The 116,678-nt window shown below is 34.2% G+C and overlaps 3 protein-coding genes across 6 annotated transcripts; 2 read left to right on the top strand and 1 right to left on the bottom strand.

Annotated features, from left to right (window-relative positions):
• Window positions 1–24,416: 24,416 nt before the first annotated feature.
• On the top strand, window positions 24,417–83,283 carry LOC117912613. Of its 2 annotated transcripts, none has more exons than XM_034827274.1 (13): window positions 24,417–24,794; window positions 26,096–26,267; window positions 26,388–26,605; window positions 33,293–33,353; window positions 44,268–44,340; window positions 49,816–49,893; window positions 59,312–59,469; window positions 62,945–63,113; window positions 77,029–77,491; window positions 77,666–78,049; window positions 79,749–79,952; window positions 81,930–82,063; window positions 82,886–83,283. In XM_034827274.1, the coding sequence occupies exons 1-13, from the start codon at window positions 24,438–24,440 to the stop codon at window positions 83,067–83,069; spliced, it is 2,655 nt and encodes an 884-aa protein (XP_034683165.1). In that variant the 5' UTR covers window positions 24,417–24,437; the 3' UTR covers window positions 83,070–83,283. The 2 variants fall into 2 exon arrangements, with proteins under 2 accessions (XP_034683165.1, XP_034683166.1); XM_034827275.1 differs by having other exon boundaries at window positions 24,717–24,799.
• A 6,353-nt stretch (window positions 83,284–89,636) lies between these two features.
• LOC117913390 (pyruvate dehydrogenase E1 component subunit beta-3, chloroplastic-like) lies at window positions 89,637–93,188 on the bottom strand. Its single transcript, XM_034828354.1, has 4 exons — window positions 92,913–93,188; window positions 92,663–92,766; window positions 92,530–92,573; window positions 89,637–90,795 (listed from the first exon to the last, which is right to left on the bottom strand). The coding sequence occupies exons 1-4, from the start codon at window positions 93,007–93,009 to the stop codon at window positions 89,823–89,825; spliced, it is 1,218 nt and encodes a 405-aa protein (XP_034684245.1). The 5' UTR covers window positions 93,010–93,188; the 3' UTR covers window positions 89,637–89,822.
• A 2,709-nt stretch (window positions 93,189–95,897) lies between these two features.
• LOC117912357 (formamidopyrimidine-DNA glycosylase-like) lies at window positions 95,898–104,767 on the top strand. Of its 3 annotated transcripts, XR_004651006.1 has the most exons (5): window positions 95,898–96,170; window positions 96,522–96,573; window positions 98,536–98,593; window positions 99,572–99,759; window positions 104,134–104,767. XR_004651006.1 is itself a non-coding variant. In XM_034826910.1 (4 exons), exons 1-4 carry the CDS (start codon window positions 95,945–95,947, stop codon window positions 104,173–104,175), a joined length of 378 nt encoding a protein of 125 aa, XP_034682801.1. In that variant the 5' UTR covers window positions 95,898–95,944; the 3' UTR covers window positions 104,176–104,767. The 3 variants fall into 3 exon arrangements, 2 of the variants coding, with proteins under 2 accessions (XP_034682801.1, XP_034682802.1); XM_034826910.1 differs by lacking the exon at window positions 99,572–99,759; XM_034826911.1 differs by lacking the exon at window positions 104,134–104,767 and having other exon boundaries at window positions 99,572–100,925.
• Window positions 104,768–116,678: the final 11,911 nt, after the last annotated feature.

A 116,678-nucleotide genomic window follows, 5' to 3' on the forward strand; every position in this document is an offset into this window, starting at 1 on the left:
AACAACTAAGTGATGTATCATAATCTTATTTCTTTTTGTAAGAAACAAAATTCAATGGAATCCGAGGTATTTTACAAAGGAACCAAATTTACCAAATTTAATGACTAAGTTTTATATTTTAAACATCAAGAATTGTAATTTTTTTACTTTTCTAATAAAATCAAGTTTAATTCATATTCATCCATTTTAGATGGCTCTAATTTCAACTATTATCATGGTGTGAAATAAATTAATTTTTTTCACATATTTAATTTTTTTTACACTACCTATTGTTTTTTAACACAATTTTCATTCAACATATTTTCTTATATTTCATCAAATCATTTGCATTGGTAGGAAACTTCATTCTCCTTATATTTCATGAAATACACTCAATACATTCTTATTAAAGCAACACAATGAAAAACTTTTATTCTTTATCCTTTCCTCTTCCTTTAATAAATGCTAATCTCTTCTCATACAGTGATTATATATATATATATATATATATATATATATATATATATATAGTAACAACTTCTACAAACCCTATTTAAATAATAATATAATCAAAATCAAATAAAAAACTAATCCGAGTACACAAAAAAAAAAACCATCATTCAAATTATTATAAAAAATCCAATTATAAATAATATGAAAACCCAACATCAATATACCTCAAAACCATATCTGAATTATTAGTTAGAAACTTCAACAAACCTTACCAATTTATCAATTACAAAACGAAAAGCCTTTACTAACTAGGTTTTCAAAAATCCTAGCTAAAAACTATTTTATTTTTTATTTCTTTCAATACCCATAGTAAGAAAACACAATGTATATGCAATCCCTAATTCATAAAATTTTAAAATAAATAAAAATAAAAAACCCAAAACCAAAACAAAAACAAAAACAAAAAAAATAATAATAAGAAAATCAAATAAGAATAAAAATAAAAAAAGAGTACCATCTAGTAAAAAAATATATAGAAAAGCTACACCATAAGGGAATAAGAATTTTTTAGAAAAGAAAAGGTGAGCATTTTTTGGGCTTTGGCAATTGAGGTCTCATCGAAAATGGAATAAAGTTTGAGACCTTCCTAGATTAAAAAATAAAATAAAACAAAATAAAACAATTTTGGAGTTATTTGAAGGCTTTATAAAGTACATTGATTTGGGGTTATGCTCTACTAAATCAATGATTAAATTAATAAACCCTTCATCACCAAAGCTTTTATGCTATCAAAGTTTCAAAAGACATGAAAACTTGGAAAGGTGCTCTTAGCCCTTAAGAAAGGTAGAGTTAGAGAAAAATCAAAGTATTGCTATTACAAGAAAGGTGTAATTGACTTGTTACTTTGCTTTAGTAGTTATATAATGCTAACTTTTCACAAAAATCAAAATTTTGAAGACTTATTGTAAAGCACAATTAAAAACTTTTACCAAATATTCACTTCCTAAGCCAAAAATAATTTTTTTTAAAAAAAAATAGGACAGTTCTTAAGCAGTCTCTAAAATGATTAAAGTCATAAGATTAATTTTTCATCAATACAAAAATGATTAGGTTTGTTTTGAAATCAAGATGCCCTCTAGAACAACTAAACACAAGTCCAAGAAAACTCAAAATTAGGGTTTTTAACTATAGATCTAGTTGGAAGTGAATGATTCCTCAAAATTTAAGGTTTAACAATGAGAAATTAAGAAACAAATAGATAAAAACAAATCTAGAAAATTTTGTGAATGAATCTAATCAAATTAGAGTATGTATCCTTCTTAAGATGAATTAGATTACATCTCATTAAATCAATATTTTCTTTTTTGATTTCAAGGTTCAAATTCATTCTTATTTGTTTTATTCTCTTCATTTATGTCAAATCTATTAGGATATAGCCTTAAAAACATGACATGATGAAATAAAATAAATTTTCATTAACTTATTTTTATATTATAATTTTAGTTTCCGTTTATCTATCCTTGATTGCATTATTAATTATATAAGCATTGATGCATTTATCACTTTCATTTTATATGACTTAGAATATAAGTTCCACAAAAAGATCTAAGTCATAAGCTCCTTGCAAGATAATATGTTGATTTCATATGTGCTCTTTGTGAGCTAGAATATATTAGTTGATAACAAAATAGGAAGATTTGAGACTCAAAGATGGTAGAGGTAATTTCGAAAGGCTAATAGTTTTCACCTTATTAGATTATAGACTTTCATACATGGGGAGTCTGCATGTAGTGGATAATATTTCACAAATCCAAAAAATTGATTAAATTACTTTTTATCAATTTTCATCTCAATGTAATTTCATAAGGTACTAGAGTGTAGTTTGACTCTTTCTTGTGGATTGTTGAGTCAACTTTAGAATTGGATTATAATGGAGTCATTATTTTCCTATAAATCCTAATGGCTGCCAATCAAACTCATATTCTTTGTTGGTATAAATTTTTAAATATTTTATGGAAAACCAATCATTTATATGCATACAAAAATTTTAGTAAAAGTAAGAGGTTGTAAATGAATTCATGATTAATTATTTAGGGTTTTTTTAGAGTAATCTAATTAATTAATTAGAGCTCATTAAGACTAATTAATTAATTAGAACCTAATGGGCTAGATTAAGTGACCTAAGCCTAGATTAAGCCAAGGTCACTTAAGCCTACAAGAACGGCTATATAAACCCTCTTAAGGTTTAGAGTTGGTCATCAATTTATCAATCCAGTCCATTCTTCCACAAGGAAAAAACTAGCCTCCCTTTATTTCTCTCACTCTTAATGTGTGTAATCACTTGAAACAAGTGTCAAGGATCAAAGAAGTAGCAGTTAGGTAAAAGCTTGCAAGGTGTTTAAGGTCTACTACATCAACTAGAATATGATCTTACAACATCCAAATCAAAGGTAATTTCTGAGCTCCTAGATCTATGTTTTTGTTGTAATATGTTTTTTTCTTTTGCTATTAGTAGATCTAGTAACCCTAGGATTTGGAAAACATGCACCATTGATCTCATTACCAACAACTAGTATCATAGCTCTAGGATAGGATTAAGTATGTTAGATCTGATGTGCTAAATCTATTTTGCAAGGTTTTTTACTTCATCCCATTGCCAATAGGGATGAATGTATGGTACTTACTTATGTTTATATATGAATGCAATACTAAAAAAAATAGTTTTTTTTATTCTTCTCTAGTTAGGTTGTACACATCTAAAGAGTATACGATTTTTGTATTCATTGTAAAATCTTTACTTTTCTTAAATGGGTTGTAAGCTATGGTTTGAGATCATAAGAATTTTTGTTGGTTATAAAATTTCAAGCATTTTAATCCATCCACATGACCTAAGAGAAGAAAACAAAACCTTTGTCTATTCAAAATCATTCATACAGAAAAAATGGTCCAAAAAAAGTGAGTTTTTGGGTGGAGTTCTAAGAGAACTCATTATGGTCCATGATAGTATAATGGCTCCAAAACTTAAGTGCTCTTAATGCTCCAGGTGGCAATGGTTAAGGCTTTTTAGGGTTTTTTGTTTTTCTAATACCTAATTTTAGTTGCAAAGACATTTTGGTAAATTTGAGAGCATTTGGATTCAAAAAAAGTGAGTTTTTGGGTGGAGTTCTAAGAGAACTCATTATGGTCCATGATAGTATAATGGCTCCAAAACTTAAGTGCTCTTAATGCTCCAGGTGGCAATGGTTAAGGCTTTTTAGGGTTTTTTGTTTTTCTAATACCTAATTTTAGTTGCAAAGACATTTTGGTAAATTTGAGAGCATTTGGATTCTAAATATTTGGTATTTTTGGTAATTTAATGGATTTTTTTTTTTTTTTTTTTTTTTTTGAAAATTGGATTCCTAGAACATATGTTGATTAGGTCATTGAATGGTGCAGATTAAAGAAATAAATTTTTGTGAAAAAAAAAATTAAATCAAAAGAGAAAAATTTTCCTTTTATAAAATATTTTGAAGGATTTTAAAATATTTTTCCTTAAATATATTTTATAAGAAACCTTGAAGAATAAAAGGTTTCCTTCAAGATAAGGTGCTCTCTCAATTTTCATTTTTCAATATTTGGAAATTTCTTTATTACATTATTCCTTTTATTTTGACAAATAAATATTATCCCTTGTGCAACCTTACATAATTACCAAAATGTCCTTATTCACAATAAAGAATGTGGAGTCGATCCAACCCTCATAAATCATGTCATCATGGTATATAAGCTTAGAGTAAGGACCACTAGGACCAATAAAAGTACTGGCTCCCTTATAATGCAATTCTAAAGTTGATTCGACATTCCATTAAAGAGAATCAACTGCACTCCAATACCTTATGTAAATAACAAGGAGACGAAACTCGGGTCCATGACCTATTATCCACTACATGTAGACTCCCCATGAATTGGTGTCTTTAATCTAACAAGATAGTACTACCACCCATCAAGATTACCTCTCAAATCCTTGAGTTGCATATCTCACTTATCATGTGATCAATTGACATACTCTAACTCTAAGGAGCATTGTTAAATTCCACTAAAGGAATTATTGTGGCCACATATTTCATGATCACATGTCCTTTGGATCTCCTAAGGGGACATACTGTCTCAATCCTATAAGATATTATGGTGTCTCTATTAAGAATATTTGTTGCCACCAACCTCCATCAACATAACCCAATCCATAGGGATATACAACCACTTTAGGGTCTCACCATAGGTCAAAGTCTCTTGTTGATTTTGGCACAGACTCAATATCCTCTCAAGGTTAAGAGTCCATGCAATATAATAGCTTGATGAATCATGAAAATTGATAGTCTTGCATCATGATTCATCATAAGTCTTGTCTAGTGCGCATCACATAAACTAGTGCACTCACCATAGGAAACCCATCCCGATGCCAAGACATATCATCCCTCTAATTAGGAAGTAGTGCACAATCTTGACTAGATTGCCCAAATCCATGAACCAACTGTGGACAACTTATCTATTTACAAGGATCCCATGACTTGTATCTTTTGTGCAGCTTCTAATGCCCCCAAGTCATGTACAATATAAGAGACATGGCTTAAATGTTCAAATCAATGTCAATACACCAAAAGGATAGTAATGGGACAATTAAGTCTAACTTTGTTGCATTATGTCTTGCTTTTAAGGGCTTAATCCTAATAGTATTGTAGTTTGGTGAATCATAAACTAAGACTATCAGGTTGTAAAGGTAATGAATCACCATACATCATGTCCAATGTGTAATCATACACATTAATGCAATCACCAAGGGAAACTCATCCTAAAAACACAAGCCACCCCTTAAATTAGGAGGTAGTGCCCTACAATCTCTACTGGATTGCCCAAATCTATAAACTGATAGTGAAAAACTTATCATCTTACAAGGAACTCATGACTTGTATCTTGAATGAAACTTTTAAAGTACCCAAGTCATGTACAATGCAAGTGATGTGTATATTCTCAGATAACCAATTAATACATATAGATATAAAGAGGGAATGAAATACATAAAATAAATAAATTTATTAATGAATATAAAACTATTTCATCATGTCATGCTTTCCAAGGCTTTATCTTTAAGGAACTCTATCTCTATAGCTCCCTGCTATAGATAAGCATCATCATTGCTTTTTGTTTCATCATAATCCATGAGATTGGTCTCTTGTTCTTCCAAAATGCCTCAGAAGACTCTCCCAAATACATGAACCTATTTGGTTATACAACCATCCTCCCACTACAACCAAAATCTCGTGTACTAAAACTATTTTGAATGGTAGGTGTAGAACTTCTAGACCCATAGTCATCTATGCTAATGTGGGAGTGTCTTCAAGTGCTCTTCAATCTATATTATGTTTTGCCTTATTAGTTACCATATAGTCTTCTTCAAGAAATTTGGCATTTGTGCAGATAAATACCTTTTAGTCGATATAACTATAAAAATAATATCATCTCATTTCTTTTGGATAGCCTAAAAACTTACATACCTCTAACCTTGCTTCCAACTTCTCTAACTTTGGCTTTAGCACGTGTTGGACAACCTAAATGCAAATGGGTCAAAAACTAGGTTTATGGCCTATCCACATCGCTATGGGAGTCAAAGGTATTGACTTGGAAGGCACTAAATTAAGTAATTCATGGTCTCCAAAACATATCCCCAAAAGGATATAAGAAGTGATAAGAAACTCATCATGGATCTTACCTTGTCCATTAATGTTTCGATTTCTTTTTTCTACTACTTTATTTTGCTATGGAACTAATTCTAGGTGCACTCAACTGAGATATAATCTCATGCTCCTTAAGGAAAAAATTGAATTAAGTAGAGATGTACTCACCACCTTAATCAGATCTAAAACATCGAAAGTCTAATAAGGAACACCCCAAAAGGAGGTGAATAGGTGATTTTAAAATTTAAAATAAAGATTTGTATGTATTATGCCCAATTTTTTATCCTGAGAGATATTGGGGAAACCTAACATAACCAAATGGGCTATACTTAAAACCTTTAAATATAAAAATATGATTTTAATCTTCTAAGGATATCTTGTGAGATGTTATGAATAACAATGATAATAAAAAATTCAAAGATATAGCAATGAAATTAAAATACTTGCAATGGGCATGAGATTTTAATATGGAAAACCCCCTCACTAACTATGAAAATAAAAAACCACGAGGTCTAAGACCATTAATATAGATCCACTATATGAGATCAAGCTACACAGATTTTACTTAGCCACTTTACCCTTAAAACTTACTCTCCTATACCTACAACTTGATCTGTGTTTGTAACGTAACAACCTTTGATTGATCTAGTGAATATACTTCAATCTTGCTAAAGGGATTTAAGTCTTTAACCCAAGATTCAAATATCGAATCCTTAAATGAGAGATTGGGAATGGTGTGGCACGTTAGGATTTTTCTTCAATGAGACCTTCTCAAAGGAATATGATATCTCTTACCAATTTCTTGAATAAATATAGGCAACTACTTGAAGAGTTCCGAGTTTGGAAGAATTCTAAATCCAATTTGCGTGAAAAAATCTTGGCATAATTTACATGACTGCTCGAGCCCAACTAAAGCATTGTTTGAGCGTCTTGGGTGTTTGAGTGGTCCTACCCTTTACAAAATATCAATTTTAAATTTTTTTAAGTTCAAAACAAAATCAATTCTCTCTATACCTCATAGCAGTCTAACTTGTCACAAACCAAACCTTTTTAGACGTAGCTGTGACTACATAATTGGATGAACAATAACCTTTGATCTTCAATGAAGAGCAAGTTACGTTACTATCTAAAAAGACTTCTATGACCAAACATTAAAAGGAACAAAATTGCTAACATATAAACAAGACTCAATTTCCTAAGAATCTCTTTCTTTGGAAATTTTATAAAAAAACATCGTTACATAAACCTAACCAAACTCTCATTATGAAGTTTACATAAAACACATTAATGCTCAATTAAAAATAAACTAAGGGAATTCTTTTCACCACCTTGTAGTACTAATCTTCCAACCTTATAACTTGCACACAATATAGAAAACTATACCAAAGGTAAAGCAATGTGTGGGATAAGATATGATCAACACAACAAAACAAGATAGTTGGAGATTTTGCTTGATGCATTGTGAAATAATGAAAAAGAAATAGATCCCTATAGCGATACCAAGGTACAAAGCAAATATTGAGAAGAAACTAGATGTATGCAAATCAACCAAATATAATAGAAGCTTGATAACACACAATAGATAAAAAATAATTCCTAGAAGTCTATCTCCAACTAGAAAATAGGCAATGAAAATCACGAGAAAAAGTTTGTATGACTCCAAATAGTTCTAGAGGAATAGATAATTCAAATAGAAATATCTTGCGGGAAACATCCATGTTATTTAAATTTCTAAGTTAAGCTTTCAACAATTGATTTAATTACCTCCAGTGTCTCAAGTTTAATTTCCTCCAATATTTCAATTCATTTCCCTTAAAAATTAAATGAATAAAAGAATGAATTAAATAAATAATTCAAAAAATTATTAACTCTCCTTATTTGTCAAGGAGCTTCTTTATCTTTTCTATATTAACTCTACATCTATGCTCCCGCTATTGAAGTTAAATATGGTTAATGATCTCCCCCTTTTTATCTTAAAAATGGTAAAACATATGAATTATAAACACTAAAAGCACACAAGAGACAAAGAGAAATAAGAACATCATATATATATATATACAAAACAAAAAAAAATCTAAATACATAAGATAAACAAGAAATTAAAAAACCCAATTTAATAAAACAAAAAATATAATCAACTAAGCATTTGGATGAGGCAAAGGGGCAGAACTCAAGGTGCCCTGAGAGTGGATCCAGAATAAGATGTAATCAAACTAACCTCATATCTCACAGAATTAAATGTCCTATCCGTCTATCCGCTGATGGCGATGGGCCATGGAATCCAATGTATCTTAGGTAGTCAGGTCAGTGGAAAAAGACCCTCATAAGTAGCTCATGAAGAATTAGAACGACCACGACTCGAGTGAGTCCTCGGAGCTAGCTCAAAGAAGTCATCCTAGGGAATGGGAGCATCCTGCTTCATCACTTAGATCTCGTTCTCCTCAGCAATAGCCTTCTAAGCTACTTGTTATGTTGGTGTTGCATCTAGTGGGCTATAAGTAGCAAGATGAGCCATGGAACCATATACATGACTATAATGCTTGTGATTACTACCAAAAAGTGCTATTTTGTAGACCTAATTATAATGGTTTTAAGCACCTTTGAGTAGTAATCATATTCATTTAACCCAATTAATTCATTAAGGTCCTTAGTAATTGGTTTTAACCATTTTGTGACAAGTTTACATGTTTATATCAGCTTATGAATCAATTCAAGCATGCCAAATGATGGAGGAGCTACTTAGACAAGACAACCAAAGAAGAGAAGCAAAGAGAAGCAAAGAAAAGCAAAAGAGAAGCAAAGAGAAGCAAGGAGGAAAACAGAGGACAGCAGCTGCAGTCTTCTTTTGCACTTTTGGAGCACTTCCCAAAGTCCATTTTTTACATACTATATATCATTTCAAAGCTCAAGAAGTCAAAAATCCAACGCTTCAAACCGTGTATGATTTGGAGCTGAAACGAGGAAGTTATGGCCTTCGGAAGACAACTGCTCCAGGTGTGCGAAAATTTCGCACACCCCCTGAATGGTGTGCGAATGGTGTGCGAATTTCGCACACCCCCTTCAGGTGTGCGAAAATTTCGCACACCCCTTCCCCTGTTTTGCCGACTCCACACGAGATCTTTTCTTTTTAGATATTTTTGTATAAATTTCCATTCTTCTCCTTGTAATCCACCAATCATAAGATTTCTTAGCTAGGAAGGTTGGAAAAACTTCTCTATATAAACTCCTTTGCATCCGTTGATGGAATATATGTAATATTATGATATAATTATATAGAATGGACGCACAGAGCCTTACTCTGTTTTTTCTTCTCCATTTCTATTTTCTTAGTAGCCAAACATCCTTGGTGGATGAAATCCCCAAGGATGAGAGGCTAACCTTTTAAGTTTCTCAAAGTATGGATGTTATGTGATCGCTTGGATGCATTCCCATGGAAATTTCTCGCACCCGGAAGGTAAGGTAGTCGTTTTTCATTAATAGTTCATTAATGCAAAGTTTGGTTTTTATTTCCTTTGGACAACTTCCAATGGCCAATACTTGATAAGCTTTTGGATTTCTATCCATTAGTTATCTCCTACGAGCTATTGGAAGGTGAGGTTTTCAATTCCAAGTTTTGCATTAATCCATTAGAACCAATTTCAATGGCCATTGAAATGTGAGTTTATCACTTGGAATGACTTTGAGTTGCCAATATTTGGTAAGCTTTTGGCTTTAGACCATTAGTTATCTCTTACGAGCCATTCAAAGGAAGTCTAAGGTGAATAACCATTGATAAAATTCACTACCATCTGTTTTGCCATTTTAAAGGATTAAAACTTGATTTGCTAAATCCATACCGGTTCGGGAAGCAAGCATCACCATAGTTGCAACCCCAACGCGAGGAGCCTATCCTGAGATTTCCAATTTGCATAAGAGCCAGAGCATAACTATCCTATCTTTGAGAAACTTGTTTTTACACCCTTTCATTTTAGTCTTTAATGTTAGCTTAAATTAGTTTAAATCTTTCTAAAACATTTACATCTTCTTTTAAAGCTAACATCCATAAGAAAATCACCTATTTTCCTAATTTGAATATCACTTGTGTTTGCGAAAACCCTTCCCAGTGAACGATCCTAGAACCACTATGCTATAGTAGCTTGGCTACTTTAGTAATAGTATCTAAGGTATAAATTTTGTTGATACGCCTTTAAAGCTAAGCTACCATGAGTCGCATCAGCTTGTCTCAAGAGCTCTAATCTAGTGGGGATTTAGAATCCTAGACCCTCATGGCATCACAGATCTCAAAACCAATATTCTCAAGTGTAGGACCTTAGACGCTACCAACTCTCCTAAAAGCAATTGCTTGTAGGAAAGGCGCATACCCTAGCCTTCTAGTGCATTCACCCAAGTGCCCACAACCAACACAAGGGGAGTTGATGGACGCGGCCAACCCTCCGATCTGCCAATCCCCCCCAGCGACACCCCTAGGGTTCGAACCCGTGACCTCAGCTCTGATACCACTTGTAGGACCTCAGGCGCTACCAACTCTCCTAAAAGAAATTGTTTGTAGGAAAGGTGCATACCCTAGCCTTATAGTGCATTCACCCCAGCGCCCATGGCGAACATAAGAGAAGTTGATGGACGTGGCCAACCCTCCGATCTGCCAACGTCAAGGATGTAGGAAACTAGGAGCGCAAAAGGAAGGCTACCAGATCGAAAAGAATGATCACGGTAGGGAGTCATGATATCAAGAATGACCTAGTCAATATTGAACTATTGGCCAATGAGAATGGCGTGAATAAACTAAGTAGTCAATCATCAAATCTCGGTACAATGGGTAGAAGGGTAAAAAGAATAAGTGAGAAACTTGGCGAAGATCCATCCTAGCTTGAAGAAGCCAAGAATGGAGATATAAAAAAAAAGGGGCTCGATGGGCACCAAAGAGGGTGGTTGGGATGGTCACAAGCTCTCCTTGAGTGAGAGCATTTACCTCCAAAACAAATAAAGGAAGACGAGCATCTAATCTAGCCATGCCAAGTACATGTCCAATGGAGTGAGAGGAGATGAGGAAGGATTGTCCATATGTGGTCACTAGAAAGATGACATCAGCCACGACAGAAGGTATATTTGCATAGAACATGTGAACTAGGTGAGAGTAGCAGGTCCCTTTGAGTGAAAACATTGGCTTCCAACCTTTCTCGTGAAGAATGATAGGAAAAGAAGTGTCTTAGAAGGCTAAGGGATCGATGGCCCACTCAACCTTGATGTGTCAATGATGGAAAGATGCATAATAATGGTCACACGACTCTTGACAATGAAAGCACTCCACTTGGAGGTTAGCAAGGTCGAAAGGGGGCCCTGAAGAGCAATGCCTTGGATAGGCTCGAGTGACCTAGGAGAGGTCATTTCTAGTGAACGTCTACGACTAGCCATAAATGAAACGGAATACAAAATGACATTAAAAGTAGGAAAAACTGATAAAAATCTAAAGACAACCTAAACCGCTAGGAATATTAAAAATGATGTGTAGAACAATATAATGAAAGCAAAACATGAAAAATGAAGAGATCTAACCTCAAATGACAAAGAAATAGAATCCCAAAGCGCTTAAAGGAAATAGGAACGTTTGAAATGAATATGACACACAGGACGGTTAAATAGTCATCAGGATGGTTGGATGCAAATTACTACTCAATCGTCCCAAGCACTAGAAGCGATACTAGATATGACTTAAAGCACTCAAGCGGTCTAATAACTCGAAAAGACTTACAATACTTGAATTTTAATAGAGATAGATGCAACGCTTGAGTGCTAGCAATAACGCTTAAGTGTTTGAAGCCTCAAAGAAGGTTAAGGAGAAAAATAAAACCAAACCTAGAGAACTACGAAATTGAACAAGTTAACTAGAAACCAAAAGATAACAAAGATGAAATAAGAAATAGAAAAACAATCAACTTGGGTAGATCATCATGTTTCAAAACTCTTAAGATTAGTTTAATCAATAAGAAATCAAGTGAGTCTTCTAGATATTATACATTAGTCCATCAAGAATGAGTCAAGTTCTAAGGCTAGAGTTAATCATAATCTCAACTTTGAAACCTAATGCATGCCATCAATAAGATGGCCAACATAGAAACATAAGTATTGATGCTTAAGGGAATAAGACTTATTGTCTAGCTCTATATTTTGAAATTGATCACTTAGAAGAGATCCAGTCATACCTTTGGTAAAATTAAATTACATATTCAGTCAATTTGATCCAAGATCGTCAAATTTCTATTTAACACGGTCGTGTTGATCTACACACAATACAACTTGACTCCCCCTTAATTTGATATCATATTTTTTTTCTTTCCTTTTTTTTTGGAAGTGGAGGCATTGTACACTATGATCACTATTGATTTTTCAATTTTTTTTTTTCATTCATGGTTACCTTTGTATCCACTTTAGGGGTGTTTCCAAATATTGCAAGTAAGTAACATACATTTAGGAGCATGAATGTTGGAGAAAGTATATGAGGATTATGCTTAACCAATGATTCAAGAATTTGTCATTGACTCACTTCGGGAAACAATTATAATGATCTTAGTTAAACAAGGCATGTGGATGATAAGATTTGAGCATGGAAAAGAATCCTTCCAAAGTGAATAAAGTCTACTTTATGATTTAAACTTAAGAAGTCTTCCTCTTGATCAAGCACAAGGGGTAACTAAGATTGATATTCCACTATACAAAGGTATTTAATTATCAAGAATCAAGTACGCCAATAATGATTAACAAATATCTATGAATCAATCCATATCAAGTCTTGTCGACATAGTATATTTCTCTAGTTCACAAACTTGAGGTATTACAAAACATGTTAATATATCAAGTAATTAAACAAAAATCATATGCCCAAAGTAAACTAAAAGAAGGCCAAAGGAAACAAGTAGAAAATAGACAATATGCTCAAAACCTTTGAAGCCTATAACTCTTGAAGATCAGTTAATTAGGCATATGCCTAGCGATTTCATAAGAGACTCAAACCTAAGATAATCCAAGGGTCTGGTAAGAATATCTACAAATTGATGTTTAGTGGGGACAAAGTCTAGAGAAACAAGCTTTTCTTATGATTATTTGAGATATTTGTAGCACTAGAGTTGTTACGGCGTATGTTCATGGTCCCTTGCTCAATTTCATAGTTTTTAGCATTTGCTTCATCCACAAGAGTTGTGTACAACAGCTTCCAACAACAATCTATTTAGCTTTGGCAGTAGATAAAGATATAGAATTTTGTTTCTTACTAAGTCAAGCCACAAGAAAATCACGAATGAAAAAACAAACACCAAATGTGTTTTTTCTATCCTAGACATTTTCAACCCTATCAACATCGGAATAACGAACAATCATAAGAGAATAATCAAAGAGATACCACAAACCATAGTCAAGAGTCTCATTTACATAACATATAATTCTTTTAACAGTCGTTAAGTGTGACTCTTTGAGTTTGGTTAGTACCTAGCACCTGCTCCAACACTAAAAAATATGTCAAGATGACTTGTTGTGAGGTATAATAAGTTAACTATCATGCTTTTATAAAGATTTTGCTTAACATCCTTGTCAGATGTATCCTTGTTAAGCTTAGAGGTAGTGCTCATATGTGCCCTAAAGTGTTTGACGGATTTTTTATTGTATTTCTTAACTAACTCCCTAGCATACTTGGATTGAGATAGAAAGATTCCATCTTTTAGTTACCTAATCTGTATCTTAGGAAGAAGTCTAGTTCACCTACCATACTCATTTCGAATTTAGTCTTCATTTCCTTGTCAAAACTAAGGATAAGGTCACTAGAGGTGGCTCCAAAAACAATTTCATCTATATAAATCTGAGCCAATAACAACTCATCCTAAAACCTATGAATAAATAAGGTTCTGTCAACTCCCCTTCTCTCAAATTTTTTTCTCCAAAAGATAGGTTGTGAGCCTCTCATACCAATCTCTAGGAGTCTACTTTAATCCATAAAGGGCTTTCTTTAAACCATAGACATGATTAGGGAATTTTGAATCCTCAAAACCCTTAGGTTGCTCAACATAAACCTCTTCACTCAAAATATCATTCAGAAAAGCACCCTTGACATCCATTTGGTAAATCTTTATAATCTAGCTACAGGTGCAAATGTCTCTTCATAATCAATCCCCACTAATTGTGAGTATCCTTAGGCAACTAATCTTGTTTTTTTTTCTTACAATAGCCTCATTTTCATCTTGTTTGTTCTTGAAAATCCAAGTTGTACCTATGACATGCTTATCTTTAGGCCTAGAGACTAAATACCACACATCATTCCTAATAAATTGATTTAACTCTTCCTAAAGTACAGTAATCCAAGACTCATTACTTAAAGTTTCCTTCACATTCTTTGGCTCTGATTAGGAAGTATGTCATACAAGACCCATCTTATTTAACTTTCATTGTCTCCTAGTAACTACTCGTTCATTTACATTACCAATAACATTTGAGATTGGGTGGTTCTTAGGTACTCTAGATCTATGTTTATTCCTCATTTCTTCAAAAGTGTCATCTAGAGGTACATTCATTCTCATTGGGATCAATGTCTCTTTTAAGGATATCATTAGGGTTATATTTTATGATCTTCACATCTTTAGGGTTATCCCCAATTGATTTATAGGTAAAAATTTGACTCTCAATTATATCCTGATCATACCTAGTGTCATTTATGGTTATATTATAGGATTCTTGAATAACTTGTGAATTTTGATTATAAACCCTATAGGCTTTATTATAAGTAGAATAGCCTTGGAAGATACCGACATAAGATTTAGCATCAAACTTTCTAAGGTTCGCTCCATCCCTGAGTATATAACACTAAATATTTTTTCTTTCAATCACCTCATTTTGTTGAAGAGTTCTAAGGTTGAAAATTCACGTTTAATCTCTTTAAACTCGTAAAAAGGGCCAACATCCACATTATCAAACTCTTTTCCTCTTGTTGGGAACCCTGGATTACTCCGTTCCCATGCCCTAGATGATGTAGGGTACATGCAAATCTATCCTAAGCTCGCTAAATCTATCGCAACGAATAAACAGGTATTCAAAATCAATATGGATACCATAGAAAACATAGATCTAGAGAATAAAGCCACATACCTTTTATCTATATGTTCTCGGATTAATTCCAATCGATGTAGATAACTCCAAAGTCATAATGGATCTCATAAACACCATAATCTTCCATCTGATGTCTCTTCCTTATGTCTAGGCACTACGATGGTGGAGATCTCAAGAGTGGAGGTTAGGGTTCTCTCTCTAGATTGAATGGAAGAATGGCAAGACTTGGAAACCCTAACCCTAAAGAGGTATTTATAGGCTTCCTATTGGGCTTAAGTGACTTAACCTAAAAAGGTTGCTAATTTATTAATTAACTATACAAGACCTTAAATAATCAATTAGCTCAGTCCAAACATACCACTCACTTATCTTTGTGCAACCTTACGTAATTATCAAAACGTTCTTATATATAAAAGTGAACTAATAACCCATCCAACCCTCATAAATTGTGCCATCAAGGAATGTGATCTCAGAGCGAGGACTATTGAGACCCATAAGAGTATTGGAACCCATAGGAGTACTAGCTCCCTCATAATCAAATTCTAAGATTAACTCAACATCCCACTATAGAAAGTCAACTACACTCTAGTATCCTATGTCTATTACAACGAGACACCAAGTGCTCGAGTCCATGACCTACTATCCACTACATGCAAACTCCCCATGAACTAGTGTCCGTAATCTAACAAAGTAGTGCTATCACCTATCAAGATTACCTTTTCAATCCTTGAGTTACAAATCTCACTTATTATGTGATCAATTGACATCTTCTAGCTCCAAGGAGCATATGGGAAATTTCACTAAAGGAATCACTATGGCCATAGATTTTCATGATCATGTGTCCTTTGGATCACCCAAGGGGACACACTATCTCAATCATATGAGATATCATGGTGCCTCTATTGATAATACCTATTGCCACCAACCTCCATCAATAATGACCCAATTCATAGGGATATATGACTACTTTAAGGTCTCACCCATAAATTAAAGTCTCATATTGATTTTGGCACAGACTCAATATCCTCTCAAGGTTGAAAGTTTATGTAGTATAATAGCTTAGTGAATCATGACAATTGATAACCTTGCATCATGATTCACCATAGGTCCTGTCCAATGTGTATCACATACACTAGTGCACTCACCATGGGAAATTCATCTTGACAGTCAAGACAAACCATTCCTCTAATTAGGAGGTGGTGCACTACAGTCTTTACTAGATTACCCAAATCTATGAATCAATAGCGAAAAATATACCTACTTACAAGGAACCTATGATTTGTATCTTCTGTGCAACTCCTAATGCACCAAAGCCATGTATAATGTAAGAGATATGGGTTGAATGCTCAAATCAATGTCAATACACCAAAGGGATAGCAAGGGGATAGTTAAGTCTAACTTTGTTACATCATGTCTTACTTTTAAGGGTTCAATCCCAACAAGCTCCCACTAGCCCAAAAAGCAGACTAGGCATTATTGAAAAGATTCTGCACCATAGTCATATCACCTCCTTGTACTATCTCACAATAAGGTAACACTTCCTCTTTATGTGTTTCTTCTTCTAGTGGTACTTCGATTTTTTAGACCATGCCATTATCCCACTGTTATCACTAACAAGATCTTAGATGATATAACCAAGAGAACTACCCATAAGCCAAAAGACTTCATTTATTGCTATAGAAACAACAAAACAAGCCACTTACAGTGTACACATACCTAGAGGTAGATCTACGAGAGTCCTTAGACTGAAATCCAATTTCCCAATACAAAAGAAGTACCAACTCATCGCAAAGACTCACAAACATATAATCTCGCATTCTCCAAAGATACTAGAGCACATGTTTGACATCCACCCAAAGCTCTAATCAGGAAATGGACTAATATCCACTCATTATTCCTATAGCAAAGCAAATATTTAGTCTAACACATAACATCGCATACTTAAGACTATCCACTACAGAGGCATTGGACACTGCCTTAATGCGATTTCTCTCCAAAAATGTCCAAGGATGTTGATCCTAAGAAAGATAACTCTAAATCTAAAGAGTAACAAACCCTTCTTAGAGTTTTGCATCATGTACTTGACCAAATGTTCATCTATGTAGGTGACATGGTGTAATTTTCCTATTCTTGCAGTCCTAAATGATCATAACTCTCAGAATATATTGCATCTTCTTCTAGATTTTCATCTAGAACTTAGTAGACTACCAAATCTTAACTAATGACAATATCCCTACATCATATCCAATGAGTAGATTGTCATCTACCTGCAAGATCTTAGAGCATCACCACACTTCCTTGTGCCTTCTTATACACACAAGGCTCTTTACTATGAAAACGTTTGGTTGTTATATCTTATAAATGAGCCACACTACAATAGATAGGAGTAATATGATGGATTTGAGTATGACCATTATTGAAAAGGTTTTCTATAGTTGAAATAAAGTTTCAAACTATAACCTTTAGCTACAATCTTAGCCACATAAAACTCAAGTTTTCCATCTACTCCTGTGTTCATTTTGTAGACTAACTTACCCTTATGGATTTTATCCCTTTAGGTGCTTCTACAAGAACCTAAACTATGTTAGACTACAAAGATTATAATTACCTTTTCATAGCTCTTTGCCTTAAGTGAGCACAAACACTGCTAACCACTTCATCATAATCTATGGAATATGAACCTCCCATTATGATGAGACACTAGTGTACTAGAAATCATAGGAATGGTATGTTATTAACCTTCTAGATCCATAATATCCTATGCAATGTGAGACTATCTTCTAATATATCCTCCAATCTATATTATAATTTGCCTTATTTCTTATCATATAGTCTTCATAAATAATCTCACATTTGTGTCCACAAATATCTTATGATGATCATGATTATAAAGGTAATAACCTAAAAATCATCTTAGATATCCTATAAACTAATATACCTCTTAATAAAAAGAGGTATTACACAGTCTATGAGACATATCCCCAAAAGAATTGGGAAAAAAATGAGAAACCTATCTACGATCTCAATATGTCCATCCAAGTTTGATATCTTCTTTCCACTTCTCCATTTTACAATAAGGACCTTGGTGCACATAACTAGGAAATAATCTTGTACTTCAATGGAAAAAATCAAACTTACTAGACATATCACCTCGATCTAATCGAAGTGACTTGGTATGTATACCCAATAGGTTATCCGATCATGCCTTAAATTCGATGAATGTATCCAAGGCATCAAATCTCCTATGTACACATCCAAACCTAGAGTAATCATCACTAAAAGTGATGAAATACGTGTACTTTTCCCATGCATGGACACTAAAAATTCCATACATGTCAGTATGCACTAACTCCAAACATTCCTTAGCCTAATCTCTTGGTCATTTTTCTATCTATGAATGATTTGTACACTGAAAGGTCTTCTGAAATCAAAGAGTCCGAATTTACTAGTCTTTGGATCCTATTTTGATTAATAGGACCTAGGTCTAGAAACCAAATGTTTAATTAGTGATAGGTTTAATCATGAAATCTGACTATTCTCATCACTTGGCAAAGTGATAATGGAATATGTATAAAATAAGAGGATATTACCTCTCCCTTACCTACATAACTAACATTGCATTTGAAGCTAAGGTAAGTATAATCCCATCATTTAACTTCTCATTCAACATCCTATAAGGATTTACAGGTAGTGGACCTGCAATCTATCCACCATAAATAGTAAAATCCAACACTGAATACTTAATAATGAGAAAATGATATATACTTTCATTTTTCCTTTAGGTAAATTAGGCATTCCTTTTCTAGTGTCCCAAAAGGTCACAAAGAAATCATTTGCCCTTGAGTTTGCTCTCTTATTTCTTCTTTTAAACTTTCCTTATTTGGTATTATTCTTATTCTTCTTGAGAAAAGAACCCGAAAAACCTTTAACTTTCATATGAACACCTTATAATCTTTTAGAATCCTCTTAGCCATCCCAAAGGAAAATGGCAAGGTCTCTAAGATCATATGAATACTAGTGTTCATAATAGTCCTAAGAGTATTGTTTCTTGAGAATTTTTATTTTTATTTTATTCTTTTTTTATTTTTATGAGGAAGGCAAAGGTTTGCTTGATTCGCCAGCGATGAGCACAATAAGAAACAAGTTTTGCTTTGTTTTTTTTTTTTATCTCATTTTTCCTTTATTTGTTTCCACTTATTTATTTATTTATTTTTGGAGAAGGTAGAGTTTGAGTTTGGCTTATGAACGTTTGATTTATTTTTTTTTTTGAGAAACCAAACAAGGATTTTTATTTTTAAACAAAATTCATTTGTTTCAGAAGTACAAAAAAATATTATTTTTAGGGCAAAAGAATATGATCATTTGGTTTATGGAATTGAAGTTTTCATTTCTTTTTTATTTTGTGAAATAAATCATCGCAAGGAGTTAGATCCACAATTTAATTTTTGTTTCCCTTCCTAGGGTTACTGAGCAACCAAGCGAGATTCTTTGTTCGTTTTTTTCTTCTTTAATCATTCCTTGAAAAATGATTTTTTTTAGATGAATTTCTAATCAAGGATTCCACTTCTCCAATAGTCGGAGCCTCTTTTGTATCCATTTCCACTTTTCTCTTTTATTTTTGGTTGATTTGTTTGATTATGTAATTTGATTTTGATAAATTGGAAAAGATTACTACAATTTAAGCAAACAGTCTCGACCACTATTTGAGGAGACGATTAGAGGAAGGAGGAGGGATAGGTTGAGGTTTTAGGGTTTTAAAATAAAATGACAATTTTGCCCTTATTTAAACATGTCACATGATTAGCACATATGTCTTCCGTTCATTATAATTAATGTCGTCGTACAACAAATACACATTGCATGCAATTATAAAGCATAAAAGGTACATTGCTCGATTTTAAACTCGGTAGGGCAATGTGCAAAACACGTTATAAGTTAGTGGGGTAAAGTATAATAAACCTTTAAAAATTTAAACAAATGTTTGTATGCTATAATTAACTTTTCTTTACAAGTAGTTAAGGATTATCAATTCTTTCAATATTAGGCAATGCTTACAAGATAATAAATATACGTAATGAGACATAGGAATTTTTACGTGGAAAACCCTCATACTAACTATGGAGATAAAAAACCATGAAGTCTAAGATGGCTAATCTAAATACACCATATGAGATCAAGTTACATAGATGTACCAACCCACTTTACCCTAAAGACTTATTCTCCAATACCTACAACTCAATCCACATCCACGACGCAACAACCTCTTATTGCTCCCGTGAATGCACTTCAACCTCGTTGAAGAGATGAAGGTCTTTAACCCAAGATTCAAAGCTTGAATCCTTCGAATGAGAGATCGTAAATGGTGTGGCTCGTTAGGCTTTCTCTCAAGGACACTCATTTGAAAAATCTTTCCAATCTCTAATTCTAGAAGGGTTATAATGAGGTATTTATATGCAAACAACCCGAAGAGGCTCAGGATGAATAGGTTTTCAAATCCAATGTGTGTGAAATTCTCTAAAATATTCTCCATTTTTTTTATATAGAAAATGCATGAGGGCTTGAGCACACTTAACCACCACTTGAGCGTTTTGGGCACTTGAGCAATGCTAAGTGCTTGAGCAATTTTGCTCACTCGAGCATCCTCTATTTCATTTAACTTGTACAAAATATCAATTTTGTTGATTTAAAAGATACTGTTCCTCTTTATACTTCATAAGAACCTAACTTGCCACAAGCCAAACCTTTTTAGACGTATCTGTGACTTCCTAGTTAGACGAACAACAACCCTTGATCTTCAATGGATAGCAAGTTACTATCTAAAATGACTTCTATGACCAAACATTAAAATGAATAAAATTGTCAACATACAAACAAGACTTAAATGTCCTAATAGTGTCTACCTGGTGGTCGCCATGAGTAATTCAACATCTCTATAGGTTATTGATTTCTCTAATTAGTGCACTCACAACGTCTCTTGGGCATTTAAATTTAAATTTTTATATTTGTATTTATTTAAATAATTTATTTATTATTTATTTATTGTTATAATGAAATTATGAAAGACTGAAACTACTTATTTATCCAAGTGTTGGGCTTTTGTTTTTCATTTTTTTTATCTATCTATTTATTATGGTAATGAAAGGAATATATTATATAATGCTTTTAATTAATTTTATTTATCTATCCATTTATTATTATAAAACGATTTATTATATTTATTTGTCTACTTAATATTATGATAAATAATATGAAAATGACGATGATAATTTTGTGGATTTGGAGGATGAGTGATAATTGATTTTTATTGACAATTTCACAAATTTTATGACTAGATGTTTTTGAATTTTGTATTGTGGACAATGGTTGCATGTTAATAATTTTATATTTTTGCACTATATGTGTGTGTGTGTCTCTTTCTCTCTCTCTCTATATATATATTTGGAAACTAGGAATTTAGATATAAAGATCATGAATTCTTATTTTACATGATTTGAGTTTTTTTAGAGCTCGTTTGGTAGTGATTTTAGAAAGTACTTTTAATATTTCTAATACTTGAAAATTTTTATCATTCAAGTGTTAGAAATGCTTTCTAGAATCACTCTTAAACATACTTTATCTTTCAAGTATTATAAATATTAGAAACACTTCCTAAAATCACTATCAAACACATTTTTAATGTTTTTTTATTGATCAAATTGAAATTTAGATAGCATTTGATTATATGAGTGTTTTGGACAAATTTTTGCATGTTATAATTTATTGCATTATATAAAATTATACATGTTACTTAGGGTATGCCTCACTTCACAAGTTGTGTGCCTTGGGCTATGCCTTACTTGTAGGTATTAGGATGACTTTGCGCCTTGACTACATCGTGTGCCTTTTAAAACTATGATTTGACCCTTACCCTAGTGTATATCAATTTATACATAATGAAGAGAAGTGAAATCTTGTTAGGCATAATCAATTTATACACTACAATTGAGCGATTAGTTATGCTTCACTATGGCATTTTACAGATAACCTGAACAGAGGACAACTTAAAGTTGACTTAAAAGGTCAAGTATTAGTTTATTTAAATACCCTATTTTTGAATTCTCTCTCTTAAGAGTTTGATATATATATAAATTATCTTTGCATTTTCTTCTTGATATCATTCTTAATAACTCGTTTAGGCTCAACACCTAAATATTCATCAACTACTATAAGCTATGTTTAGTAGGCGAGAAGAGAGAGTAATAATGGACATCTCATTCATTTTCTCACTAATTTTCATGTTTGAATAACTTAAGTGGCGATGAGAATGAAATCAAGAATGATTTCAAAAGAAAAGAAATTCCACTTAAAAGTGAGATTTCAATTCATCTATAAGAGGAGGTCTTTTAATTTCCTAGTACAAGTTAATTTTAAAAATTAAAAATCAAAAACTTCTTTTAGATAAGTTGTTTTCAAAAATATTTTTTTTAATTTTGATTTTATAAAAAAAAAATTGTAAATTCAATTTATATATTATAAAATATATTTAATTCAAGATTTATTAAATATAAAAATAATTTTGTGATTACAAATAAATTTTAAAAATATTTTTTTTTATAAAATATGAATAGTAATATTATAACAAAATCATAAATTATATTTTTTTATAAATATTATAAAAATATGGATATTAACATTCTATAAAGCATAATTGATTTATTTTATTAAAAATAAATAATTATAATTTAAAATTAATAATTATTAATATTATTTTTAAAAATTATTAAACTTATTACTTTTGTTTTTTAAAAATTGTTTTTCAAGAACAACAATTAAAAATGGTATTAATTTTTTAAAGACAAATTTGTTTTAAATCACAAGCTCAAATAGTTTTTTTTTATTATTTAGAAAAAAAATCTCAAAAATATTTTTTTAAATGAAAATAAAAAATTATTTTAAAAGTTGTATAGTGTGAAAGTTTTTTTGGAAACAAAAATAAATTATTATTTTAAATTATATTTATTAATATTATTGTTAACATATGTATATATATTGTTTTATTCTCATTATTACTTAATATTAAAACGAAAACAAATAATTATTCAAACCTTATATTTCTATATGCATCCAAATACAACAATTGGAATCGCCAAATACATTCCTATTCAAGGAGAAATGAGAATGGAAAGAAAATTGTTATTTCCATTTTTCATTCCCATATACCAAACATGACTTTAGACGGTGTTTGGTAAAACTTAATAGACCTGATGATTTTAACTTAAATTATACTTAAATTGTTAACTTAAAACTTATTACTTAACTCTTACTTTTAAGTATCAATGATCTTTGATAAAATTAACTTAAAATTTATTCTAAATCATCAAATTGACATATTTATCCTCATAAATTATAAAAGGGGTTGAGTAATAAAAGAAATCGTGGAGATAATTTGACAAATGAAGATAAAAACGTAAAATGAAGATGTAAACTTAAAAACAAGTAAATTATTTTTACTTAATTTTTAAAGTTATTTATGACTTTAAGTTATACTATTAAATTATTTTACTAAATATATTTGATTTATTTAATAACTTAAATTAAGTTATTAAGTCACTTTAAATTATTAAGGTGATGTTTGTTTTTTTACTTAATTCTAAATAGAACATTAATGCTTAATAGTATTAAATATTAGGTTGTTTGTTTTTGTAGTATTTTATTTCTATTAAATATTAAAAAATAAAAATATCAATATGTTATTTTTTTTATTTAGAAAAAACTACATATTTTGGCTTTTTCTATTTAGTAAAAAGTTTATAATAAGTCATGAAAAAGTAGAAAAACAAACAACCTAAATTCTAAAACTAAATTGTTTTCAGCAAAAAGCCAAAAAAACAAACACCACCTAAGTTAATTTACCAAACATCCACCTAGATTATTTCTTTAAAATTGTATATAAATAGACCCCTTAATTGCATTATTAATCTTTATTATCAATTTTCAAATGTAGAATAACAACAACGCACCTATCAATGTTCAATTTTCAAATGTATTTGTTCGAGCTAAACTAGGTTAGGATCCCAAAAATTAATCATTTTTTTCAATTTTATTTTATAAATAAAAAATAATCTAGACACGTGATGTCACGTGAGCTTTGATTCTTGTGAAGTTCAAACCCGAACACCCTCAAAACCCAACTCCCTCCCTCTTATCCACTGTCTTCAATTCTTCACAATGTCGAGCCTCTTAACATACGCGCACCTCCCCTTCAAATCCCCTTATCCTACGAATCCTCGCCGGACACTGACCCTAACTTCGGCAATCTCTTCGCCGGAAAAGAGACCACGGCGGAAGAAAAAAACAAAGCAGCCTAAGGAAGACAGCTTCGTCGCCGTCACGGCGGTGTCGGCCGGCGAGAAGGCTCTGAGACTGACGTTCATGGAGGAGCTAATGGAGCGCGCCCGGAGCGCCGATACCGCCGGAGTTTCCGAAGTGTTCTACGACATGGTTGCCGCCGGGCTCAGCCCTGGCCCTCGCTCGTTCCACGGCTTGATCGTGTCTACCGTTCTCAATGGAGACGATGAGGGCGCGGTGAGGTGCTCTTTCTATGTCTGGTTACTGTGATCATGGAGGAAAATGAATGCTGTTTGACAGTAGAAATGAAAATGATTTTCTCGATGCAAATAAAATTTTCGTTTACATAAATGCTTGGCCAAACAGCTTCTTATTAAGCATTTCGAATTTTTACAAAATCAAGGCAATGATGATAAATTATGATATGTATCTTCAAGGAATGTAGCATCACTCTTTTGAAGAACAGTTTCTCTAAGAGTGTGATTGTTTAGTGTGAAATTGTTGGAAAAGGACAGAAAATATAGGCTCCTCGGAAGGGGAGTCAATAACCTTGATAAATATTTACAATATGTTTGTGTTCAGAGAATCATTTGAGAAAGCTGTTTTGCAAAATATTTTTCCTCAAGAATAATGCCACTTTGGAAGTGTTCCCCTGGATAAAAACAATACATAGATGCTCTAGGTTCTGTGTAAATTTATTACATGCTATTAAGTGTGTTGGAGATGCAAACAAAGATGCTGTTTGCAGCTCAAATTATTTTCCTCCCTCTTGAAAAGTTGTAGAGAGGAAAAAAAATATAAGCAATTCCCAATTCTCTTCTTTGATGTACCATGGAAAATAGAAAGAAGAATAAAATCTATAAAACTAATTTTAAAACATATGCATTGCCAAATTCTTCATTCTCTATATAAAAGAACAATAAAATTGGATAGGGATTGGAATTTTATAATGTAAACTTATTTTTTAGGGATAACCAATTAAAAGGGACAAAGGAAACATGAAATTGCAAATCTAACCTCCCACTTTTTTTTACCAAAAAAAATACCCATTTTGGACAAAAATACCCTCATTTTTTTCTTGTAAAAATAATCTTTTCTTTTAAAACAAACATGTAAATAATGAAAATGTTGAAGGCTATTTATGTCAAAAATGGGTTACTCTTCAAGTTCAAAAATGGGAGAGATTAGTTTTACAAATTTGGTATATTTTCATCCCTTTTAATCAATTAATCCTATTTTTTATTTTCCCTTCACCCTTCCTTTTCTTCTTTTTTTCCCCCTTATTTTTTTTCCCATCATCTTTATCCTCAAACTTTCCATGCTCCAAATGGAGGCTAAGAAACTTTGCTTTCTTTCCAGTAATTCTAGGTTTAGGTAGCAATATCAGTACATGACAATAATATACTAGGTGGACAAAAATGAAAGAACTGGTAATGAAAGAACTGGTTATGAAAAAAGGACAAATTTTAATTTCTGTTTGTATTTATGGTTGACACTTTATTCCGAGTATACTTACATTTGAGGTTGCTTTAGTGCAGATGCAATCATTGAGGAGAGAGTTAAGTGCAGGTCTTCGGCCTCTCCATGAAACATTTGTGGCATTGATTCGGTTGTTTGGTTCCAAAGGGTATGCTACCAGAGGCTTAGAAATCCTGGCAGCTATGGAAAAATTGAACTTTGACATCCGCAAAGCTTGGCTAGTTCTTGTTGGTACGATGTTATGCTTAACTCAATGATTATTATGTTTTCAAGTTGTATGTACATGCCAATAAGAGACACACATTCAATGCTTTGAACGTTTATCTAAGATGGTGAAGTTCTTCTAATCAGAGGAGCTTGTTAGGCATAATCATCTAGAAGATGCCAACAAGGTGTTCCTGAAGGGTGCCAAAGGTGGGCTCAGAGCTACAAATGAGCTATATGATCTTTTAATCGAGGAAGACTGTAAAGTCGGGGACCATTCTAATGCCCTAACCATTGCCTATGAAATGGAGGCAGCTGGGCGTATGGCAACCACTTATCATTTCAACTGTCTCCTTAGTGTGCAGGTGAGTTAATAGAATTTTGTTTCATGACTTTGAACTTCTCACATCTATCTGTTTAGCTTATTCCTTCAAAGAAGTCAGGATTACATAGTTTAGATGTCTAATTATAAATACACCAAATAAGTAATGTGGGTGTAATTATAGATCTTTCAAGGGGTTTGGCTTGCTCTTTCACTTGGATGTGTTACTAACTAGGGAGCAAATAAGCAGATTAAGCCTGGAGCCTCGTGTTTGAGGCAGTTGTTAGAAATTCATGCCTTCCTAAGTATTATCTGCTTGTATGATCTTTGCTGGGTGCAACATGGTTCTTGCCTTATTATTGTCATTTTCTTTGTCTCTACTTGTACTTTCTCCTTTTGGTCAAGTGGCTTTTGAGCCTATAAGACTCTAAGCACACCTGAGCACCTTCACCTGTGCAACAGTCAATCCAGTTGAGGCACTATTTTGCTATGCAATTTAGGAGGAAACATAGAAGATTGCAGTTTATGATCAGACAAAGTAGCACCAATGAAGAAGGTGAAGGATTATAAAGAACATATTGGCATCTACACTAAGGAGGTTGGACCTAGGAGGGAGTTTTGGTGGTAAATCAAAGAGGGGGATACGAAAAAGTTGAAATCTCAAATGGAAGGAAATATTTACTGGAAAGCTGGGAGCATTCTAAATGTTCAGGTAGCAGAAACATAGGCAATCTTTTCAATGATGCTTTAATAAATTTATTACATGGAGGAAGAAGGTTCATAGCTTGAAATTGGAAGGGTAAAGGGAAGAGTTTGTAATTATAGAGTGTTTTATATTTTGAGGCTCAATAATAGGCATTGGGGAAACTTTCTTGCAATGGTGTATTGTTCTATCATAGAGAATTCTTATTTTTTTTTTATTCTTTTATTGGCTTTGAATGGATATTGTGGTTGCAACACAACTTCAAAATGCTTTCAATTTTTCTTTATTTTCCTTTTTATATGCAAACATGATAAATGTATTGACAACATGTAACAAAGACTGCACTGAAATACACAAGTCGTCTACAAAGATGCCATGAAGCATAGGAGAAAAAGAAACGACATAAAAAATAAAGGGCCCTTCATAAAGATCCTAATCAATCTATAAAATTTAACATGGTTAGTGAAAGTTTAAGATCTTGTATCGTGTAACTATCTAGAGGAGGGTGTTTATTTAGCCCAAAGATAATTTTTATTTTTTGATTTTTTATGGATTGTTTAATTAGATTGATAGTTATTAATCAATTCAAGAATTTCAATCGCACAAGTACACAAATGATTTATGTGGAAAATTACCCACAAAGCCTTTCATAGACTTTGTGGATGTAAAAATCATGGGATTAGAGATTGCAGAGCTGAAATCCACTAACTATGAAGAAATGGATGCACAAATTTACTTGGTAGTTGCTACTGCCTGAGACTTACGCCGATAGTACCTACACATACTTTCATGTCCACTATGCGATACCTCTGTGCTCACTCTTCAACACCTTGAAGGAATGTAATTCTCTATCATGAACTCAATGAACAATTATAAATACTTTGAGAGTGTCCGGTTAAGCACCAAGAGTAATGACATAAAACTTAGGTGCATAAAAAGTGGAATTACTTAATATTAGGCATATAGATATAGGATAAACCCTAATGAACTTGAACTCAAAATAACAATCAAATTTTACCAAAATTGAAATTGGAATCTGGGAGAAATTTGGAACCTTGGAAAATCTGGACAATCCCATCTTGAGCCCTCTTGCACTTGTTAAGGCCACTGGAGGGTGAGCGTTGAGAGTGCTTGAGTGGCCCTTGTGGGCACTTGAGTGCTCTAATTAAAATTTCTATTTTTTGAATTCTTTAAATGTCCATTTCCTTTTTTCTAATATACAATACTCAAAAAAATTATTCAATTATATTTTTTTATTTTCATACAAGTTCACTTTATGTCTTTTACGTCATTATTATGAATTAAGTCAATTATGCTTACCTACTTAATCCTGGGTTGATTTTTCAGCAACTTTCAGTCCTCAAGAGCAATGTAAACTATAGGAAAGTGCACAAAGTCCTAAATCATGATGAATAAAACAAAATTGCCAACTTAACTAATGCACCAACAGTTAGGGAACTCCCAGTTATGTACATCTTAATTCACAACAAAGGATTACAAAGAAAGATGAATTTCATCTCTTGATTAAATATTTCTTTGCTTTCAAAGGATCTACAATTTCCCTTCATCCATAATGACTGAAGAACACATGGCAGTATAACCCTTTAGACCACCTTCTGGTTTTTTATCCACAAAAGAACAGTGTCACTCTAAAAAGGTTTCTCTTACCAAACTTGACATCATCCATGCAACCTTAAACAAAGACAATGTTGAATTTGATAACACTCTAGCTCTAGCACAATGCAAAAGGATGTGATCTATTGACTATTCATCTTCCTTAAAGAGAATACATTGATTCACCAAAGACTATTTTCTCCTTTGCCGCTAATACAAAGTCAAAACCTTTCCCAAGAAGCTTTCCATGCAAAAAAAGAAGAAGTTATCAATACTGAAATTTTCCCTTCTTTGCATCCATCCATTCCATCATGTGTTTCTCAGGTCATCTTACAGCCTTACCTTGAAGCCTTAAGAGGAAGACCTCAAACCTTCCCATTTAACACAACTTAAGAATATATATGATGCTATGACATAGATAATGGGTTGCAACCCAACCTAAGGAATTGTTAGGTTCTTTTGGATAAAAAGTCAGACTTGTACATGTGCTCTGATAAAAAAAAGAGACTTGTACATGTGTTAGTTGCTCTTGATTGCCAAATCTTGGATGACAGTGTGGCTATTTTGGCTCAGGCTCAATGTAATGAGATCATGGAATGTCCAATGAGATAAAAGTAGAGACTCAGACTTTAAGAACCAGTAAAGGGGTGGTTTCTGGGTGGGGGAAAAGATTGAGGGTTGAGTTAGTGATTATGGGAATTGATTAGGTTATTGGATTATACTCCAGAAGTTGTATTTAGAATGGAAGGTTCTTTTAGGGTATTATTGTGTGATATTATCCGGGTTGAATTGGTGGTTTAGGAGGGTGAAGATGAAGAATCAGATTCCAGTTTTAGATTTCTTCTTTAAAGGGTTTAAGAATGATGTTGCCTGTTATTCTTGGTTATTGAAGTTAAATAGCATCATGGTGATCATCTAAAGGTTACAAGCTAAGGTAGACATGGGGAGGATATGCTGAAAAGAGAATGGAAGAAGCTTCATTGTTGTATATATATAATACTAGATTGTGTTAACTTGCACTAATTGATGGAGCTTATTAATGTCTTGGTGGGTGAATGGGTTGAATGCTTGGGAAAAGAAAGGTTTTGGTTAAGGCAGCTCAAGCATTGGAAAATTAATGTGGTATGCTTCAAGAGACTAAACTTGAGACATTTCAAGTGGAGATTGCTTAAAGTTTGTCTGGATCATGTTTTAGAGGTTTTGTGGCTTAGGTGCTAGTGGGACAACCAATATTGTTCTTTATGTTGGTTTAAAAATAAATCCTAAAGGCAATGAATTCAATTAACATATTTGAAATGAAAGAAGTTGAACTTCATTTCCTTTAGGGGTTGAAAAGAAACCAATCTATTATTGTAAAATAAATGGAAAAAAACACTTTTGCTATCATGGCATGCATCAATCGCACATAAAGATTAATCTATTAATCATCGATTAGTAAGATCAAAATAATAAAATGGATTCTTATAGCCAATCTTGACGAGAAAATAATGAAAATAATCATATTACTGTTAAAAATTGAATAAATATAGTAAAAACATGCACAACTTCATGAAAATATATAAAAAGAAGAGAAGTTATCATTCAAATGAAAGCTTATTTCACTCGAAAAATTATTTAAAGAAACTCTTTTCCTAAAAAAGAAAAAGAAAAAGGAATTTAGTAGATTTTATGAAAAAAAGAAAATCTTTATACTTATTTGAAACAAACTTTGAATTATTATTGGGAGGATTCTGCCTAACTAGAACAAATTTTCATCAAATTTATTTCTTGATATATGAATTTATTTAGGTATTTTTTGGCAATTTTAATATGTAAAAATTGTCTAATAAAAAGGAAGTTGTTCCCTAGTTGGGTTCTGCCCTTGGTGTTAAATTTTGATGATTGTGCCCTAGGACACCCAAGACAACTAAGGATTGGAGGGGTGATAAGAGATTATAATGGTGTTGCGGTTAGAGCCTTTTCAAAACAAGTAAGAGATGGTTTAGCCTTTTTACAGGCCTTGCTACAAGCCAGGGTGCTTAGACTTTCTAACCTACTTGTGGAACGGGACTCTTACCATATTGTCATCTTGGTGGCTAAATTGAAAAGAGGGCCTTTGAGTTACTATGGGTGGCTTTGTCAAATATTATATGTTTCATACTTGCACATCTTCTGGACTGCTCTTTCTCTTAGTCTTCTTGTTGAATTAATAATGTTGCTGATCTTTTAGCAAAGAGAGGAGCAATGTTTTAGGTTCACTTTGTAGGAGATTATTTACGCCCTGGAGGAGTGTTGAGTCTTTACCTTGTATAGTTGCATGTGGTACTCTAGCGATGTATGGATCTCCTTAGTCTCTCATAGAAGTTTGCTCCATCTCTTCTTTCAATCAGATTTTGTAAATCTTGGAAGGATTCCTCACACTTCATTTTTATTTTTAAATTCATATCAATGAATGTGTTAGTTTCTAAATAGAAAAATGTCAAATAAAAACTAGATGAGGATGGACAAAACGACAACAAAAGAAGAAGGATAAGGAAAAACATATCCAGTTGTAGAAGATTGGAGTTGGAGTTGTAAGAGTAATGTTGAAAAAAGGTAAGTTGTGAGACATCTTCTGTTTTAATGAATGTTATTTGTGAAATTCCATTCTTTCTAGAAGGAATTGAAATAGAAAGGTTCTTCTCAATTACATCAATCATATTATTTCTTTTCACAAATTCCTTCCATTCCAACCATGGAAATTGGAGATTTAAATTCAATTCTTTTTTTTTTTTTTCTCCAAATCCATCCGCTCCTTATGAGTCTATCATATTCCATCTCTTGCTCATTTGAAAAGAATAGTTTCATTTAGTCAGTCTCCAAGTTTTTGGTCCTAATAATGATGGTGAGAGAAGTTATCTATTATTGCTTTATGGCTTTGAAATTACGAGAACTTCACACAAGTGATTCAACAATGAATGGTAAAAAAAAAAAAAAAACAAAAACAAAAGAAAGAAGAATTTGATGCTTCAATTTTTGTTTAAACTAGATAAAATTTAAAATTCTTATTTATTTTAATAATTTTTTTCTATTCTTTTATTTTGTTTATGTACTTTGCCTTATATTTTTATAGTTTTATTTGATTAATTTTGTAAATTATGATATTTACACCTTACACTTGAGATTATGCTTTAACCCACTAAAGAACAAAATGCGTCAATTCTATTGTTTGTTTTTAAAACTAGCCATTACATTTTAAAACTATGTTAGATTGAGGAGATTTTTTGGGAAATTGGAGGCAAGAACATAGAATATATTGGATGCATAGGTTTAGGCACAGCCACACCAAGTGCAGGCACCAAGATTTCCCGAGGCTAGACTAATTCTTTTTGGCTTGCTTTTTGGTATCTCTGTGCACTACTTTGGTGCACCCTTTGCTAGCTTGCCTATAGGAAAAAAAAAAAAAAAAAAAAGAAAAGAAAAGAAAAAACTACAGCTCATGTTCAATTTATAAATATTATAAATTTGGACATCCAACATTTCCTTTTTCCTTTTTTTTCCCAATCCTTTGTTTTTTTTGGCTAATAACCTCTGCTGCATATTTTGTTAGTTCAAAGAGTTTTTTGGTTAAGGAAAACCTGTGTTTACTTTCCTGTTCATCCTTGTCATGGACATGCTTTCTTTGTTTCTTTTCAAGGTAATGCCAGTAGCTTTTGGGATGGTGCTGATGTGGGTAACGGTGTTGGAGGAAAATGAGTTCTTCTCACATCTATTTTTCGCAGATTGCATCATATGTAGAGAGTGAATTCCGTTGTGGTTCATTGAATAAACCACAAAATTACAAGGCCTTGGAGTGATTCATATCTACTCGAGATTTTTGATCTATCAGAGATTGTAGCATTTCTCTTATGGATCTTATTAGATTGAGCAACTCGTAGGACTGTTTTGCTGAAAAAGGAATGCTAGGTCTTTTTTCAGTACTTGTAGTTTGCCTGATTAGTTTCAATAGGATGGAAATGCCACACCTTTTTGTTTTGTTTTGTTTTTTGTTTTTGGTTTCATTTGTGGTAGTTGCTAAATGTATATGCTGTTCACTTTTCAACATCATTTTAGAGCATTAATTAAACAATTTGACAAAGGTGGTGTTGTAGTTGTTATGCATGTCAAAATTAATGATTTATGTGATTACAGATTGCTTAAATTTATCCTGTTTAAAAGAATCCCATGATTGTCCTTTAAAAAGGAAGCATCCCATGGTTGTTGAGAAGGGTAATCTAGATGCACAGTGCATGTTTGTAAGAACCTTGGTTGAAGGCTTTGGCTGTTGCTTGATGGATAAATTCTCCATCAGAGCATTACTTTTTCAGGAAAGCTCTTTCCTGTGGTTACTATAGACCTGCTCCTGTTTTCCTAACATCTAACATCTGACTGATATCTTTTGTTTATTGCATGTAGGCAACTTGTGGAATACCTGAAATAGCTTTTGCAACATTTGAGAATATGGAATATGGAGAAGGTTTATATTTTCTTGTACTTATGCCTGTTTAGTTATATGTTATGATTGTTCGGTTGTTTTAAGTTGTAGGATAATTATAAACAGTTTGTTATAATATAATTGCAGAGATTTTTTCATGATATAAAAATTGCAGAGCCCCTGAAGAGCTCCCATATGGCTGCCAGTGCATACCTCTCTCTCTCTCTCTCCAACCACCTTCCAGCATGCTCTTTGGGGCAATTTCACCACCCTCCAATAGTATCTATTGAGTAGTTCCACCACCCTCCAATACTTCCTCTAAAGTGAACCTAAATCTGAGAACTCCCTGTAACAGCTTTAATCTACCATCAAAACTTCCTTAGGTGAACCCAACTCCTAAAACTCCTTATGAAAGCTTCAGTTGTATTTCAACTTTTAAATTAAAATTTGAAGATGATGTTATATATTCTGCAGTAATTTTATCTTTATGAATAAGAAAGAAAGAGACTTGTGGAAATTTGATGGCTGGCTATGGATATGATAGCAAAATGGGGAGCAAAACATTTGTTGTTTCTTGTAGGAGATTTGTACCCCCTAAGTATTGATTTTGTATTTTGAACCACTTTTTTTTTTAACAATGTCCTATGTTTCTTAGAATGGATAGTTTTGTCCTACTTTTTATTAGAGATGTGTGGATGGACAGAGGACAGAATCCTCATCCTTCTTTATACTTATTTCATGTTAATGAACTGTTTGTTTTTTATTATAAAAGAAAGAAAGAAAGAAAAAAGATGATGTCATATCTCATGTATGTTTTCTTTGCAAACTTGAGGGGGAGCCTATGGATCATATTCTACTTCATTGCACCAAAGCAAGGATTCTATGGCATCTCATGTTCTCCTTATTTGTGTAGTTTGGGTGATTCCTTCTTTGGTGAAAGATATCATGTTAAGTCGACATGGTTCCTTTGTAGCCTCTTTGCATATTTTGGACAATTTGGTGAGAACGAAATCAAAGAGCTTTTGAAAACAAGGAACAAACTGATCAAAAGATAAAACTGTTGTTCCTTTGTAATCTTTTAGCGTGGGTTAGCATGTACATAGGTGAAGGCTCAATGCCTTTGATTTTAAAGATTGGGTGGGTCTTGTTGAGTGTAAGGGTGGTTTTTTCTGTCCTCTCTTTTGAGGCCTTCCTTTAGGTGCCCCTTGTATATGTCTTGTGTATTTTGATATACTTTTTCGTTTTTAAATTTATACATAACTATCTTTACATATCAGAAAAAAAAAAAAAAAAAACAAACTCATATATGGTGTTTCACCAATATTTGCAGTTCTACCAGCTACCTACCAAAGATTAGACTATGATAAGTTCTCAGCTAGTTATGTCCATATCTAGTAAGGATGCGTCTGGTTCAATGCTAAAGATAGTAGTTGATATAAGATTTGATGAGTGGCCTGTAATGGCAGCAATAATGGGTATTTGTGTGGTGAAGGCTGTAGTCAATTTAGTGCTAATGATAATTCTGATGAGATGCATTAATTAAGTTAATGGCAGTTTAGGCTACAATTCTGGTGACACAGGTGGCTGTGGAGGCAGGTGGTGATAATGGTGGTACTGACCGTTAAAAAGGTAGTTCCAATTACTGGTGGTGACCAAAAACCTGTTCAGAACATGTTGTGGGTGAATGGTAGTGATGATTGTCTTTTTTACTTGGTACTTAGTTGAATTGGCCATGTACTATAAGCTGAATTAGTTGACTTTGCCTATTAATGGGTGAGTGTAATTTAGAGTGCTTTTACTAGTCTGGAGTTCTAACAGGGACAAAGTTCTTTTGCATCAAAAAATTGTTGATATAATCACTTTCTGTCATCATACTTGACATCAATTAACAGAAAGGAGGTCCGAGTATAAGAAAACCAAGAGGTTCAGTGCTATTTTAAAAACTTCAGAAGGATTCATATCATCATTGGATCTTTAGGGAGATTTTGTTCTCCTTTATAATACATTAAGGATTGGGCAAACCAAAATAATTGCCACATTATTTGAGAATGTATGCCTTGCCATGTATCTTCAATAATAATTTAGCTTTAAATTTCATTGAAGTTTGTCATGTGAAATCAAAAAGGAAACACAACTCTCTATTCTATCTTTCATTTGAGAACGCAAGCCCTAAATAAATAGGTAATCTATACAAGAAGATAATTACAAAAGAAATAACATGTTCCTAAGGACTAGGAAACCATGAAACGGAAGGCTAAAAACTAGGTGTTTACACACCTTTATTTAAAATAAAAAATAGATGAATACTCTAATAAAATAACTGGATAATTAGCTAGAGTTTATCTAGAGTAATCTCCAACTCCTACTTGCCAACACTCCCCCTCAAGTTGGGGAGTATGTGTTCAGTAGGCCCAGCTTGCTTGTGAGCTTGTCAAAGTTTTGACAAGGCAGTTCCTTTGTTAGGATGTCTACTGCTTGTTCCCTTTTAGGCACATGCTTCACATTAAGCATTTCTCCTTCAATCTTCTCTTTTATGAAATGACAATCTACCTCCACATGTTTTGTTCTATCATGGTGAACTGAATTGTATGAGATGCTTATGGCTGCTTTCTTGTCACAATATAGTAACATTGGATTGGTTGTAGTCATATGTAGTTCTCCATAAAACCATCGCTCTAAACTCAAGTTCAACATCACTTCTTGTCACCACGGATTGCTTCTTACTTCTCCATCTCACAAGATTTCCCCAAACAAAGGTGCAGTATCTGGAAGTTGATCACCTATCTTTTATTGATCCTGCTCAATCTACGTCAGTAACTTCTAATTTTCTCTCTTTTGATTTCCTAAAGAAAAGTCCCTTCCTAGAAGTCAATTTGAGATATCTCAAGATTTGAAAAAACACCACTTCTAGTTGTTCTTCACAAGGGCGTGCATGTATTAACTTACAATGCTCACTGCAAAGGCAATATTTGGTTGAGTGTGTGAGATAAATAAGCTTACCCATAAGTCGTTGATATCTGCCTTGGTCCATAGGAGTCCCATTATTATATGTTCCAATTTTCTTATTTTGATCCATTGGTCTATCAGCAAGTTTGCAGCTGCGCACACCTATTTCCTTCAACAAATCAAGAGTATACTTTCTTTTAGAGACTACAATACCCTTTCTGCTCCTTGCCACTTCCATTCCAAGGAAGTACCTTAGGGGTTTGAGATCCTTAATTTCAAATTCTCTACCCATAACATTTGTGAGCCTTTCCATCTCCTCAAGATCATTCCTTGTGAGAATTATATCAACAACATACACTATGAGAATGGTGATCTTACCAATTTGACAAGTGCTTGAAGAATATGTTATGATTAGTTTGCTCCTATGTAAATCCATGACCTTTTATAGTTCAGGTGAATCTCTCGAACAATGCCTTAGGAGATTATTTCAGACCGTAAAGGGATTGTTTCAATTGGTAGACATGTTTATTGCTTCCATTGTCTTCAAATCCTAGTGGCGAGTTCATATAAACTTCCTCGTCTGGTTCTCGGTTTAGGAATGCATTCTTGACATCCAACTGTTAAAGAGGCTAGTCTAGGTTGGTTGCTAGTGACAAGAGGACTTGTATAGCGTTTAATTTGGCAACAGGTGTAATTGTCTCTTGGTAATCTATCTCGTATGTCTCAGTGAAACCTTTAGTAATTTAACATTTTTTATACCTCTCAACTATTCCATTTGATTTGTATTTAACAGTGAACACTTATTTACAACCCATTGTAGTTTTCCCTTTTGGCAATTGAACCAGTTTCCAAGTAGTATTTTCTTTCAACACCTTCATTTGCTCCTGTATTGCATTTTTCCACTTAGGGATAGTCAAGGCCTCTTGTATAGACTTTGAAATCTTAACACAAGAAATGTTAGTAGTATAAGATTGGAAAGAAGAAGATAAACATTTATATGACAGAAAGTGGGATATGGGTGCATGGTGTAGGATCCTACACCTTTCCTAAGGGCTATAGGTAAATCTAGATTTTTAGAGACAGATTGATTTGGATTTTTTTGGGCAGAATCTAAAATATCTGGATTGTTTTGCAAATCTATCACACTCAGTTCAGGCTCTTAACTATGTGATTCTAGGATAGGCAGCCCCCTTTGAGGTTTAATCTTTTTACTATAAACACAAAGCTCATCTCTAGATCTCCCCCTCTTTCTGAAATGTATTGAGTTGGGGACATAGTGGGCTTAGCTAGATTGAGATGAGTGGAATTGGGTAGCTTTATGGATTCAAATTCTGATCGATTTCTAGACTTGGTTGTTCAGGGGCAGATGAGACACTAATAGGCTGTGCGTTTGTTTCCCCAAAACACTCTTCACTCTCAAGGTTCTCCCCTTAAAGAGTGTTTGTAGAAAAGGACAGTTGGGACTCGCAAAAGATGACATCTCTATAGACAAAAAATTTCTTTATGGTTGGAGAAAAACACTTGCACCCGTTTTGGGTTGCAGAGTATCCTAAGAACACACACTTGATGGCTTGTGGATTGGGTTTGCTTTTGTTTTGGTTTTGGACATGGGTGAAGGCAAACAACCAAACATTTTCAAGGGTAAGGAGTTGAGTGTTGGAAATGTGGGATAAAACTCAATGAGGACAGACACATACGATACTGAAGGAAACAACTTGGGAGTCGGTTAATTAGATAGCATGCCTTAAGGACAACTTCTCTCCACAAGTATTTAGGTATACACATGGTAAACATGAGGGCTCAAGCAACTTCTAAGAGGTGACGGTTTTTTCTCTTGGCAAGGCCATTTTGTTGAGGTGTATTGACATAAGAACTCTGCTGAATGATTCCATGTTGTTGTAGGTAACCTCTTAAAACAGAATGGAAATATTCCTGACTGTTGTCAGTCCTAGGGACTTGGATTTTGGCTTGAAATTGGGTTCTAAACATGAGGTGCTTGAGCCCTCAGTCCTAAACATGAGAGCTTGAGCTACTTTTTAGAGGTGACAACTTTTTCTCTCGGCAAGGCTATTTTGTTGAGGTGTATTGACATATGAACTCTAGTGAATGATGTCGTTTTGTTCTAGGTAACCTCCTGAAATAGAATGGAAATATTCTTGATTGTTGTCAATCGTAAGGAGGGACTTGGGTTTATGCTTGAAATTGAGTTTTAATCATTGAATGGAAGGTTTGAAATATTTTGCAAGTTTCAAAATTTTCTTTTAGAAGTATACCCAACTAGACATCAATAAAAGTTACGGACCATTTAGTTACTCTAGATGGTCCCCACATATTGCTATGGATAACAGAAAAAGGCCTTGATGATTTGTATGGCTGTAGGAAGAAAGGAACATGAGTATGCATGGCAATTTGACAAATTTGACATTGAAAGGTATGAGGGTCTTTATTTTTTAATAACAATGGAAACAAGTTTTTTAAGTAAGTGAAATTAGGGTGGCCTAATCTATAACACTACTATATTATTTCATCACTAGTAATAGAAACAAATTCAAATCCAAAAACAAGAGATTGTCTAGTCTTAGAGTCTGCATTCTAAAAAAAATACAACCCTTCATGTAACTTAGCACTGCCCATTGTCTTCCCTAAGTGTAACTCCTAAAATTCACAAGAAGAGGGGGAAATTTAGCAATGCAACCAAGATCTCTAGTTAACTTATAGACTGTAGGTTACATGATAAATTTGGAACATAAAGTACTGAAGTTAAGTTAATATTTTCAGAGATTTTAATTGAGCCTTTTGTTGCAACAATTGACAAGGACTCACTAGCTATCTTGACCCTTAAATTATCGGAACAAGGAGTGTATGAAGAAAAATAATTGAAAAGTACCTATCATATGGTCTGAAGCACTTGAATCTACAATCCAAGGTGCTTTTGAATTTTTTGTGACACTAAGGGCTGCTAAGAAGTTAACTATTGAAGCAAGACTATAAGATTTGATGCTGGGTTTGAACTGTTGTGATTGATTCAGAAGTCTACACAGCTGGTCTATCTTTTCCTTGCTAAGAAAGATTTGTGTGGTTGTGGATTCTTCACTTTTAGAGACTGTTCCTGCATTTTTTGAAACCTGAAAACCCCTTCCATCATTCTATCTAGGCCTCCAATTGGTAGGTTTGCCATGCAGCGGCCAACATTTGTCTTTGGTGTGGCCAAGTCTATTACAATGATCATAACACATTCTTCTTCTAGTTCTCTGCTCCCCATGGTATCCATTATCACCTCCTTTTGAAGCCAGAGCAGAACCTTCCATGAGGGTATTGATTGAGTCCTTCTCTTCTCCCAACATCACCTTTCTCCGATTTTCTTCCCTTTTGACTTGAGCGAATACTTCATCAAGAGATGTAACTGGTTCCTTTTCAAGGACCCTTCCTCACACCTCGTCCAGGTCCTTATTGAGACCTGCCAAAAAATCAAACATTCTTTCCTTCTTTGTTTTATAGTACAGTCAAAGCAACAATTGACCTCTATAAATAAATCTAACTCTTGCAATAAAGCTTGAAGATCAGTGTAATATTGAGTTACACAATGATTACCTTGTGTGGTCTCTTCAATTTGCATCCGATTTAAAAAATGTGGGTTGAGTTTCTAAGGTCTGAATTAGTCCTCTTTACTGCATCCCACACATCCTTTGTTGTACGTAGAAATAGGTACATTTGACCAATCTTGAGCTCTATTGAATTAATCAGCCATGCAATAACGATGGAATCTTCTAAGTCCCAATTTTGAAGGGTCAGATCATCTTCATGAGGCTTCGTTGTGGTTCCTATCATGTGCCTTAATTTTTCTCTTCCTTTAATCACCAATTTCATAACCTGGAACCATTTCAGCCAACTTTTTCGATTCATTTTATGTCCAAGAAATTGCAAAGAGGTATTGTCTCCTCTGTATAATAGTGAAGCAAACACAGGTTGAACCATCTGCTGTATGGAACCTGAAGTAGCTGATGAAGACTCGTCTCCACGACGTCCTCCAGTCATGGCAGTCTTCACACTAAGGTTGAATGAAGCCCAAATGTGTTGCTGCTCTGATACCATGAAATTAGGGAGGAAACATAATTCTCTGTTCTATCTTTCATTCAGAATGCTAACCCTAAATAAATAGGCAATTTATTCATGAAAATAATTATGGAAAAAATAAAATATTCTGAAGGACTAGGAAACCATTAAACAGAGGGCTAAAAACTAGGGGGTTACACACCTTTATTTGAAATAAAAAGCCAGATAAATACTTTAATAAAATAACTGGATAATTAGCTAGAGTTTATCTAGAATTATCTCCAACTCCGACTCGCCAACATCATGTCTACCCTATATTTTTCTCGCAAATCTCATTCTTTGTGTGTTTCTCTCGATTTTTGCTTTAGTTTCAATCCTGCTCATATAGAATGGAAGAGTGTGATTGGTGTTCAGTTTGTTGTTTTACTTAGCCCTTACCCTCAACTATTCTTGGAGGGAACTAGAGCTCAATTTTTTAGGATGTCTCCTTGACAATGCTAGCTAGGATAGGACTAGAGGTTATTATTAGAGATCATCGGAGCATTGTCTTAAGTTTGAAGCTGGCTAGTATGTGAGATGCAATTGAAGCTGAGATTCCCTATTCTGAAGACCTTATTTGAGGAGTCTGCTTTGGGTTTTATCTCACCTACTGTTTCACAGTTACTTTAATTTTTCTTACATGTTTGAGTTCCTCAGTTTCAAATCCTCTGTACCATTCCCAATCTTTTGTCAGTTAACAACTAATGTCCATTTCCATGACCATAAAGAAAGAGTCACCTCTAATGGAACATTATTGGAGGATGATTTTCTATGGCTTTGTGTTCCTTTTTTACAATCAAATATTTCGTGTGACCCAAGAGGTGCTGTGGAGATGAATGTGGTCAGTGGGTGGGTGGAGAATATAATGGAGGACACTACTCCCTAAAGCCCCTCATTAGGGAAAACCAGGAAGACTTATCACATTAGTGTTTCTCTTCTGCAACTTTCTTTCATAACAGAGTTGGAACAACTGTTTGCATTGAAGTCTCTTTCATGGGTGAGTGGAGTTATTTGTCGAGTGAAGTTAGATTGGATAGGCATAAAGATTTGAACTTTAATAAACCTTTAACAATGCTAATATCTATGTCTCAATAGATGATCTCACTCCTGCTGATCTAGAGTAAGCTCTTAATATTGTACCTAGATGATCTCTTATTATGGATTTAATACTTAGTTGTCCAAGATTGCCTAAAGAAAATTTGTCAAAGTTTGACTTTACTAAACCTACTATTTTTAGGGGAGAGGTGTTAACCAATCAATCATAATTTTCTTCTTCAATCTCTTTGACTAGAATATACAAAGGAATATACAAAAGACTTAGTCAATTAGGCCCAAGGGAAGAGAAAAAGTAAATTAAATCTCGGATGGCATCCACATATCTCCATCTACCCTCAAATATCTTAGCATTCCTCTCCATCCAAAGCTATATCAAGGATAAGATAGATACTTGTGAAAGAGCCTTCCCTTTTGCTAGGCTGCCAAAGCCTTTAAAAGAGATTCCCAACGCCTTTGCTATGCCTATAGGAGGAACCCATTCTACATTGGCTATATCAAACAATCAATGCCACGGTTCTAGTGTTGTGAGACAATAAAAAAAAAAAAAAAAACAAAAATGATATGCTTATTCATTACTTTTCAAACATACAACACGTTGGTCCCAACTAAGAGCTTTGTAAGGCCTCCTTAATTGAAGTCATTGGCCTTAACCTTTTTATTAGCCACAAACTATGCAAAAAACCTTAACCTTAGGTGGAGCTTTTGAGTCCCAGATTAATTAGCAAGAGCAAAGGGAGTCAAGACAGGAGAGAATGGAAGAACTTTGTAGAATGGGCTCACTAAGAAGGGTTCTAAGGGTGTCCATGACCAAACCTTTTCATCTAGGAAGGAAGGTGATAGGTACACATATAACAAGAAGGAAAGAAGGGTAGTTAGCTCTTCAATCTCTAGATCAGAAAGGTTTTGATGAAAATTGAAATCCAGGATGGATAGAGGACAGAACTAGTGATTGCTCTGATTTTTGTCGTTTATTGGATCAAAACAAATTTTATAACCTAATTTACCATTCTATAGCAATTTGTACCCAATCAAAAAGTGGTTTTAGTACAAACTACTGTAGTATAGTGGTTTTTAAGTATCGTCCACAAAGATGGATTATTCTTGGTAATGAAAGCTTGAATGAGAGGAAAAGAAATGATTGAGATCAAGTGAAAATGATTTGACAATTCATGATTACAATTCAAAATGACAATGATTCCAAATTGAGAAGAAAATGAAATGTAAAATAAAAGAAAATTAATAGAAAATGAAATTCTCGGAGTTAGGATTTTCTAGAAAACAATCTCTATGGTGAATAGATGTTAAGATCTAATTTTCATCAAATTAGATTGAAAACCTAAATTTTCATCTAAACCGATTTTTTATTTAACTTTAGGTCTAGATCTAATTTCTCTTCAAATTAGGTTATCTAATCCAAGAGATCAATTCAAATCATATATTCAATTCATCTTAAATTATCTTCCAATGATTCACACAATGCAACTATTCAATTTCATCAAATCTAGCATTAAGAATTTGATGAATCTACCTAGCTTGCATTGTAGTAATCATCCAAGACAATTTGAAGAGAAAAATCCCCAAATTTCAATTAATCAATCAATTGGATCAAATTACCTTTGCAATTCAAGCTCATTTCTCTAATTCACCATAGATTTTGCCTTTAGATCCTCCCTCCTCCAAGAAAAACGAGATTTAGCCACTCATGCTTGGAGATTTGATCTCACAAGGCATGTTTGGCTAGTGAGAAAATAAGAGAAAATGAAGGAAAGTAGAATATTATATAGAGAGAGGAAATCTGGAAAGTTCTACAATTACAAAATTGTAAAAAAATCCCCCAAAATGAGTAAATCAAGTTTCTATTTATAGGCCAAGGTCAAGTGGACACTTGACATCATCTAAGAGGTCTTTCGGAGGCTTTTTCACCAAGAAATCTGGAAAAAATGCAATTTCGCACGATTGTGCGAAGTGGAAAATTCATCAGTACCATTTTCGCCTTCTTGGAGCATTTCGCATGACTGTGCGAAATTTTCACATGGTCATGCGAAATCAATTTTCACTTTTCCCCTTTGAGCTGCAGCCAAAATCCTTTTTGTTCCATTTCGCACGACTGTGCGAATTTTTCGCATGTTCATGCGGAATGGAAAAACATAGTTTTTCAACTCCTTTTTGTCATTTCTTCCATTTCTTTCTTTTGATTCCACTTCAATACCTCCAAATCAACTCCAAATCCCAATCCAAACCGATTGCATTGCTTCTTTCATTATGCATTTGGATCATCATCAACTTTATTTGTTCTCTTCAATTTGATTCATCTCTTTTGTTACCAATTTATCAAAATCATACCTTGAAACGACTCCAAAACTTCATAAAACTTGTTAGTAACTCTTGCAAGGGAAAAAACATGTTAATTGAGTGTTTTAGGCATAATTACTACTCAAAAGATGTGAAACTCGTGAGAATTATTCTCTAAAATGTGTGGTTTTTGAGTAGTAATCAACTAGCATAGAGGAAATATATAAATTTCTAGTCCTTGCAAATCTAAAAGATTTGGAAATTGAAACTTGAAATAAATGGGGCTAATTTCTAGTCCTTACTCCTTACCAGTTAACTAGAAGTTGATGGAATGTTGTACTTTGAACTAACTCAAAGGACTCAAAGTTATAATTTAATAAGGGTAGATTATTTTCATGTTACATCTTACGAATTAACTAGAAGTTGATTTGAACTTTGTGCTTTGAACCAACTTCTAGTTAATGTTGCAGATTTAGACAGGAGTTCTTATCAATTAGGTTAATTTGTCTAGCTTGTACTTTCAAATTGATAAAGGTTTCTATAATGCTTATGCTTAGTTTTCCATGGCAGATTACATGAAACCTGATACAGAGACATATAATTGGGTGATCCAAGCATATACCAGGGCTGAATCCTATGATAGGTAACTTTTATAGCAGATTAATGCTCCTGACATATTCTTTGTGATGAATTTTGGAAACATGGACTGTTAGTAGGGGCAATCTTGACTTTGTGATTTGGCTGTCAAAGTTGACGAATTAAACTGACACAATGAATTAAGCCTAGCTTGAAATATTCATAAAAAGGGAAAAGAAGACACTCTAGCCTATCTTGACTCTTGTAGTCTTGTTTTTCTTTGTTGGGAGGATTCCTCATCCTTCTATTTGTACCTTCTTTTTATCAATATATTCCTTTGTCGTTTCCTATCAAAAAAAAAATATTCATGACCATTTTACTATAATTTGGCAGTGATGATGATGACTGTTTAATGTGATTATAATATGTGGTCTGTATCATGGTCCAAATGTATTAATTTGCATCTTAGCACTCATTCTTCTTAATGCTCACTTGCATGTCTACATATCTCTGTTATGCCTTGGATCTGTTACTATGATTATCTCTGCTGATATTCTTATTGACATTTTCATTTTCTGATAAATGACTTCTCTTTTATGTTTTTGTGTGTATCCAGTGTATATAGATAAAAAGACAAGAAATTAAATGTCTTCTCCATTAGCCTGTCCCTTAGTGGTTTTTTTTTTATAGGCAATATATTAAAAGCGCTTAACAACTGATGAGTATGAAGTTTTTAGTATAGTTTCTTTCATGTTAGGCGTTTAAACCTAAGCTGTGGTTGTTTTATTTGTTGGTACCTTGTAGTTTGCATCTAGAGGTAGCAAATGTGTTAATTATATCCTTTGGGGGGAGTGTTGTGATATTACTTTGCTGCCCTGTGGTGACCTAGCTTAAGAGAATTCCAGAATTTTTGAGATAAGAGGATGTTTGATAGAGACCTCTGTCTCCAGTATTTGCTCTCTCACTTCCCTTTGGTTTCAGTCTATGGAGTTCACTGGTATTCCTAGCATCTTTTTATTGAAATGGAGGCTGATTTGCCTTACTCAGAGGCCATAAAGGTGATCTTATCAGAGTGTTCTCAAAGTCTTCTGGATTTGTGTAGGTTATGTAGGCAAAGGTTCTCATATTACTGGAAAGTTTGGAAGAGGCTACTTGGGGGACTTTTTTTTCGAGATAAGTTAGACCTAGAGGAAGAAGAAGAAGAAGAAAGAAAGCTTTCCACACACCAAAGATAAAAAAGGGATAAAGTTCCAAAAATTCATGTCAGGATCTAACACCCCTTTTTACCAATTATTTAACACCTGACTGGATGATGTAGGTCTCCAAATAAGGGAGGAGATGGTTTCCTGCAAAAGAACCTTAATCCTATTCAACCAGTGAGCAGGCCGTACTCCTCAGTCAGTGAGTTAGCCTCCAGAAAACCAAGGAAATAACTGCTATGGAATCCCTTCCCCAAGTTGGTTCCTGAGGCCCAAATCAAATGCTATAATCATGTCTTCCTAAAGTGCTGAGATCTTGGCTTCCATAGCCATCCCATCTCCAGCTGGTTTGGAGGAAGCATGCACCAATTCTTCAGACAAATGGTTTCCTCTTCTCCTTTCTTGCCCATCTAAGTAGCCTTCTAATCTGAAGAAATAGCACTTGGCAGGAAGCTAAGGAGTTCTGTAGTCTTGTTGATCCAAAGATGGGTAAAATATATATATATATATATATATATATATATATATATATATATATATATAGATATTTTTACATATCCTTAACATCTCTCTTTTTATATTTGAAAGATCCTGACCTTTCTTCTCAACCAAATCACCCAAATCTAACAAAGAAGAGCATATTGCCGCAACACCCTACACATCTACACATCTTCCTCTGCTAAAGCCCTCAAAGGATATAATCAACCAACTGTAGATGTCTTTAGGGGTCCCTCACGAAGAACACTGGCCAGAAAAAGGAGGTGCAAGTTGGCAATAATGACTCAAAAGTAACAAGGCAATGAGGAAACATATGGTTAATTGATTCTCCACTCTTTAAACACAAAAATATGTCAAGGCTGATTAAAGCCTTTTGATTTGAAGTACAGCAGGTATTAACCTTTTTAAATGCTGCTAGTTGTCTTAAGGATTTTGAATTAAAAGGAATTTTTGTTTTCCATAATAATTTATTAGATTGAAAGTGGTCATGTTATCATTTGAAGGGAAGAACTTGAAAAAGTTATCTAGAAGACAAAATGACTCCCATATCCAAGCTATCTCTTTCTAAATTAAACAGAAAGACCATGTCCAAGGAGGAGCCTAAAAGGAGAGCTTTGTGGGATTGAGTGTCCTTGTTATTGTATGGTTGATTTGATTAGAGAGGAGGGCCAAAACTTTGAGAATAGTAGAAGATTAGTGGATGATTTATTGGGCAGTTTGCTCTACTGATGTTTGCCTTCGTGGAGTCCAAAGTTGTATCTTTTAACATCTTATTGTTGAATCAAAGAATTTTTGCTACACTTAGAGGGGTTAAGCCTTTAGGCTAAGCGGATTCCCTTCCCCTTAGCTGGGTCCTTGAAATTCAATTTTTAAGAGATGTTCTTTAGGTAACTTGAGGTCGGAAGGGTATTGATGGCTTTTTTAGAGATGATAAAGGGACAATAATAAAACCTTTCTCCAATGCAGTTGGTGTGAGTTTAGCATGTAAGTTGGAAAATTCTTCTGTCATTGTTTGGATAGCATGAGTTTTGGCCAAAAGTGGATTGGATGGATAAAGGTATGCATCTTTACATTGAGATGCTCTAGTTTAGTGAATGGGTCTTTTATTGCCTTCTTCCAAATTGTAAGGGGTTTTAGAGAGGGCAGTCCTTTCTTCCCTTGTCTTTTTGTGTTGCTAATGGAGGTTGTAAGTTGCTTTCTCGTTCGGACAAGAGAAAAAGGCTCACTTGAAGTTTTATGGTGGCAAAGCATGGAGGAGATGGAATGGAGATATCTAAATTACTCTCTGTTGATGACATGCTTCTCTTCTGTGAGGCTTCCATAGAGTAGCTTACCTACCTGAGTTGGTCCTTTCTTTGGTTCATGGTTCAATTTTGTGGCGTCAGTTGCTAACCTGGTAGGTCCCAAGGCAATATATACAATATGCTAATTAAAATGATCGAAGTATTTTAAAAGAAAATCATGAAAAAAATTTTAAACATGATTATAATTAGATGGACTCCACAAATGGAGATCTATGGAGGTTATTTGGGATTTGGTTTATTTCTTCTCCTCCTTATGGGCCTCGACAACTGATCCCTCTGTAGCCTTTGCACCTTCTATTGCTAGATTGGAATAATGTTTTGCTACTTTAAGAGGTTACATGGTAAGTCTATGTTTGATTGATTACCTCCTCCGTTAGGTTTGGTAAAGTTAAAATTGTGATGGGTGTTCTCTGGGTAATTTGGATTCTAGGATAATCAATGTTCTCAGAACTAGATCGGACTGGCCAGTCCAACTGGTCAGACTGTCAACCAGCGGCTTTTCCGTTTTGGTTCACTATATCGAGCTGCTTTAGCTTTGGACTAGTGTGGAACCGTTCAAACTGGCGGTTGGACCACCAGACCGGACGAACCATCTGGTTCATAGGAAATCGGACAGGTATTACTTTGGACCAAAATGGTATTCAGTCCCCACTGACTACCAGGACCTATTGGCCCAACTGGTCTTCCAATGCTTGTTGCTCATTCCACCAACCAACTTACCAACTAATAAGTGCCTCTAGATATTTGTACACTACAAACAGTCCACAACCTTCTGATGTGGGATTGATTATAAACTAAAGATAATAAAAGAGACTTTGTGCTGGGGGGATTTGAACCATGGACCTCCAAGTGGTAAAACAAAGGTTGAACCACTTAGCTATGCAGCACTTTGAAGATATTATTGTACAATAAATATATATAAAAATACTCGTGTTTTTCAAATTTTTATCATATCAAAACCATTAAACAAATGCAAATATTTATATTCATATTTATTTTTATAATAACCATCAAATTATAAATATGAAAATAATATAAATTAATTAATATAATAATTTTTAAAATTTTAAAATAATAAAATACATAGACATATAAATAAAATTAAATATTATAATTTTCTTTCATCTTAAATATATCTTCAAACTTTAATATTATATATGTTTTATTTAATAAAATTTAATACGTTTATATTTATCTTTATGATATAATTTGATATATCAAATATAAAAAATTAAAATATTATTAAAATTTTTAATTATATATATTTTAAATTTATATAGTATATAAATTATATATTTATTGTCATCAGTTTGACCGTAGTTTAACCATAGTCTGACCATTGAACCATGAATCGATAATTTTTTCGGTTCAATGATAGGTCCGGTTCTGAAAACATTAGGGATAATTAAGCATAGGAAGCATGGTAAAAAATCGTTCAAGTATGCTAGTGAGAGATTACTCTAAACCTGCTGGAGTGGTTGAGGTGGAGATACTAGCTTTGATAGAGGGCTTGTTGCAAGCTAAAGCCTTGTGTCTTTTCAACCTAAATGTTAAAGGCAACCATTGTTGTTAACTCATAGATGTCTGATAGGGGGAGAGGCTCATGGAAGTTCAATAGTTGGCTCTGATGTTGCTAGTGAAATAGAATGCTTTTTCTCTTGGATTCCTCGCGTAGCTAATCAAGCTGTAAAACATTAGCTAAGCAACAAGAAAAACACTTTATTTATTTTGTTGGAGACCTTTTTCCTTTTTGAGTATGTAGAGCTTTTATAGTTTGTGCAGATTGTATCGAGTTTTGTTGAGCAGTGCATTTCTACTTTTTTATCAGCAATTGTACATCTTGGAAGGACTGCTCATCCCCTTTTGTATTTACCATTTGATGAAATGAATATATTTTGTTTCAAATAAAAATAAAAAAAAAATTGATGAAAAAATGTCTATGACATTCTTTTGATGACATGCACAACCAATGTCAACAAAAGGGGGAAAGAGTTTGTCCTTATCTAAGGCCCATAGAAACATTCTATCAAGCCTTGGCCTCCCTGTTGATCAACACAATGAAGAAGAGACAAGAAAGCTACTAGTTAGATTTGGGATAAATTCAAAATCAGAGAAGAGTTGATTTAATGTAGGACTTTAGAGAAGAGAAAAAGAGTGGGTGAAGGAAAGGATGCAGGTTACGACATAGAACACTTAGGAAGTGATAAGAACTGATAAGATACCTCCTAATTAGATTTAGAGTGAAGTTCAAATTAGGAGAATAGTTGATTTATTGTTGGCCTTTAACCTAGAGAAGAGGAACTGGAGGAGAGGATGCAGATTACAATGCTGACATTGACTGTGTGACGATGGGATTTTGAGTTTTTGCTTGCAAAATGTTTGCCATTAAATGCCTGGTTATTGTCTTTTCCATGTATGAACATGGTTATGCGTTCTTTACTTGTTTAGTCATTTTCAGAAGTTCATTTGTTTCATAATTTCGTATTGTTCTGTTTTATATGTTTATGTCGTCTTTGTTTGTGGTTTTGATGTGACATGTAGGGTGCAAGATGTTGCTGAGTTACTTGGTATGATGGTCGAAGACCACAAACGCTTACAACCTAATGTGAAGACCTATGCGTATGACTTTTTTCTATCTCAACTAATTCAAAGAACTTTTAATTATTTACTTACTATCATTGCCAGAAGATTATTTCAGTTTCAGTTGGTATTTGCCTTCATGAATGCTTATTTATAATCCCAAGGAACTGTTAGTCTATTTTATTACTTAATGTTTAACATATAAGGCTATGTAATGCTGAATCTTGTTGCCCTCTTTCTCATAATTTCTAGGCTGTGGATCTGATATTTTCAGACTGGGTAAAATGCATGCAGAACTATAAAGTATAATCAAGTTTTGACTATGCTGTCAATCTCCAGCGATCTATTTACTAATTATGGAGTAAAATAGCATTTTGACTTTATGGCAGGATTGACCTTGAGCTTGCCCAGTTCAAGCTCAAGTCTTGGAAAGAGATCCCCTATTGTCTCATAATCATGCTTGTGTGAGGAGAGGATGGTGGGAATGTCCCACTTTAGTCTGTCACCCAAGAGAGGTTCATTTACATCCTTGAGAATTAGGGATTGAAAAAGCAAAACTTGTGAAGTTGGGCATATAGTTGCGCTTAAAGTGTGCCTAGGTCCAAGGCTCAACCACTCCCTAGTTATAATCAAGGATAAAAATATAGGTTTTGAAAGATATATCGACAACTTGATTTTACAGATATATCGGTGGATATTTTGACGCAAAATATCGATGTGATGAAATTAATCAAAATTCATGAAATTTTTGGAAAAAACTTTAAGAAATAATGAATAAGAAATAATTTACATATTCAAGTTTTTCTTTTAGAAAAAAGCAATATATGTATAATATATTTTGTGACATTCTATAATAATATACAAAATTTAAAGACTTTAAATTTAAATTTATAATATATTTAGTTTGGAAAAAGTTTTTTATTTAAAAATATTGATGATTTTATTTATAAATTTATATTTTTTTTGTATTTAATTATTATGTAAAAGGTATAGTAAAATAATTAAAATTAATTTATTCATAATAATTTTATTTTAATTAATTTATATAATATATATCAATTTGTATGGACAAGTATGGCACAAATAAAGCTTGGGTCCAATGGTTGTAGCCAACCAAGCTCACACTTGAGCTCCTAGGTTTGATCCTTGGTTTGGTGGTTGTGCAATTTAATTTTAGTTTCTTGGCTTAAGAAACAATCCCACATTGGAACTAGAAAGGAAAAATTTACTTGAATTTAATAAGGAACCCATTGTAATGGGCTACAACTCTTCTTTGGCTGAGTGGGCTTTCTCTAATTGGGTTGGATGTGCTTTCCCTAGCATATGGATTTTTTCAAAGAAAAGGTTGGTGCTGAGGTGGCATCAATTAAATTGGTGATAATACCAATAAATCGATACAATATTGGTATGTCGCCAAAAAATTGGGGAAAAATGTAAAAAAAATTGGAAATTTTGGTGAAAAGAGAAATCATTGTAGATTTTGTGTTGGGCCCGCCCGATATCTGATATTTTGATGAAAAATCGGTGACAGATACTGATTTTTTCATCCTTGGTTATAGTGCCTTACTCGCTAAGGCATGCACCTTGTTGGTGCATGTCATATCTGTGTTATTTTTCTTTTTTAAGCACTTCCATTCTTAAAATTTCCACTTGTATACTGAAATTTGTATAATTTCATTACTTTTTGTTGCTTGGATTGGATTTTGGACCATATTCTATAAAATTAATATGCATCCTAAGTTCCATTTCACTTTGCGTAGGCATGTGCCTTGCACCTTTTAAAATTGTGGGCTAGGCAATTGGAAGTGGTAGCTTTTGGTTAGTAGGTTAAACTGAAGTATTACTACCATTATCACACAAAGAGCATGACAAGATCCTTTTTTTTTTTCTTCCAGCTAATGAGAGTGTGATACAATTTTAAGTTTTCTCTCTTTTAAGCATAGATTAGTATCTTAGGACACTAGTGATTCACCAGAGCCTCCAATACCATGGGTAATGTTGGCTATGCTCATTAGGTACATGTCAACTGCAGGTATTGCATCCTTTACCTCATCTCGTTCCTTTTGATTAATTGATTCAGGAGCAACAAATGAAATTGTTGATGTCCATGCTATTCTATTCTTTTAGATCTTCTATATTGGTATAGTGGAAGTTATGCATTGGACCTTAAATTATTTTTACCTATGATCCAGTGAGACTATCTGACAGCACTTTATATTTAGGGAAGAATTTTTTTTTTTTTTTTTTTGGTTTTTTTTTTTTTCAAGCAATATCGTTATAAGGTTTTCTAGCCTAAAGTGTAACAATTTCTTGCTTTAAGAGTTTTCATGTATGAATGACATTTTCTCTTATATTCATTTGTGCTTGACCAAGATTAGATTAGCTAAATCATTTGCAACAAGAGCTCAAATCAAAATTAAGAGAATTAGTAAGAACAAGGAAAAAGTTGGAACAAACTCACATTGCTAAATAAAAAATAAATAAATAAATAAAAATTGAAGAAATTTGAGGGAGAAAAAAAAAACTATTATTTTCTCTTCTTTTCAAATTGATTATTGTATTAATATTTATACATGAATGACAGATGTCATCTGTGTTGAAAAAGAAATCTAATCCTTGATTTTAGGAGAGAAAGCCTCTTATAAAATCAGGAAATAAAATTAAAATAGGAAATACAACTGTCACAGTTATGGCACAACCCTAACACAGTTGTGACACGACTATAACATAACTATGCACACAACTATAAATTCTGGATTTCCTCCAGATTTCCAGAGCCCTCTAGCTGAGTTGTAAATGTTGATCATTCCTAGCTTGGATCTCAAGTCTTTAAAGTTGGTTCTAGAAAGTGCCTTGATAAGGATGCTTGTTGTCTGGAGAGCTATTAGAGTGTAAACTAATGAAATTGTCTCTTCTTCTATCTTTTTCTTGATAAAATGATGATTTATTTCCACATGCTTTGTCTAATCATGATGAATTGGGATCTTAGGGATACTTATGGCAGCTTGATTGTCACAGAACATCTTCATGGAATCTTTTACTAGAATTTCCAGCTCGTTTAGGAGTCTCTTTAACCACATTCTTTCACAGACACCATGTGTCATAGCTTTAAATTCTGCTTATGCGCTACTCTGAGTTATAACAAATTTTTTCTTGCTTTATGAAGTAACTAGATTCCCCTAATATATAGGAATATCCTAAGGTTGATCTTCAGTCAATTATGGAGCCAATGTAGTCTGCATTTGAAAAGATTTCAATGTTTCTCTTTTGTGTTCTTTTGAAATAGAGTCCCTTTCCTATAGTCATTTTGAGATATCTTAAAATACGATACATAGTTTTCATATGCTTTTCAATTGGATTGCTCATGAATTGGCTAACCACGATGATTAAAAAAGCAATGTTTGGTCTTATGTAGGAGATAAATGAGTTTCCCCACAAATCTATGATATCTCCCTTTATCCATTGGAGCACTTCCATCGACAATTCCTAGTTTAGTAGTGTTGTCCAAAAGTGTGTCTACAGGTTTACAACCAAACATTCTAGTCTTTTTTAGTAAGTTTAGAACATACGTACATTGGAAGACCACAATACCCATTTTTTATCTAGCAATTTCTATCCCAATAAAATATTTGAGATTCCTCAAGCCTTTAATTTCGAACTCATGAGCAAGAAAACTCTTGAGTTTGCCTATTTCTTCCTCATGATCTTCGGGCAGGATTATGTCATCCACATAAACGATGAAAATGACAATTCTTCCCTTAGTTGTGTGTTTTACAAATAGAATGTGGTTAGACTAACATTGGGAGTAACTAAACCTCTTTATGACCTTGGTAAAACGATCAAATTAAGCTCGAAGAGATTACCTGAGACCATATAGAGATTTTTTTAGTTTGTAGACTTTGTTAATGTTTGTCTCAATCACAAGACTTAAAGGAATTTCCATGTATACTTCTTCTAAGTCACCATTGAGGAAGACATTTTTAATGTCTGATTGATGAAGAGGCTAATATTGGTTAATAGCTAACAACAATAGAACATGAATTGTGTTTAATTTGGCAACTAGAATAAAGGTTTCTTGGTAGTCAATTCCATAGGATTGTGTAAATCCCTTAGCAACTAATTGAGCTTTGTACCTGTCAACAATACCATTTTCTTTGTACTTGACTATGAAGATTCACTTACTCTCGACCGAATTCTTTCTTTTTGGAAGTAATGCAAGCTCCTATGTCCCATTCTTTTCAAGAGTTTGGATCTCTTCCTCAATAGCTATCTTCCATTCAAGTATTTGTAAGGCTTCCTAGATATTGTTGGGAGTCTGAATCTTCGCAAGTTGGGTAAGAAAAGCTCGATAACTTGGTGACAAACTCTTAGAAGATAAAATTATAAATCGGATGATTTGTGTAAGATCTTACTCCTTTCCTTTTGGCAATTGACAAATTGAGTTCATCATCTTATGACTCATTAGGATTAGAATCAATGTTACCTAAGTGTGTCTATTTTGGGATTGAACTATGTTCGGTTTCATGTACTAGCCCAGAATGTGTTCGTTGCTCTATATCTTCTTTAGACTTCTTCTTTTTCCTTGAGTAGATAATAAACTCATTGTTATTGATAGTCTGAAATTGGTTTGGGTGAAGAGAAGTACTCTGCTCAATGTTTATGGATTCAGTAGTTTGTAACATGAGATGTGGAACATGAAAGATAGAATTAGAGTTGTGAACTATAACAGACTCAAGTGTTTGAGGTTCAGTTATGGCTTCTGTTTCCCGAAACTAGCCTTCCTAAATTCTATTCTCCCCCTGAATATCGGTTTTGGAGTAATAGGGTTGTTTTTCAAAGAATGTTACTTCCATGAAGGTGTAGAACTTTTTTGTGATGGAGGGTAACACTTATAGCCCTTTTGGTTTGGAGAGTATCCCATGAAAATACATAGTGGCCTTAGGCTCAAGCTTACTTCGATGTTGTTGGGGAATGTGAATAAAGGTTGAGCAACGACGCACTTTTGGTGGAATGGAGGAGATGAGTCAACTCCTAGAGTATGATTCAAGAAAGACTTTGCGCGGTCTTTGAAAACTTAAGACACAGGAAGACATTCTATTGATAAGATAGGTTGTAGTAAATACAACTTCTCCCTAAAAAATTCTTTGGAACATGGGAGGAGAACATAAGGGCCCATGCAACTTCTAACAAGTGTCTATTATTTCTCTTAGCTATCCCATTTTATTGAAAAGTATCAATGTAAGAATTTTGATGAACTATACCTTTTGTTAATATCAATTCCCTTAGGATAGAATTGAAATAATCTCTTACATTTTCAATTTTCAACACTTGTATTTTGGCATGGAATTAGGTTTGGATCATGCTATAAAAATTTTTGAAAATTTGACCCACTTCTATTTTGTCTTTCATCAAGAATATCCAAGAAATTCTAATATGATCATCTACAAAGGACACAAATCATCTAGTCCTTATATTCTTTATCTTAAATGACCACCGAAGATCACTATGTATCTTGGAAAAAGAATGAGATGATTTGTATGGTTGAATTAGATAGGACTTACAAACGTGCTAGGATAATTGACAAATTTCACACTGAAAAACATCCAAACTTTTAGTGAATAATGATGGAAAGAGTTTTTTGAGATACAAGAAACCAGGATGTCCTAGATGGTTGAGGTTGAGGTTGAGGTTTTAGTCAAGAGTTTTTTTGACATAACATTACTATCTTTATTAGAACTAAAAACAAAAAGAGATCGTTTTTCATCAATTGATGGTTGAGGTTGTCTTTCAATATAATCAGTCACTTCGAAGATATGGAGTCCCAAACACACTTCAGCATTGCCAATTGTCCTCCCTAAATTCAAGTCCTAAAAAACACAATGGTATGAGAAAAATTTAGTAACACAATTCTTTTCCTGAGTGAGCTTACTAATGGATAACATATTGCAATCCAAGTTTGGAACCAAAAGAACAGAGTTACGAGTTAGGTCCTTAGAGATGACAATAGAACCTATACCAACCACCTTTGAGAGAGAACCATCAACTATATGAACTATATAATTTCTAGAACAAGGTGTATAATTTTGAAAATTTGTGGCATCTCCAGTCGTAATTAGAAGCTCCTGAATCAACAATCCAAAAGCTCAAATTTTCCTTTTTTACCTTCAAGGTAGCAAGAAAATTACCTTTTTGAGTTAAGGATCCAGACTTGATGATAGAATGGGAGGAATTTGCCCCTAGTTGGGATTAGTTGAACATTTTTTGCAATGGTTCCAATTGCTCTTTGCTGAACGGACTGTAATTAGGTGTTGTTAGGTTATCCTCAATGATGACATGGTGTCCTCAACTTTCTCTATCATTTTGAGGATGTGACGACTTGTAATCCACTGGTTTCCCATAGAATTTCCAGCACATGTCTTTGGTGTGACCTGGTTTTTGGTAGTGATCACACCAAGGTCTCCTTTTTCTTGGTCAGTTGTCATTGGAAGGATAAGGAGGACCCCGTGCCTCTACAGCTGAACCCTTAGTTAAGGGTTGGTTGGTTTGTGGCCCCAACATGACTTTCTTTCTACTTTCTTCTTGGCGTATTTCTAAGATAATATCTCAGATGTTGGGTAAAGGTTTACTTCCCAATATCTTGCCTCAAACTTCATCTAGATTTTTGTGCAGCCCTAATAAACTTTTTAGGTCTGTTTTTTCTCAACAATCTTCTTGTATTTGATTGCATCCATTGGACAGTCCCATTTGATGGTCTCGAACATGTCCAACTGTTGCCAATAGCGAGCTAGGAGATTGAAATATTGAGTGGCAAACAAATCACCTTGGCGTAAATCATGGAGGATCCCTTCTATTTCAAATGCCTCTGTTGTGTCTTCTATATCGGAATAAATGTACTTTACTTCCTAGATTTCTTGTGTCATTTCATAAAGTATAAAATTTCCCCCTGTGTCATTGTTTATCAAGTTAATTAACCAAAATATAACCATGTTATTCTCAACCTTCCATCCTTTGAATTTCGGGTCTTCTTTCATAGGTTGAGGCACTGCACCAGTGAGGTAGTCATCCTTCCCTCTACTGCATATGAACATCATGATTGCGTGCGACCATTGAAAATAGTTTTGCCCATTCAGTTTGTGTCCAGTAATGATAAGAGTAACACTATCTAATCCTTCATTATTGCTCAATGAGTGGAGGTGACTTCTAAGGTTGAGGAGTCCTTCTTGGTGGCCATTATGTATTTGGTCATGGATGGATTGAATGGTTTAGAATTAGCTTTGATACCACGAAGAAATTTAAGGGAAAAAAATACTTCTTTATTTATATATGAATGGTTGAGGCCATCTATCTTAGAAAAGAAATCTAATCCTTGATTTTAGGAGAGAGTCTCATAAAATCAGGAAATAAAATTAGAATAAGAAATACAACTGTACCACAACTGCGACACAACTGTAACACAGTTGTAGCTATAACACAACTATGTCACAATTGTAGCTGTAACACAGCTACAACTGCAACATAGCTGTGCAGACAACTGTACATTCCGGATTTCCTCCAGATTTCCACAAAACTAAAGAACAATAATCCTTAGGGCATAACTAGAATCAGTATTAAGCTATAATAACTAATTATAATTGTCCTAACCCTAAGAATAATAGGAGAACAATTCCAAGTGTAATTGACTTAGTTACCTAAAGATAAAAATAGGAAATCTAAAAAAATAAGGAATCTGAAAAGATGAAAAAAACCTAAAAGATAGGGAAAATCCTCTAAAAGTAGGAAATTGTGTAATGGTAGGAAGCTAATCCAAAATGGACATGTATTCCTAACATTGCAAAAATTCTTCATACACTAGGCTGCATCATAAGTGGGGGTATCTTTGAGTCCTTGTAGGATGTTACTTACCATCTTATTTCTCTATAGGGAGCTGTTTCCAGAGAGTTTAGGGGCATTCATTTGGCATGATTTTGCTATACTTGAGAGAGGCTTGTTGAGACAGTAGGATTCAGTTTGGGTGGTCAACAGTTTGAGTTCCCTGCAGAAAACTTTAATTGATTTTTACTGGGCACTGGGCTGACGGGAATTGGGTTGTTTTTGAGATCACAATAGTAATGTGATTATTGCTTTCTAAAATAGATTAAATAGGTTAGGTTTATCTTACCTATCAATTTGATGGCATAAGGTGAGCCAGATGCCAACAAAAATCTTAATGCATTAGCAATCACCATTCATCGATGACAAGATGAAACAAACATTTTGTCATGGAAAGTTCTATTGACTGGTAAAAAAAAAAAAAACTTCCAAATTATAATGATTGGGTTCATCTCACGTGAAGTGGTTAACTGATGAAAATTAAAAAATTAAAAAAAAAGTAACTGCAGCATGGATTTATGCTTGCTATTCTTTGGGTGATCTAGATTGATGAAATGCTAGGACCTTTGAAGTCCAATGGAAGACTACATATATCTCGTGGAATAATATTTGTTAGCTTATTTTTATTAGGAGTTGACCAGGCATCAGAAGAGTGTGCAGTGACTTTAGGACTAAATTTCAATGGCAAATGGGTTGTGGGATGTTCAGTGATCAAGAGGGGCAGGGAGGTAAGCTTTTGCACAGCCAACTGGATTTGGATTGACGTATTATTAGAAAGTTTGTTTGAAGGGTGTTCATAAGGTGTTAGTAATCTTCAGATGGAGGGGTATTCAGCTATTATTCTCTTATGGATGTCTCAAGGAAAAAGAGGGCCGGAAATTAGATTCTTGGATCTATAGGATTATTGACCTTACAAAAGGACTGGGATGCTTCTTGTTTAGAATGCCTGATCAGCAACTGGATGGCATATAGCTTGGCCAAATGATCAGCACTTTTGTCAGAGGCGTTTGTTAGGGATACTTCTGTTCGCTTTTTCTGTGTTTGGTTTGAAGGATAGCTTGTACTTCTTCATTCTTATTTTAATTTATATCAATACAGTTTCTCTTGTTTCCTAAGAGCTTTATAAAGACCCAAGGGAGTATTCCCTATCTATAACAATGTAGGAAAGGCTGAGTATAAATATTGCAAGTATGCATTACATGTCATTGTGTATTTTTAACTGAACAAGAAAGTTTATTAGTTAAAGTGATCCACTACAGAAAGGAAAATTTGTGTTTCACACAAAATTAGTTAGCATTTAGTAGACAAACAATTTATTTCTTTAGTATTGATTTTTTTTTAAGAAGTTGTAATCATCTAAATTAATGGTTTGCATTTTGTGTTTTCTGCATCAGATTAGCCTTTTCCCTGTTGGCACCACATTGTTTTTCATTTTGTGAATAAAGTACATGTTATACCTTCAAATGGAACTAGTACCTATCCAATTTCTGATAATACTGTTAATTATTTTAAACCATCGTTCTCCTTGTTGAATTTGATGTCTTTTATTTGACCTAAAACATAAGTAAGATTCCACCTCTATCTTCAGGCTGCTGGTGGAGTGCTTGACCAAGTATTGTGTAGTACGAGAAGCTATACGACATTTCCGTGCCCTTAAAAACTTTGAAGGGGGAACTAAAGTTTTGCATGATGAAGGGAACTTTGGGGATCCACTTTCTTTGTATCTTCGGGCTTTATGTAGGGAAGGTATGCATAAGAAAATACTTATATTACCATGACAAATAGTTTCATTTTTATTAGAATCTCATTTCCTCTTCAATTTTTCAAATTTTAATCATTTGAAGGCTGTTAACTGTGTTAACTTAATAATGATCTCATGTAGAGAGAAAATTTTGCACAATGGGAATCAAGCAGTCCTTTGATTAAGGTCTCTAATCATGGGAACTAAAATTGTGACATATGAATGTTTATAAGGATGAAAGCTGTTTTGAATTTGTGGGGGCTAGAATTTGACACCTTGCTTAGAAGGATGAAAGCTGCTTCAGTCTGATGGGAGTGCTATTTACCATTTTCTAAATGATAGTTATTGAATAGAAAATTGTGTTAGTTAAGATCAAAACTCAAAAACATTTCAAAATCCTGAGTGACTCCATAACAGGAAGATGGCTTTGTCCTTAACAAGGAATGGCGTTTCATTGTACTTGAAGCAGTATCATTCAAAAAGCAGGTGTTTCTCTGGGAAACCCAATTTTTATTACTCATCTTCTGATGCCAACTTCTGTTTCATATAATCATTGAAACTTTCTTTCAGATTTATACTTACATGTTTTGATTCTTCAATATTGATGACCTTGTGCATGTCTATGTTTCTGTGTTAAAGGGTGAACTTACAGAGTTTGGCTGTCCTTTGCAAGAACTATGTCACCAATATTCTTCCTTCTTTTCTGGCCTTCATTCTAGGAATTTAGTGATCAATTGTTGCATTTAAGCATTTTGTTCATCTTCTGGAATTTCTTTAGTATCTAAAAGTTTTCATGCTTTCTTTTTTAAACACCACTATGACAATCATTTGGCTGTTCTCCTGATAATTTCATCTTCAATGCATTTTACTGATAGTATGTACCAATAACATTTTCCTCTCCATTTATCCTCAAAGATAATTGCATTCATCTCCAAGCTTACAACCGAAAAAATAGTAAGCAATGCCAACTGCCATAACATCTTACTACGTGTACTTTTGCAAGACTTGTTAAGGCTAGTATCATCATATCTGCAATGTATCTAGAAGGAATCCAAGGAATGCCTAGAAGCCAAAATAACATGTGCAGCAAGCACAAGGCAATCGGACTACAAACAGAAAAGTGATTCTCAATCTCATCACTGTTTATGCAAAGGACACATCACTCTGGACCAAAGTCCTCCTAGGACCTCCTGATTAATAACCATTTATCAGTTTTATCTTTTTGTTGGCCTCTATCAGTGCAAAAACCTTGATTGTAGGTGAAACTTTGGACTCCTTTATAAAACTAGTTTGACAGAGTAATATGAGGTACTCACTCTTAATAAAAGCTAGGAAAAAAGGATTTGGAGATCATACCTTCTCATTAGGGATCAAAGGGATGGATAAATATAGTTCAACAGTGCATGACAATTGATAGATGATTAATTTCCCAACTTACAAATTATGAAGAAATGAAAGATTCCAAGAAAAAGTTGAAGAGGATTGCTCAAGAACAAGGGCAATAGGGTTGTCTCTACTCTCTTGAAATAGGAAATTGAAGCTGAAGATATTGATCTCTTCGCTGTAAATCTCTCCAGAACCAAATAATATATGTTAATGAACAAACTGGATGAAATCTTGGATAACCTGGTAGATAGCTTCAGCCACAAAATTATATGTATTTTTTATTTGATTTTTGAACAGGACTAACCTGGTAGGACAACTTCATTTATCTGAAAAGATAAATACAAGACAGACGAGCAAGGATGTACAAAAAGAAGTTTTAAAGTAACCAAGTGTCAAGCCCCACAAGAACTAACCCAACCTTACAAATAAAAACCAAGGTACAAAGAATAGAAACATAGCACATTCAAGGGGGAGGAAAGTCTCCAACAAAAAAGGCCAAATGCTTAGCTCATTGTTTGGCTAACTGATCTGCGACTTGGTTGGATTAAAGGGGAACCCAAGCGAGGGAGCAACCCAACTCACTGACAACATCCATAATTTTGTGCATCAAATGGTCAAACTTCCATGAAGCTCTTTCCTTGTTAATAACCTAAGATATAATAGTAGCCTGCAAAAGACCCTCTAACAATGCCAATATCTTTGCCTTTATAGCTAACCCCACTCCTTCCTGCTTATAGAAGAGACTCAACACTGTACTAGAGTCATCTCTAATCACGCCTGCAATACCCATCTGACTAGGGTTACCCAAGGAACATCCATCAAATTTTTTACTTCACCAAACCTATTGGAGGGGGGGACACCAACCAATCAACACTTTCTTCATCAACCTGTTTGAGAAACAAACACTCTTCCAATCAAACATAAAAGAAACAAAGGGAAGGTTAACTCAGTGACTAAGGCCCAAAGGGAAGGTTAACTCAGTGACTGAGGCCCAAAAGGAAGTTTAAAAGTAAATCAAGTCCCAAATGGCATCCATAGATCTCCATCCATCTTTGAAAATCCTCTCCAACCTGATAATTCATATCAAGGATAAAACAACCACCTGCTAAAGAACCTTCTCTTTTGGAATGAAGAAAGAGACAATTGGCCAATTCTCTACTCTTTATACACATACTACAGTAATGTGGACTAAGAGGTTTGTAAGGCCGGCCGCCTCAATTGAAGCATATCGTTGGTATTAACACTCTTCTTAGCCACAAGCCTAGTAAAGGCCTTAACCTTTGGTAGAGCTTTTGAGTTCCAAACTAAATTTTCAAATCAGAAGTTTTGATGAAAATTGAAATTCCAAGATGGACTAGTAAAGGACTGACCTACAGCAAAGAAGATGAGCATATTCCTTGTTTTTGTTTTTCCTTTTCTATGACTTGAAGGATCACTCATCCTTCCTCTATCCTTTTATCCCATAGTTTAAAAAATTCTTTGTTTCCTATTATAAAGGGGGGGGAATGAAATTAGTCGTTTACAACATGCCAAGGTGTTTTCAATGTTGCTTGAGTCTGGATTTTTGGCAGTTGAGCTTTGTTTGGCTTCTTTAGGGCAGTGAACAAGCTTAAACAAGATGGCCGACAAAACCAATATTTAGTTCTCCATGAGCAACTTTTCATTTACTAGCTTTGATAAATATGAAGTTTCTAAATGACAATCACTGAAGTCAAAAGTAAAAATTAAAATAAAAAAAGTATGAATATCTTTTTCTAAATTTTGTATAATTCACTTGTAATTGCCATTTTAGTTTATAATCACTCTAATTTGTGATTTAAATGGCTGTTATTTATTTAATTATTATTTATATATTTCTTTTTTTATTATTATTTTATTTGTTCTGCAGCCTTAATTTGAAACACGTGTTATTAGATAATAGCAATGCTTTCAAATATCCTCTTAGTGTTGTCTATTGTAAATCCTTTAGGTTTATTGCTGTCCATGGCTACATTATGCATCATCTTTTGAGATTAAACAACTACTCACAGCTTTTAATCAATATTTTGAATCTATTTGGTGGGACCTCACTTTTGGTGTGATGTTTGAAATTAGGAAGGATTGTTGAGTTACTAGATGCTTTAGAAGCCATGGCCAAAGATAACCAACCAATTCCACCAAGAGCCATGATTTTGAGCAGAAAATACCGTACATTAGTTAGCTCATGGATTGAACCTTTACAAGAAGAAGCTGAACTTGGATATGAGATTGATTACATAGCAAGGTGTGTACATTTGCTTACTATTAATGATCAGCATGTTACAGTTTCATTCATTTATTTACTTACTGGAAAATACCTGTCTCATTCTTAGACATGAACTGTGGCTATTAAAATATATGTTCTCCTTACATTTTTCTTTGAACTTATTTCAATCCTCTCCTCGTTTTTCTATGACATCTTTTACTTTTTGGGCTTCTTCAAAAATGCTGAAGACTAGGTTCATTACCAATCTACCACTTCCAGTACCTTGGAGAGCATGCCTCTGTAGTTACCTTCAAACTATGAAATTAAAGAAGGAAAAATTACAAATAAAGAGGAGCTATCTTTGAGGATCTAGTAGGAACCCATCATGTAGTGTAGAGACGGCCTAGGTTCCGCACAAAGTAAAGAAATTTGCTTGTTTGTTGGCACACGGGAAAGTGAATACAAAGAGAACCTTCAAATGGAAAGGACTAAAAAAAGCTATCTCACCAATTGGTACACAATATGGAAGAGGTACAACTAGAGTATAGGTCATCTACTAATTCATTGTCACGTCAAATTATTTATTTATTCATTTTTTATAGGCAATAAAAAAAATTACTGATAGTACCTAAGGAGGGATGGACCAAGGTACGCAATGTATAAAATATGTGCCTAAAGGTTAGCCAAAAGAAAAAAGCTGTCTTTCCTTACTTAGAGCTCAATCAATCCATAAAGCCTATCATATAGCCTCTAACCCATTCCAAAGAAATAGACATAAAATGAGATTTGATTACTTCATCTTGTTGTTTAGCATTGTTAAATGACCTCCTACTCTTTTCCTTTCATAAAGTCTAAAGCAAGCACAAAGGAGCAGCCCTTCAAGCTTTCTTCCACTTCTTCCCCTGGAATGAGCTGTGCCAACTAAAGAGATTCCCTCTAACTACAGAATGTGTCACCCAAATAAAGAATAAACCAGCTGCCACAAAATTCTTGCTCTAGAACAATGAAGAAGTAAATGATCAGCCAATGTTCCATCACCTTTATATCGTGACCTCTATTCGGTATAATCCAACCTCTCATTTTGAGCTAATCTAGCATTAGAGCTCATCCCTAGACGACTCATTCAAAGAAGCCTACCTTTGTTGGTATCCATGGATTCCAAACCATGTTTGCGAAGACAGGCTCACTACCTCTCTCAGATAAGGAAGCATGGAGAGATTTAATAGAGAGTTTGCCACATTTGGTTTCCTTATAGATTGTCCTATCCTCATTGCTTCTAACTGGAATTTTATGCAATTTCTATGAAAGGACCTCTACTCCCTCAAGTTCCCAATTATTGAACCATCTTGCAAAGTGTACTAGAATTGGGTAAATCAAGTACATGAGAAGGATGAGGAATCCTCCCAAAATTTACCAAAAAAACTAAAAAGACCTATACATCATATAGAACTAACCATATGAGAATATACAACATAAAACTCTCATCCCTCCAAGAGTATTAACACAGCTCCTTCGAATAGAAATCATAACAAATCTCCTCTCCTCTCTATACCCTCATGGTTTGCACATTGAATATCAGTCAAGTTGAATAACATTGAGAGGAATGCCCTTAACATTGTGGAACAAGAGGCCTAAAAGGATGAATAGGAATGAATTTTTTTTTTTGATTGGAAACGCCACAAAGATATATTAATATAAAAAGAAGTACAAGAAGAAGGATGAGAAATCCTCCCACCAAAGACAACTAAAATACAGGAAAAAACACAAAAACAAACAAACTCCACTAAAAACCAATCCCTATGGAGAACACACCGCTATCCAATCCAACTGAATCACATTAAGGGGAGTCCCCTTAAATGCCTTGGAACAGAAAGCCCAAAGGGAAGCAAGGAAAACTATAGAGTCCCAAAGGGACTCTGAATTCCTTGCTTTATCCTCGAAAATCCTTGCGTTTCTTTCCCACCACACAACCCGAATTAGAGCTATGCTCGCAGCTTGCCACAAGACTACCCCTCTCTTAGAATTACCGAAGCCTTGAAATTTGATGGACATCATGTCATATATGCTCCTTGGAGAAACCCAATCCATCTTAACTAACTGAAATAACCTGTGCCACAACCCAATCGTCAAGGAACAATGAAGAAAAAGGTGATCTGCTGATTCCCCGTGCTTCATGCACAGGATACAAATATCAGGACTAAGGGCTTTGTAGGGTCTTCTCACTTGCAACATGTCATTAGTATTCACCTTCTTGTGCGCCACTAACCAGACAAATGACTTCACTTTGAAAGGAACTTGAGACTTCCACACAAACTTTGAAGGAAAGTTCTGAGGAGATCCAGAAGATTGAGATAATGCTAGAAAAAAGGATTTGACTGAAAAAAGCCCTGAAGAGGATAATGGCCATGATCTAGCATCTGGGACCGAAGGAGAGAGATACAAATCATCAAGAGAGCGCATGAGGCCTTCTAAGTCCTCAATCTCAGAATCTGACAGGTTACGGCGGAAATTCAAATTCCACAAGAAAGGTCGAGATGGACCGAGAACTGAAGAAATAGAAATGTTTTTATCCACAACTACTCTAAATAGTCTTGGATATTGGGTTCCCAAAGGTTGGTCCCCCCGCCACAAATCTTCCCAGAACCGAATTCTTTCCCCATTTCCTACCACAAACCGAGTAATCAAAGAAAACCCCTGAAAGACTTGAGCAATAGCCTTCCAAGGACAGCGATGTGACATCTGACTAGAGTGTTAGCATCCCAACCATTAGAGTGTGCACCATAAATGCTTAAAATGACCTGATGCCAAAGAGTTGAACCCTCTCTAGGGTACCTCCATAACCATTTCCCTAGAAGAGCGAGATTCCTCCAAGAAATATTCCCCAAACCCAAACCCCCTATTGTCTTCGGTTTGCACACCACATCCCACCTCACTAAATGATCCCTTTTGCCTTCCCCAACCCCTGACCATAAGAAATCCCTCTGCAACCTCTCGATTTTTGCAGCCACTGAAGCGGGAATTTTGAATAAGGAAAGGAAGTAACTTGGCAACTGGGTAAGACAAGATTGGATGAGAGTTATCCTCCCCCCGAAGGATAAGTAGGCCTTTTGCCACCCATCTAATCTACTTGAGATTCTCTCAATCACTGGATCCCAAAAGCCGCGCGCCTTAGGGTTCCCGCCCAAGGGGAGACCCAGATAAAGAATAGGCCATCCAGACGCCTTACAATCAAGCATCTCAGCCAATCTTGAAAGATGAACCTGATCAAGATTGATGCCATAAATACTACTCTTGTTAAGATTGACCTTGAGCCCAGAAATGTGCCCAAACACTAACAAAAGACTCTTCAAAGTCTGCAGCTCTTCCTCCCTAGAGTTAGAAAAGAATATGGTGTCATCAGCAAATTACAAATGGGACACCCTAGTTCTATTCCTACCCACCCTGAAACCCTCCATCAAATTTCTTTCCTCAGTTCTCATAAGCATCCTGCTCAATACATCTGCGACTAAAGTAAACAAAAAAGGGGATAAAGGGTCGCCTTGTCTCAATCCTCTTGATGCCTTAACCCACCCTTTAGCACTACCATTCACCAAGATTGCATAAGATACCGAAGATAAACATCCACTCATCCATTTCCTCCATCTAGGACTGAACCCTTCTTTTCTAACACGTGATCCAAAAAATCCCACTTCACGTGATCGTATGCCTTTTCGAAGTCTATTTTGAATACGATACCTTCCTCCCTTGACCTTCTTCTCTCATCCACTATCTCATTCGCTATAAGAACCGCGTCCAATATTTGTCTCCCTTGAACAAAAGCGCCTTGAGTATAGTGGATGGTCTCATGTAAAACCCCTCTTAGACGCCCTGAGAGCACTTTGGCTATTATCTTGTAGAGACTAGTAATCAAACTAATGGGTCTAAAGTCTGATATTCTCTTTGACAAGCTCTTTTTGGGTATTAGAACAATGAAAGAGGCATTAGTGCTTTGATTGATAATTCCACTCCTATGAAATTCAGCGAACACTCTCACCAAATCCTCCTTAATCACATCCCAACACTCTTGGAATACGGCAATAGTAAAGCCATCTGGCCCCGGAGCCTTGTCCCTATCCAACTGAAAAATGGCCTTATAAATCTCTTCTTCAGTGAAAGGGGAGTCTAACCTTAGCGCACTCTCATTCGAAATAGGGGACCAATCTAATCCTTCAACACCCCAAGACTCTCCTGTAGGATTTGTGTAAAGCTTTTCAAAGTACTGTAAGATCTCCTCTGTGATACTCTCGGCATTCTTCAGCACTAAGCCCCTCTCATCCTCCAACTCCTTAATGTATTTCCTATTCCGCCTGCCATTAGCCACTTTATGATAAAACTTAGAATTGCAATCCCCTTCCTTGACCCATTTCACTTTGGCTTTTTGTCTCCAATGAATTTCCTCCCTCAATATTAATTCCTCTAGCTCCCCTTTTCTTGAGGCTCTTTGGCTTAACAAATCAGGATTGAGACCCCCTTCCTGCTCAATGGCATCAAAGTTAGCTAAATCATTGAGAATACTTTTTTTCTTTTCTTTAAGCTCTCCAAAAGAAAACTTATTCCACTCCTTCAATTTAGCTTTAACATATTGAAGTCTCCTCATGAACTTATGACCTTCCCATCCGTTTCCTTGAAACCCACTCCACCAATCTTTAAAGTTCTCCTTGAATTTAGAATGTTGTAACCACATATTCTCAAACCTAAAAGGTGTTGGCCCCCACATAAACGGGTTGGTATCCATAACAATTGGCCAGTGATCCGATGTCCTTCTGATTAAGGCTTCTTGAAGGCCTTGGGGGAAGAGCATCCCCACTCATTTGAAAAGAGAAAACGGTCCAATCTCTTACACACGGGAGACTCTTGCATATTCGACCAAGTGAATGAAGCATTCCGAAGAGGCGGGTCAAGCAACTCACATTCTCTAATAAAACTATCAAAGTCCCTCATGCTTGGAGTTAGGCTAGAACCCCCATTTTTTCTGAGCTTCTCCTAATGACATTAAAATCACCGCCCACACACCATAGCGGGTAAGTTAATCCATATATGTCAAAAAGTTCCACCCAAAAATCCTTCCTAAGTGAGGGACTATTTGGACCATAAACAGCAGAAATCCAAAGAGGTCCACAATCGTCCAAAGAGAACTTGACTGAGACCGAGAAAGATCCTATTACCACCTCCTCTCTACACAGCTTTTTTGAATCTCAGATGATCAAAATCCCACCTGATGCCCCAGACGCCGGAAGAGCGACCCAATCCTTATATCTGATCGTCCAGACACTTCCCACAAAATTTCTGTCACACTTCTCCTTCTTTGTTTCCTGAATCATCACAACATCCGGATTCTCTGACCTAAGAAAATCTTTGACCATCCTACGCTTATTCCTTGAACCCAAACCCCTCACGTTCCAGCTAATGATTTTCATGGGAAAACACGAAGACCCTAACCTTCCGAGCCAAAACCAACAAGTCTCAATAACCTATGGGGCCTCTATTCTTCCTCCTAGAATACACCTTAATGTCAAGAGAGCATAATACCTCTCGCACTTTGGCCATTTTCCCGGGGGACAGGCCATCAATAAGGAAATCCGAATCCTCCTTATGCGACCTGACAATAGATTCCTTAGGGGTACAGCAGTCGGTCATCTGGTTAGATAAAGCACACTGGTTCTCCACCTCAACACGGTCAGGGATGACACCAGATTTTAAACAGTCAACACCACCTTTTTCATAAAAAAATTTGAGATGCCTTGATTTTCCGTAGGAGACTGAGGAAGAGGGACTGAATTGGGAAGAAGAGGACCATAGGGATTCATCAAGGGAGAATCCGGACTACAGAAAGGAAGAGAAGGAGACTCGGGTGGCTGAGAAGAAGAGGGCTGACATACCTCCAAGATTTTGGCTCCCGGAATTTCACAAATCCCCTCAAAGATTGGTCCTTTACCTCTGGTTATTGACTTAGAAGGTGAAACCATGTCTGAATAGCCACGAGGATCAAACCCCACTCGTCCGTTAGCCCTCGGATGACTTCCACGCAGCTCGCCGAGGTGTCCTCCTTCGAGATATTGCCAGTCAGAGGACATCTGGAGAGAGGATTCACTATGATTCCTCGCTCCATCTGAAAACCCATCCCAAACTCCTCTTCCATGATGCGGTCTTCACTTGACGACGACGATCCCCGTATGAGAATAGGCTCACTGCGACACTGATCTCCCTGTCGTCGATCGGCGCTTGGAGGGAAGAGGTAAGACCACGTCTTCTTTGAGATTGCCGACTCTTCCTCCTGCGTAGCATCTCTCGTGTGAACCGCGGGGGCTTTCCCCTTCCTCGCTTCGATCTCTTCCCTTCGCGACGAGACTTCCATACCAGAGGACTTCATTCCTCCTAAGATTTGGCCCAACCCCAACGGGCCTTTACACTTACAGCCCACGGTGTTGTCTGACGATGGCCTAGGGTTGGGAAGGGACTGGGCCTTTAGCTCAACGGCCCGACCTTCTTCTCCAAAGAAAACCTCGGCGCCGGCCCTTGCATCATCTGGACTGAACTTCGCGATCACCTTTGTAGGAGAAGCATCTCGCTGGGGAGAAAGGGACGACGTCGATGCAAACTGGTGGGCTTGAAGATCTTCTGGGCCACCTTGAAGCCCACTATGCCTCATCCCACTTTGGGCCCTAACCTTGTGGGCTTTAGAGGAGGGCTCATTCTCAGGCCCAATAAAATCAGCTGGACCCGATCTGCTCCATCCTCCTCCTATCTCCCTTTCTCTGCCAAACGCATCCTTGATTGCCGATGACGTGCGCGGGGAAGACTCCTCTTTCTGTAGCACTCGATGTCCCTAACATTGCCTCGTAGCCCTTCTGCAACTTTTGGCAACTGAGAGACGCAACCACCCACTCTCACCCACTCGTTCCTGCTACGGTTGATTTCAGACGTGACAGCGTCGGCATCGTCGTCTTCTCCGATGACTGAGACTGCTACTGTATAGGACCATTCTCCATCTTCCACCTCAAGCAACGCTGGTAACACGACGTTTGGAAGCATCTCCACCCACAGCTTCACCCTCGTCAAGTCCACCAACTTCAAAGTTTCCTTTGCCACCTTCGTTACTCTCCCCCATTGCTTCAAAATGAACTTCAACTGGATTTCATCCCACAAATGGAAAGGGAGACCTTTCAGAACTAGCCAGCCCCTCCTGAACTTTCCTTGAACCACCATATTTTCCTTAGGCGACCATTTCCTTAGCAGAATCATCCTTCCTTTCACTAAAAGTCTTCCCTGATCGTGAACCCTTTCCGCTCTCCTTGTTGAACTCACAAAGAAACATCCTTTAAAAGCGGAAATGGGGTTAATGGACACCATTCCTTTCATCCCCATCATCCTCGCAATGGCTCTTCCTTCGTGAGTCCAGTCTTGGACTTTTTCTTGGCTTTCACATATTACAGCTCTGGCCCATTTTCCAGCTGACCACGTACCTCCAGTCCTCAAACCAGCCTCTGCCACCACTTCTGCATATGACCGTCCTCCTCTGAAAGTGTCCCCATTCATCCGAATATCACCATTCTTCTCCTTCGAAGCTCCTCCGTCTCGTTCAGAATACTCTTGCACTGATAGAATTGCCTTCCTAAGATCTTCCCATCCTTTCCCTTTGACGCCCTCGGGGACGACAAGAAAAAGAGGTTTCCTTTTTGTAACAAATTCTGTAATTTTCATGAACCGCCCTCTGTTATTGAAGCATATCTCCATCAAGAGGGTCTTAGTCTTGCCCCTGATCTTTCGTACAAAACCCCTGGAAGCCTCCACCTCCACAGCTTTCTTCAAATGCTCCATCAGCCAATCCAACTCCTCCATGTCAAATCCTATTGAAACTACGAAACCTCGGCTCCTCTCTGTTACCGATACCCAAGTTCCACCATTCGAACCTTCAAACTCTACCTGAAAAGATTTTTTCTCCACGATAATCCTTTCAGCTTTGCGCTTCATTCTCCTCTAAGCTTCCAATCCTTTATTGTTATAATTGTCCAGACAGCATAATCATACTTTTTCCATTTTGAATATCTTCTAGCATAAATCTAAGGATCTGGAGAGAGAGAAAACTTTATCTTTTGTATCCCATCCTCACATCTTCTCTCTCCTCCATGAATAGGAATGAATTAGATTTCATAGTCTCTAAAGTCCTCCACTTATCCTTGAAAATTTTAGCATTTCTTTCCCTCCACACAATCGATATCAACGTGAAACAAGAAAATTTCCATAGCACTTTGCCTCTAATGGAACTCCCCAAATCCATTAACAAACTGCATATGATGGGTATAAGTAAAAAACTTAACACATTGAGGTTTATCTCCAAGTCATCCATCACACTACATATGATGGGTGTAAATCAATAACTTCACAAATTGAGGTTTATATCCATGTCATCCATCACACCTTGGATATTTGCACACATCAGCTAAAAATCCCCCCCTCTAAGAGTAATATCATTATATTGGCAAAATTGGAATGTGAAGAAAAAAAAAATATTTTATGCTATATTGAATAATCCTTTACAAAGGAAAAATATATATACAGATTACCTATAGCCTATTTAAGGAGAGTTTGACATCCTATCACAATCCTATCAATCTGCAAAAATCAGGGGACAACCTTACTAATTACATGAAAATTAGGAAAGTGTTTCAATTAGGAAACTACTCTATTTTACCAAAATCCCTACAGTTGTATATTGATATTTGTAAGTCAGAGAATCACATAGATTCTCCAACACTCCCCGTCAAGCTTGTGAATAGATATTATCCATTCCCAGCTTGCTTGTAACCTTTTGGAATGAAGAGCTAGTCAATCCCTTGGTTAAAATATCTACCAATTGCCCATGTGTTGGGACATATGGTGTACATATTGATCCACTCTCAAGCTTCTCTTTGATGAAGTGTCTATTGACTTCAACATGTTTGGTTCGATCATGTTGAACCGGATTATGAGCAATGTTGATGGTCGACTTATTGTCACAGTACAACTTCATTGGTCCTTGCCACTTAATTTTGAGATCATCAAGAATGATTTTCAACCTCAAAAGTTCACAAATACCATGAGCCATGGCTCTAAGCTCTACCTCAGCACTAAACCTTGCCACCACAATCTACTTCTTACTTCTCCAAGTTACTAAATTTCCTCCAAGTAATGTGCAATACCCTGAAGTTGACCTATCCACAACTGACCCAACCCAATCAGCTTCCGTGTATGCTTTAAACAAAATTCCTTTCCTTAGGGTACTCTTGAGATGTCGGAGAACACTATAGGCAACTTGAAAATGAACATCCTTTGGGTTATGCATGAATTGACTTATCACACTCACGGCATATGCTATATTTGGTTGTGTGTGCAAAAGGTAAATTAACTTGCCAACCAACTTTTCATATCTTCCTCAATCCACTGGTGTATCATCACTAGTCTCACCTAGCTTGTGATTTAATTCAATCTATGTGTCAATAGACTTGCATCCTAACATTCCAGATTCCTTGAGGAGATCAAGTACGTACTTTTGTTGTGATACAAATATTCCTTCTTTTGATCGAGCTACTTCAATTCCTAGGAAATACTTGAGCTTTCCCAGTTATTATATTTCAAATACCTTGGCCAACTGGTCTTTAAGTAATTGCATTTCCATTGGATCATTACCTGTCACAATTATATCATCAACATACACAATCAATGTTGTAACTCTCCTTGAAGTCGAGTGTTATATGTACAATATGTGATCTCCTTGACTTTGTTTGTACTTCATCTTTAACCTTACTTTAGTAAATCTTCCAAACTGTGCTCTTGGAAACTGTTTCAACCCATACAAAGCTTTCTTCTACCTTCAAACTTTATTCATGTCAAATCACTGGTCAAAACTTGATGGTGCCTCCATATACACTTCTTTTTCGAAATCACCATGCAAAAATGCATTTTTCACATCAAATTGTTGTAAACACCAGTCAAAGTTAGCTGCCAATGATAAGAGCACATGTAGGGTATTATTTTTGCCATAGGTGCAAAAGTTTCTTGATAATCAACTCCATAAGTTTGAGTGTAGCCCTTGGTTACTAATCTTGTCTTATATCTTTCTAAAGACCCCGTCAACTTTATATTTTACTGTAAACACTCATTTACACCCCACAATCTTTTTTCCTTTTGGAAGGTCCACTATTTCCCAAGTTTGATTTTTATTTAATGCCTTCATTTCCTCATTCGTGGCATTTTTCCAATTCTTATCCATAAGTGTCTCATGGTGAGTTTGAGGAATTTGAATAGGATCCACTTGGGTGAAAAAGCTCTTGTATTGAGGAGATAGTTTGTCTAAAGAAACAAAATGAGATAGTGGATGTTGAGTGCAATTTCTAATTTCCTTCTTAAGTGCTATGGGAACATCTAGATCATTTATAGGAGGAGGTGTTTCTATACCTGATTGCAAATTGGACTCTTGAACTTGCATAAGTGAAGGAATGGACGCTCGTCTCCTAGAGTACACTTAGAGTGGCTGAGCATTAGCAAGAACCGAGCCTAGAATTTCTATTTTAGGCTGATTGTTGCTTCTTTTTTATTTTATCAGAAACAAACAATTGTATTAAATTAGAAAAACAAGAGAAAGATGAGAAGTCCTCCCCAAGATGTGCAAACCTAATAAAAATACTAAGAAAACCTCTGTTAAAGAAGAAGGGCTATACAAAAAGACAAAAGGCCTATACACGTATAATGAACCCAGACCTTGTAGACCCAACCCTAAAGTGTGCAAATCAATAACCAGTTAAGCTGAATTACACTCAAAGGATAAGGTTTAAAAATGTCTATACAGTAAGCTTAAAAAGAAACATAAAACTGAAGAGAATCCTACATCAACTCCGGCGTACTCCAAGTATCCTCAAAAATCCTAGTGTTTCTCTCTCTCCACACAATCCGCAACAAAGAGAGGCACACTATCCTCTAGAGAGTTTTGCCTCTGTTAGAATTCTCAAAACACTTGAAGGAGATCACCATTGTATCGTGAATGCTACCTGGCTGAACCCAATCCATCCCCTCCTAAGAAAAGATCGTATGCCACAAACCTAAAGTGATTGGACAGTGCAAGAAGAGATGATCAATCGTCTCACTACTCTCCCTACAAAGAATGCACAAATCAGGGCTAAGGGCTTTGAAAGACCTCTTTAATTGTAGCATGTCATTAGTATTTAACTTCTTATGTGTCACTAACCAATCAAAGGTCCTGACTTTAGAAGGGACTTTTGTCTTCCACAAAAAATTAGCACAATAGAAAGGAATAGAAATTGGATAAGGCTGAAACAACGAGTTTACTGAGAAAGCTCTTGAAGAGGACGGAACCCAAGCTTTTGCATCTGGAACAGAAGGAGATAAATGAACACTGGAAATTAGAGACAATAGTCTTTCAAGATCCACAAACTCCGCACCAAATAGATTGCGACGAAAAGTGAAATCCCAAGACAAAGAAGTGTTATTACCCAGGATATCTGAAATAGGAAGGTTTTTGTTGTGGTGACTCTGAACAATCTTGGAAATTGTAAGCAAAAAGGTTGATCCCCCACCACAGATCTTCCCAAAAACGAATTCTGGTCCCATCCCCACCACAAAGCGAGTGTGTGTGGAAAAAACGTGGAGCATATGTGCAATGGTCTTCCAAAGGCAAAGATGTGACCATCTGACTATATTGTATGTGTCCCATCCATTCGGATGTGTCCCATAGATGCTCAAGATAACCTGGTGCCAAAGGGTAAAACTTTCCTTAGGGTACCTCCAAAGCCATTTCCCTAATTAAGTTTGGTTCCTCAGAGAAATTTTCCCAAACCCTAAACCACCAAACTCCTTAGGCCTACAAACTAAATCCCACTTGACCAAATGATCCCTTTTACCCTCCCCCTCCCCCGACCAAAGAAAATCTTTGTATTTTTTCAATCCTTAAAGCAACTAAGGCTGGAATCTTAAAAAGAGAAAGAAAGTAGTTCGGGATGTGTGACAAACATGACTGAATTAGGGTGATTCTACCACCTAAGGACAAGAAGGCTCTTTTCCATCCGTCCAACCTCCTAGAGACTCTATCCATCATAGGGTCCCAAAAAGAAATCGAATTTGGGTTCCCCCCTAAAGGAAGACCCAAATACATTAAAGGTCAATCAAAGATTGCACAATCAAACAAAGAAGCCAACCTGGCTGTTTAACTTTGGCTAATGTTGATTCCAGAGAAAGTGCTCTTATTTAGATTAATCCTTAACCCTGACAAACGCCTAAACAGTTGGACAACCTTGTTGACTCATTCTTAACGGTTTTGATTGTGCTTCCTTGTCTTTCAGCATCCCTCTTGATTCCTTCTTCACTTGTTTTTGTGGAACCCACGGTAGACCCTTCTAAGAGTTGTGATTCAAGCATGACATCTTTTCGGCTTTCTTCGGCTTGGATCATTGAGAACACCCTGTAATGAGGGTAGAGTTTCTTTCCCTAAAACTTGCACTCGAACTTGGTCAAACTTAACATTAAGTCCTACAAGAAACTCAAAAATCCTTTCCCTTTCTACAAACTTTTATAACATAGCAACATCTTCACTACATTTGAAAATTTTGATAATAATCCAATTCAAGCCAAATTCCTTTCATGACATTATAGTATTCAGTGATTGAAAGAGTACCTTATTTGGTGGTTGTTATTTTTGTCTTGATTTCATAAATCAAGGTTGTATCTTGCATCTTGGAATAGGTTTGGCGAACTGTTTCCCATATCTCCCTTGCTGCTGTTAGAAACATACAAGTCCCACTTACTTCAGGCAGCATCAAATTCCATAACCAAGACATGATCATTGAATCTTCCCCGTCCCTTTTGACAAATGTAGGATCATTCTGAGCAGGTTTGATTCCCATCAAATGGCTTAATTTCCTTTTTCCTTTTAGAAAAGTCTTCTCCACTTGTGACCATTGTAAATTGTTTCTACCATTCAATCGATACGACAATCGAATATTCTGCAACTCCTCTTTTGGATAGTTTGGTTGCACCTCTGTAGATTGGTTTTCAGTAATCACAACAATAGGGTAAATTTCAAATGTTTCAGACATGGCTGAATAATGGGTAGGACTGAATAATGGACAGCTAGAAGGGATTTCTCAGAGAATCAAATTTATCAGAAAATTTTTCAACAAAAAAAGTTGTAGGATTTTGCAGAATTTTTTTTCCCAAAAAGTGAGAGCTCTGATACCATGAAGAAAAAAAAAATTATTTTCTGCTATATTGAATAATTTTTTACAAAGGAAAAATATATATACAGATTACCTACAACCTATTTAAGGAGAGTTTGACATCCTATCACAATCCTATCAATCCGCAAAAATCAGGGGACAACCTTACTAATTACATGAAAATTAGGAAAGTGTTACAATTGGGAAACTACTCTATTTTACCAAAATCCTTGCAGTTGTATATTGATTTCTGCAAGTCAGAGAATCACATAGATTCTCCAACAGAATACATATATTTAGTTCTTCTCATGCATCTTGTTCAATGCTTCTGCTCATAATTCTAACATAGGATTATCCCTTTTGTAAATTCATCAAGGTAACAATATTGTGTAGAAATTATGTATCTTGTTGGGCCTTTTTCTTTTTTCTTTTTTCCTTTTCTTTTTTTATTTTTATTTATTTATTTATTGGTAGTCTTCCAAAACTTCCAGGACAAATATTGTCTTCTCCACTTCTATCCCTAATAATTTATAAATAATCTTTATTTCTGAAAATTGTTGTAGTAAAAATTTTGAGAAATTAAATCAAAAAAAAAATATTTTGAGCATTAGTGCAGTGATTTTTGGGAACTCATGCTTGAAATGATCTACTGAATGGAATTGATGTTAATTTTTCTATTGGAATAACTACTAACTTTGCACATTAACCAGGTACATTGCAGAGGGAGGGCTTACTGGTGATCGCAAGCGATGGGTTCCACGAAGAGGAAAGACTCCTCTTGATCCTGATGCCCTTGGATTTATTTATTCAAACCCAATGGAAACTTCCTTCAAACAAAGATGTCTCGAGGATTGGAAGATGTACCATCGAAAGCTTTTGAAAACATTAAGGAATGAAGGACTTGCAGCCTTAGGGGAAGTATCAGAGTCAGATTATATCAGAGTAGAGGAGAGACTGAGGAAAATAATAAAGGGTCCTGACCAAAATGCTTTAAAGCCCAAGGCAGCTAGTAAAATGATAGTATCTGAACTGAAGGAAGAATTGGAAGCACAAGGTTTGCCAACTGATGGAACTAGAAATGTGCTCTACCAGCGGGTGCAAAAGGCCAGGAGAATAAATCGATCACGTGGTCGTCCCCTTTGGGTTCCTCCTGTGGAGGAGGAGGAAGAAGAGGTTAATCATTCCTTTATGACTGAGTCCCTGATTCATGTTGCTTTATGTGTGTGGCAGTTTTTTGTTTTTGCTATTGTTTTAATTTTTGTTGTGTCAAATTATGAAGGCCTGTAATTAATTTCTTGGTTGTAATTTCTCTAGTTTGATTATTAAATTGTGTTATCTGTTTGGCAGGTTGATGAAGAACTAGACGAATTAATTTCACGGATAAAGCTGCAAGAAGGTAATACAGAGTTCTGGAAGCGTCGCTTCCTTGGAGAGGACTTGACTGTTGGTCGTGGAAAGCCTATGGACAAGGAGAATTCAGAACTTCCAGATGTTCTGGATGATGCTGATATTGGAGAGGATACTGCAAAAGAGGTTGAAGATGATGAAGCTGATGAAGAGGAAGAGGAAGTGGAGCCAACTGAAAGCCAAGTAGCAGACAGAGTCAAGGACAAGGAAGTTGAAGCTGCGAAGCCTCTTCAAATGATTGGAGTCCAACTATTAAAAGATTCTGATCAAACTACTCCTGCAACGAGAAAATCAAGGAGAAAGTTGTCTCGCGCATCAATGGAGGTATGGGAGTATATGTTCATGCAAGTTTCAACTGATCAAACTACATTCTTCTGTACACTCTTAACTTAGTTCTTTTGTTTGTAGAGTACCTGATTTTGTTTTATTTTCATAATGCAATATCTTGGAGGTAGGGGTTTCTTTATTTTTTTCCTTTCTTTCCTTTTAAGGCCATTGTGCATACAAGGGGATTGGAACTTGCCCATAATGCTTGAAAAGTTTAAAATAGTGACAGCACCATCAATCAGAATGGTGATATCATCGTGCTCCAGTACAATGTTGGTCAATACACTATGATACACAAAAATATAATGAATGGAAGTAAATTTGATTTAAATAATAATAAATAAATAAATAGACTACATAGAAGCTATAAAATAAGTGAAACAAGCAATCTTGCAATCTAGAAGTTCACCTCATAGACAACAATGTAGGTTGATCACGGTTGTACGTATTACTATCTTAAAGTACTTAATGCTCTTATTGGATACATGGATTTGTTCCCAAGTTGTCTTCCATATATAATATGTTAAATGGTGTAAGCAATCTGTAAGGAACTATAGTTTTTTCTAGAAAACCTGCATTTTCATGTAGAGATACATATTGATGTGTATTCATTTTGTATACCACTGCATACAGGCTTGTTCAATGCCTACAGCACATTGTCTGTGTGTCCATTATTTATGTTTGTCAAAAAAACAGAGTATGACGAGAAAGGAATCAAGAAACATGTTTTCATTTTGTCTTGAAAATGTTATTAATAGTACAAGATAGTTTCATTTGTGTTTTGATAATGCAATTGAAATTTTTTTTTCCTAGCTGGTTTCAGTGTTTGGAAGAACTTGCCTCAAAGGGCCAGAGGTAGAAGGATAATTATTTTATTTTTTATTTTTTATTTTTTTCCTATTAGGCCTTTTTGCTGTGTGGTGTAAGGTTTTATTTGTATGGAGTTATCTTGCCAATATTGACTCATAGGAAGGAAGAGAGAGAGAGAGAGAGAGAGACATCTTTGTAGACTCCCAATAAATTCTACTTGATCTAGAAGCATTCATCGCCTTCTCACACTCTCTAGCATGATTGAAAAACTTCGTAATTAGAGCATGATTCCCAATTTTTAGCACAAAAAGCATGATATAAAAGACAACATCTATAACAACCAAAACAAAAGAAAGAAAAAAAAAACCCAATGCAGTTGTCCATTCATGTCATGACCATAATTGGTCAAACCAGTCTTGGTGTTGTGGTGTGTCATATGCTCATCTAATGTTCACTGTCATCCCACCTGATTATATAGAACAGAAGTTTTCTGTCCTTTGGTGGCAAACATACCCTTCCACTTATAAATTTCATTAAATCAATCTCATTGTGACCTAATTGCCCTTATTCTCAACTCTTGACCAACAATGAAATCTTTGAAGGCAGCCTCCTGTCAGTTAAGGAGGGCCTGGGTTTCCATTTTCCTGCATCTTGGCTTGTGCATTTAAGTGAAGATGTTATCAAGGATAAATTATTTCTGGTCTGGTGTTTCTTCTAAATCTTTAACAATCTCTTGAAATGAAAATGCCACAGCTTTTTTATTTGCATTTGAGTTACTTGGCATGTGCATTTCATTTCCTCTTTCTCCAACTTTGGAGATGTTTATCTATCACCATTTTTTCTGTCAAAAACAGAAATTCAATACATTTGTTGCATACGGATGCAGGACTCTGATGATGATGACTGGTTTCCTCTAGACATACATGAGGCGTTTAAAGAGATGAGAGAGAGAAAAATTTTTGATGTATCAGACATGTACACAATTGCTGATGTTTGGGGTTGGACTTGGGAAAAAGAACTGAAGAACAAACCTCCTCGTAGTTGGACACAGGAATGGGAAGTTGAGTTGGCAATCAAAGTAATGCTGAAGGCATGTTCGCGTATCCTGTGCTTACTTCCTACTGCATTTCTGATTCTAGTATTATTTCACATTATACATCATCTTTCCTCATCTATATGAATTACTCCTAGTTCAGTTGGTCTGTTTAGTTTGTATTTATCCTTTTCTCCCCATCACTATGGTTCCTTGGAATTGCATATGCTTAGTTGATTTTTTTTTTCTGGAGTTCAGCTAATTTTTTGAACTTGTTAGTCTGTCATTTATGGATGACCATTGGCATGTCGTATCAGTGGAACAAATATAGAGGCTATCTCAAAATCCAAAATATTGGAACTGTAAAGCACCTCCTAATTTTGCTATTCCTTTTCTTTAATATTGAGTACAGAACCCATGTCAGAATTGAAATTTTGAAATGGCTATGTAACAACAAACTACTAAATTAACATTTCCTTTTTTCTGTTGTTGAATATCTAACCTGCTTTCCAATTGAAACCAACATCAGTATTCGTCTCCATTGTTTAGCAAAGTTCAATTCTTTGGGGGCTGCTGTGTCAAATAACTGGTGTCTGTGATGGATGTCATAGCCCATTGAATTCTAACACACTGATTTGGCTGAACTTCCTTAAATTGATGAATTTAAGATGTTCCTGAGATTTTTTGCTTTGTCTTAGGTAAACAAGATGTTATTTATTACCCTTGTTTTCTCTCCTCTCCCTTTCCTGTTTCCATTTGTTCCTTTTTTCCATTACTTACTGCACACGGGAAACCAGCTTTGTCTATTGTAAATTTGAAGAAACATTCTGCCATATTTTATGGTATAACAGGTAGGTCTCTGCAAGGTTCTCATGTACATCCAAATAATAATTTAGTAATCCCAAAAGCTACTAAACTATATGTTTATGTATATACGAAAATGAATATGAAAATTTTTTATTACCATCTCATGAGTTTCTCAGGACAGGAGGGGGAGTATGGGGATGAGATACAAGGATTTGGAAGATCTTAAATGTCAAGAAAGAGATTGACTGTTGCTTTTCTTGGATGTGGAGGTCCACCAATTACGTAGTAGGTTGGTTGGCTAAGAGAGGAGCATTGTTCTGTAGACATGTTTGTCAAGGACCTCCTACTTCCCTACGGTTTATTTGGGTTTTTGGTGCCTTGCTAGTGTTAAGAGGGTGTTGAGACTCTCATTTCTTGTGTTAGTGCTGATATTCATTAGTTCTTTCAGTTTTGGCTGAAGAATAACCAACTTTTTCTTTCCACTACATAGATTTTCTTATTGGGAAAAAAAAATTCAACAATTTTTATTATCATTTTGTTTATTCTGTGATTGTCAAACTATAGCAAAAATCCATACTAATAAAGGTTTCAAGAACTTATTATTGAATTGAGCAATATGGTAAACATCCTTAGCAGGTTATTGTTGTATTTCATTCTTCTGTTTTATAAATTGTTAGGAAAGATAATGAATTGTCATACATATGAATAAAGGAACTTTCTAAATCTGCAACACTTGTAGGCATAAACTTTTCTTTTTAATGTTATGTCTTGTCATATTTTGCTACTCCACCAGGTTTAATCGTTACTTGCATCTTGTGTTTTAGATATTTTTGTTGAAACTGAAATTCAGTGCCAAAATTGATGTATCTATTGACATGTCTGCATTTCGAACCTCGAGTTCTCCATGTACACCTTTGAAACTTTCACTACAATGAAATGTTGTATTTATCATTCCATGCTGCATTTACATATTGATATATCATGTGGCTTCCCTAAGGATTCTGTAGAAAGACTGCACCATAAAGAATCTGTTTTCTTTGGTCATCCTGATACTGAATATTTGCTGTTGCCAAAATAATTCCCTTTTATCTTTCTCCTTCTGAACTAATGCACCAAAAAGAATCTGTTTTTTTCTATCACCCTGATACTGAATATTCACTGTAGCCAAAATAATTGCCTTTTATCTTTTTCCCTCTGAGCTAAATCAAATATTGAATTATATTTCAGGTAATAGAATTGGGTGGGACACCAACTATTGGAGACTGTGCTATGATACTGCGAGCAGCTATAAGGGCTCCTCTCCCTTCAGCCTTCTTAAAAGTCTTGCAGACAACGCACAAACTCGGTTACGTCTTTGGGAGGTAAGATTAAGCTTCTGAAATGATAATTGCAGATGACTTATATTTTAAAAAATTCATATTGAATCTTGTCAGAGGTGCCAGCTAAAAACAAACAAGCAATGTTAGAATCACCTGAGCATTTTCCAATATTTGTTTCAGAATTTGTTTTCTATCATGATATCTAATGCATTTCTGGAAAAGACGTACTAATGGAAGAATTCTAAAACATACTAAACATGAGTAGCACATTGAGTTGTTGCTGCTTGTTATAAAATGTTTAAAGACTTGGTTCAGACCATTTTGTTGGTATCAATCCTCATTCTTGGATTGGGCTTTGACCATCTCATCTAAAAACCAATAAGTGTTGAATGAGGGTAGGCTCAGCCTTTTATGACACTGGATTACCATCATTTGGGTAACCCATTCCCGAGCTTTTTAGAGTGGCACTGTTGCACCCTAACACTCGTATTGTATCATATAGTGCTTGGGTTCTCTGCTTGAGAATATGAGTACAAGCTCCCTTAACTGCTACATAATGGTTATTTATATGCAAGTGAAATCTCTCAATATCCTCAAGAATTAGAATATTGCAATTAGTATTGTGGGGATAAGATCTGCAGTACCTGTGGCCTCATTTGAAGCTAGTAAATCTCAACTTGGGCACTTGAAATTTGCAGACGGTATAGAGTTACCAAATGCTTATTAATTATGCTGAATGTATCCTGATTTCTGTGCTCAGATCAGTTCTCAAGAGGTTGAAACCATGTAGGTTTTTATCAATCCAATCTAGGAGGGTTTCATTGAGAAAATTGTGTCTTGATGTTTCCTTTTTTCCTCTTGCAGTCCCCTTTACAATGAAGTCATCATTCTATGTCTGGATCTTGGGGAACTGGACGCAGCCATAGCCATAGTTGCAGACATGGAGACTTCTGGAATTGCAGTCCCGGACGAAACCCTGGACAGGGTGATATCTGCTAGGCAGATGATTGATACTGCTGCCACTGATGACACATCATCACAGCAATAACAACAGGTATTTCTTGTATATTCCCCTTTCCTTAGGAACCAAAAACATCATTTTGCATGCAGATCTGCCCTGTGCCAACCACTTGCATTTTTCAATGTCGCAAGATCATACCTGAAATTGGTAGTTGTAGTGTAACTGTAAGGTTAACTACTACATTAACATATGAAAATTTTCAAATTTGAACTTAATTATGATTTAAGCAATTATTTGGTAATGGTTTATTGTATTATATTTCTTTATATCGTCTAATTTAAGGCTTTATTATTTGGATAGTGAAACCTGAAAAGGACAGGAAAGTATGAGACAGAAAATAATGAGGAAAACAGGGTAGTGAAAAAGAAAAGGCAAAAACGATAAATAAGGTTAAACTTGATCATTTCTTTAATGGAATTCCTCTTATGCATAAGGACTGCGTTTGGTTGGTGGGATAGAATAAGATATATGTATTCTAGGATATCATACATATTGATTTTCAATGGAATATGGTGTATATATATATATATATATATATATATATATATATATATTTATATGAAATATATATTATTTTTAATGTTTAAAATAAAAATTATATTACATTTCAATATTTTCTATTTAAAAATTTGAAATTTCTTTTATATTTAATAATATTAATAATTAAAATATTTAAACTTCATAAATAAATTTTTTTTTATATCATGTTATTTAATATATAAAATTAATTTATATATTATATATTAACATTAGTTTATAATTTTATTTTTATTTTTTTGTAGTTTTTCTTTAATCATACATTTAATTTATAATAAAAAAATTATTTTATAAAATAAATATATAAAAAATTTTGATAAAAACAGATAAATTTATGATACATATGATATGCATATCCCATATATATATCATATATTAATATGGGATTAACATATCCTATCTAGAATGGATAAAAAAAAGTGGGTGGATAATACTGCTTATTTTATATTTGATTGAATATAGGATAAGTAATAAGATAACTCATTCTCCTATCACTAACCAAACATCAAACATCACATAAGATATAATATCTCATTTCTTATCTTATCTCATGTTATATTCAATCAATAAAAAAAATAAAAAAATAAAGTGGTTGGAACATATATTTCTAGAACTTGTTTTTAAAACATTTTTCAAAAACAAAATAAAAAAACCTTTTTGGAAAAAATAATTAATTTTGTTTTTAAAATCCTTTTTATTTATAAATTGTATTTTTATTAATATGAATTTAAATTCAAGATAACTTTACAATTATGAATGAAGTAAAATTAAATAAAAGTTAATGGTTTTTTGGCAAAAGACGAATACCAATATTAACAATAAAATCACAAATTGTATTGTTTTAGGAAATGTTATAAAATATGATGTTAACAAGCATAATTTTCACTTTATGCAAGTAAGCCATGTTTTTGTACATATTTACTATTCAATTATTGAGACTATTTGTGTCATTTGGCTTAGGAATTTCTTTTATAAATTGGATTAGTTTTTAAATTTTAAATTATTTTAAAATTTTATTAGAAAAAATGAGTTTTCCTTTTTAAATTTAAAATTTAAAAAAAAATAGAGTCTATTAAAAGTTCATTATTTGTGACATAAAAATGAATTTTTCTTTTTACTATAAATAAATTACATAATTAAGAACAAGATAATTTTTTTTTTCTCTCAATTTATTCCTTACTAATTTCACTATTCTCCTATTTTCATGGAAATTCGCAAGAAACTTGTGTGCAAAGCCCCAAGCCCTCACCTATTCCTCAAAAATATGGATGTTTAAATTAAGAATTGAAAACATTGATGACATGAAAATCAAGGAATTAATAATCTAACATTTTAGTCCAACTTCATGAGTTGATCAAGATTAATTATCATCCAAAAGAACTATTCGAAAAAACAATTTACCAAATGTGAAAAATCATTTAAAAAATAGCTCATATAATGTCATTAATATCAATTCATCATGAAATATTTTTGCTTTATGAAATGCCCCTGATATATACTATACAATTTTGATAAATTGAAATCTAAATCAATATTTTTTTTAACATAAATGAAGCACTATAATAATAATAATAATAATCCCAGAAACTATTTGTAAATCCTCAAGAACTTGTAACTTATTGAAAGAAACTCATTCTGTTGGAGTCATGTCAAAACTTTCATATACTAAATTAGTTTTATCTCCTATTTTGAACTTCAAAATAACTCTTAGAAAGAATTTGGAGGAGATTTATGATGCTATGTCATATGAAATAGCAACACATCCAACATCATCCATCTGTTCATTCTCCTCCATATAACCTAACATACAACCACCTCTAATCTTCTTTAGTAGCTCATAATATTGGAGAAATCCTCATCTTTATTAAAATATAGAAAAGAAAATTGATTAGTGTGGACCTATATTCTTTTATGTGGATTCCCACTTGATCACAAGATTTGTTTTTATATTATGAAAAACTAATTTTTGAAAAGTTGGAGCCGTCTTTTATTTTTGTTTATTTCTAAAGGTAAAAAAATAAAAAATAAAACATTAAAATTATTCATTTAAAAAATAAACATATCTACAAAAACAAAGTTGTAATTTATTGGGAATGTACCGTGAAAGCATCCTTTAAACCCTAAAAAAACCTTTAATAAATAAGTTAAAGGAAGTGTGATAATTAATTACTTAATAAAAAAAATGAATTTTACAATCTTAATAATTTAAGAAAAGTGATTTTTATAAATAATTTAGAAAAATGATTTTTTTTTTTTTATAAATTTATCTACAAATATATTTCAATTCAATTTTATTTGCAAATAAAATGATTTTTGTTACTTTTATTGAAAACATGACTTTTATAATTTTATTTACAAGTATTAAAATCTAATTCAATTTTATTAGTTAAAAAAAATTATGGGAAAATGACCTTTCACAAAATTATTTACAAAAGATAATGCAAACTCGTTTTTATTTACCCAAACAATTTTTTTAGAAACAACTAAAATGAAAAAAAAAAAAAATTGAGAAAGATGGGAGTGTATTCTATATCAAAATCAAACCAACCATAATTAAACAACCTTATAATCTATTTAAATATTCTATAGAAGTGAAGACTTCATTGGCGGCCATACAAGTTTGGCAACCTTTCTCACATTCAACTTCTCCAAAATAAGTGTCACTTCAGTCTTTGTTTATGTCAACTTCTATTTTTTTACATGTTTCTAACCTATAGATCTTGAGTTCTTCATATGTAAGACTGGTTTCTAACCCACATTATCAATATGAAAGACTTCACTCTTACTTTGCATTCGTCTAACTAGATTGATTTCTTAACCACATCCAAAAGATATAACCATTATTTTTCATTAAAATTTCTAGCTCTGCACAACAAAATGATTTCATACACATACATTGCTCTGATGTGCTTCATTATAAGTGCTCTCTTCAAAAGAGTAACACCTTAGTATACTTTCTCCAAGCTAAGAAACTCTAACTATTAAAAAAAAAAAAAATTCAATTCTAGAGAAGTTCACAACAAATAAAGCATAAATATTGATTCAAATAGGGTTACCAAATCTTCTAAAATAAAAATTTACTATTCCTTATCATATAATGCCTATGGATTTCGGACATCTCTACAACTTTTTAACAATGAAGTCACCTCGATCCTAAATTCACACCATGGGCTGACTAGGAATTTTTCTAGCGAGATATATCATATGATTCCAAGGTAAAGGAAGTAAAATATAACCTACATCTAGGGTATTTGTCCTATCTAGGGTATATCTAGATAAGCAATGGAAACTGCAAAATAAAACACATTTGTCATAGAGAGTCGAAGCAATATAGTTTTATCAAACTAACAGGTCCTCTCCTTTTTAACCCCTTCATTCTATGCCAGCTACTTAGAATGAAGTTTAGTTCTAAAATTTTATTGTAGGAAATGGATGCTTCCAAAATAATGGATTCACATAAATGCATGGCTTATAAACAATGAATCAAGAAAATAGAACTTGGCTTTCCAAGTTATTCCTCTGTTACTTGGTTAATTATGGACCAACTTGAAATGTATGGTCAAACAGAATTTATACTATCAATTGTTTTTTAACACTCATTCACCTCATTGCAATAAAAAATAGACATTTTGAGCTCAATCCAGCATCCATTTGGTGAGTGTCCACCGTAGACTCAATTATCAACATTTGGGCCAGAATTAAAAGCATATTCAAACTGCAAACTTATTTCACTATGTCCTTACAGTTCTAACTTTCTGTACTAAACAAAGGATAACCAAAAACTGATGTTGGACAGAAAAGACTAGCAAGGAAGTATATGATTGGACATACCTGAAGTCTCAATCATCATAGAGGGATTATACTGATATTGGAGCAGCCGTGTTCGCACTTAGAATTTCTTTTGTCTGCTTAACCTGTTTCTTCAATTTAGCCATTGCCTTGTAGTACCACAAAGTAAGACAGAGTTTGATAAAACTGAAAGTTTAGCATACGAAATTTTTTTAATGTTGAATTTGTAGTACTTAAAGCTTCAAGCAGCTAAAAGGAATAAATATGATTAGGATAATAAAAAAGAAACCTGAATTTGCATCTTTGATTTTATAGTTCAAATTCACACTTCTAGATTATATCAACACTGAAATTTTCAACATTAAATCTTGTTATCAAACAATTGATATATCATTGCAGTAAACTAGTCATCATGAAAAATTGTTAAGCAGTATAAGGCTCCATACAAAACACATGTACAACAATTAACACAAACAATCTTCAATTAATAAAAGTTTACCTGAAATTGGTTAACCGAGACCGTCTTTCCATACTCCTTGGCATTGTGAGCAGAAAAATACACAAGTGCAGCATAGGTACTACTTGATCCCATATCATAAAACACAACATGCCTCGATCCATTCGAGAAATCCTTATTGATCCCATATTGCAATGCCGCACCCGAATGCTCATGAATTAGCGCAAGCACATTAACACCCACCAATTGCGCGGCAGTAAGTTAAATAGAAGGAACCACTTCTCACTCCATGCATCCAACAGAAGGAACAACTCTCTCTCCCTCCTCCCTCCCTCTCTCTATTTATTTATAACCAATCAAAAATGAACAATTACATCCATGTGGCTCCTCCCTCCCTCTCTCTATTTATTTATAACCAATCAAAAATGAACAATTACATCCATGTGGCTCCTCCCCAATTTAAAATAGAAGGAACCACTTCTCACTCCATGCATCCAACAGAAGGAACAAAACCTCCCTCCCTCCCCTCCCCCCCGTGCGCCCCCCCACCACCGCCATACCTACCTATCTATCTATGTGCTCCTTCTATTATGTCAACCACTTTGGTAATTCATTCTTTACATGTTTAAGTATATTTCTCAACCTTCATAAAACATCATCCACCCTGCTAGACCTAGAAATTTACACACACATCTTGATTTTTCTTTTTTTACTCTCTCCTAAATCCCAATTGAGATGAACAAAACAACAAAATTACAAATCCAACACAACGTGGCCACACAGTGGGAAAAACCCGGACCACAAATTTTCTATATAACAAATATAATTCAATTAGTTGTTTGTCTATGCTACATAATCTAACTGCAACGCTCCAACACACCCACATTACAATATTAATTATCAAAATCTTAACAAAACTACTAAATTGAGAGAGTTTCAGAATCAAAAGCCAAATGAAACCCATATGTAGAATCACACAAACAAATAAGCTAGAGATTACCAGAGCGAGAGAAAGATTCACTATGGGTGTGGTCGGTTATTGTTGCCTCTCTTCAATTCTATAGTACTTTCTTCAAACTTCCATCTCCCTGAAACCTCTTTCTCACTAGCGTGTTTTATTTAAATAATAAATATGTTATCTTTCATTCTATATGATGTAATAAATATAAACTATACCTATATTTTAAATATAATAAATAAATAAATAAGATATACCATCCTAGATTGTTTAAAGTACTATCATGTATTTCAAAATAATTCATTATTTAATGGGCTATATAAATTTCAAATTCAGTAATAAACAAATACTTTATAAGTTCCTTATATATTTTAAAATATTTTAAATTTAATAAAACCATGTTTGATAAGTTTCTTTTTTATTTCAAAATTTAAAAAAAAAAAAATGCTTAGTATGGATGCACTTCCTGTAATTACTTCTATATAAAATATAAAAGTTTAAAAATTTTTATTTTTAAGATAAAAAATTTAAAATAATATAAACAATAACATAATATATAAAAATAAACATTTTATTTAACATGGATGTAGAAAATTTTATTTCCTATACATCTATATTTGTTTATTATGTATGTTTATATTATATTTTATTCTCATTAATTTGCTCTGGAACTTTTGGCTTGGCAATAAGGAGATGCCCAAAAAGATCCTTTTGATCTTGTTGATGTCAATAGTAGATACTTTTTAAGCCCTGCCCTAGTGCCAAACACTGCATGTGTGTTTGTTTCATGTCCTTTTGATTCTGGTCGATGTAAATGGTAGTCATCTACATTGGCATTGATGCTACACCATAATGAAGGAAAAGAACACAGACAAAAGCCTCAACTCAATCGACAGTTGCAAAGTCTTAACAACACAAATGCTAACAAAATCTTAAATGACAATTTCGTAACAGAACTGCAAAGGGAAAATAAAAATAAAGGAACGTAACAGCTCTACGGTTACCCTACTTGGAACTGCAACTTGTTTGACCATATTTGCTACTGGCAAAGCTGTTCAACAGCCGTCACAATCTGTGCAGGCTGCACCACAGTCCATTCCTCCAATGTCCCAGCATATGGGGTGGGCACATCCTGTGATGACAGACAAACAATCGGGGCATCCAAGTAATCAATGAAATTCTCAGTGATAGCAGCTGTCAAACTGGCACCGATCCCACCTGTCCGCATGCACTCCTCCACAATCAGTACACGGTGTGTCTTCTTCACTGAATTCCCAATCGTGTAAAGATCAAATGGTTTCAAGGACCTGATATCAATAACCTCAGGGTCATACCCCTTGTTCACCAATGTTTTGGCAGCCTGCATCACATGATACCTCATCCTAGAATAGGTTAAAATGGTGACATGTTCCCCAGGTCTTACCATCTCTGCTTCCTCGAGTGATAACACATACTCTTCATCTGGAATCCTCTCCTTGAGATTGTAAAGCAAAACATGCTCAAAAAGGATCACCGGGTTCTCACTCCGGATTGCAGCTTTCATCAAGCCCTTGGCATTGTAAGGGGTTGAGCACGCCACCATTTGGATTCCAGGTATTGATTGGAAATATGATTCAAGGCGTTGTGAGTGTTCAGCCCCAAGCTGCCGACCAACTCCACCAGGTCCTCTGATAACCACTGGTATTTTGAACTGGCCACCAGATGTATAGTGGAGCATGCCACAGTTGTTGGAGATCTGGTTGAAAGCTAAAAGGAGAAATCCCATGTTCATCCCCTCGATAATCGGCCTTAACCCAGTCATGGCAGCTCCAATGCCCATGCCAGTGAAGGAGTTTTCAGCAATGGGTGTGTCAAGAACCCTGAGATCCCCATACTTTGTAGCCAGGCCCTTTGTCACCTTGTAGGAGCCTCCATAGTGGCCCACGTCTTCACCCATCACGCATACTCGGGGATCTCTATCCATTTCTTCTTCCAAGCCTTCTCGAAGGGCTTCAAATAGTAGAAGCTCATGCCTAAGGAAAGAAATCAAATTAAGTTTACTAAATCCTCAATTAGCAATATTGAAGTCATAAGAACAACAATAATGAATGCGAACAAGAGAATAGTAATAATTAGAATTTTCCAATATTTTTTAAACATGAATTAAGGAATTGAAAATATAACTATCTTTATGAATGTAAAGAACATATTTGGATTCTCTTAGTACTTTGGAATTTACAAAACCCAGTTTTTCCATTTTATATTCATGCATTTGCTCTTGACAATACAATAGATTAGAAAAAGAATAAAACAGGGGGGTTGGAAGAAGAGAAAGGGATATGAAACCAATAACAAGTAGTTACTACATTGATCAGGAAAATAGCATCTCTACTTGTTTTGAGATTTCTGATGAAAGCCAATGAATTGGCCTAATTAATGAAAAAAAAGGATTAGACTCCGAAGGTGACTAAAACTGAAAAGAACTAAAAAAACTTGTTCCATTCCCTCCCTCCCTCCAGTAGGGGTATTCCCAGAGGTATGTTCACGTCATTTTTAAGAATAGTTCACCCAGGAATAACTTGGGCTTCTGATTCGATTCTAAATTCAGCTTGCTGGTGGTGGGTGTGTTACTGTGTTCCCTCTTATCATATTTTGAATAACCCTAATAGCGAACAACAATTGGAAAATACACACACATGTTCTTCATTACTTTTGTTGTTATCAAATTTTGTTGTTATCAGTATCATATTGGAAGTCTTTTTCCTTCTTTTTGAGCAATATGAGTGATTCAAGGTCAGGGCAAGTTGTCTTACTGAACAAAGAATCCTAGAGATAAATGTGTCCCCTGTGAGATAAAAACCTGATAACAATACATTGCAGAAAGGGAGTGATTTCTCCAAGGAGAGCACTGGTTTGTGTGCTTTGATCATCACAAGACTTTTTGAAACATTTTTACAATTAACAAGTTTGTTTTATTTTTGGTTATTAAATATTGCAGTACCTGACTTTAATAGAAATTGCTGTAAATTATTCACCATCAAATCCTTGTATTCTAGTATGAGAAAATAGGCCACAACCTTGAAAACACAAATGAACCAAAAACCTCATTGCAATTGGTCTAGCCTTTTGATGCCTAATCCCCTTATTAGTGTAAAAGTGATAACTTCTAAATGTTTTCTACATGCATTCAGTGCCAATAAGTGTTGCATCAACAAACATGCGGGTGTATTTTGTTGGTTACAATTGGATTGATTCGGAGCACCAATTGGAATTCAAAACTCTGGCTTGTACAGTGGATCTCCCACTATTTTGTACAGAGCTTAGTTCCACAAAGTTTGAATCCAATTCCAAATCATGCAGGATCTGAAGCATCCAAATCTAAATTGTTGCTCCCAATTCCCATTCAAGATTTTTCTTCCAAGAGAGCAAAATTTTAGCAAGAATGAAAAAGGAATCGCAATCAAGTCAAAAATACAAAAATATTTCAATTCACGACCACCACAATTGTCTTATGATAAAAAAAATTTAACTCCATAAATTGTAAGAACATATTGAGCTAAAAATAGGCACATATTATGAGAATCAAGCTCAGAAAATGGATTAAAAGAAAAAGTGTCAGAGAGAAAGACAAAAGAAACAAACCCAGGTTTAGATGCAGTTAAATTGTAAGAACATATTGAGCTAAAAATAGGCACATATTATGAGAATCAAGCTCAGAAAATGGATTAAAAGAAAAAGTGTCAGAGAGAAAGACAAAAGAAACAAACCCAGGTTTAGATGCAGTTGAGGTCACAGAAGCATCCGCCTTCGCCTAAAAATCCACAAACAAACGTCAAAATCCAATACCGGAAAAAAAAAAACAATTTACATATGCATTTACGATTGAGAAAGAGAGTTAACTGCAACTGCATTAGTAATCAAGCGTTGAGCACCGCGGCTCCTCGGGGAAGAACCAAGCGACGGCCTCCCATCAGATCTGACCACAAACAAACTTCCTTTCCTCGCTAAAACAAAAAACACATAACCCAAATCACAGCAAAAAGAGTATTAAAAAATATAAATCCAAAATGCTCTGTTTGGTTCCCGGGAATAAACTTTCCCATAGAAAATTTTATGGGAATTCAATGAATTGAAGTAAATAAGAGAGAACCTGAGAGGAATCTGGGAGATTGTGAGTGGAATTTCTCGGCAGGAGGCAGAGCCGCCACCGCCGCCGCCGCGCCGATCCCTTGAAAAATTGCAGCCATTGCTTCGTCTGGAAAGGAGAGGAAGCGATGTGAATGTGATGAGAGGAGAGAACCAGTGAGAGACGGTGCTTGCTTTGCTCGGCGATTTATTTGAGACCCTTTTTAACAGCTCACCGGCACCATCTTCGTTTTCATCGCCACCGGCCAGCGTAAAGACGGGAGATTTGAGGTTACAATGACGCATTTACCCTCCTGTGTTGTTTTTTGGTACAAGCAGGTGTTAATCTGGTGACCCACCCCTTCCTATGAAATAACAACTTTTGATATCCAGTTAGATTTTTCAAAGAGTGGTGTTGGGTAATATATTTTCAAATTTTAGATTTTTTAAAAAAAAAAATTTTGATAACTTATTATTTAAGTCTTAAAATTTTTTATTAAATAAAAAAGTTAATGTATTCAATTTTTTTAAATACTAAAAATAATATATTGGTTTTTTTATTTTTAATATTTAATAGAAATTAAATATTAAAAAAACAAACAATTTGATTTTTATTACAACCGTAAAATGATGCCCAGTTAGTATTTTAGATTTTTATTTATTTCTAAATAAAATTTTATAATATTTGCTTATTTGATGACTTAAAATAAATCTTTACCATAATTAAATTAATATATTTCTACTTGCATACGAATCGTACTATCACCGGCCATGTGGGGTTTAGTTTTCAATGACTTTTTTAAAGGTGATTTGATCCCATGACTTTGGGAACTAACGAAATTTAATATTTTTTATATTTATTTAATTTATATTTTTTTCATATGAAAATTTAATAATTTTAAAATATTAAATTTTTTAATTAAATTTAATTATATTTGATTTTTTTTCATATTTTTTTTATAAAAAAGTTAAACACAAGAAAATCATTTTTCTTAAAATTCTTTTCTTTCGTTATTACTTTTCGAAAATCAACATTTTATTTGTAATTTGGATAATAAAAAATTTTTAATAAGATTACAAAAAACACACATTGAAAAAACAATTTATTGATTTCATACCTCCGTATATTTTCTAATGGGATATTGACATGAATACAAACTATCAGATGCCATGTAACACATCCGAGAGTCCAAAATAATTCCTCAGTGTCTATCCACATGGTATCATAGAATTCTCCCAAACTATATGGGAAAGAAGAAAAGAGAGTGGGATGAACAAAGCCCACTTATGAAATTATTATGTAATTATCTAATTATTTATTCTTATAATAACAAGGGTTATGGAATTAAAACGGATAATTCCAAATTTACAAATCAACCCTCCACGAATTTTACTATAAAAAATAACTCATATATATATATTTATAAAACCTTCATATTTTCTTATAAAGGTAAAATTCTCTTCAAAATCTTACACAAAATCATCCAAATATTAAAAGATATTTATATAAAAAAATGAATTATTTTTCAAATCTATATGTCTAGAAATGTTACTTTATAAATTTGAAAGTATTTCATCTTCTTTGATTAATTAATTATAATTGTAATAAGAAGAAGAAATCAAAAAGTACTAAGAAAACGAGAAGGAAAATAAATGAGAAAGAGACTTTGGCAATGTGACGGGTTGCCCCAATCCCAATCCCAACCCCACCCCATTTATTAAAAATAATTCTCATCCTTATCTCATACCCACTCCCACCTAGTTTAACTTTTTTTTTTAGTATTTTAAATTTTTTAAAATTACATTAAAATAAAATATATTTTATAAATAATTAAATTATTATATTTTTATAACTTATTTTATTGAAAATATTTATTATTATTATTATTATTTTTTTTATTATCTATGTATTAAAAATAAGAAAATAAAAATTAAATTAATTAATTTTATATCTAATCAAGGATGAGTGAGATAAGGCAGTACTTGAACCCACCCGAAATCCATATTGAGTTTGAAAAAGAAATCTCAAACTCATTTATTTAAATTTTAAACCTATCCAATTAAAGGCAAATGAGGTGAGTACTTGAAAAAAACCCACTTTATTGTCATTCCAATCTTAAATGGTAAAAACCTTATTTTATGTTGGCCCATTGGATAAAAAAAGGCATAACAAAATCACATTTTATATTATACATCAAAATGATATTGATAATGAATATTTTGAGAATTCAAATCTGAAAAATTATTATTTTTTGTGAATATGATGTAAATTTTTTAAAAATATTCTATAAAAAAATAGTTGAAAATAATATATTTTCATAATCAATCAAAAATTCATATTCAACAAAAACAAAACTTGTCAGAGGTATTGTTTTAAGTTAGAAAACTATTGTTTCTAAATATAATTTCTGAATAAACCTAAAAAAATCTCTTTCCACTTTCTTTTCTTCTCTCCCTTCCTAGTGTTAAAAAAATTGTTTGAGAACTTTTGTCAAAGCAGCATCCTATAATATTCCTGGAATTCTACACTCAACTTATAAATATTTCAATTATTTCAATTATTTTCTAAATAAAAATAGAAATTAAACTTGAAAACATGTTTGAATGATATTTTTTCTATTTTCATACTTGTGTGACCCACCATCAATATAAATATTATAAATATTTATAAACCATTATTTTATATATATATATTGAAAATTAAATATTGTATAATTTTGTTCATTTACTAGATTATGTATTATTATAGTTATAAATGAATATATTTTTATGTTAGATTAATTTATTTGATTAATCATATTTTTTTTCGCAATTTTTTGGTTAGTGAAAACAAAAAACCAAACATGATTTTACAAATATTATTTTTAAAATTAATTTTCACTTTTTTTTAACCAAATACATTTTCAAAAAATGAAAAAATAGAAAATAAAATTTAATTAAAAAAAAAAAGGTTTTCTAAATCTTAAATTCCTCCCTATTTTCTTATCTTCCAAACGCTGCAAACCTGACAAACAGCTCTCAGAGTGAGCCCACAAAAGCGCGCCAAAAAAAACCACCATGCCTGAACTTCCAGAGGTAGAGGCCGCGAGAAGAGCCGTCGAAGAGCACTGCGTGGGCAAGATTACGAAAGCTGTGATCGCTAATGACTCAATGGTCATCGATGGAGTCTCTCCTTCAGATTTTGAAGCCTCTCTTCTCGGTAAAACCATTGTCTCTGCCCACAGAAAGGGTAAAAACATGTGGCTCCAGCTCGATTCCCCTCCTTTTCCTTCCTTCCAGTTCGGTACGGCTCCAACCCTAGATGAGAAAATGTGGGTTTTTTAGTTTAGGGTTTATTGTGAAACAGTGGACCCATGTGAGAATTTGGGCCTTTGATCATTAAATGGAGTTCTATTGCGAAATGCGGGATTTTTTTTTTTAATATAGATGTATTTAGCTTTATTTAAGTGGTTTTGCTGATTTCACGGTTCTAGAAACTGGTGTGAAGATTGTAACTCCATGACTGACAATGGAGGGACAGACCACCGTTCATGGAAATATGCGATTTTACTGATTTTCCATGTTATGATTTTAAAGTGTAATGTGCCAGATAATGTATTATTTCTTGTAGAAAATGATCTTTGATGTGTTTCAGGAATGGCGGGTGCTGTATATATAAAGGGTGTTGCAGTTACAAAATATAAGAGGTGAGTTTCCTTGGGTTCTTGTGTATGTTCATGGAATTTCAAGAAAATGCGTCCATTGATATTTCTGGATGCTATCTTGCTGTCATCCAATTAGCATCTTTAGGGTGTCCCTAAAAATTGGTTTGAAATATGGATAGGTGATATAATGTAGTTTAATTTGATCATCTTATGAATTAATAGTTCTATTCAATGTGGTTGAACTTCTATATTCAGAATTCCGATAAAATTTCTTGCTATTTATGATCTAAAAAATTGTTGTAAGGCGTAATGGTAATGGTTTAGTTTATTCTATTATCACTGTGCTTCAACTTCCCTTGTTGCCTGCTTGGAATTCTGGGAGTTTTTAAAAAATCTCTTCTAGGTTGCTCCCTTTTTTTTTATGCTTCTATTGCCATTGATTAATAATCTTTGCACACCCCTCATGTCATGCTTGATTGTTCATGGTTGTTGATTTTTGACACTAGAAAATCTTATGGATTGAAGGAAGCCTCCCTGCATCGAAAACATTTTTTAATGGGCTTGAAAAATTCTGCACCAAAGGGAAAAAGCATCTATGCTACTCATATTAATTTTTAGTCCTAAGCCTGACTACTTTTATCGGAGAAGTCTATATTTTAATTTTGACAGTCATGTCGTTTTAGGGTCTTATCCTCTTTTGCATTCTTGGTGATCATGTCTTTTCTAGCCACCTTTAGCTGAAATTCTTTTTTGTTGTGCTCTTCTGACTTGCATTTGAACTGAGTCACTTCATATTGGTGAATTCATATTGGTCTTTGCTATTAATGGTTAAACCATCCTAGACAAGATTTCCTCCATCCTAATGTCGGTGGTTACTACCTTTAACTTATCACGAGTGCATTTCTTATAGATTCCATCTGGGCTACTGGTTGTTGCGACACTAACTTCTTAGACTTCCAGGCAGAAAAAGTAGGTTATAGTCTACGTACAACCATTTCTTACAATAATCTTGAAGGTTAGGTCAATTACTAATATACCTCTGATTTATTCATCTCACCTTATTTTCTCAACATGTTGTATTGTAAATACTCTATGATCTATGCTATAAAATATATCTATGATTGCACACTGCTCTAATTTCTCTGTAAACATCCTTGATCAGGACAAACCCTTTAAAGATCAAGTAAAGCTGCCTTTAATAAATTACAGTTGGTTATTGCTGTGATTTTTAGGGTTTATAATGGATAAGAAGGTGAAAGCAGGGTATATGGTTTTAGTAACGGCCAAATTGGCCATGTTTTTAGAATTTTGTGGGCTGAAAATAAAAAAAAAAAGCTTGATGGTATCCTTGGAAGGCAAGGGAAAATAAGTGTTTTGCACTAAGATAGTAAAGGTAATACTAAGGTTTGTGATTAGGGGTAGGGTTTAGGGATAAAATTGGGATCACGGAAGGCTGGTCATGGGTTGAAAAGTTTGCATGATAGAGCAAAGAAAAGAAAGAAGTGACAAGGAGATTAATATGGGTGAAACTTGATTGTTCCACCATCTAATGGTAATATTATGTTTTGTGAGATTAGTGTGTGATCTTTGGCAATGAGATGCAGGATAAGTTCTTGCTAGGGAGAATTTTCCAGTGGAAATGTTAGGTAATCGGTTTTCAAGAGGTTGAAGGCAGTGATAAATGGTTAAGATTGATAACTAAATATGATTAACATGAAACTAACCAAAAACAAAGCAAAGGAGTGTCAAAAGTTGTGGTATGGCAAATAGGAGTCTCTTCTTGGCAGTATAAGATCAATAAAAGAAGATGATTGGCGTGAAGTGCTCAATGTAAATTTTATTGTTTTACTGAATTTTGATTCATCAAAATCTTTTTCTTTGTTATTCAAAATATGACTTGAGATGGATTTAACTTTTTCATATCTGATGCTTATTGAGTGTATTCTCCTCTATAAAACAGTTTGCAATTATGGGTCATAATAATGTAAAGAGTCTTGATTACAGGTCTGCTGTCAAGGATACTGATGAGTGGCCATCCAAATATTCCAAGTTATTTATTGAAGTAAGCATGGTTACTCTTTTCCTAAATCTATGGTGCTGACAATCTGATTGAAATTACTAGGAAATTAATTTCCTGATTTTCAAGATTATATGGTCATATACTTTCTTGTTTTATTCGCCTAATTTGTAGGATAAAGGATCTCTAGGAATTAGTTAACCATGTTATTTTGTGTAATTTAGTTTCCTAATTTTGTAGGATTGTACGTTATAGATCTTGAAAAAAATAAAAATATTCTTTTCCATATGGTATCTAAGTCTGTTCAAGGTCTGTAGGTTCTCTTCTAATTTTTAACTTGTGATCTTCATTATCGCTGATTTCCAGTGGCTTTTATTGCCATTATTCTCTGCCTAAAGCGGCCGTCATTGCCTTTACCATTTTTTTTTCTCTCCTCTTAGCAGCCTTCTTTATTGATGATAATTTCCAAACCTTTGTTATAATTCAATAGTTTTTTGCATCAGCAATTACACCAATGTTTATTTAAGTTTTGTCTCTATTTTGCTACCCACTATGTTGAAAAGCTCAGAAAACAAAACCTAAGAAAATCCGACCTCAAATCCTGCATTCTAGTTGCAACCGCCTACCAGACAATGCCAAACCATTAGCCCTCATTCAAACTTATCGCCTGAAACTATCTGGTATGGTCTCAGCATGTGCGCACGTTATCGAAGGAAAAAGGAAAGTTCAACCACTCTAGTGTACCAACACTGAGTGAAGATGATCCCAAGTTTGCCATCTAGGATGAGGACTCAATAATCATGCCTTGGCTATGGAACATGATGCAATCTGAAATCAGCAGAATGTGTATGTTCCTGACTATGACAAAGGAAATCTAGGGGAGAGTGGAACAGACTTATTCTATAGTGAAAGATGTTCAAATTACGAGATAAAGACCAAGATTCACTCTACAAAGCACGGTACTTTATTTATAATTGAGTACTATAATGTTATGAAGTGATTGTGATCTTTGATGTGTTTCAGGAATGGCAGGTGCTGTAGAGCCCTGCCAGTTAATTGTAAAAGAGCATCATCAGTGATCTCGTCACTCAATGGCCGGTCTATACAAATATTCCTCCATAGAAGAGGGTTGCTTTTAACAACATTGCAGAGAGACCTGCAAACTCTTTCAACCACAAGGAGATCCAGTCTCGTCATCAGGATGGACTTTGGTACATGCCTGCAATTCCTTTTCTTGGTTGCTGTTGATCCAATTTCCATGGCAGCTAAAACTCAGAAATTCACTGAACCCACCATCACATAAATTTTTACCATCTAAACCATCAAACTCATTACAAGGAACCGATTTCTCAGCATTACTAAATTCTGGTTGAAATCTCATTGCACCGCTCCAAACCAAATTTAGATTGGCATACAATCCACGACCCTCTCCCTAGGACCAACACTTCTGGCATTCCCTCAAAGAAATGCCCAAATACACAAAGACTCGAACACCATACGAGAAAAGAAACATCGAACATAGATGAAAACATACAAAAGTGATTAATTAATGTGAATAGCCTTATTTCAAGCGCGAATCCATGGGCTAAAACAGGGGAATGATTCAAAATATGATTTGAATAAAAACAGGGCGCAATTTCTACCATCAAATCCGAAGATGGACATGTATGCAAATTATTTTCGGATGAGATCAATGGCATTAACAGAATGAAGAACATATCAAACAGACAAAGATTCAATTTCAACACAGCAACTTGTGGCCCTTTCCGTCCACACTAATCAACAAAATAAATGCCCAGAACCATCGAAGAATCATCAAGAATCGAATAAGATAAAGCATAGGAAATAGCTGAAAACGTACTTGGGCAGTCTTGGCTGCAATCGCTTGGCTTCCCGCTCCTTTGTGTTTTTTTTTTTTTTTTCAAAATCCCGGTGAACCGTTCTCTCTTTTCCTTCAAGATAATTTCTTCTCCCTCCTTCCCCTAACCTTCCTTTACGTATATATCTCAGAAAAAGGACCCCCAAATCTGTTCCAAAAAGGAAAATCCCCCATTTCCTTTTTTTTTCTTCTTCTTTTTTGCAATCCTTCTTTTTTATGTATTTGTATCAGCCTCCCAGAAACTCAATCTGCTGAAGGAAATCCACTTTCTTTTCTTCCATTTCCTTTCCTTTTCGAAAATTAGAATACCTCTCCCTTACCTTTGGAGAATCCTTTCCTCCCATGTATGCAGCCAAGTCGATCTCTTCCTTCCAAAAATATTTTTGCTTGCCTTCTTTGAGTGTGCATGCCTTTGTGAGAGTTGATCAACAACCCCAATTCTCTTGTCAAACAATAAAAATGAAAATAAAAAGAATCAAACCAAATAGAGTTAGCAATCTTGCAACATATAAAAGAATAAAGTAAAATAAAATAAATAAATAAAGTAAAACAAAATAATAAAATAAAATAAAATAAAATGGTCAATCCTATGCGGGCCATGCAAGTCATACGACTATGTGAAACATGTAAGAAATGCTAAAAATAGTCTAATAGGCCAAATGTGCCTAAGAGGGCTTAGGTGACTTGGACGGGCCTAGGGTGAAACTAGGTGGGTCTAACTAAGTCTAACCTAAAGTGCACCTAAGTGAAGCCTAATCTAAACTTGAAGGGCAGCCAAAGTCATAATGTGGAGCCGGATAAACCCCTCAACCAAAGTCCCCAAAGTGGCTCAGAAAAAAGGTAAGCAGTATAAGTAGCAATGAAACACCAAGGAATTACTGTGGAGCACTGGAAGTGAACTTAAAGACATGTGCTAAAGGGACAAAATGGAGGGTCTACAACTAGATAACATATTCCCTTCCATTATCAGATCTCAAGAATTGGATTTGAGTTAAATTAAACACTCATCATTTTATAGAAAACAGAAAATATAGTACTAACATCTAACTTTTGTTTCATAAGATAGACCCTAGGAACTCTTGTACAATCATCAATAAAAGACAAACTATTTTGCCCTAGAAATACTTTAGACCTTTGGAGGTCCCAAACATCAATATAAATAAAACTAAATAGAATAGAATTTCTTTTATTATTCATAGGAAAAGATACTCGATGCTATTTAGCAAGTTCATAAACATCACAATGATTATTTTGAATATCTAATTTTTCAAACAAATTAGCAAACATTTTCTTTAATAATGTAAATTATGGATGACGAAGACAAAGATAAAGTAACCAATCTTCAGTTTTATTAAACCTAGAACTTTCGAATAAATGGGAAAGAGGATGTGAACATTTTGTACCACTTTCAGTTTCAAAGAGGTACAATCTATCTTCTCTCTAGCATGCCCAATCATCATCCACATACAAAGTTCCTAAAAAAACTCAGAAGGTGAAAATTTCGTGGAGCAAACCAAATTTTTGATAACTTTACAAATAGATAACAAGTTAACAAAAAGCCTTGGAACGTGCAAAACAATTTCATGCATGATATCTTTAGCCAAAGAGATATTTCATTGACCAACTATGGTGACAAACATTCCATCTGCTTGATTTCCTATGCATGAGCTGTAAGTTAGGAAGCAACTTGAAGAATTGGTCATATTGCCCAAAGCTCCTAAATTAATGACTAAGGGCTTAAAACTTGCTCTTTTAAGACATTTATGACAAGAGAATACTTATGTGTCCAAGCAAAACATGTTATCCCCCCAGACTTCTCAAATCATGATAGGAATTGCTTCAATTTTTCGATATCTTCTCTATTCAATTCTCCCTCTTTGTTGGCATTTATGTCTAGAGGTTTTTCATCAATGTTGGCAAGATTAGCGTGAGGTTTATACTCTTGGTTCTTTCCTCGACCTCCATTTCCTTTTCCAAAAACATTTAGAGGTTTTCCATGGAGTTGGTAGCATGACTCTCTACTATGTCTCGGCACAAGTACACCACTCAAAATCCTCATCACTAGACCTCCTGCCTTCATTCTTTCCTGAGCTTATGGTTAAGTCAGTAGTAGTAGTAGTAGCGATGGTTTGGCTATCAACAGCGGCAACACTGTTTTTTGGTTGGACTGACTCATAAAAGGAAGAGTCTTTTTACCAAGAATTTGGACTCTGATTAAATCAAAATCATTAAGCAATCTAACCAAGAAACAAAAACTCTCTCCTTCTCATGAACTCTTGCTACATTGTCACATCTTTGTCACACTCCATTTTTAAATTCTAATACTAATGTAATTTGAGCCACAACCCCTGTATAACATTGTAGTATTCAAGGACTGAAAGATTATCTTATTTGGTATTATGAATTCTAGTCTTTATTTTATAAATCTAAGCAACATCTCCAACCTTGAATAGGTTTGATGGACAGCCTCCCAAATCTCCCTTGATGTAGAGAGAAACATACAAGTTCCACTGATCTCTGACAGTATTAAGTTTCATTTTCAAGGCAATATCTACAAGTCTTCCTTATCTAACTATTGAATTTTGGTTCTTCCTTACTCATCTTTGGCCCAAATAAATAACTTAATTACCATTTTCCCTTCAGGTATTTTTTTATTTTATTAATTGTGACCACTCTAGGTAATTGCCTCAATTCAGTTTAAATGTGGCTAGAATACTCTACAATTCTCCCTAGGATTGGGAATGGTTATCACTGTTTATGGTTGTTTGCATAGTGGTGAAAGAGGCTAAATTTTTCTGTCATCATTGGTTGAGTAGTAATAAGATGAGATTATTGTAATGGGGAGGACACACCAGATAACAACAGACATTGAAAAATGGGTTATGAACCAATCCCTTGAACCATTGCCGACAATGAAGGCTGAAAGAGTGCATGAATGATTCCAGCAATTAAGGCTGGAAAAAATTGGGACCAATGCCAAAAATTAGAGTCGGTAGACAAAAAGAAAGAAAGAAAGAAAGAAAGAAAAGAAAAGAAAAAAAAACTACTATGCACAAGGCTATGATACCATGAATATAGAGAATGATTTCTGAATAATACTAGAGTTTTTACTAGATATATTTACAATCTATTTATAATGTTTACAAGGGCAAAAAGAAACGGAAATTACTCTATTTTAGGCTTAGAATTACTCCACTAAATTACTGGAAATAAATCTGCTATTGAATTAGTCCCTAATTACAGGAAATAAATCAAGTGAACCATACAGAAAAAGCAACAAAACTTATTGCACCGATTCTCTAACAAAAACAAACACAATTTGCATATTGATAAAAATCACACAAAATTACAGTGTGTTTTTAAAGGTGTCAAATAATGCCCCCAGGGCCAGACAACAACAACATTGGGTTATAGGAACTATAACACTTACTACCAACATAGGATATCACCCATATTTGGCCTGGACAACAGATCAAAATCACAATGGAGGCTTTTAGGGTGAAACACTACAAGAGCGGAGACCCCTGACATAAGTTAATTGAGCGTCCAAAAAATATTGGTGATAACTGCTCAATATTGTGCTTTGAAGCAGGTTATTTGTGTGAATACGTTGCAACATTGAGTGGTTATCATGTTTTTCACTCGGTTTAATCCCATTTTGTCTACTAATGTGATTTATAAGTATTTTATGGTGATTGTCATGCAGGATTGCACAAGTATATTGGCACAACTTGTGGTTGCCAAATGATCAATGGTGAGCAAGGTTCTGAACTGCTAGTGAGAAAAAATGCAAGTGGCTTGAAGATTAGCAAAATTTGAGCATAAAACAAAGCATTTGAATCATGGGAAATCGCCTAGCAGTTTCCATACAGTGAGGATAGCACTCTGCATGTAAAATAGAAGAATGAAAATCATAGTGAAAACTCCAGGTACTTAGACAGTGCTATAGGATGGCAGTTTCACTTGTGTGTTTTGTTTCAACATAAGTTGGGAAGTGTCTGTCACCTAAAAGCACCATGTGTTGGTGGTTTCACTAAAGTGTGCACTGCATTCTCATTTATGCCAAAGTTCCAGTTTTGTTTCAAAAAGTTTGCACACTCTAGGTGGTTTAAAAGGTGGTTAGAGGCTCAAATAAAAAAAAAGTTGGTTGATGGAAGACCACTTAATGCTTGCATGATGTTCATTTGTCTAAAAACTCTATTGCTTGTATTAGTTAGAAATCTTTTTCAGCTTTCATCATTGTAAGCATTCTCTCTTCTCATTTTCCCTCACTTAACAAACATGAGAATGGATATGTGATCCACAATTAGGTTTGGCTAAGGTTTTTGTTTTTGAAGAAAGGATGAATTTTGGTTGAAGATCCAACTCTCTAATATGGGATTTGGTTGGAGATATTGATGGTATAAATCCATTTTTTGTGTTTTGCTAATAAGAATTGAAGTTTTCTCCTTTGTTGTTCTCTAATCTGAGGCTGCTTTATTCTTATTAACATATTTTAAATGCTTAACTATATGTCGATTTAAAAAATTTTCAACTTGATCAATTAACTCCGAAATCAGTTGAATTCTATAGTGGAATCCATTTTAAACTGATTAAAGTGAATCTACAAATTAAGTGATCAATCTTTATTGTATTTTGAAGAGATTTTTAACAGAAAAACCTTTTTTTTTTTTTTATCTTAAATCTAAATAAATTTTAATTTAACTTAAATCTAGTAATTGAACATATATATATATATATATATGTTAAATAATAATTTAATATATTTCCAAATATCTCAAAATCCTTGGCAACAAAAATTTATAAAGATTAATTATGTGATTAGTTATGAAATTGGTAATTAGATTACAATTATAGTTTCTAACTATGTTCGGTTGTTAAGAAAATATTAAATTTCCAATTTAAATTTCTTTGATTACTCATTGGTTTTTGTGTGGTCTGTCTTTGGATCTAAAGATTCGTGATTGAGATATATCTTTAATTGTTGAGATTAATTCAGTAATTCTCATGTTTTCAATTTGGGGAACAACATCAAATTCCAACTTTTTATTTTTCAAAATTAATTGAAATGATTTATTTGAGTGAATATTTTGAGTTTAAGTTATGTTTTGAAGTTCTAATCGAATAAATTTTATTTAAATTGATGATGTTTAATTTATTTTAGTTTTGTTGTATTGTAAGGGGCTAAAGTTTGAAAAAAAAAAATCAGAAAATTCATTTTTGATTCAAATTTTATAACTTCAGTGTTGTTGTTTTCGTTTTTCAATAAGGAATCTATAAAAATTCATGGATTCTAATTTCATAGAGAATTGGATATGTTAGGAAACAAAAATTGTGGTTTGCATGTGGTTGAATTTTTGTTTCGGTTTTAGAAGTTTTTGAATTTATCTTAGATTCATTTCTTATCTAAATTAAGCTTTGGATTTATCTTAGATTCATTTCTTACTAAATTAAGTGATTTTTATTTTTTATTTTTTTCAATTTTTTAGTAAGGATAGTCAAGAAAATTTTGGATCCAAATTTTCTTGAAAAATAAGAGAGAAAATGGTCAATTTCTCAATCAAAGTGTACAAAATTAGGGCAATTTGATTTATTTTTAAGTCAAGAATAAATAGCAATATATTTTGTTTATTTTGAATAAAAATTCAGCAGGTATTATAGAAGTTGAAAGCTGAAAAGATAAAAGAGAAATTTGAAATTTTCCACTATGAAAAAGTAAAAAATAAAATAAAATAAAATAATGACTTTTTCCATTGAGACAAAATTATTTTTTAAAAAAGTGATAAGTTAAAAAAAACAAGACAACTCTAAAATGTCTCAAGTCTTAAAACAAGTACTTAAGTAAAAAAGACAAACAATGCCTTAGACAGGATGTGTTGTTTTTTCACTCAATCTCAATGTATGAAAATGGGCAAGTCAAATAATAGGTTTGAAAAGGGTAAGATGAGAGAGGCTCCTAGGGACCTTGAGGGAGATAAAATATCCAGTTCAGATGCCCTCATTGTGGTATTTTGACAAAAAATCAACCAGTCCCATCTCTCAAATTGAATTCCCTAATGGACCTCAAATTCCAAGACCCCATCTCTTGGGATGAGCTCTATAATCTACCACCTTTGCCATGCCGTTCATAATAAGTCTAAATAAATCTGGGAAGCTCTCCTTCAATGGTTGATCAAAGTAAGCTAGATTCAAGGACAGGGCTTCCCTTTAGAGAAGCCTAAACAGTGGATTTTTTAAAGTTCTGGTCCGGTCAATCGGAAGGATAAGTGTGACTGTCACCCAGCAAAATATGAGTAGAACTACTTTAGGTTTTTCCCCTCCTCCACAACCATTTTATTAACAACCTTCTAGTGAGATTTTCCAACCTACTTACCTTTGGAAGAACAACTGCCTCCCACCTCACAAAAGGCATCCTCCATTCTCTTTTAAGGATCCTAAAGAACATTCCTCTGCAAACCTCTCCAGTCTTTTCATAAAGTAGAAATTAGAGTGACAAAATACGATAAAAAAAAATATACAGGTAAGTTTAACAAGGTATAATAACAAAGTTACTCTCCCTCTTTTAGCCAAATATTGTTCCTTTCACCCCCATCAATCTCCCCTTGAATTTGTCTATCATCTAGTACAGTTTCTAATGACTAAAAATAATGGGCTGGATGCAGTCACTCCTGTCCAGATTTAACTTAAGACTGGAAACAGCTTCAATGAAAAGCAGAATACATCTAAGGTACCTTTTGCCCCTTTCTAATTAAATCTTGAAATACATCATCAATATGCTGATCATCTCCAGCATAGTTATAAGCAAGGAATGGGGGATTAAGTGACCTTGACGCAGTACTTTGGAGCTTTCCAAACACCTCTATGAAGTCCCATTAACCAAGATCTAGAAAATGATAATAACCATCGAAATGCAGCTTATATCTTGTCCCGCCCATTTCTCCCTAGTCCCCGTCCTTGAAAGCCACCATGGTTATTGTAGTGCCAACGAAAGCTTTGATGCCACAATGTTAGTTCAAGAACACAAAGATAAAACAATCACACATATGGTACACGAGGTTTTAACGTGGTTCGGCCAACCATGCCTACGTCCACGGATGAGAGATAATGATTCCACTATATAATAGAGAATATTACAGAGGATAGAACCAAATACAACTATTGGGTTCCCGAAACATCCCATGTTTCCCCACTCCTTGTATCCATACCTTACTACGAGCCATCTCGCTCCACCGGGTACCTCCTGTTCTTCCTCACATCTCTATCCACCTTGTATAGTCTCTACAGGCCCATCTCCATCTCATAACTTTTTCCCCTCATGATCTAGAATATTTATAGAGATATTTCCAACAACCTTCCTTATTCTATAAGGAAGTCTAATATTACAATAATATATCAACCTAGAAATATTCTATATAATATTCTTTACAAAAAGGAATCTATACTAATTAGGAATTTGAGACACTTCCTAACAGTTATAAGCATTTAGGCTGTCTAACTTACATACTACCATAACCCTCCTAGTCTTAACTCTTAAATCAATTCTCTTGTTTGCAATAAAAAAAAAAAGGTTTATTGGATTCTGTATAGGCCATGAAGGAATTGATGTAGGTTTTGTCAAAGAAAGTTTCACTACAAAGAAGAGAAGAGAGAGAGAGAGGGAGAGAAGCGGGGAGAGGGAGAGGGAGATTTGGCAGACTGCTTCATTTTAGGTGGTTTGGTGGATTTGGAGATGGTGGAACGTAAGAGGTCTCTATAAAGAAACTAAAAAAAAAACTCTTTGAGATCTCTAATGATTTTCTTGACAGGAAGTTAGTATTTTGTTTTTCATTTAAAGTCTTTTAGATAGTAAGGCCAATATTTGCTACTGTTTTTCTTGTCTTTTTTTCCCTTAGGCTATGTTTGGTTCCCAGAAAATTTGAAGGAAAATGCAAGGGAAAGAAAATACAAAGGAAAAGTAGAAGGAAAGAAAAAGTGAAAGAAAATAAAAAAAAAAATAGATTAAAAGTTGATAAATTATTTTTTTTGTTACTTCAAACTCATTTTATTTATTTTAACTCATTAATATAAAGATTAAATAATTTAAAAATATATAAGCTTTTAATTAGTTTTAATTATATTTGATTTTCTTTGATATTTTTCATATGACAACCAAACATGAAAAAATCATTTTCCTTTGCATTTTTTTTCTTTCCTTAGTATTTTCCAGGAACCAAACATAACATTAAGTTTTTCTTTTTGCACAAACCATGCATATTAATGTTTCAACCCTTTGGCATCTCTAACTAATCTTTCTTGCTTATTTATTTATTAATAGAGGCTTTATGGTTAAGCCAATCAACAAGATAGCTGTTCTTTTCTTATCTCTTATTTTTCCACTCTTCTTTTCTATTTCTTTCTTTGTCTTTTCTACCAAAGAACTATCATATGCTATCTCATTTCTCAAGATGGATGGTTTTATACTTCTCAATATCGTGTATGCTCATCTATTGTCTGTCTCATTCTTCCTATTGTTTTTGAACTACTAGTGACCTTGCATATATAAAATTAAGTCAAAATGCAAAGTAGGATCTTTACATCTTTTATTTTTCTTTCCTTTCATCTTGGTCCCTCATTAATACCGATGGCAATGGAGTGGTTCAGGATCAGAGAGCTCAAATCCATTCACAATATTAAGAGGGTTAAGTCTTCTTAGAACCATTTCTTGCTCCTCTCCTTGCATAACAAGTTAACAACTGTATTAAACACCAGAAGGTTTTCCCATAAATCGCCAGTTTTCATTCTCTACAAACCTCAATGCCACCTAGCAATAAACTCTATTACAAACCACAGCGTAAACCAAGTCAACCCCATTAAAAGGAGAAGGGATCATAGATCCATGGAATACAACAATGAAGAAGCATGTCATCTACCATCTCCATATCCTCTTGCACACACAAATATCAATTGGCAGAAACTTCACCCAGGGTAGGGTGATCAATAATCAAAATACTACCAGATAAAGCTGTTTAAAAAATCTTTACCAAGAACCCAACTACACCAAAGCTCCTATCAAGGAAAGGGACTTTCCTCTCATTGCGCTCCATATAATGACTCCACTAAACCATATCCATCTACTTCCATCCTCGCCTTTGCCCATCAACCTATAACCCTAGATTGCCCAAAAAAAAACATCAAGTGACTTTAATTCCCAATCTTGCAGAAGCCAAAAGGAATTAGGACTCCAAAAAGAGACAACCCCCTCCCAACCAATACCCAGTCACCCTAGCCTCCTTGACCCTTCCTATGGCAAACGAAATACCTGAAAGAAGTCAACAAAAGCCCATCTTTGCACCAAGTATCAACCACAATATGACTCTAGCCCCATTCCCTACAACGAAGGGGAGATGCTTCCTAATCTTTCCTGATTCCTCTCCAAAAGCCAAGATTGTAAGAATCCTGAACCTCTCTGAAAGTCCAACTTTGTTTTTTCTTCCTCCTATACTTACTCTCCACCACTCTTTCCAACAGCATCCTCTCCAATGTACATCACCGCAACCATTTTCACAACAGAGCTTTATCAAACAATGTCAAACGCCTAAGCCCCAAATCTTTGTCCTTCTTGGTTTTAGACACTATGTCCCACCCCACCAAATGAAATTTTAACCCCAAACTCACACCCCTCCAAAAAAGTCCCTCTTAGGCTTCTCTAGTCTCTCCACCATTGAGCTCAAAATCTTGAAAAGGAACAAAAGTTATGTTTATTTATTTATAACCAATCAAAAATGAACAATGACATCCATTGTGGCTTCTCCCCAATTTTAAATAGAAAGAACCACTTCTCACTCCATGCATCCAACAGAAGGAACAACTCTTTCTCCCTCCTCCTTCCCTCTCTTTATTTATTTATAACCAATCAAAAATGAACAATGACATCCATTGTGGCTTCTCCCCAATTTTAAATAGAAGGAACCACTTCTCACTCCATGCATCCAACAGAAGGAACAACTCTTTCTCCCTCTTTCCCTCTCTCTATTTATTTATAACCAATCAAAAATGAACAATTACATCCATGTGGCTCCTCCCCAATTTAAAATAGAAGGAACCACTTCTCACTCCATGCATCCAACAGAAGGAACAAACCTCTCTCCCTCCCTCCCTCCCTTCCCCCTGTGCGCCCCCCACCAAACCTCAATCTTTTCTCAATAATCAGTCAGGCCTCTCCACATACTGAAAATGGAAGAAACAGTAGCAAAGTCCTCCTTCCCACTTTCGAATCACCCTCAATGTCTTCCAATTATTCCTTTTTTTCTTTGGCTTTTTCTTTTCTCTCTTCCTCTCTCTCCAATCCACCGATTGTCTCCATTTTTCCTCTTAATGGTGTCTTTCCTTTCCTTTTATGGAGCATGTGGGATGCATGCAAAACAAATAATAAAAAAGTAAAAGGAAAAGAAAAATACAAATAAAAGAAAACTAAGGGTTAGAAAAAAAAAACATGCAACTAAGAATTAAAAATCTAAAATATGTAATTTTAAACGAAATTAAAAATATAGATCACATGCATAACTTAAAATGAATTATCAACCCAAGCAATTCTCTATCAAAATAAATTAATAAATAGATTAATAAAAACGAAATGAATATGATTATTAAGCTCATGCAATTTTCTTAAAATAGGTAAATAAATGAATAAAACTAGTAAATAGAGAAATATAAAAAAAATAAAAACAAAATCAAGCACATGCAAGTCATACGAGCTATGCAACCATGCAAGCCATGCAAACTATTCATACATGCAAAAAATGATCTAAATGGGCCTAGGGTGTCTAAGTGGGCCTAAGGTGATGCCTAATGGGCCAAGTGTGGTGCCTAATGGGCCATGTGTGGTGCTTAATGGGCAAAGTGTGCCTAAATGGGCCTAAGGTGCCCTAATGGGCCAGGTGTGTCTAAATGGGCCTAGGGGGGCCTAGGGTGCCTAAGTGAGTCTAGGATGGTGTCTAATGGGCTGGGTGTGTCTAAATGGGCCTAAAGTGCCTAAGTGGGCCTAGAGTGCCTAAATGAGCCTAGGGTGGTGCCTAATGGGCCAGGTGTATCTAAATGACCCTAGGGTGCCTAAGTGGGCTTAGGGTGGTGCTTAAGTGGGCCTAGGGTGGTGCCTAATGGGCCAAGTATGTTTAATGGGCCTATGGTGCCTAAGTGGGCCTAGGGTGGTGTCTAATGGGCCAAGTGTGTGCCTAAGTGAGCCTAAGTCTAAATTAGGGCTGTCTAGAGTCACAATGGGGTTAGATAAATCTTTCAACAAAAGTCCTCAAGGTGGCTTAGAAAAGATAGGCTACACAAGTAGTAATGGGCCACGAAGGAATTGCTATAAAGTACCAAACAAACATATAATAGGGTATGTGCTAGTACGACAAAATGGAGGGTCTACAAAAATGTTCATTCTTAATGGCAAAAAGTGCATGAGAAGGCTTATTGTATTATACTTAGGTCTTTCAATAATATGTTGCAACAACAACCCATGGGCATTGCTACTACCTATGAGATTCTCTTAAGTTTGCAAGAATGTTTGTTGATAAGGGTAAGCTAACCGGGTAAACTACCCTAAGGACATCATGAACTTTAGGATGATAGAAAGAACTCCCATTAGAGATCATATGATTGCACTCTATAATGAGATTGAGATCCTTGGAGACGAAATTGATGAGGAAACGTTGGTCAATATGATCCTAGAGGCCTTACCAGATTCCTTCAAGCAATTCAAACTCAATTACACTATGAATAAGTTAATGATGAACTTACCTAAACTTATGAGGGAATTCCATATGGTTGAGGGGATTCTCAAAGATGCTAAAGGTGTTCACATGGAAGTGAAGGATTCTTCAAGTTTTTCCTACAATAATAATAATAATAATAATAATAATAAAAATACTTTCAAGAAAACCAAATAGGAAAAAACTAAGGCTAGGAAAGGAAAGACCAAAGAAAAGGACAAGTGTTTTATTAGTGGCAAGATACGTGATTGGAAGAAAGAATGTCTTGACTACCATAAAAAAGTGGAAGATATGCTTCATTCACTTTTAGTTAAATAGTGTTTAGTGGTGGATTCCACCAATTCATGGTTGATAGATTTTAGGGCCATTGACTATATCTATAATTCTTTGTAGGGGTTTTAACTAAGGACAAGATTGAATAAGGGAGAGATGTACCTAACTCTAGTGTGTGCTGTAAGGATAGTTGTGCAAGTGGTTAGAGATGTTAACTTAGTTTTGGAGAATAATAAACATCTTGAACTCAAGGATTGTCTTTATGTACTTGAATTGATAAAAAAAAACTTGATTTCTTTTTCTAGTTTAAATAAATCGGATTATTCAATTTATTTTAATAAAAATGTTTTTATTAGAAAGAATAATTCATTTATTTGCTTAGGTATATTGGTTGACAATCTTTTTTAGTATCACTCCTACATCTATATTATTTATTGTTGAAAATAATCATGCCTCACTTAAAGAAGAAAGTATCTAGTATTAATCAAACTTTTTTTATAGTATCTACACCTAAGTCATATTCATCTAAATAGGATGTAAAAACTGGTTAAGTTTGGAACATTTCACTCGTTAGTTTCAGAAGACCTTCTAGTCTACGAATCCTATATATAAGGTAAAATGACTAAGAGACCCTTTACTATTAAAAGGGTTAGAGCGAAAGAATCGATATCTCTAAAGTTAGTGCATACTAATGTGTGTGGACTTTTTAATGCCTTTTACTATTAGTGATTTTCTTATATTTGGTTTTATCATAAAAATTACAATAAAATAAAGTAAAATATAATTAAAATTAATTATAAATTTATACATTTTTAAATTATTTAATATTTATATAAAAAACTTAAAATAAGTAAAATAAGTTTGAAGTACAAAGTAAAAATAAATTTTTAACTTAAATTTTTTTATTTTCCTCTCTATTTTCTTTTCCTCAAAATTTTTAGAATCAAATATAGTGATGTAGGACAACCCTAGGATGGTTGCCTACACTCAAGGGTAGGTGGGTTAGGGTTTTATTTTTAGGGTGTAAGGAGAGGAACAAGGAATAAACTTTATGGTAGAGAAAATTATAAGATAAGAAATAGAGAGAAAGAAGAAACAATGAAGAAAAGATGGAAAACCTTAGAGTCTCACTAAGGCCTTCTAGGAGTCTCACCTAGAAGAAAATCAATGGAGTCTCACCATTGAGGGTTGCAACCTTGCAATGAAAGAAAGTATAATATTATTCATCAAAATTCATTCCTTTGATTTACATTGATTAGCCTATTTATAGGCTTCTCTAAGAAATCCAAAGTCTACTAGGACTCTAATAACCTATTCTACTAGGACTCTAATAACCTATCATGACTCAAATTCTAATTATATTATAACTCAACTAGCTAATCCTAATTAGACTCCAACAAATATTAGTCATAATTTAATTCCAAGTAATAATAATCCCACTTTAATTACAACTAATACAAATTCCCTTTCTTGATATATATCTTGAAGATTCATCCTCATCAATTCCCCCTGACTTGAAAAAAACTCGACCTCGAGTTTTAGTGATTTTCCACGATCAATTGAAATTCCGAGCAATGCCTTCCACCCTTTCTTTCTTCGTCGTCTCTTTCCCATGGTAAGACAAGATCTCACGATCTCTTGAACTTGTTCAATTTCATGCAAGACAAATATTGGACTTCGAAAAACTTTTTGATGTTGTACAACAAGTTGATAATTCTCGAAATACTTATGTGTCTTCAACAAACTTGTGGGAAGTTGTTTCCCACACTCTTCTTGTAAATTGTTTTGTGGAAGAATAAGATTCTTGAATTCCCTATATTCAAAAGAAATTTCAGCAGATTCTTCATGTTTGCCACCACTCACGATAATGTTTGGCCTTGGGAAGTCAAACATCGATTCTTCTGAAACTTCTTCAACTTCTTTGAGCTCTTCTATTGGTTGATCTAAGATTAGTTTCATCACCTCTTGCTTTCTAGATTCATCATTGATGATTTCTTCCTCCTTTCTAGTAACTTCGACTTGCTTTTTAATAAGAATATTTGATGGCTCTTCTAGTTTCAAGGGTGCTACTTTTTCCTCTGGTTGCTTATGTGGTGGAATTTCCTTCATTGGACGAAGGATCTTCTTTCGCCCATTGCGCACAAGTGTGTAAGTGTTTTCATAGCCATCGTGTTGGACCCTTTCATAAAAAAGCCATGGTCTTCCAAGCATAATATGGGCAACTTTCATCGGCAAAACATCACACCATGCTGATAACTCAAAATTATTACTGAAATTAAACGTCACTAGACAACGAGAACTCACCAAAATAGATGTGTCATTTACCCATGCTATTTGATAGGGATTTGGATGATCTTCTGTCTTTAGATTAAGCTTTTCAACAAGCTCCTCTGAAGCTAGATTGGAACAACTACCTCCATCAATAATCAAAGTACATAGTCTCCCTTGACAAGCAACACGAGTTTGGAAGATGCTAGTACGTCGCCAATCCTCCTCTTCATTTAGCCTTGGTATGTTCACCAATGGCTGCATAAAAAAGTTGTAGCCTTCAACCATGTTTGCATACGTTGCTCCACTCCTCAATTACATATGCCTTCATGCCAAGAATTTTCGCTCTGATACCAAAATTGATGTAGGACAACCCTAGGATGGTTGCCTACACTCAAGGGTAGGTGGGTTAGGGTTTTATTTTTAGGGTGTAAGGAGAGGAACAAGGAATAAACTTTATGGTAGAGAAAATTATAAGATAAGAAATAGAGAGAAAGAAGAAACAATGAAGAAAAGATGGAAAACCTTAGAGTCTCACTAAGGCCTTCTAGGAGTCTCACCTAGAAGAAAATCAATGGAGTCTCACCATTGAGGGTTGCAACCTTGCAATGAAAGAAAGTATAATATTATTCATCAAAATTCATTCCTTTGATTTACATTGATTAGCCTATTTATAGGCTTCTCTAAGAAATCCAAAGTCTACTAGGACTCTAATAACCTATTCTACTAGGACTCTAATAACCTATCATGACTCAAATTCTAATTATATTATAACTCAACTAGCTAATCCTAATTAGACTCCAACAAATATTAGTCATAATTTAATTTCAAGTAATAATAATCCCACTTTAATTACAACTAATACAAATTCCCTTTCTTGATATATATCTTGAAGATTCATCCCCATCATATAGGCTTTGTGTTTTAATTTTCTTATTTCACTTTTCCATTTTAAAGCAAAACAAAATAAGTGATGAATACAAAATGCTTTCTCAAAAATAAGATAAAAGATAAGTATTCAATAAAAATTTGGTTTAACCATTAAATAGGACTCACATGAAAAATGCAATTTCACTGGTTTGCCCTTTCAAACAAGATTCTTCCAATAGTTACTTTGACTTTTTTTTTTTCCTCTTTTTGTTTTACAATAGTTTTGGATTTAAAAAGTTTGGATCTATTTGGCTATGTGATTTAAAATAAAAAAAACTACTTTAAAAAATTCATAAGACTGTTTGACTCTTGTTTTCTTAAAATATTTTTTAAAAACAAATAAAATAAATAACATTTTTTCAGAGAACAACTAAAAGTTGTTCTTATCAGTTTTTAAAAAACAAAATGAATACATAGAGAAATAAATAAAAAAAATCATAAAAAGAAGAGTAGAATGTGATATCTTTTATATATATATCTGCATATGATTTTCCTTTGAATTAAATGTTTTTATTAGACAAATAAATTCTAAATCAAATTATACTTGATACATAAAATTTCTTAATTTTTAAGGAATTCAATTACATAATAAAATTATAGACCAATATTTATTTTGAAATATTTTTCTAATTTCCTTTTTGTATATAATTATATTTTTGTAATTATTTTTTTTTCAGACAAATAAACTCCAAATCGAGTAATACTTAGTGCGTTAGATTCAATAACGAGTCTACTAATTTTTAAAAATAATTAGTTAATGCAAGACTTTATAAGGTATATTAGAAATAGAACTCCGATAAACATGTTGCTGAACAATTCTCAAACATGTTTTTTAACTTAGAAAACAAATAACTTCCTAGTTGGCCCTTATATTTTTATATAACTAACTTTATAAAAATATAAAAATTATTCTATTTCTTAATAAAATCTTTTATTTTGATCAAAAAATGAATAGCACAATAAAAGTAAATATTTTTGCTTTTATTTCTTTTGCTCCTAAAAGAAGTTCAAAATTATTTCAAGCACACCACAC

This window comes from Vitis riparia, chromosome 4, assembly GCF_004353265.1.
Source record: "Vitis riparia cultivar Riparia Gloire de Montpellier isolate 1030 chromosome 4, EGFV_Vit.rip_1.0, whole genome shotgun sequence".
NCBI classification, from domain to species: domain Eukaryota; kingdom Viridiplantae; phylum Streptophyta; class Magnoliopsida; order Vitales; family Vitaceae; genus Vitis; species Vitis riparia.

Coding starts and splice junctions, on each gene's coding strand:
- LOC117912357 (XM_034826910.1), top strand. CDS start 95,945: ATGCCTGAACTTCCAGAGGTAGAGGCCGCGAGAAGAGCCGTCGAAGAG. Junction 96,171..96,521: donor TTTTCCTTCCTTCCAGTTCG/GTACGGCTCCAA, acceptor GATGTGTTTCAG/GAATGGCGGGTGCTGTATAT. Junction 98,594..104,133: donor ATTCCAAGTTATTTATTGAA/GTAAGCATGGTT, acceptor ATTGTCATGCAG/GATTGCACAAGTATATTGGC.
- LOC117912613 (XM_034827274.1), top strand. CDS start 24,438: ATGTCGAGCCTCTTAACATACGCGCACCTCCCCTTCAAATCCCCTTAT. Junction 63,114..77,028: donor GAGATTGATTACATAGCAAG/GTGTGTACATTT, acceptor CACATTAACCAG/GTACATTGCAGAGGGAGGGC. Junction 77,492..77,665: donor TGGAGGAGGAGGAAGAAGAG/GTTAATCATTCC, acceptor TCTGTTTGGCAG/GTTGATGAAGAACTAGACGA.
- LOC117913390 (XM_034828354.1), bottom strand. CDS start 93,009: ATGGCTGCAATTTTTCAAGGGATCGGCGCGGCGGCGGCGGTGGCGGCT. Junction 92,574..92,662: donor TGATTACTAATGCAGTTGCA/GTTAACTCTCTT, acceptor GTGGATTTTTAG/GCGAAGGCGGATGCTTCTGT. Junction 90,796..92,529: donor TCAACTGCATCTAAACCTGG/GTTTGTTTCTTT, acceptor TTCTTTCCTTAG/GCATGAGCTTCTACTATTTG.